The sequence below is a fragment of the Humulus lupulus genome, chromosome 7 (assembly GCF_963169125.1).
Source record: "Humulus lupulus chromosome 7, drHumLupu1.1, whole genome shotgun sequence".
Taxonomy (NCBI): Eukaryota; Viridiplantae; Streptophyta; class Magnoliopsida; order Rosales; family Cannabaceae; genus Humulus; species Humulus lupulus.
Genome location: NC_084799.1, coordinates 177,158,084 through 177,302,262, shown reverse-complemented (window position 1 = coordinate 177,302,262; position 144,179 = coordinate 177,158,084). Strand labels below are relative to the sequence as shown.

At 40.7% G+C, this 144,179-nt stretch overlaps 3 protein-coding genes across 3 annotated transcripts; 1 reads left to right on the top strand and 2 right to left on the bottom strand.

Moving 5' to 3' along the window:
• Positions 1–36,108: 36,108 nt before the first annotated feature.
• Positions 36,109–37,112, top strand: LOC133792399 (glutathione S-transferase T3-like). The gene is made up of 2 exons (XM_062230301.1): positions 36,109–36,537; positions 36,621–37,112. The coding sequence occupies exons 1-2, from the start codon at positions 36,109–36,111 to the stop codon at positions 37,110–37,112; spliced, it is 921 nt and encodes a 306-aa protein (XP_062086285.1).
• Positions 37,113–38,014: 902 nt separating this feature from the next.
• On the bottom strand, positions 38,015–38,608 carry LOC133792398 (uncharacterized). The gene has a single exon (XM_062230300.1). It carries the CDS (start codon positions 38,606–38,608, stop codon positions 38,015–38,017), a length of 594 nt encoding a protein of 197 aa, XP_062086284.1.
• A 57-nt stretch (positions 38,609–38,665) lies between these two features.
• On the bottom strand, positions 38,666–38,977 carry LOC133792397 (uncharacterized). Its single transcript, XM_062230299.1, has one exon. It carries the CDS (start codon positions 38,975–38,977, stop codon positions 38,666–38,668), a length of 312 nt encoding a protein of 103 aa, XP_062086283.1.
• Between the last annotated feature and the right edge of the window lie 105,202 nt (positions 38,978–144,179).

Genomic DNA, 144,179 nt, shown 5'->3' with positions numbered 1-144,179 from the left:
TATCTAGGGTACCTTATAGAATGGCTCCGACAGAGTTGAAAGAACTAAAGATTCAGTTGCAAGAGTTATTGGATTTGGGATTTATCAGACCGAGTTTTTCGCCATGGGGTGCTCCAGTGTTGTTCGTCAAGAAGAATGATGGATCCTTAAGGATGTGTATTGACTATAGAGAGCTGAACAAGTTGACCATTAAGAACAAGTACCCACTACCTAGGATCGACAACTTGTTTGACCAACTACATGGGAAGACAGTGTTTTCTAAGATTGACCTTCAGCCAGGTTACCACCAGTTAAGAATTAAAGAGGAGGACATATCAAAGACCACTTTCCGCACGAGGTATGGACACTATGAATTCCTGGTTATGTCCTTTGTATTAACCAACAACCTAGCAGTCTTTATGGACTTGATTAATAAGGTCTTTAAGGATTATCTGGACAAGTTTGTGATCGTATTCATTGACGACATATTGGTGTACTCTCAGTTAGAGACAGAGCACGAGCAACATCTACGTTTGGTATTACAGCGGTTGAGGGAACACATATTATATGCTAAGTTCAGCAAGTGTGATTTTTGGTTACCCCAAGTAACATTTCTGGATCATATTGTCAGTAAGGAAGGGATTCTGGTTGACCCAAGTAAGATTGAGGTGGTGAGGGATTGGCCAAGGCCGAGTGGTGTACCAGAGGTTAGGAGCTTTTAGGGATTGGCAGGGTACTATCGGCGGTTCATCGAGGGATTTTCCAAAATAGCCACAACATTGACCGAATTGACGCGTAAGAAGACTAAGAATGTATGGACAGACAGGTGTGAGAATAGTTTCAAGGAATTGAAGCAGCGATTGATCACCGCTCCCGTATTGAGTCTGTCATCAAACAATGAGAAGTTTGTAGTCTATTGTGATGCTTCTAGATAGGGATTGGGGTGTGTATTGATGCAAGTTGGAAAGGAGATAGCCTATGCATCAAGACAGTTGAAAGAGTACTAGCAGAGATATCCCGCACATGATCTGGAATTGGCAGCGGTGGTATTTGCACTTAAGGTTTGGAGACATTATTTATATGGCAAGAAGTGTGAAATATACACCGACCATAAAAGTTTGAAGTACTTCTTTACTCAGAAGGATTTGAATACGCGCTAGAGACGTTGGCTGGAATTGGTAAAGGATTACGATTGTGATATTCTATACCACCCTGGGAAGGCCAATGTGGTGGCCGGCGCACTGAGTCGGAAGGGCCTAAGACAGTTGTTTAGTTCGAGGCATATATCCGAGAGGTTAGCTGAAGAGATGACTAGAGCAAGTATAGAGTTGGTGGTTGGTCAGTTGGCTGATAACACTTGAATAAAGAGTTATTTGCATGTGCTTTTGAACTTATAAATGTGAAAAAATCATTGGTGATGCCAGTTTATTATTAGCTTTTGTAGCTAACTTTTGTGTGTATATGATCTTAGTTAAGTTTAGTTGTTTTTGTAGTTTTTAATAGCTAATGGGTTGAAGACAATAGTTTCGTGGATAGATATTTGTACAAAGAATGAACTAACATGTGAAACTATCTAAGTTAAATTTTGATTGCTGAATTAGCAGGTTTGCAGCAGCAAAGCAGATTTTGCTGAAGCATTTTGATCAGATTATTTTTGGACACCTAAGTGTACTTGGAAATTAGAAGGTGAGATGGAATAGTGGTTGAGGTGGCAAGTACAGAAAGCATGAGTCAAAGATTGGAAGTAAATGTCAAAGGAAAGAAAGAGGAGACCCGCGTATATACCAAAAGGAGGGGCAATATAGTACTTGTATGGAAAAATTAGGAAACTGAGAGGTACAAAGAGAAGCATCAGCCACATATTGAGGGAGTCTGCCATTTTTGGAGAGAAACAACAACAAAGAAAGGAAGACGCACCACAAATCAGGAAGAAGAAGAGGAGAACGCATAAGGAAGCTCAAGCATCAATTGAATTTGTTCTTTCTCTTGTTTCTAAACTTCATTTTATATTTTCTAGTTGAGTTCTAGTCTGAATACTTATGGGCTATATTGAATTGGGATTAATGCAATTTAACTCAGCCATGAACTAATTTTTGTGTGGCTTGAATTGTTGATGAACCCTATGTCATAGTGTAGTAATTTCTTGCACCTTATTTTAGTGAAATCTCTCTTGTTCATTCAATGTGCTTATTATTAACTTCTTGTTGTTGTTTGGCCAGCAATGGCAAGATTATTTAATTATGTTTGATGCTAGAAGGATAAAATATAATGGAAAGAACTTGGATGACACAAGTCATAATCTATATTAGGTTATGTTAGTAAGTAACATATGGATGTGTTATTTGCCTTGTGTAATTTTTGAGAATTGAACCTTGAGTTTGTATTCTTAAATCTGATTTGGCATAGGAATATGTTTAATTAGGTAAAAAAATTAATATCATGAATTTGGGAAAGTTTTATGAGTTTTTTATTGAATTCTTGTTAACCTGGGAGTTTTGCTAAAATATTGCTGTCGCAATCTGTTTAGTATAATAGACATAGGGGGAATTAATAATTCAAGTCCATTTAACAATCCACGCGTTTCTTTTGAATTACTTTGTTTAGTTCAGTTTTATTTTCAGTATTTTTATCTTTTTAATATTTCATTTAGCTTACAAACAACCCATTTAATTGTTAATACCTTTAAGTTGTTTAGTAATTGTTTTGCCTATTTTTTTATTTTGCAATCCCTGTGGAGACAATCTACTTATCATTTTTATTACTTGTGTGATTATGTGCACTTGCGTATTTAAATAAATCAAAATTTATCACAAAATTGGCCAACATCACTCTTTAGTCTATGCTCCTTGAGGGGATCAAGGAGGCACAGGGGGAGGATCCCCAGTTGAGAGGGCACAAAGAGGGCGTCTTAGCCAGAGCGTCTAAAGACTTTTCTATTTTGGAGATGGGATTACTGAAGTACAAAGGTCTAATTTGCATTCCGATGGATTCTGGTATCCGACGAGAGATCTTGGATGAGTCTCATACCACTCCCTATTCTTTACATCCGGGTACGACGAAGATGTACCAAAATTTGAGAACTCTATATTGGTGGTCAGGAATGAAGATGGATGTGGTGGATTATGTGGCCAAGTGTTTAACTTGTCAGCAGGTAAAGGCTGAACATTAGAGGCCAGCAGGATTGTTGCAGCCACTGGGAATTCTGGAGTGGAAATGGGAGGATATTACCAAGACTTCGTGGTTGGATTGCCAAAGACTGTGGGACAACATGATTCGGTATGGGTGATTGTGGATAGATATACCAAGTCCGCCCACTTTTTTCCTGTTAGAGAAACTTATATTGCGGAGCAGTATGCCGAATTTTATGTGAAAGAAATCGTGCGACTACATGGGGCTCCGAGGTTGATAGTATCCGACAAGGACCCCACCTTCACTTTCAAGTTTTGGGAGAGCCTGTTGAAGGCTATGGGTACCCAGTTGCGGTTTAGCACTGCTTATCATCCTCAGATGGATGGGCAGTCTGAGAGGACGATTCAGATACTAAAGGATATGTGTACGAGCATGTGTGCTGGATTTTGGGGGATCTTGGAGTAAGTATCTCCCTTTGATTGAATTTTCGTACAATAACAGTTATCAGGCGACTATCGGAGTGGCTTCGTATGTGTAACACCCCACATCACTATGACTGCTTCCTGGAATGACGACCGGCCCTACAAACCAACACGAGTCTTTCCAGCGTGCTTTGTCCTCACTCACACGCTTCCTGGGAAAACTTCCCAGGAGGTCACCCATCTTGAGAACCAAAATCCCTAATGCGGTTTAATGGCTGGATTAGTAGGCTGGGAGGGCCATGATTGTTTTATTATGCCATTAAACTAGTATATGCATGTTTATGTGAATTATATTATAATGTGATGTTAAATGCATGCATGTGGGTCCATATTTCATCGCAGGGGTATTTTGGTAATTTGGTCCGTTGATGGCGTAATTGTATGATTGTATGCATGTCGGTGATTTATTGTTGAGGCCACATTATAATGTGGATTTGTTTGAGCCATTCGACATGAGCTAATCGTTGAGTGTAGGTTAGCGGTTTAGTCATAACGGGATTAAGTTCGGGGCTCAGGATGAGTCTTGGGGTATTTTGGTGATTAGAGCGTTGCCGGGAATAAAAGGGTAACGAGATATGAATTATTGGTATTAGAGAATATAAAAAATAACGGGAATTGGAGGGTGTTAATTATGATCAACAAAATAGGCGGGAAATGATGATTTTACCCGTGGGAGTCTTTAGAAACCTTTAAATGACCTAGGGGCAAAAAGATCATTTCACCCTTATGTTATATTTAAGCCATTGAAGGCAGTAGAAGGTTGGAAAAACAGAGTATCAAAAGTTATCTCACATACCTATTTTCTTCTCCTTTTTCTTTGTGTTCTTGAGGATTCAAGCTAGGGAAGTGGATCTTGAGGGCTTGTGATTGTGTTCCACTATTGAAGAGGGTCCTAATCTGAGCTTGAGGTAAGTTTCTAGCCATTAAAACTCTAGCTTTGCTATGTTTTTGCTATAGTTTTTAGCTTGGTTTTCTAGATTGGTTGAGGGGAATTGATGGGAGTTTTTGGCTAGGGTTCTTGGGGTTGTGATGCCTAGGGTATGTGGGGATGGTTTTTGGGTTCATTTGGGACTTAAAATGAAGCTGGGAAGCTTTTGGTTCAGGTTAGAAATGGTGGAGTCGAAGGGAGAAGGTTCAGGGCATTTTCTGGCTAGGTGTAGCGCTACAACATCGAGTAGGGGGCGCTACAGCGCTACTCAGGGGTGTCTTTTCTATCTTGAGCACTGGGGCGTTAGTGGGGTAGCGCCCTGTTCAATCAGATTCTCGTTTTGGGTGTTTTAAAGGGTTTTTGGCTCAGGGTTTCAATCCTTAAGGCTCAGGATCGAATCTACTCACCGTGTGGGTACAATTCGGGGTCCTGGGAGTGAGGTTTAGGTCAAGACCCTATTATTGTTGATCTTCATTAATGGAGGTTATAATTGGCTATGATTAGGTAACCGCTAAGGAATCAAAATGTCGATTGTTCTCAAGGGTCGTTCTTGTTCTGTTTCTCGCTCGAATCGGAGGTAAGAAAACTGCACCCTATATATGACATGCATGGTTATTATTGAGGCATGTTGAGTGTTTAAATGTGGACATCGATTGCATATTAATTTCTTAGCAGAGCTTGCTTACTTGTGAATGGCACTGACTTACTAGTCGGAATAGGCAATGGTGTCAGATTCGTCTGTGAAGCTGTGACTTACTAGTCAAGCTCATCAACGGTACTGAGCACTGGTCGTGTGTTACTGACCTAAGAGTGAGGAGCGGCATAAGCGTCATGAACGCAGAGCCGATGAAAGATTAGATCTAATCGACATCTGCATTGAATGACTCATTATGAGCATTAATGCCAGATCGACCCTAAGTTCGATGAAAACTAAAAGCGCTTGCCTAGTTCTATGACTAGTTACTTAGAGCCAGGGCCAAAAGGCCAGGTGACCCTATCGTCACATGGCTAAGGGTACAAAACCCACAGTTGTGACTCTATGGTCACTCCCTTGGTTTACATTGGTGACTTGCTTATCAGTCACTTGTCATGTATAAGCTAGTGATTTGGTCACTTATTTGTTAAGGGAACATAACCCACCTTAATGACTTCTACAACTGTCACTCTTCTATTAGGACTAAAAGTCCTGGATGATCATTGTTTGATATTATAATCTTGCAGTATTGAGTTTTCTAGCTGGGCTTTGGCTCATGGGTGCTATGTGGTACAAGTAAAGGGAAAGAAAAGCTCACCCAGCCTTGAGTGGAGAGCTTAGGTGGCGATGTGTACATATGCAACCGCTTGACCACCACGGCTAAGGAGTTTCTCAGAGGGACTACGGGTTAACCCTATTTTTGCCACTTAGGTTGGCAGCTTGTAAATTTTACAATGTAATGACCATTTTGTACTGTAAATAACCTGTAAACGTTTTGTGGGCCCATGAACAGTTTTATGTTTTAAATAAAATATATCATTTCCTTTTGATTGGTTTTACACCTTATCCTATTAATAACACCTAGAAGCACATTTTTGACCAAAGAACTCGATTAGCGAGTTAAGCACAGTTCAAAGTTCACAGTAACTGTCTTCGGGTAACCAGGGTACTACAGTATGAGATGTTATATGGGAGGAAGTGTAGGTCACCCATCCATTGGGATGAGACGGGTGAGAGAATATATTTAGGTCCTGAGGTTGTTCAAAGGACCAAAGAGGTGATTGAAAAGATTAGAGCTCGAATGCTTGCCTCCCAGAGTCGACAGAAGAGTTACTCATACTTGAGACGCAGGAGCGTAGATTTTCTAGTTGATGACCATGTGTTTCTCAGAGTTTCTCCCTTGAGAGGGGTGAAACAGTTTGGTGTACGAGGTAAGTTAAGCCCTAGATTTGTTGGCCCCTTTGAGATTTTGGAACGGGTTGGAGAGGTAGCTTACAAATTGGCGATGCCGCCAGCTTTATCAGGGGTTCACAATGTGTTTCATGTATCCATGCTCCAGAAGTATGTATCAGATTCGACACACGTGCTGAGTTACAAAATACTTGGAGCTAGATCAGGGTTTATCATATGAGGAGAAGCTAGTTCAGATTCTCGACCGGAAGAATAAAGTCTTACTGAGCAAGACCATCACCTTAGCGAAAGTGCTGTGGAGGAACATCAAAGTGGAGGAGGCGACTTGAGAACTTGAGATAGATATGCGAGATTCGTATCCTGAGTTATTCTATTAATTTCGAGGACGAAATTTCTATAAGGAGGGGATAGTTGTAGCATCCCAAATTTTCTAATAGGGCTTAGGGCCTTGATTAGAATGCTGAGAGGGAAATAATTGATTTAATTACGTTAATATATGAATTTGAAGATTATGTGATTAGCAATGCATGTTTAGGTAAATTAAATATGCATGCGGGTCCCATTTGGTTATTAGGGGCATATTTGTAATTTTAGCCCATTGAGGGCATAAATGTGATATCTGTGTTAATTGTGATTGAAATCACGAGTGAGTGGCGATATATTTGTGATGTACGATTCTAGACGGTCATAGAGAGCAATTTAGCTAAAAAGTCACAATGAGGTCAAATACGCGGCTCGGGAGGAGTCTAAGGGTATTTTGGGAACATAATATGTGTTCGGGATTTATCGAGTAACGAGTAGTAATTTAGTAATGAATTGGACATGTTGGGACTGAACGAGGATTTATAGGAACACTCGAGGGATTAGTGGGACTAGGCAATTGACGAAATTGCCCTTCGTAGTACTTGAGGATTTGATAGACTTAAGGGGCATTTTAGACTTTTTGCTAAGGTTGAATATACATCTAGATGGCTTGAGAAAACACTAGAATTAAGTGAAGGATGAACATCAACTCTCTCTCTCTCTCATTTGATTCACTTTCTCTCCCTATGGTGCTTGGTGTTAGAAGAAATTTCAGAGGAATTTTAAGCTAAAGACTTGAAGGATTAGATTGGCTGGGCTTGGGGATTAATTCAGTGCTGAACTGTCTCAAAGGTAAGAGCCTAAAAATAATCTTTTCTGCTTAATTCTGCTGAAATTTTGCATGAAAATGGTTTCCAAGGTTGGTTTTGGGTGTTTGGTGGGTGTAAGAATTTGGTTATGAGTTTGTTAGGATGTTTAGACTATATGGATAAGAATTCTGGGCTTAATTCTGAAGTTCGCTGAAGTTTGGGGTGTGAATTATGGGTTTAGGCTTAGGGGAAAACTTAAGAAATTGGCTGGTTTCTGGGTTACTGGGGCCCGCGTCGCGGCCCTGTTCATCAATCGTCGCGTCCCATATGTGCGTGAAGGTCTGGTAAGGCCTCTGTTCTTCAGGCGCACTACAACCTTGGGGGTGCAGGTCACAGTCCGTGTCCTCCACAGGGAGGGCCTAGCTCTCTGACCAAGTAGCGGCCCACGGCCATAAAGGGCATGTCGTGACCCTAATTGGAAAATAAGGGAGATTAGGGCTTTAAGGCTTGGGAACTCGAATGTTAAGGCTCGAGAAGGATTTTACTATCCGGTTTGGTAGAATCCAAGGTTTTGGAGGATAGATTAATACTCTGAAGTTATTTATTGGTTTAGAACCTGATGGATGGTTATTATACATTCTTTGTGACTAGGATTTCATCAAGGCATGGGTTAGAGGACTGTGCTCGTGATTGCGGTGCTCAGATAGCTCGGGACACTGGTAAGGAAACTATTGTACCCGTAGAACAGGGCATGTCCCCATTGTTTGTATTGCAGGGCACAACCCTAATACTCATGCTTAATGTGTGATTAAATTATCTGCGATTATTATGCTATGTGATACATGTAGTGATTGAACGACGTGGGCCGGGAACGACGAAGTCTGGGAGCGGCAAAGGCCGGAATCGGCGTTGAGCACGCTGAGAGCAGGCCATCAGGGTGGGACCCTCGTAGGATGTTGGATCCATCCTTTTGGTGAAGACCGCGAACCCAGGGTCTGGTAAAGCGCCTGGGACGGCATTGGCCGCTATGTGTTTAGCCTATTGGCTATTTTGTTATATATACTGTGGATTGCTATGCACATGTTATATGTTGTGTGTTGAGTTTTCTTGCTGGGCTTCGGTTCACAGGTGCTCTATGGGACAGGTAAGGGCAAAGGAAAGGTCGAACAACCATGAGTATGAAGAGCGTAGAGCAACGGGTGCATGTTCGGCCTATCTGGCTGCCAAGACCAGGGTGATTTGGGGAGAATGCATTGTATTGATTCGTTTTGTCGCCTAGGTCGACCTTGGTTGTATTTTGAGATGTAAATTATTTTCTAAATAGTATTTTGGGATCCCAAATGTATAACTCTTTACGTTTTTTAATGAATGGCCACATTTTTATATTAAATGCCTTTAAACGACTTTTATTATAGTTTAGCTACACTTTTAACCTTAAACCTTGATTAGCGAGTTATTGGCACGTTTTTAACCCACTTAGTAACAACTCTAAGGAAGTAGGGTGTTACAAGACAACTCTAGAAGACTCTAGAAGTTGGCTAGACTTGGTTAGAAGGTGTTAGACCTTTGTAGATAATATATAATATTCTTGTAATATTCCATGTACATTCTAGAGGCTCTATAGGATCTAGACAAGAGTCAAGATCTTAGCCACTCATGAACATGGCGCTTAACTATAAATAGCCCCTTGGGGTTCATTTGTAACTAACTTGGGGAACTTGTTTAAAGCATCTCAAGTGTAATATAAAGCACACTTTCATACTCTCTTGTATTCCCTAATTATCTCTTAAAGTTCTTCATCACTCTAAGCCTCTATCTACTCCACTTTGAAGATCATTTGGGATTGGGAAGGATGACTTAGTACAAAGGACCGTGCTAAGTGTCGCACAATTGCTAGTTGAAGGCTAGGATCGTGACATATAACATCATCTACGTGAGGATTAGAATGTGCTCTTAATGGAACTATCGACAAGCTCAAAATCTGGCCAGAGAAGTCATGAGTTACAATGCCCACACTTGCAATACTTTCTCCGATGTCAAGGGCATCATCTATATTAACTTTAACATATCCCTAAGTTGGTGGCTTCCAAACAGGTCGACTAGGAGAATGTGCTGGCAGAACCACATTAGTTACACCTTCTACTCCTTGAAACTTCTCCAAGTATTTAATTGCTCAACTCACCACCACCCACAATATATGGTCATGTACCACTTTATTCCACCTCTTCCAAATTCTCCACAAGATGATGCTCAAGAGTTCCCACTTAAATTTAGACAAAATAACCATTAGCTCCAAAACAACCTCATATAAATCCACTAAGGAGGGCGAAACTGTGGGATTGAAAATTGACATTCTACAAAAAGCTCCTTTTAAGGAAAATCTATGAGAGCATGGTAAGTGGTCCTTGCATGACTACAACATAAAGGACTTATAATATCAAGTTTCATATTAGGCTTACTTAAGTTTACCTTGGTGGGGATCCAACTAAGCGATGTTTTCCAAAGAAAAAGTTTGGTCTTTGGAGGAATATGGAGATTCTAAAGATGCTTTTACAACTGAGATTACCCATTGTGTATAGAATAATAATATATCCATAGTTATATAGTTACCAAATAGATTGGTTTAATAAATCATATAAACATAAAAGCATTATTATTCATCCTCTCTCATTCCTAACTTACACATAGCTAATGTCAATACAAAGATCATATAAAATTTAGTATCCAAATTACACATTATAGCCTTGTATAGAATTAAACAAAGGACCTAAGGCGAGACTAAGCTAAATAATCTTTAGTCTCCAATTCAAAAATTACCTTATAACCAGCTAGTCTCAAACCAAGTATTTCCTTAAAAGTGGCAAATAAGAATAAGCTTACATGGACTAGTTTGAAAACAACTAATATCAAGAGACCTTTAATTTTAATAAAATTTTTCCATGATTAGCTGGAAAACAAAAAGACTCTATGTTGGTGTCTAAAATTTAACTTGTTATTTCTGGAAGTGGTTCATTCCAAATCAGTTGCTTAGCTTTCTTCTTCGATTGAATTCTTGAATCTCTGAAGTAAGCGAAAGCGCCTGTGGGTTACCTACAAGAAAACTCTCCGATGCTTAAGTCGATGAATATTTAGTCAAGCAGAGTAATAGAAAAAATAAAATATTTGAATGAATCACAATGTGTTTATGATTCACTATTTATAAAGTTAGAGTAATGAAATGAACAAAGAGAAATATTTTGTGATTGATTGATGTGTAACCGACCTTACTTGCTCAATTATTCGCTTCTTTAGTTAAAGAGATTCAAACATATAATAAGAACCTACACTTTTCTAGATTCTAATTTTTTTGTAGCCAACATATCTTCTTTCACCCCGAAGCTTAACTTCTGGCAAGTATTATCAATGAAACACATCGTACTGGGAATGCTGTATTAAGCACTTTGGGCTGGGTCAAATATTTTGGGCTCAACAATTGCCCCTCAGTCCATATGCAAACACATAAAGGTGTTCTGATATGGACTTAATTTTGAAAGCCCTTAACAAATATTTGCGGTCTTTTCAAACTTACAAGCATTTAATGCAATCTATCATTTCCCTCAATTTTCGTTGGGTACATCACACGTCGTAGGATTTTAGGTCCAATAGGCTTCCTCCATGATCCTAATTGAATAAACTTCTCTCATACGTTGGTTAAAGAAAGAATTTAAAACCCCTATTTTCACTTTACCTTTTCAGTCGATATTGATTTTATCTTCTGTTAGGATTAATACCCTAAAAGTATGTAAATATATTTTATTGATTTAAATAAAAGTATAATTTTATTATATTTGAATGTTATAATTAATGTTTGAATTATTTATATAATAATATCAAGAAAATTCATTATTCATTCATGAGAATATGATCTTGTATTAGTACGCTAGAATTAAGATCATATATAATGAATAAAATAGTCTGTAACATATTAATAAAACGAATCTTTAATGAATGGTTACTAGTGCGGTTTACTAAGCATATGGGATGCGAGTGATCTAGATTCAGATTACTGATGTGGATAGACATCTTAGTAAAGGTGTTGTATTTAATAGAGATTATATATGAAAGGAGCGATGAGAATTATTTATCTTTATAAACTTGTCATTTGGCATAAATATTTAATTCTTAGAATAATAGATGATCATTTGTAGATCAATCTTGTTGACGGGATTTTTCACCAACAGTGTATTACGTAATTAGTTGGAATAAACTAGTGCTTAAGGAAAAACCGTAATAAGAATAATAACTCTTAAGGATGCTTAGAATGATATAGTAAGAACACTCGTTCCTTTTTTATGTGGTTTGGAGGCTAAAATCCCCCTAGTCCACGAGTCGATATTATTAGTGTATATCTCTCTATATTTTGACAGAGTATTTGCATTACACAGAGAAAAACCCCACCCCTTTTCTATCCCAAGTCTTGGTATTTATAGAAGAACCATCCCAGGATAGGTGTAGGGGTCATCACTCGAATACCCATCATTCTTTGTCCTGTCTTGCACAAATGATGAATATTACAATATATATTAAGGTATGGTCTAATCATTAGGTAAAATTGATCATGGGTCGTCTGGCATAATCAGACATATGATGTTTGATCATGCATGTTTATGTTACGTGTCTGAGAATTCAGGGATAACAGACATGTAATGTCTGACCACGCACGTTCCTAAGTAACGTATCCAGGTTTACAAAGACTCCTGGACATGGCAGGTTGTCAGAGTACTACGACCTGAACATAACACCAGCTCGTGCCCAGGAGGCTGTAACTTATATCCATCTCCAGCTCGTGCCTTAATGCTTTGTATTCCTCAGATCGTGTTATTAGCTGGGGAGTCGCACTGCCTTTGCAGAGGAAATATCAACTTGTGGGTCCCTTAGCACTGTTCTTAGCTAGTCAGCTGTACTCGAGCTACATAAAAGACCCGGGCTGAATATCAGGGTGTGCATTTTCCCCCAAGTCCCTGCCCATGTTTTATGACGTCATTCTTTGACTGACACGGTGGGGACTTTTAAACTTCTGTTGCGATTACCCATGTTGGCTCATTACTTGAGTACTAGACACGTGGAACGCCGTGATTGGCGTCTGTTCAGGTTTCGAGGATTGCATTAAATGGTCTGTTCACCTTTTTACCACCGTTTAATCTTTCAAAACATGACCCTCATATCTCGCATTAGTTTGATCAGACGGTCCACGTTTCTCCCTGCCTATTACGTATAAATAGGGCTGGCAATTTTTGGTGTTCATCACCTTTCATTCAAAAATTTTCCTCATTTTCTCTCTTCTGAGCTTCAAAAAACTCTCATCCTTTTCTCATAAAATTCCATAAATCTGCCACAAAAACCTTCAGAAACCCAGTCACCAAGGATCTCTCCAGGAACTTTCCTTCTACGTTGCTCATTCCTTTCGTCGAAGAATACACTGTAAGTTTTTTGTTTTACTAGAACTTTTCTTTTGCTTGTTTTTGTGTGTTTCTCTTATTTCTTTATCATGCTAATCTGCACTTCACCGTCATTAGCATTAGGTCATTCCTCAACATTTTTGGTACATAGGTTTCAGTTTAGGTTTATTGAGTAGGTCCTAAAACATATCTAGGATTGTGATGTTCATAAACTGGGTAAATCTTTGGGTGATTCCTGGGTAATTTTTTAGAAAATACCCATTTGGCATGTAGAAGATGAAAGGTTTTCAGGACAACACTAGGTTGCTTAGGGGCTATGCTTCTCAGGAGATTTTTCTCTAAACCGCTTCCAAAGGAGAGTAGTGGCCTGATTTTCTGACACACGGATCCCTAAACATCAGGGGTCTGCTGGGAAAACTAGGCGCGTAGTATAGGTAGCGCGTGGCACTACATCGTGGGCTGAGATTGCATCAGCTCGTGTATTAGAATCCTCAGCCTTTCTTTGTTATTTCTTGCCTGTATGACAATCCTAGGTTGCCCACTAAGAGTTCCATCGTTCTTGTTTGATAGGCGAGCTAATGGCACCCAAGAAAAGCGTGCCCAAGAAGAACGCAACTGGCTCATCATCTCAACGAGCCAAAAAAGGAAAATAGGTCGCCTCTGAATCTCCTATCCCGCAGTTCGGCCTCGTGGTGGAGGAGGAGGAGGTCGTAGTTGGACCTGATGCCTTCTTTGAGGCGGAGAGGATAGCCTCCAAGATCACGACCCAAGGAAGGGTCAACAAGATCATGTTGTCCCACAATATCGAGGTCGGGACTGACGTCCTCATTGCCCGACCTCCCTTCGAAGGGGAGAGGAGCTGCACACCATTCTAGGATGATTTTCCGGCCTGGAGTGATGAGTACCTAAAGGCCGAGGCCTTCCTTCCCCTCGACCAATATTTCGTTGACTTCCTCAACTATGTGCAGTTGGCGCAGTTCCAGCTCCCCCCGAACTCGTATCGGCTGTTGGTAGGGATGAAGTACCTTTTCCAGAAGCATGAGTAGGAGGTCCCGACCCCTGCGAACATCCTTTACTTATTCTGCCTCAAGGCCAGCCCAGATTAGTGGGGATGAGGCGACGAGTTCTACTATCTGACCCGATTCCCGAACTCACCCGCAGTCATCGAGCTGTCCAGCCACCCCAACGACTTCAAAGACCAGTTCTTTATGTCGAATGGATTTTGCAACTGCGAACACCGATATTTCAACCGTCCTCGTAAGTCTTCTTTCCTTTCTTAGCTCGCTTAATTATTCTTTCGTACTTGGTCTTCTCGCGTGTATACTGACTGGAGTATCTTTGTGCAGCCATTTTTGCGAGGACGGATAAATCAGTGATCCTTGGTGGTCAATATGCCACTTTGGCAGGGCTTCCATCCAGAGAGAAGGATTACCGCCAGCTCCTATCTGATGAAATGATGTTGGCATGTAAGTTGAATGCTGAAGGCTAGACTCTGGCCTTAAGGAGGACTCGGGCTAACCACCCAGTCGTCCATGAGCTAGCGCCCATCCCCGAAGGGGGTGTTGAGGCTGATTACGATGAAGATCAAGAAGAGGCCGAGGTGCCGCTTGTGTGAAAGAGGCGAGCTCCTGAGGCCACTCAGGACCCAGACGTGGAACGAGCTTCATCGGGGGCAGCAGCCGGCCCCTCAGGCCAAGGTAACCCGTACCCCTTTAGGGACTTAGATAGAGTTGTTGCTGACCTTAGGTTAGTTAGGTTTAACCCAAACCAGCTCGTGCACCACCACCTTAATGACCCTAATCGCAACATAACCCTGCTCCAGTGTGTTGATCACTTAGTGGTTTGCCATGACATGGGCCATCCTAGGGGAACTATAGTTGTAGATAACACCCTCTCCTTTAGGCCGGCCCTTTTCGAAGAGTATGGGACCAACCTTAGGTCGTGGCCTTCCCTTCTCCAAGGTGTCATTGCCCCTGGGCTTAGGCAATATGTGGAAGAATCTAGCCCCGAGGTAGAACATGAGCTCGAGCCTCCCCTGATCCAAGAAATTATAGACTTAGGTTCCCCTTCTCCTATAGTGGTTCCAAGGCCTGAGGTCGTGGCAGTAGACTCCTCCTCTAGCTTGGAGGGTAGGACTTTTTGTTATATACTAAACATGCATACATACTTTGTGGACTAAAGGATTTATACATATACTTACGTACTTCCTTTTCTTTTTCAGACGAGGAGATGGCACAACAAGGAATTCCAGACATCCACGCGATGTTTCAGGAAGGGAAATCTAGCTCGGGGCCGATGGTAAAGAAGCCTCGGTTCTCATCAAAGAAGGTGTCACCCGCAGCCAGAACGACCTCCAAATCCCCGGCTAAGGGGAAGGACCAGAGCTCGACAACTCCAACTGCTGCTGCTCCATACAAAAAGGGTCCTCCTCCACCTCCTCCCCAATTTCCTTCTGGTCTTGCTCGGGACCAGACAACACCGGTTGATCCTCCAGCTCTGGTCATCCCTGCCACCACCGTACGCATCCCGGTCAATGCTCAGGACCTGGAGCAAATTCCAGACACATTTTGGGGGACCATTTATGAGACGGCGAACCACACGGTGGAGCACTTTTATAAGGCCAAACCGACGGACCTGAGGGCGATTGAGGAGAGGAGCCTGGAGAACATAATGGAGTCAGCTCTGGGAATGAACCTCACAGTAAGCCCATTTTTCTTATTCAAATATGCTCTTTCGATTATATTCCAGTATGCATCTAACTTGTTTTCTCGCTCCTTGCAGGCGATATTGGCTCAGCACCGTAGCATAGCTCGGGCTAGGGCTAGGAATGAAGAGCTCAAGGCCAAGCTTCAGACCGCTCAGGTCGCCCTATCTACTACCCACGCTGCCCTCGCAGCTGCTCAACAAGGCGAACTAAGCACCAGAACCGCCCTGATGACGGCACAAGAAGGCGAGTAAGCTACAAAGGCTGCCTTACTGGCGGCCCAAGAGGGAGAGCAGGAAGCGAAGGCTTCCCTGGTTGCCCTACAGGCCGAGCTCACGGAGGCCAAGGCCAAACAGGTGGAGGCAGAGGCTGCTACTAAGGAGGAGAAGGCGGCCTCAATATCCTCCATGGAGAGCATGCTTTACCATTGCTGGGCCTACAACCAAGAAGACAACTTCTCCTTTTTTCCCTCTGACGTGTGGGATCTCTATCTTGAGAAGTTCAAGGCCTGGGTACAACAAGAGCAGTCCGAGACTGGGGAAGCCTCCACCGCTGGCGGGTAGGAGACTGAGGAGGTGACATCCTCTGAGTGCCCAGGAGGGGCTTACTTTTTTTTTCTTTTGTTTACTTTTACACGCCCTTTTTTTGTAAACATTTGCCACTTTTGGCTCAGTACGAGGTTATTTTCCTCGAAACAATTTATTTATAATTCCAGCAACTACCTCTTACCTATTCCCTGATTTTTCTTATGCTTCATGAATTATACGTTTAAAACCTTAGGAAATGACTCTTAGGTCGAGATAGATTCTTTAATTTTGGTCGTAACCAAAAATAGATTTATGTCCTACCTGTTAAGTATCATGCCTTGGACCCGTTGTATCCAGGGTTTTTAATTAAAAACTTAGTTCGCGTTAGTTTTATTGACACCTCGCGTGATTTAGAAAAAAACTGGTTAATCCATTTTACCAACTTCTAAGTTTCGGAACCTGGTCGTATCCAGGATATTTAATTAAAACTTAGTCCGTGTTAGTTTTATTGGCACCTCGCGTTTTTTTAGAAAAAACACTGGTTAATCAATTTTACCAACTTCTAAGTTTCAGAACCTGGTCGTATCCAGGATATTTAATTAAAACTTAGTTCGTGTTAGTTTTATTGACACCTCGCGTGTTTTAGAGAAAACACTGGTTAATCAATTTTACCAACTTCTAAGTTTCGGAACCTGGTCGTAGCCAGGATATTTAATTAAAACTTAGTTCGTGTTAGTTTTATTGACACCTCGCATTTTTTAGAAAAAACACTGGTTAATCAATTTTACCAACTTCTAAGTTTTGGAACCTGGTCGTATCTAGGATATTTAATTAAAACTTAGTCCGTGTTAGTTTTATTGACACCTCACGTTTTTTTTAGAAAAAACACTAGTTAATCAATTTTACCAGCTTCTAAGTTTCAGAACCTAGTCGTATCCAAGATATTTAATTAAAACTTAGTTCGTGTTAGTTTTATTGACACCTCTCATTTTTTAGAAAAAACACATGGTTAATAAATTTTATCAACTCCCAAGTTTTAACCCCCTTCACGGGGTACATGCCCCCCAAGCAATCAGAAAGTGAGATTTCCTGATTGCTTTGGACCAACGCTATCACCCAAACTAACATGTAGATGGAACCATATAAAAACACAAGAAATACACAAAGATTGTCTTATTTCTTGAATTACATGGCTTTTGAACTCGGTCCTCCTCTCGGACCAGCACGGCGCTGGCCACACTTTCCTTCATAGCTAAATAAAGAAAAAGGGGCTCTCCTACCATTGGTTTAGATAACACTGGTGGCTCGGCCAAATGTGTCTTCAGGTCAAGGAAAGCCTGCTCGCACTCCTCAGTCCATTCAAAATTTTTGTTCCCCCAGAGCAGGTTGTAGAATGGCAAACATTTGTTGGTGGATTTAGAAATAAACCGATTGAGGGCTGCCACTCTTCCTGTTAGACTCTGGACATCTTTATGCGACATGGGTGAAGGCATTTCTAGCAGTGATTTGATTTTGTCGGGGTTCGCCTCTATCCCCCTGGTGTTGACTATGAATCCAATAAATTTTCCCGACGTCACTCCGAAAGTACATTTATGGGGGTTTAACCTCATACTATACTTCCTTAGAATCCCAAAACATTCCTTTAGATCGGAGACATGGTTATCGACAGTTTTTGACTTGACCATCATATCATGAACATACACTTCCATGTTTTTCCCGATCTGATAAGCGAACATTCTATTGACCAATCTCTGGTAGGTCGCCCCAGCGTTCTTTAGCCCAAAGAGCATGACTTTATAACAATACATGTTGGTTGGAGTCATGAAGCTAGTATGCTCTTGGTCTGCAGGGTTCATAGCGATCTGGTTATATCCAGAGTATGCATCCATGAAGGACATGAGCTCATGCCCTGCGATAGCATCCACGAATTGGTCAATCCTTGGCAAGGGGAAACAATCCTTGGGACAAGCTTTGTTCAGATCGGAGAAATCGATGCAGGTCTGCCATTTCCCATTTGTCTTTGGGAGCAGGACAAGATTGGGGACCTATATCGGGTATTTAGCCTCGCAAATAAAACCGCACTTCAAAAGCCGAGCTACTTCTTCTTCCAGGGCCTTAGCTCAGGTTGTACCCAGACGCCTTTGTTTTTGGGATTTCGCAGGCATGCTTTTATCCAAGTTTAGTGTATGCATGATGACACCCGGACTGATTCATACCATGTCTTCATGGGACCAAGCAAAAACATCTAGATTTTCTTGTAAAAATGTTACCAGCTCTGCCTTTCTTTCGGCGTCAAGATTTTTCCCGAGCTTAATGACCCTCGAAGCATCTTTTGGATTGATGTTTATTTCTTCGAGTTCTTCAATAGCCTGGAGCTCGGACCTATCTTCGCCTATTCAGGGATCAATATCCTCACTCGGGGTGGTTCCCCTGCAACTGACTTGCTGGTGTTCATCCATCCCAGGATCAGCTCTGACTTCGTGGGATTCCTCGCCTCGATCCTGCATGGCCATCGTTTGCTGCCCGGGTTGTGATTTTCCCTTCATGGAAATGCTATAGCTGTAACGCCATGGATATCCAAGAACGCTACACTGTGTGTTTATTAAGTGCTAGACTTTCTAATCAAGTCATTTAATTAAAAATGTGTTGTTGAAGCTATAAAGGAACTAGGGTTAAAATGTTTTGGTCTCAAAAGTCACATTTTTCATTAAGAAAAACTATCTGTTTACACAGAATCCCAAAAATAATAAGTTTAAAGACCGTTTACAAAAGTCATAAGGTTTAAGTACAATATCAAGCCATATTAAGGCAAAATAGATAGTTAGGCAATCCTTGTCCTGATCCACTCCCCGACCATGGCGATTGAGCAGCTGGCTATGTACATTCAACCTCGCAGCTCTCCATCTCAGGATTGGTCAAACTTGCCCTTGCCTTTACCTGCACCACGTAGCACCCGTGAGCCAAGGCCCAGGAAGAAAACACAACAACAGAGCATAAGCAATCAACAGACAAATCAATATCTCATATTGCATCACATAATCTCAACCATATAATCATTCAGTATAATCAAGTATTCCACATACTAAACATATCAATTCATATCATACACAGTTCACAAATGATAACTAGGGCTAGTGCCCTCAGGCCGCTCCCTCCGTTATCCCACTGACTCCGGCCCGCTTAAACCGAGCTCAGTGAATATTAAGCTGTCCTCGGCTACCAGTGGCCAAGCCGCGCCCTGTGCACAAATATTGTGTACGGCACCCTTAGGCCGCTATCACATGTCCCATGGTGTAATACCATCATTGACACAATACAAATGTTGGGAGAACTTAGTCCCATGACAAACATATAACCGGGTGCAGTTTCTTACCTTTCGATTCGCTAGCTTTGATTACTCGACTCCTTGAGCACGATCCCTTTCGAGCCCTAGCGCTCACCTATACACAACCATAGGCCAAAGTCATCATTAAACCTCAAGTCCAAAACCTAGCCTCGGGGCTAATCCCGAGCCCCCGGGAAGTCCTAGTTCCACCAAACAAGGTGGTGGAATCAAACCCCAAACCCTTGGTCAAAAACCCTTGCAAACAACCCTAAAATCCCTTCTTGAAAACAGGGCAGCGCTACAGCGCTCTTAGGAGGGCGCTACAGCGCTACAAACAGAAGCAAAATCCCCTTAGCATGCAAGGCCTAGCGCTACAGCGCCCAAAGGCTAGCGCTGTAGCGCTAGTCACAGGCAGACACCACCTCAGTTTTTCTTCCTGCGATTTCCTCGAACCAAACTCAACCAAAACTTCTCCAAACCTTCACCAAACTCAAAAAAAACCTTACGAACATACTCCACTCACCCCAAGCACCCCAAATACTCAAAACCCAAACACATGCATCCCTAATCCCAAAATTCACCATAGCTGACCCTAAATTCAGAAATTCAGCAAAACCAGTCAAAACATCATAGTTAGAAGCTCAGAATTCATACCTTTAATGGGATTTCGATTTCAAGACAACCTATACACCACCTTAGATTGCTCTTCCTCACCCTTTGGCCTGAATTCCCTAAAATTCCCATCAAGTCCAGCTTATACACCATAGTTCAAAAACCAAACCAGAAACTGAAGAAACTTCAAAGCCTTACCTCAAGTGTTAGGGTGTTCTTGCTAAACCTCTGCCAATTCTCCAAGCCTAGCTTAGGATTCTTGATGCTCAGCCTAACTTAGCTCCTCCCTGAGCTTTGCCTCAAAGAAATACTCAAGAAACTGATGAAGAGAGCATAAACCGACCTTAGGAACTCTCTGTTTTCTCCCTTTCCTTTTTCTTCCTTTTGCTTCTTTTCTTTTCAAACTTCTATTACTTTCTACAATTCCCACTAAGTATAAAGCCTTAACTTATCTATCTCTAAGATGCCAATTGACCAAAATTCCCTCCCTTTTATTTCTAACCCTTTAATCCACTTAAGGGCATTCTAGTCATTTTACCCAATTCCCGCTAACTCCTCGAGTGTCCCTAATATTTTCCCGCTTACTTCCCAATACCTAATTAATCACCAATAATATTCCTCGATGTCAGAATAGACTCCAATACACTCACTAAATTCCCATTTATACCCCCAGGCTCACCCCGAGCCGGGTATAAATCCCCGCCATGACTTTTTCGCTACTCTGCTCACTAGGATCATCTCGAGTCACAGATCACAGATATATCCACATAATAATGTGGTCTCGACAATTATCACATACATCAAAACAGTTATGCCCATAATGGCCAAAATTACGATTATGCCCTTCTAACCTAATCAGGGCCTACATGCATACTAATACACATAGTCATGCATCTCAAATATTCGAATATTCATATATCATGATTTAAATCATAATCATGCATTTACTCATCCAAGTCACACATAATTCCCATTATGCCCTCCAGGCACACTAATTAAGGCCCTTAAGCCTTATTAGCGAATTTGGGTCGTTACAATAGCATTTCCTGGAAGCGAGTTGATCGCCTAGGACAGTACATATTCCCGTGGATGAAGGGAATTTGATCACGAGGTGGCGGAAAGAAGTTATGGCTTCGAATGCCATCAGCGTGGGCCTACCCATTGCATTGTATGCAGTCGGACAATCGACGACCACAAACTCGAGTAGCTTGGAAACAGTTCGTGGTCCTCACCCAAGGTTATCACCAACTCGATCGTTCCGATAGCTGCCAAACCTTCACCGGAAAACCCATACAGCATCATGGAGGTTGCCTTCAGCTTGGTCACAGACAATCCCATTTTCTCCAGTGTGGACCTGAATAGCAAGTTCACAGAACTCTCGTTATCAACTAGTGTCTGCCTAACTCTCCGATTGGTGAGCTGGACAGTTATGACCAGAGGGTCATTATGTGGGAACTGGACATGACTAGCATCTTCTTCAGTAAAACTGATTGGTTGTTTCTCCAATCGTTGTTGTTTAGACAAACGCTGATCTGGGACGAACTCAACTCCATTATGAGACCTCAGCTCATTGACATACCTCTTCTGGGAATTTTTGCTCGTGCCTGCCAAATGAGGGCCTCCAGAAATGGTGGTTATCATTCCTCCTATTATCGGAGGAGGGGTGTCCTGATTCACCTGGGCTCTAGTTTGATTTGCGGGGGCTTCTGGAGCTGATTGAATGTTTTGCCCAGCAAGTTGATTAGGAGTGATTCGATTCCGGGTCTACTGAGCCAGGGGCCCGGCCCTGATGAGCGTCTTGATCTCATCCTTCAAATGCCTGCAGTCATCGGTGTTGTGACCAATGTCATTGTGGAATCGACATAATTTTGAAGGGTCCCTCTTCGCCCTTTGATTTTTTAGAGGTTCTGGCTTCTTCCATGGAAGGCAGGTAGAATTTGCTAAGAAGATGCGCTCTCTGGTATCCGTGAGGTTGGCATAAGCCGCGTAGATTGGTTTGAACTTCTCCACGAGCTTATTTTTCTTTGAACCATTCTTGCCGCCTTCACCACTTCCCTTCCTCTTGCTTCCTTTCCCTTGGTTATTCTGGGTAATGGTTTGAGCCGTAGCTGCAATGTCCGTGACTAGTCCAACGGGCTGGGAAGGGACTTGGCTGGTTCCAGCGACCGAAGCTCGCGCCTCTTCCAGGTTGATCCACCTCTGAGCCCTGTTCAGGAACTCATCCACTGTGTTGAGGCCTTTTCTCTGGATCTCTTTCCACAGGCCGCCTCCGACAAGGATTCCTGTTCTCATCGCCATAAGCCTAGAGCTTTCATCTGCGTCTCTAGCTCGCACAACGATGTTGGCAAATCTACTCAAGTAAGCTTTCAGAGGCTCTCTGGGCTATTGCTTTATGTTTGCAAGGGAGTTTTCCTTTATCCGAGCTGCTTGGGAAGCTCGGAACACCCTCTTGAAGTCAGCGGAGAAGCTCTTCCATGAGCTGATAGAATGCTTTTTGTATTGCTTGAACCATTGCCTAGCTGGTCCGACCAGAGTCGAAGGGAATACTAAGCACCTTAACTCGGGTTCGATGTTATGGGCCATCATTAGGGTATTGAACATCCCCAAGTGGTCAGACGGATCTCCATCTCTGTCGAATTTCGATAAATGGGGCATCCTGAAACCCGGCGGGTATGGTGTTGCTGCGATGTTGGGAGCGAAAAGCTCGAGTTTGTCCCCTGAGTCATACTCATCTTTTTCCTTCTCTGATAGGAGTCTTTTCATCAGTTCCTCCATCTGGGCCAACCTCTCGAGGGTTGGGTCCTTGGTTCCCTGGGGCTGTTCAACAACTCCCATTCGACTGTAGGCGTTTGACAGGTTATTGTCCCTCCAGGTTTGAGCTTGGTTTGGTGGGGCATTCGCGTTATCACGCACTTCAGAAGGACTTTCCTCGTGGTGAGTGATGCTGACTCCATTGTGAGCTGAATTGGTTCTTTGTGAGTTTAGGCGATCTCGCAGATCGGTATGTGGATCAACTCGAGGGTTCTGAGCCGAACTCAATTGATTCCTCAAATCTGCGATGGTCCTCTCACTTCGACGACCCTTCGTCCAATAGCTTCTGTTAGAAAAGCTCAGAGCTTGAGGCCGAGGATGAGGATCTCGGATATTCCTGCGTGCTCGCGGGACATGAGCAGGGGTAGCAGGAGGAGGATTCCTCCTGTTGTTTTTGTAGGTAGGAACATCTTGAGCTGAACGAGGTGGGGATGGATGCCTTATTAGCGATGGAGGATGTCTAATTGCTGAGGCGATTCTCGTCCCATCAGGCTGGACCAAGTTAGCTCGCGGTCGCTCTACTCCACCATTTCTGGTTCTCTGTGCCTGGCGACCTGATTGCAGTACAGGGAAGTCGGTTGGGACATGTCGTCTTTGTGAGTTCGTCCTTGACCATCTTTGTGGGTTGCCATGGGCATTTGACGGTGGCGTCGAACTCAGAGTTAAGGTTTTGACCGACCGGCTGACTCGTTGATGATCTCTGGGAAAGCCACCAAATGGGGGTTCTTGGTGATTGTGCGAAACGGGCATAGAACTTAGAGTTGAGGTTCTTACCAACCAATTGGTCCTGGGTCGACTATCTCGGTGGGACTTACGAGTCCGCCTTGCCTATTTGCGACGTTAACGTCGGTTGTAAGAGGGGGAAGTCGAGCCAAGACTTCCTCGATTTTCTTGTTTGCTTTGGTTAGATGGCTCCTCAACTGCATGTTCTCAAACTCCACCGCAGTCAAGTAATCCGGGTTTGGATTCGGCGGTAGAGGTGCTGAACTTCTGGTGTCGCCATGGCCCATCGGTTGTTTTCCTAACCGCTGCTGAATCTTCGGGCTTTGTTTGTCGGAAACAGCGGTATGGTGAGCCTCCTGACCACCATGCTAATCCGTGTCATTACTGTGCCTTGAACAAGTGACCACCATGATGAACTTTGTTATGAATCTTTTTCAATGGCACTAATTTTCACTTCTCAATGAAAGCACCAAATTGTTGACATGGTTTTTCGCCAACAGTGTATTACGTAATTAGCTGGAATAAACTAGTGCTTAAGGACAAACCGTAATAAGAATAATAACTCTTAAGGATGCTTAGAATGATATAGTAAGAACACTCGTTCCTTTTTTACGTGGTTCGGAGGCTAAAATCCCCCTAGTCCACGAGTCGATATTATTACTGTATATCTCTCTATATTTTGACAGAGTATTTGCATTACACAGAGAAAAACCCCACCCCTTTTATATCCCAGGTCCTGGTATTTATAGAAGAACCATCCTAGGATAGGTGTAGAGGTCATCACTCGAATACCCATCATTCTTTGTTCTATCTTGCACAAATGATGAATATTACAATATATATTAAGGTATGGTCTAATCATTAGGTAAAATTGATCATGGGTCGTCTGGCATAATCGGACATGTGATGTTTGATCATGCACGTTTATGTTACATGTCCGAGAATTTAGGGATAACGGACATGTAATGTCTGACCACGCACGTTCCTAAATAACGTATCTAGGTTTACAAAGACTCCTGGACATGGCAGGTTTTTAGAGTACTGCGACTTGAACATAACGCCAGCTCGTGCCCAGGAGGCTGTATCTTATATCCATCTCCAGCTCGTGCCTTAATGCTTTGTATTCCTCAGATCGTGTTATTAGCTCGGGAGTTGCACTGCTTTCGTAGAGGAAATATCAACTTGTGGGTCCCTTAGCATTATTCTTAGCTAGCCAGCTGTACTCGAGCTGCATAAAAGACCTGGGCTGAATATTAGGACGTACAAGTCTAAATCACGAGTCTTCATGAACTCCTATTTGTGTTTATTGGATCTTTTGATTCATTAGTTGAGATTTCTTAGTATAATGAGGCTAATGATTTTTGTGTTGGAGATTCAATATCATGAATGGCTGGGAACATGATTTACAATAATGGAATCCATATTTTCCTAGCAGATCGAATATTGGTTCCCTTAAGGGTTAATTTTAGAACTAAATAGTTTTTGAGCTCAAATCTATAATATGATTATAGATGAATTATTCGCTAGTGAATTAATAGTACTTAAGGATCAAGAGGTAATTAGAATGGTAAAATGGTAACGTTGACCAGCTCTAATTAACGAACCAATAAATGGAGGACACAACTACATTTATTGATTATATCAATGGATTACAAGAGAAAACTCTATAAATATAATTCTATAAATACTTAGAGTGTAATTCCATATTTATAGTGGGGTAATCATGGAATTAATAAATAAGATTATTACATTCAAGAGTTTAATTAATAATCTGGTTTATTGGAGCTTCGTATTATAGGTCCACGGTCCACGGTCCACGATCCCCATATCACCTCTGTCCTACACTGTCAAGGGTAAGGATGTATAAAGAAAGATTTGTAAGAAGAACTTAATTGCAAATGAATTAATTTTCAAGGGCAAGGAAGTAATTATGTGATAATTATGGGCAATTGATTAATTATGAATTAATTAATTATTTAGCTATATAGTTTTTATTTTAAAAAACTACATGTTAAAATAAATATTAATAATGTTTGGATTAATATAAAGAAAGATTAATAATTATCTTATTTAGAATAAGATATTTATTTATTTAAAATTGATATTTTAAGATAAAGTTAATTTTGAATTAACTGATATTTATTTTGGGATAAATTTATTGTCTTAAATATTCATTAAATAAATAAATGAGAAAAATAGGGATAACCCTAATGGTGTGGTCGACACACTCACTCTACAGTGAGTGTGGCGCCACACATGAGATTTCCTATCCTTGGGATCTGAATTTTGAATTTCAAATAATTTGTTTATTTAATTATTCTTTTTTTTTTAAATATGATTTAAATTAAATAATTAAATAGGTAATAACTAATCATTTTTATTTTAAATAAAATAATGAATAATTAAATTAGTTTATTATCTTTATAAACCTGAAAAGAAGCGATACTTTTCAAGAATAACTAGAAGTGGTTTTCATTGACTGTCGGACTCTCTCTCTAAAAAGAAAGTGATAGTTTTTCCTAAGCCTGAAAAACTATCCAATACATCTTCTCCCAATTAAACCTCTCTAGATCTCATGTGTTGAGTACGTCTAGAGAGTCCTAAATCAGCCTTTTGAATCCTATGTGCCCGCACATGTCCTTGTGTGTTTGAGGATTGGTTTGGAAGATCAAGGTGTGAACTTTCAGAATTTGGATTGGAAGATCGTTGATTTATACAAAAATGATTCATAGATTCTTGATTGGCTTCAAGAGGTAATCTCTAATCTATTTGTATGTGATTTAATATATCTATATATGTATGATCCTGACTAGTATTTCTTTACTTCTTGCATTGTTGCCCATCCCATATAACTTGTTTGATAAATATGGCCTTAATTCAGACTTTTTTTGAGACAGATAATGCATATTTTAGCAGTAGCAGTAGCTTAGATAATGTAACCACCAGTATTCGTAGTTCAGGTATTTATACTAGAATTTTGCTTCTCTTTATTCCTTATTTTGCTATCGTATTCCTGACTAACTTGTTTTAATTACAGTCATGCAACCCTCAAAGGCCTTCGACATGTATGCTTCAGGTGGTGCTGCTGTTGGCACCAAAAGGTCAAGCAGGAAAGAAACTGGTCAATGTAGTGGGCCTTCTTCAGCTAAGAAACCTCGAGGATCAGATGTCACTCCGACAAAGGAAAGTATCCAAGACAACTTTTCTTCCACCATCTCCTCACCTTGAGTCTGCATCCGAGTAGACTGATCTCCCCTCAGTGGCTGAATTATTGTGTAATGCAACCACCTCCACCATCGACAAGCTCAATAAAGTAGCCAGACATCAATTGAGCAAACAATGTTCGCTGTATTCCCAAATCTAAAGTCCGATCAGGTCCTTGGTGTAAGATTTTGCTATCATTTGTGTTTACTACTTACAAATTTTTGTACATGTGATTTTATCTAATCGCCTACTCTAATTTTGTTCTGATCACAAGCCCTTCTAACATTCAATAATGGTTGGAGGCGTGTTGAGGATGAGAATAACCAATTTGCCGAGGTGCAAAAGTTATGGGCCACCGAAAAGCAAACTGTGGTAGACACCATTAAATCTCTAATTGAGGAGCTAAAGCAGGCAAAGGATAACCTGGACAAGGTGGTAAAGTTGGTGGAGAAATATAAAACTGTTGCCTAGGCCAATCACAGTGAGGTTGTAAAGTTGGAGAAAGATCTTATTGAGAGCAGGAAAGAGTCGGATGAGCTCGAGGAGAAGATGAAACAACTCGAGGAGACAAACCAAAGCAACTTGGATCGGTTCCGAGGTGCATTGTTTAACTTTTTATATGTTTTGGAAGAATAATCAAAATGCCAACTTTGATTATCTTCCCGAGCAGATAAAGTAGGAAGAGCTTGAGAAGTGTGTTGCTTGATTAACTGAAGAGAACAATCCACCTACTTCTTCAGAGATTTCATTGGATATTGGCATTGATGGAGAGGATGAAGCTAGAACTACCATTGACCAACAAAACCAACAGACCACGCCTGCTCAGTGATTTTTCTGTAACAACTTAGTTTTAGTTTTTTTTGTAACACCCGAAATACTTGTTCGTGGTGTTAAGACAATATACTTTTTAAGGCAGTTCAACTTTTAATTTTCAAATTACATATGAGCATTACTGCTCGCGGTGTAACAGTAATAAAATAATATTTTATAATTATAACAACAGCTCGTATGACCAAACCTAGCACAACACTTTATATTTTCTTACAAAAATGCATAAAAGTTTGAAAATATTCTAAGTTTTTTTGGCATGCTTTCTCTTATTTTTCTCATGTGTTTACATATTTTTATATGCGTTGCTTAACCTTAGTATCTCATGTGCCCCCAGGTGATCAAAGGGCTTAAGGTGCTCGGTCACTTGCCATAGATCATACTTGTTCGAAATAACTGCTCGTGTAACTTATAAATTCTTATAAATACAAAAAAACACATTAAAGAGCAAATACTTGTAAAAAAAACAATAATTGGCAAGAATAACTGGTTGCGCACAGTTCTTTTTATTTCTCATAAAAAAGTGGACAAAATTTGTGTCTATACAAGTGACCATAATTCTTTTACGCATATAAGAGACAAGACAAAAAATGACTACCCCTTGTTCAAAACTTGTAAAAAAATGTTTAAATAGAAGCCACCCTTTAAAAAGTGATGTTCTGCTGATAATACTTGCATAGATGTTCTCCATTCCAATAGCGAGGAATGAGACCTTCGTTTAACCGAGTAAGTTTGTATGTTCCTGGCTGGAGGATTTCCTCGACTTGATAAGGGTCTTTCCAACTTGTTCGAGAACCCCAGAAGCTTGGTCGCGAGTGATAAAGGAAACTCTTCCTAGTACTAAGTCGCCCACATCAAATTTCCTTTCGCATACTTTAGAGTTAAAGTATTGAGCAACATTTTGTTGATAAGTTGCTACTCGTAGTTTGGCCTTCTCTCGACGTTCTTCAATTAAGTCCAGTGATTCCATTTTCAATTGGTGATTTTCATTCTGGTCGTATGTTAACCTCTTGTGCAGTGGTGGGTCTAATTCAACTGGTATCATGGCCTCATACCCATATGCCAGAGAAAATGGTGTGTGGTCAGCTGTTCTTCGGTATGTTGTTCTATACGACCAGAATACTTTGGGCAATTCTTCTGGCCAAGATCATTTTTCCTAATTGAGTCTTTTCTTTAGGGTGTCTTTCAATAATTTGTTTACAACTTCAAATTTCCCATTCGTCTGCAGATGTGCAACAAATGAGAATCTCTTTGTGATTTCATGTCTCTCGTAGAAATCAGTAAAAATGTCGCTATCAAATTGTGTGTCGTTATCTGACACTATTTTTTCAGTAATCGTTGACATTTATCACATTTTCTTACATACTCCATGACATCCTCATTCATGGTTTACCTGAAATACCCTTGTCGTAATATCTTTTTTGAAAGACTCTGCCCCCAAGGGTGATCACCACAAAACCCTTCATGAACTTCTTGCAAAAGTTATTTGGCTTTTTCTCTATTGATACACCGTAATAATGGTAGTGAGTGTTATGATTGGTTAAATACAAATGATAAGTGTTAATATACAAGCAAGGTATAAACACTTAGTGAATTTCACATAGTGTAGATGTGGAATTTGAGTTTCAATTGTAGGCACTTTAAAAATGTGTTTTTGAGTCCAAAGTGATACATAAAGGTATCTAAGGATCCCCAAAAAGTTTGAGAGCATTTGGAGAAATTTTAGGACCATTGGAGGGGTCAAAAGTCAAAGGGGGTGGCGATGCGTCACCCCATAAGTGGTATAGCATTGCTAAATTTTGAAGGGCTTCAAAAGCCCCAGCAGGTGATGCGTCTGCTAGTAGGCGATGTATCGCATGTCGTGCCATACATGTTACATAAATAAGATCCAAATGACTTGTTAATTATTTCTAATCCTATTGGTTAGACCTAATGATGTTGCCGACACTATAAACGGTCATCCTAGAGTTTTGGAAGACTTGATATTTCTCACCAATCTCTCTCTAACCTCTCTCTAGTTTCCAAGAATCTCTAGTTTTCTTCAAGAAAATCATAAAGAAAGTCCCTGAGTTTGTGATTTTAAGGCTTGTTCAATCACAATCCTCATTTCCTCTTAGAAAATGCCTCAAGCATCAATGGTGGCTAAGAAATAGAGTATTAGGACAGCGGTACGAATCATGTATAAGCCTTGGTTTTGTGTTTTTGCATTTGTTTTAGGAAAGGCACAACAAGGGTTTTGAAGGTTCATCAAGGTTGAAGAAGATCATTCACAACTAGGGTTTGCATCATCTTTCTCAATCTTTATTTAGTCTCTATCAACCATTATTTTGTGTAGATTCTCAATTTTGTGGTGGTGTTATCTCACTCTCCTTCAAACATTATAATATTCTATAATCTGAGATAGAACATCATGGAAGAATCTAACTCATTTTTGGATTTGAAGTTCATGACTCAAGACTTTGTAAGATTGGATAGGTTTGATGGGATTAACTTTGTTTGTTGGCAAGAAAAGATTAGATTCTTGCTAACCACTCTTAAGGTCTTCTATGTCTTGGATAAAGACCTAAAACCATTGGAAGAAGCCAAGGAAGATGATCCTCAAGAAGTTGTCAATGAAAGGAAGAAGCACAAAGAAGATGAATTGATATGTAGGGGTCACATTCTCAATGCTCTTTTAGATAGTCTCCATGATCTCTACACCAACAACAAGACCGTCAAGGAGATTTGGGAGGCCTTGGAGAAGAAGTACAAAGCAGAAGAAGAAGAAGGTACAAAGAAATTCCTTATCAATCAATACATGGAGTTCAAGTTCTTTGACATGAAACCCCTTCTTCCCCAAATACATGAGTTGCAAATTATTTTGAATAAGTTGTCTACACTTAATATTGTATTGTCGAAACAATTCCTTGTTGGTGCTATAATTGTAATGCCCTGAATTTCCTAATAAGGGTTAGAACCTTGATTAGGAGGTCGGGAGGGCCATAATTGATTTATTATGTTATTTAGTGATCATATCCATGTTTATGTAAATTATATTATAATATGATGATAAATGCATGCATATGGGTGTATTTATAATTATAAGGGCATTTTAGTAATTTGGCCCGTCGAGGGCGTAATTGTGTATTTTCGTGCATGTGGGTGAGTTATGAATGGCACCACATTATATGTGGATTTGTTTGAGCCTTTCGGCATGAGATGATCATGAAATGGAAGTGTTCGGTCTGGTCATAATGGGATTAAGATTGGGGCTCGGGGTGAGTTTAATGATTAGAGCATTACCGGGAATGAAAGGGTAATGGGATATGGATTATTGGTATGTGAGAATATTGAGAATAGCGGGAGTTGGAGGGTGTTAATTATGATTAACGAAGTAGGTGCGAAAGGACGGTTTTGCCCTTGGTGGCTATTAAGGCTTTATTTTAGACTTAAGGGTATTTAGGTCTTTTCACCCTAAAGGATTTGTTCATCCATTTAAACTTAGAAAGCTGTAGAAAGTTTGTCCAAAAACAGAGCACCAGAATCACCTTCTCCCGTACCTCTTTTTCCCTCTTTTTCTTTTTGAATTTTCAAGCTTTTTTTTTGAGGAATCAAGCCAAGGAACCAAGCTGGGATAAGCTAGGGTTATGCTCCACCATTGAAGAGGGTGTGTTGCTGAGATTGAGGTGAGTTTTTAGCCATTAGAACTCTTGGTTTTGCTCTGTTTTCTTAGTTAAGTTTCAGCTGGTTTTTGGGTTGGAAAGTGGGGAATTTATTGGAGTTTTGGCTAGGGTTCTTGGGGTTGTGGTGCCTAGGACATGTGGAGGTGGTATTTGGGATCATTTGGGACTTAATTTGATGTTTGGAAGTTTTTGGTTTGAGTTAGAAATGGTGGAATCGAAGGAAGGATTTTCTGGGCTGTTGCTGGCTGAAGGTAGCGCTACAGCGCTACCTATAGAGGAGGCTAGGGCGGTTTGGTTCTGTCTTGAGTGCTGGGGCGCTAGGAGGGTAGGCTGTAGCGCTACCCTGTTTCTTCAGAACCCTGTTTTGAGTGTTTTTAAGGGTTTTTGGCTCGGGGTTTCAATCCTTAAGGCCCGGGATCGAATCTACTCACTGTGTGGGCATGTTTCGAGGTCCCAAGAGTGGGGTTTAGATCAAGACCCTATCTTGGTTGATTTTCATTAATCGGAGATTGTATTTGGTTATGACTAGGTGACCGCTAAAGGATTAAGGATCGATCATTCTAAAGGGTCGTTGTTGTTCTAATTATCCCTCGAACCAGAGGTAAGAAAACTGCACCCTGTGTATATGTGACATGCATGGTTATTCTTGATGCATGTTGGATGTTTAAATATAATGCACGAGAAACATGTGATTACAACATGCTACGTATACTGAATATGATATTGTTCAGAGCTTGAGCCTCTGTGTTTATGCATGATCCTAATTGTGCTAGTAATTGTTAAGTAAGCATGTTGAATGCCCTGTATTCGGATATTTGATATATGATATATGATATATGTTTGGTGGCATTACTTACTTGTATATGGCACTGACTAGTCAGGGTTGGCACTGGTCGCGTACTACAGACCTAATAGCCGAGAACGGCATAGCGTCATGAATGCAGGGCCGAATGAAGATTAGATCTAATCGATATCAGCGTTGAATGACTTTATGGCATTAATGCTGGACCGACCCTAAGGTCGATGAAACTTATAAGCACTTGACTAGTCTAAGCTAGTTACTCAGAGCCAGGGCCTAAGGCCTAGGTGACTGCTTGTCACATGGCTAGGGAACAGAGTTCCATGGTTATGACTCTATGGTCATGAGGAAGGTTATGTTGATGACTAGTCATTATGCACCTATCCTATTTAAGCTAGTGAAAGGATCACTTATCTATAAGCCCCGGTGACCTTATCATCACATGGCTATAGGGAACGGAACCCACCTTAGTGACTGTACCACTGTCACTCTTTTCTTTGGGGCTAAAAGCCCTGGATGACTATTATGGTCATTGGTTGATGTGTTATACTCAACATTACGTGGATTTGTTTGCCTTCTGGAATAGGGCTATATCTACTAGGTGTGTGCCTTATGATTTGATGACATGTTATTACTGTTCATGAGCATATTAAGTTTTCTTGCTGGGCTTCGGCTCACGGGTGTTATGTGGTGCAGGTAAAGGCAAAAGAAAGCTGGACCATCCTTGAGCTAGAGAGCTTAGGTGACGATGTGTACATATGCGGCTGCTCGACCGCCACGGCCGAGGGTTGGAAGAGGAACTAAGGTTAAACCCTGTTTTGCCGCTTAGATCGGCCTGTTGTAAATATTTTCTTGTAGTAGACTCTGAAATTATTTTTGGGATCCCAATGTATACAGTAAACGTTCTAAGAGCACTCCCATCTGGTGAGGTATATCACCAAAAACTGTAAAAAATAGCTCAAACTAAGAAAAAATGGGTGTCCATCGGATGATGTATTTTACAAATATTTTTAGATAAATCTATAGTAAAAAGCTATATGTAAGGTATACTATTCATCCTTCAACCCAATATATTATTAATTTTTCTCTTCTTCCCATTTTCTCAATCTTTTCCCTCGTGCTCCTCATTCCCCTCCCCTCCTCACAGTGATCATCTTCTCTCCTCATTACACCCACACCAGTCACTTTAGCATCTCAGACTTTTAGACACGCCAACTCTCTCTCAATCAGGTAACAAAATGGCACACTCAAGTTCTGATTTTTTGGTACTGCAAGTCTTGCATATAATATATATATTGATAATTTGATTATGGAACTGGCACACTTAAGTTCTTATTTTGGTACTGCAAGTCTTACATATATAATATATCTATATATACTGACAATTTGACTATGGAACTACTTGATTCTACCCTCTTCAAATTTCACCTTTATACCTAATTATCTTAGAAATTTCTTTTCATGCATTTCTACAAACACATGGAGATCATTACGTAGGAATATTATCTGAAATGGTATTTCTTTATTGCTTATCAGATATTTCAAAGAATCACCAGGTGAGAAAGTACACCATTCAACTTGGTGAGAATGAGCTTGTCCTCAAGGTCATTTACACTCTTTCCAATTCGTTTTCTATTTTAAAATTTTTGTTTGGTTCCTATGTAAATAATTGTTTTTGAGGTGATATTTTATATTTAGAGCTCTACCCAATTCAGTTCTGTTGGTATATTTCATTGTTGGAAGTGCTTTATATTGATTTTCACAATTATATTCTTCAATACCCATTACTGAGGATAAAAATGAAGAAGATGCCCAGTTTTGTTATCATTTTTTTCTTTTGCACTTATTTATATATTTATATGTGGTTTCTGATTGTTAATCTGATTTTATTTTATTTTTGGTTTAGGAGTTAGACCTTTTGAAAGAAGATGCAAATGTGTACAAGTTGATTGGTCCAGTTCTTGTGAAGCAAGATTTGGCAGAGGCCAATGCAAATGTGCACAAGAGAATTGAATACATCTCTGCTGAATTGTATGTTTCTGCCTCTCTTTTCTTGTTACATGGATCATTGTAAACTTTGGAGCTTTCTTGTTATATGGATCATTGTAAACTTTTCTTGTTTCTACCCCTCTTTTCTTGTTATATGGATCATTGTAAGATTTGGCAGAGGCCAATGCAAATGTGCCCAAGAACAAGGTAGGATTGATCATCTTTAATGTTATTAAATGGCTAGATAATCATATAGGTTCTTGACGTGAATTTTATGTTTGGAAGTTGATCAAGGGAGGATAAAAATTACCCTAGGTTTCGACTATAGTGCTTCAAGGTAAAATCACTTTTGTTTGGATTTGGGTAATAGTATTGTAATCCTTTGGGCTGTGTAGTTTTGATGGTGATTTTGGCGTTTAAAAGGAGGATCATGGCTTGATCTTGTTAAGTGGGGAAAAGGCTAAGGTTTATCTTTTAAATAAAAATATTGAGTGTTGAAGCTTGGGCCCCTAGCTTTCATGGTGTTGGTCTCAGGACTTTTTCCTCTTCAATAAAAATCCCTACAAGCTAAATAAGCTGAATGTGATTATGACTTTTTCATATGTAATACCCTGCAATAAAAATGAACGTTAGAAAAATGGTGGCAACAGTTATGGTAGATTTTATAACGTGCAATATTGATATGTAATATTGAGATAAATATTTGAAGCAGACACCTATCTTGTGGTTACATGGAACGGATGACGGAAGGGTATTGTTTGAAGCAGGACAAGCTGGCCCCCCTCTCCTTGAAAAAGCTGGTATAAGCTGCGAGTTTAAATTAAGATAACTGCTGGTCAATAGATTAATTGACTTCTTTTTTTTCCTTTCCTTTTTGTACTAATATTTGACCTGTGACAAACATTGCTTTATTATTTGCAGGCTTATCCTGGTCTTACTCATTCAATAAGCACTGAAGAGCTCAAGTATCTGGAGTCATGGATCAAAACTCGTCTGCAAAGTTCTTCTTAGATATTTGATGGTAATATCACCTAATTAATAAGTCATTATTGCAGAGCATCATTTTTAATGGGAAAAAACAAAGTTTCAGACATCTTTTTTGGGGCTGGTATTCTGTTGCTTGCTTGTATGAACAAGTTTTGTTTTTAAAGAACCATATTTTTATGTTTTTATCTTAATGCAATAAAAGAGAACTTTCACCCACCTCAAGATCATAGTAATAGTTGTATGGAAGCCAACGTTGTTGAGAATCTCCTTACCACTTATCTCTCTCTTCATATCATTAAATAGTTTCCTTTTCTACCAAAAAAATTCTCTAGTGTTTGAATAATAAAATAATGGTCTTTAACCTCATTTTCATGCAGTGGGATGAGATTCATACATTTCGCTTAAGAACAAGTCATTAATTTATTGTCCATTATATAATATATGTATATATATATAATATATTTCAAGGGTACAAAATGATGCAACTGAGTATATCTGTATATATATGTATATTTATATATAGATGGCGAATGGTGTATGTATATGTATAGGCTTAAAGCCAAATTGATCTCTTGAATAAGTTATCAAAGAGGTCGCTTTCCAAGGTATCTCTGAGCACATTATTAAGTAAATTTCAATTATGACTTTTTCATATGTAATACCCTGCAATATATAAATATTTCAATGCCAAATTAAAATTTTAAATTTTATATAGTAATTTATAGAAGGTTTAGTAGTACATTTCTCAAGTCTGGGGCTTTTGGATTTGATTTATAAACTATTTAGCTTCTTGAATTTGTTGAGAAAATGTAGAGAATAAATGAGATTGATCATAATCTTCCTATAATAAAGTTGGTTTAACTTTATCACAGATCCTCCTCTCTCTCATTTAAATTATTGAGAATTAGTTGGCATTTAAAGCATTGCAACATACATATTATATATGGAAGAAATTTATGATTATCTCTTGTCAGATTTTGAAAGATGGACTCACAACTCCATGGGGTTCATTCCTTCACTACACTGTTACAAGAGGGAGAAGAAAGCTACAATGACTATCTCCCATCTTTGAATGACTTAGAGTCACAATATACTCCATCCAATCCAGAAGATGGGAGTAGTAGAACAACTAAATCTAGAAAAGGAAATTTTAGCACAGAAGAGGACAACTTGCTAGTTTTAGCTTGGCTGAATACTAGTATGGACCCAATCAATAGGGTTGATCAATCAAAATATTCATTTTGGTATAGAGTTCATGAATATTATGAGAAAAACAAAAAATTTATATCTTCTGAACGTAGTTCATGCTCTATTAGAAATAGATGGTCTACTATCCAACTTGCTAATAAGTTTTGTGGGGCCTTAGCTCAAATTGAAAGAAGGTCTCCAAGCAGGGCTAATGAGCAAGATAAGGTGCATGAATAATATAATATAATTTATATTGTTTATAACACTTTGAATTATATATTTCTCATATCTTTTACTTGATTTTTCAGATTGAGAAAGCCAAAGAGTTCTACCGAAGTATCCATCCCACTTCATTCAACTTTCTTCATTGTTGGACTATTCTGCGACACCATCCAAAATGGAAAGAATCTGTGGATGAGGGTAGCAGTATGAAAGCTAAAAGAAGATCAATAATTCGAGATGGTCATGCACCAGAGTTCATAGATGAAGATACTGCAGCACCATCTTTAGATGAGAATTTAGAGAGACCAATTGGAAAGAAGGCTGCAAAGAAGCGAAAGAGGCAAGGGGATAACTCTTCCAATCTTACTGATTTGGTGATTGAAATGAAAGGGGAGAGAATCAACTCTAATGCTGAGAAGGGAGAAATTAGGAAAGAGTATGCCCGCATTGCAAAAGAAAGGCTTGAATTGGATAAACAGAAAGAAGATAATGAAATCATGAGGAGGGAGTTAGAAATTATGAGAGTAGATGTATCAACTTTATCTCCAACGCAACAAGAGTATTTTCGTACCCTCTAATTGGAAATACTTGAGAAGCAAAAGTCTAGAAAGCCATGATTTAGATGGTGTCTGGGCTAGTATTTTTGGTATTCTTGAAAGGTAACAATGCAACCACTTTTGGGAATTCTCTTTTACTGGTTTTTATCATAGTTTTTTTGCATATAAATTTGCATAAACTAGCAGCCCAATAGCTTCTTTTTTTGTATCGAAAATTACCCATAGCTTTTCTTTGTAGAAATTTGCATTGTACAAAACAAAAGCTCAATGATGGTTACTTTTGATAACTTTTTTGTATAGAACACTTGAATGATGAAAAATTTTATTCTTGAAAGAAACTTTTTTGCATAAAATGCTTATTGCAATAGTTTATATTGGCTGTAAAAGCTTCCTAATGTAAAAGGCAATATTGTTGACTTGATGATTAATATCTTGAATTTAAGGTTACATATTTTATATCCCAAGGAAATACAATAAAACAAGACAAAAATACAATATTAGGCTTGACATAGTGAAAAGAAAGAAACTAAAGTTACATCTTCCTCAAAATAAGAACACAAATATTACCCTAAACATAGTAATATATAAAATGCAAATACTTAAGATTTACTATATATTTCCCATAATTGTTCAATAAGATCCGACTGGAGTTGAAAATGAATTCCTCGATCTCGAATGTGATGATGGCGTTGAATGAAGTTTACAAATTCATTTGTATGCTCATGGGACATAGGCTCTTCGGTTATTTCATCGCTTTGTTCATAAACAAAGTCTTCTACTCGAAGATGAGTATGTCGCTCATCTTCTACGCTTATATTATGCAAAATAATGCATGCCATCATAATCTCCTTAAGTGTTTGTCGATTAGAAAATCGTGCCGGTCCACGTACAATAGCAAATCGAGCTTGAAGCACTCCAAAAGCTCATTCTACATCTTTTCTTGATGATTCTTGAGTTGCTGCAAAATGTTTATTTTTACGGCCATGTGGAGCATGAATTGTTTTGACAAACGTTGACCATGAAGGATATATACCATCGGCAAGATAGTAGCCCATCGAATAGTCATTTCCATTTATTGAGTAGTTGACCTTTGGAGCATGTCCTTCAGCAAGCTCTCTAAAAACAGAAGAGTGTTCTAGGACATTAATATCATTATGGGAGCCTGGCAATCCAAAAAATGCATGCCATATCGAGAGGTCATATGACGCTACAACTTCTAAAATTATAGTTGGCTCGTGAATATGATCATAATACATTTCTTTCCAAGCACTTGGACAATTTTTCCGTTTCCAATGCATGCAATCAATACTTTTTAACATCCCAGGAAACCCACGACTATCTCCAACTGCGCATAATCTAGCTATATCGTTCTCATTTAGGGATCTTAAGTATTCATGGGAGAATATGCCAATGATAGCCTTAACGAATTTTTTCAAACACTCGGTTGCTGTATTTTCTGCAATTCGCAAGTATTCATCTACAAAATCTCCAGAGACTCCATAAGCTAATATTCTCATTGCAGTAGTTATTTTTTGAAGCGAGGAATGACCCAGTCTTTTAGAAGCATCTCTTCTTTAGACGAAATATGGTTCATATGCTTTGATTTCGGCTTGAATACGCAAGAAAAGATGACGTTGCATTAGAAACCTCCTGCGGAATAAATTCGGTGGATACGTCGGGGACTCAGAAAAATAATCTTGAAAGAGGCGTTGATGGCCTTCAAGCGAATTTCTTCGAATGAATGCACGACGGGGAATAGACCTACAATGCGATGTTGAGCCTCTTTCATTACCCAAGCGTTCTTCTTCAATAGCAAGAGCTAAAGTTATCTCCTCCTCCTCCTCCTCAGATGACAAAGAGTCAAATATCTCAAGGTCAGGATCCATAGGAACTATATAGAAAGAAGAAAAATAAAAAGTGTGTAAAGAAAGAAATGAAAGTGTTTGTAAAATTTTGTAAAAGAATGATATTATTTATAGGTGAAGTTTTGAGAAAATCAAAAGAATATTCTTAGTATATACTGAAGAATATGCTAAGAATATTCTCTCACAATAATCAAAGAAGAATATCCATGGAATATACCAAAAAATATCTTCAAAATATTATATATATATATATCAAAGAAGAATATCCATAGAATATACCAAAAAATATATTCACAATATTATATTATATTTAAATATTTCCAATGAAAACTCCCAAAATATATTTTGAGAATAATAAAATTTCTTATTTGTAATTTTTTTAGAATAATTGATATTTTAGTTTATCTTATAAATTTGGATAAATTTAAATTATAATATAATTATGTGATATTACATATGGGTAGATATTGTAAACATTAAAATATATAAAGATATTACTGATAGTTATAGAAAATATTTGAAATGAATAAAAAATGTTTAAAAATATAATATTTAAATAATATAGAGAAAAAAAATAGAGAATCTGATGTATGGTAAAATGTAAAACTTAGAGGTAAAATAGAAAAATGTGTGTTTTGGGGAGGTATTTTAAAGGATGAAGTAGAGCACCGGATGGGAGTGCTCTAGTGAAACGTTATATCTTAACCAAAATTTTAATCCCTAAACTGCTAATCATACTTAGTTACACGATTTTGGCCAAATGACTTGATTAGCGAGTTTTACACTATTTACAAGGCACACTGTAATGGTCCCTGGAGTTTGGAGCGTTACAATAATTGCCAAGTTGCCTCCATTTTGGAGGGGCTATAGGAAGAATATTCTCCATAAGAATGATAAGATTTCATTGGAGAAAATTCTCAAACACTTGAGGATTGAGATTGAATCCCGTTCTAGAGATAAGAATGAGGAGGAGTCTAATGGAGAGACTTCAAAGGCCAATGTGGTGGCTAATCCTCCTAACAAGGGAAAATGAATTGCCAAGAACAAGTGTAGCATCCCAAATTTTCTAATAAGGCTTAGGGCCTTGATTAGCGTGCCTGGAGGGCAATAATTGATTTATTATGTTAATATGTGAATTTGATGAGTATATGATTAGAAATGCATATTTAGGTGAATTAAATATGCACATGGGCCCTTTTTGCTATATTAAGGGCATGTTTGTAATTTTAGCCCGTTGAGGGCATAAATGCTATATTTGTGTATATTGTGATTGATACCATGTGTGAGTGGTGATATATTTTTGATGCACGATCTGAGACAGTCCTTGGGAGAAGTTTAGCTAGAAAGTCACAACGGGGTCGATTACCCGACTCGGGGATAGCCTAGGGGTATTTTGGGTATATAATATGAGTTTGGGATTTATTGAGTAACGGGTAGTAATTTAGTAATGATTTGGATATGTCGGGATTAATGAGGATTTATAAGAATACTTGGGGTCTTAACGGGATTTGGCAAATGACTGAAATACCCTTGGTGGCATTACAGGTTTGAGGGTAGACTTAAGGGGGGCAATTTTGTCTTTTTGGCAAGTGGATATACACTTAGAGGCTTGAGGAAAACACTGGAACTCAGCAAAGAACAAGTTAAAGCTCTCAAGTCTCTCTCCCATTTGGTTCATCTCTTCTCCCCTTGGTGCTTGGTTTTGGAAGATTTTAGGCCAGAAATTCTGAGGTTCAAGGTTGGAATTCGGGAGGCTAACAACTTGGAACTCAGAGGATTAGTTTAGAGGCTTAATTAAGTTCAAAGGTAAGCTCTTAAACTTGAAGATCAAGTTGAATTCTACTGGTTTTGTTGCTACAACTTAGGCTTGCATGGAATTGGTTTCCAAGATTGGTTTTGGATGTTCGATGGGTGCAAGAATTTGTTTATGAGTTTGTTAGGATGTTTAGGCTATATGAGTATGAATTCTGGGCTTAATTATGAGGTTGGCTGAAGTTTGGGGGTGTGAATTATGGGTTTAAGCTCAGGGAAAAACTTGAGAAAAAGGTTGGTTTCTGGGACTTGTGACGCGGCCTTGTTCATCAAGGGCCGCAGCCCATGTGTGCGTGAAGGCCTAGGGAGGCCTCTATTCTTCAGGTGCGCCGTGGCCCAAGGCTGGGAATGTCGCGGCCCACGTCTCCCAGCTGGGAGGCATTTTTCCTTTGTTTTGGGGTGCGTCATCCCTTAAGGGGCTAGGCCACTGCCCTAATTCAATGTTTTGGCTGTTTGAGGGTTTTTGGTTCGGGAACCCAAAAGTTAAGGCTCAGGAAGGATTTTTCCACCCGGATTGGTAGAATCTAAGGTCTCGGAGACTAGAATTATATCGCAAAGTTATTTAATGGATTAGAGCTTGATGGATGGCTATTGTTGATGCGTTGTGACTAGGTTTCCAGCGAGGCTGAGGTTAGAGGATTGTGCTCGGGATATCGGTGCTCAGGAAGCTTGGGACACAGGTAAGAAAACTGTTGTACCCGTAGAGCAAGGTGTGGCCCTATAGTTTGTATTGTAGGGCATGGCCCTATGTGTTTGAATTGCAGGGCGTAGCCCTACTGTTTATGTTTTGTATTTGTTGATTATATGCTATGTATTGCATATTTGTGAATGAATGGCGAAGGCCGGGAACGGCGAAGGCCGAGAATGGCAGGAAGCCGAGTACGGCAAGGGGCCGAGAACGGCAAAGGCTGGGAACGGCGAAGGCTGAGAATGGCAGGAAGCCGAGTACGGCAATGGGCTGGGAATGGTTTCGAGCATGTGGAGTGCAAAGGCGAGAATGGCGAAGGCCGAGAACGGCAGGAAGCCGATCTCGGCAAGGGGCCGGAACGTCGTTAAGCATGCGGAGTGCAAGCCGTTAGGGCGAGATCCTCCTAGGATGTTGAAGTCATCCTCGCGGTGAAGACCGCAAACCCAGGGCCTGGTAAAGCACCTGGGACAGCATGGCTGCTATGTGTTTAGCCTATTGGCTGTCTTGAATTATATGCTAATTGATAAATATGTATATGTTGATTGTTTGTGTTGAGTTTTCTTGCTAGGCTTCGGCTCACAGGTGCTCTATGGTGCAGGTAAGGGCAAAGGAAAGGTCGACCAACCATGATTATGGAGAGCGTCAAGCGACGCGTACATGTTCAGCCTACCTGGCTACCATAGCTAGGGGTATTTTTGGGAAATGTTATGTATTAACCTGAATTTTTGCCACCTAGTCGACCCTAAATATATTTTGAGTTGTAAATATTTTCTAAACTGTATTTTGGGATCCCAACTGTAAAACTTTCGGAGATTTTCAATGAGTATCCAAATGTTTTATATTTAATGACTGGTAACGGGTTTTATCTCAATTTAGCTACACTTTTAACCTAGAACCTCGATTAGCATGTTTTAAACTCACTTAGTAACGACTCTAAGGAAGTAGGGTGTTACAACAAGGGCAAGAGTTAAAAAACCCTTAGGACTCAAGAAGAATGAGGGACAATACAAAAGTTCCAAGGGACCTTGCTTTGTGTGTGGCAAGAATAGTCACTTTGATAGAGATTGTAGGTTTAAGAGGAACCAAAACAATGAGGCAAGAGTCAATTCAACCAAAGAAGAGCTAGTGACAACACTAAACGAAACAAATGTCATTCATGGAAGGGTGGGTGAGTGGTGGTATGACACTTGTGCCACCATTCATGTTGCCTATGATACATCTCTATACAAGACCTTTGAATCTTCAAAGGAAGGGCATGAGATACAAATGGGCAATGAGAAAAGGTCCAAGTTTGAAGGCAAGGGGACTATTGATTTGTTCTTCACATCCGACAAGAAGGTTCTACTCAACAATGTTTTGTATGTACCGAAAATAAGTAGAAGCCTTGTAAGTGATAATTTGCTTGGAAAACTGGGAATCAAGATTGTGATAGATTCCAACAAGCTTACTTTGTCCAAGGGAAATGTCTTTGTTAGAAAGAGATATGCTTGTGATGGCATGTTTAACTTTGTACTTCAATTGACAATGTGAACAATAAAGCTTCCTCTTCTTCTTGTTATATTCTTGACTCATATTCTTTTAATTTGTGGCATGTTAGACTTGCACATATAAGATTTAGCACAATTAAAAGAGAAATTAAATATTGATTGATTGATTATGATAATGTTGAGCATGATAAATGTGAATTATGTGTTAAATCTAAGATGGTGAAGAAACATTTTCCTAGTGTTGAAAGAAACTCTAAGTTTTTAGATTTGATACATAGTGACTTATGTGAACTAAATGGAATGTTGACTAGAGAAGGATATAGATATTTTATTAATTTCATAGATTATTGCTCTAGGTTCACATATGCATATTTGCTTAAGAATAAAGATGAAGCATTTGATGTGTTTAAAGTTTATAAAGTGGAAGTTGAAAATCAATTGGAAAGGAAAATTAAAGTGATAGGGGTGGTGAATATTTTCAAATAATTTCAACTTGTTTTGTGAAGACCATGGAATAATTCATGAATGTTCAAACCCTTATACTCCACAACGAAATGGTATAGCAGAAAGGAAAAATAGAACATTTATTGAGATTATTCATGCTATGTTATTACATTCTAAATTGAATTTTTGTTTGTGGGGGGTGAAGTTTTGCTATCCGCTTGTTATATTTTCAATTGTATTCCCATGATGAAAAAAAATATCTCTTCATATGAGCTATGTAAAGGAAATAAACCAAACATTGGTTATCTTAAAGTGTGGGGGTGTCTTGCTTATTGCAAGAGAACCGATCTTAAAAGGACCAAGTTGGGTCCAAGGGCTATAAGATGTGCATTTGTGGGTTATGCCCAAAATAGCAAAGCATATAGATATTAGACTTAAAGTCTAATGTGATAATTGAACCAAGAGAGGTTGAGTTCTTTGAGAACAAGTCATGCGATGACAACAAGTTAGAACCAACTCAAACTAGAAAGCCTTAAGAGGAGACTCCTAAAATAGTTTGTGAGCAATCTCAATTGCCTAGAAGGAGCTAAAGGCTCAAATATTTGGGATCAAGTGAGAAGTGTTCTCAAATAAAGACATTATACCTTATGCGAAGGTGATAATGAGGAAGTTACCTGGCAACATCCAATAGTACTTCAAATAGAAGATGATCCCAAAACTTTCAGAGAAGCAATGTCCTCAAGGAACTCCGCTTTTTGGAAGGAGGAAATTAATGATGACATGAATTCAATTATGTCTAACCACACAAAGGAATTGGTTGACCTTCCAAAGGGGTCCAAACCAATTGGGTGCAAATGGGTATTTAGAAAGAAATATCATACTGATGACACCATACAAACTTTTAAGGCTAGATTAGTAGCCAAAGGATTTAAACAAAAGGAGGGAATATATAACTTTGAAACATATTGTAACACCCTACTAATCTAGGACCGTTATACTGTGTGTTTAAAATAGTGCTTCAGTCGTTAAGCGAGTCATTTGGACTTAAATGTTCAATTAAAGTTAACTCATGGTTTAGGTATTAAAAATCTTGGATAAAAGTAATACTTTCCATTTAAAATTTTGAGTATATATACATGGGATCCCAAAAATAGTTTATGACTAAACATAAAAGTAACAGGGTACAAAAATGGTCGTCCTAAGCGGCAAAATGAAATAAAACACTAGATCCTCAAAAGATAATCCGACTGTGACGATCGAGAAGGTTGCATATGTATACACTATCTCTAGAGCTCTCCAACTGATGGTTGGTCCAGTTTCTCTTTGCCCTTACTTGCACCACGTAGCACCCGTGAGCCAATGCCCAACAAGAAAACCCAATTAAGAAGAACAAATAGTCAACAGAGTATAAATCATAAACAACATGCTTAGCAGTTATAGTCAAACTTAAGTAAGCATACAATTCATTTGTGTGGCCTCTGAGCCAAACAAGCACATACCGCACTCCTGAAATGGCCCAACCGTATCACCTACATTCCACATGTTATTGCCGACCATGATTTATTAGCCGAGCTTTCCAGGAAAATACAAATAGATGTGCATCTCACATACAACACAATTATACATAGTCCAAAACATTCATATTTAAATAGGTATTCAAAGCGTGGTTATAGCCATGTTCAATAACCGGGCCAAAGACTTAGTCTTAGTCTAGGTGCCAATTTTCTTACCTCGAGACCTGAGTGATTTAGCAAGGTGACTCCGAGTATGATTCTTTTCTCCGGAGCCTGGCAGAAAACCCTAGTAACAACACTAATAGTACAATTATCAGGGTTAACTCAGACACTATACTCCAAGATCAAACCCTAGCCCTCAGGACCTCAAATTTCACTAAACTTAGCAGCAAAACTGTCCCCAAGCCCTTTGATTTGGTTTCTCAAAACCTGAAACCAAGATACCCTGAAAGTTACTTTAGCGTCACGGCGCCCCCTGGCAGCACCAAGGCCCCAGAATGGACCGAGAAGTCCCTTAGAAAAACTTGCATTTTGAGTCGCGACACCCACACAGAGGGTCACGGCGACACAACTAGCAGAGAGTTTTGCCCATAAATTCTACCTTTTTTGAGCCGCAATGCCACACCAGTCTGAGGGCAAACCCACCCTCGAAGAAACTCAAATGGTCCGTGGCACTCAACCCAAGCGTCGCGACGCCACCGCGAAAAACCTAGAAACAATGATTTTTCAAAAATCGCAACCCGATCCCAAAACCCAATCCAATCGATTTTGACCACAAAATAACCCACAAACCAACACTACAACCTCAAAACTTCTAATCAATCAACTTAGAACTCAAAATTCAAGAAAACCAAACCATAACCCCAAGCTTCCCTAAAAACAATAATGAACACATGAATAACAAAATCAGAAACCTATATTTTCTGGGAATTCAAATCCCTAGCAGGTTGTTGAGAACTTTGACAACTCCTAGCCCTTCTGAGTACTTAAATTTCTCTAGAACTTCCCAAATCAAATAACTTGGACCACACTAAAATGGTTGTATCCTTGGGCAAGCATGAAGAGAACCACTTGAGAGAGAGAGAAAGAGAGAGAGAGAGAGAGAGAGAGAGAGACAACATGAGGTTCTATTATGCTTAAGTTGAGTCTTTAGCTAAATCAACAGCCAAAGACTAATTTGCCCCTGCCTTATCTAATTTCCATGTTAACCCCCAACGATATTTTGGTCATTTGGAACCAATTCCCACTAACTCAATTTACACTTAAAATTCCCAATTAATCCACTCATCCTCCAAATACTAATATCTTTAAGAAATTATATCTCATATTCCAATAATTTGTAGCATCTCATAATTTTACTTTGCTAGATAGTAGTAGCTTGTGCTGTATTATTTTAGTTTTCGTGGTTATTGGTTCAAGCCGGGATTTAGTTGGAAACTCATAAAGATAGTTATGGATTTTATTAATTTAGCCTATAGTTTAGAAATATTAATTTTATCATAAGGTTTGATTAATATAGCTGGTCCTAGAAATGATATTTATTATAACCTAAGGTTTATATAGAATAATTAAGAACATGACACTTGTCACATGTATTTTATTAAATATTTAAGGATTTTAGATGAATAAATTAATCAAGGATAAACCTAGGAAGTCTAGAACCTTCCCTCAGCTGTTAGGAGCACGTTTTACTCAGTCAAAGTGGTTTTAAACAACTTAAAGTGTGCTAAAAGTGTGCAAAAACGTGTTTGATATATTAACGTATGTCAATATATCGCAGCTATAGGGGTCAATATATTGCCTATGATTGATACAGAAAACACATCGACTTCGCATGAACGGAACCACGGAGGCTCGGGATTATGGGGCAGGCGATATATCGCCTATAGGGGGCGATATATCGACTCCCTTATGCATTTTTAAAATTCTGTGGAATCCGAACTAGAAACAACCCTCAACAACTTGGACTTGCTCTTGAACGTTTTTGACCGAGTTATGGGCATCTGTTGAACAAAAAATTCAATTATTTATTCATTTTAAAAGGAGTTAGTTTCACTCCTTGAACTCTATGAATAGGACCATTCACTTGGCCATTTGGTTCATCATTCAAGCATTTTCAGAGCCTTCAAGCTGCTAAGTTCGTTCTAGAGAGAAACACTAAGGTTTTGGGGTTAAAAGCTTTCAAATCCAAGCTTTTCGAAACACTTGGGAAGTAAGATAGAGTGTTATTTCAGTATTGAGGTATAGATCAAAGTTCTAATCTATTTAAGGTACTCTTATCCTCAAATTTAGTTCATTATAGTTCCTCTTATTCTTTTCATTTTCTTCAAAATCCTAACTTGTTATAATGGCTTTTGGTTAGGTGTTTGAGTTCTTGAAACTTAAGGTTTTTGGTAAGTTATTATCTTGATGGTTTAGATCTTCTCTTCATCTTATTTTCTTTAGGAAACTTATGATTTTTACTGTTTGGTTTTAGGAGTTTCCAATCCCGCTCTTGTCTCCAATACCCCAGTTTTTGGTAAGGAAAATATGTATGTATGTATGTATGTATGTATGTATGTATGTATGTATGTATATGTTTTATTTTGTAGTCCCTTGGAAAATATGGTTGCTTAGATAGCAAATAAGAAAATCCCAAGATTTTTATCATTATCGTGGACTATATTTATGTTTAAACCTACCTCTAAATAGTAGCAAGAGGATCTAGATGGTTCATCATATACTATATTTGTGTCTAAACCTACCTCTAAATAGTAGCAAGAGGACCTAGATGGTTTCTATCACATACTACGGTAACGAGTTAATGACCATTAATTTGTAGTCTTATGTTTTATGATTTACGTTTTTATGTCATACGTTTTATGATTTATATTTTTACGTCTTATGATTTATGATATAATTAGTAGTTTTTCCTTACTGAGCATTAGGCTCATTCCTTTTTATTTTAGATGGTGCAGGAAAATGAGCTTGAAAGGCGGGACAGATTCGTGGCAGCTTTGGCATGTGTATTGGGTGAGAACTGAATGAATGGACTGATGGGAAAGATCGAGGATGACATTTTGTTTCAATTTTTTTAATTATGTAATTATGTTTTTTTTTCGCATTTAGTATTTGAACGATTAAAGTAAAGATTTAAGTTTTCTTGATGTTTTTATGTAATAACAATGAGATCCCGTATTTTAGATTTTCTAATAAAGATCTATTATTTTATGTATGTATTCAAAAATAATAGTTATGTCTTAGTAGTTTTAATGGTTCGAGGTCTTTAAGTTAGTCGGGTCATTACAATTGGTATCAGAGCCACAATTAATATGCATGAAGTTCTCCTTGATACACACGCAAAAACTCCGAATCTAACCACCAATGTAAGTGTTTATGTTATGAATATTATGATTATGTTAATAGCTAACATTTTAGTCATTATGTTTTTAGTCAAAATGAACGAAGCTTTGACCTATCATGATATCTGAGCCATTAAGGCATTGAAAAGGGTTAGAGAGCCAAGGAATACAATAGGAGTGCTAGAAATAATCGCACAATGATTGGTCAAATTTCACAAGGAGATAGTTCACCTTCAAATAACTAGGCAAATTATGATGAGAGCCATGGAACAATATGTCCTAGTAATTAGGATTTTTAAGGATTTTCCTTTTGTAGTTTCAAAATTGGAAGAATTATGGGAGACTATGGAAGATGAAGATGATCTACTGGTAGCTATGAGATATTATTTTCTTATACTTAGGTTTACCTATAGGTTTGAGTTTCAATTCACTAATGAACAAAAGCATAATATCTTAATGAATATTCCCCGAGGTAGTTTCGAGGCTCATGATAATGATGATTATGAGGAAATAAATGATGATATGTTAGATGAAGGGTCAGATGTAGAAGATCCTAATTATTAGAAAATTTACCCTAGTAATTAATAGTATAGTTTCTTTATTGATTGTGAATTTATGATTGTAATAAGTGAAAATCTTTTTCCAAATGAATAAACTCGTTATTTTTTTTAATGTCATGTGTGGATACTCAAAATTCCATACTTGTGAAAGGTCCAAAGCACACGCTAAGGTCCCCTAAATGCCTAAATACATGCTTGTGCCACAAGGCCCTTGGGCCACCATCTTCTCGCAAGGAGGCAAGCAATGCTATCCTCGGCGTACCTAGCGCCCATGCACACAGTGAGGCCACGCCTCGTGCAAGTGCCTCTCACGAGACCTATCTTGTGACTGCCTCCCCTTGAGTGGGACCCGTAGCATGGCCTCGCGACATGGGATCCGCATGCGCGCAGGGCCTCACGACACGCCGCACCACCAAGGCCTCGCGAGAGGCGCCTTGCAGCTTCAGTGCCGCACTGCCTGGATCTGCGCATGCACAGGTCCTCGCGACACGCCTCGCGACACGCCGCGCCACTAGGGCCTCGCAAGAGGCCGTCCCGCACACCTATCACCCACATCTCGTGGATGGCCCCGAGGTGTTTTGGACGCCTTGCACCAAGGACCCAAGAGCTCCGTTTCACGCCACGACCCCTGCATGCAACGGGTGTCTCACGCCCTACACCTCAAGAGGGTGTCTCCTATGAAGACCTATGGAGACCCTACCATTTAGAGGTAAAAGCCCCAGTACAATTCAAAAGGATCGTACAAGAACGGAGCTCATACGGGGTATGACCTGTAAGACCTCGTATGTCTAATCCAAATACTCATGCCAGACAAGTAGTGGGAGTACTAGGAGAGGGGGCATGGCCTGTATGCTTCTAACCAGATGTCAGAGTTGACACCACCACCATCACCACTACGCCTGGTGCCACTCCTCTGACATTCGTACAAAATAAGTAGTGGAGACATCATCACGGTATCTGACCACGTACTGGAGCCAACACCACTACCCCTGAGACCACTCTCCAGACAGTGTACTTGTGTACCATTTGGTCCCCTGGACCACAATGTATCAAGGGCCAGTAGAGCCCACTATAAAAGGAACCCCACTTCCACATGGAAGGGGGTTGGAAAAAACACTGTAGCTGGATACAAAAGAGAAATACAAGTTCTTTCCTCCATTTTTCTTCTGCAACTATTTTCTAAGTTTCTGTTTAGATTTTTGAAGTTCTTCATTTATAAGCACTATACTTTAATTTTTCTAACTTAACTTTGTTGACGAGTTCTCATCGTCAATAGTTTGGCGCCGTCTGTGGGAAGAATAAGTTTCAAGCCACTGTTCTTCTGTCGATTTTGATAAGAAAGAGATGCCACGACGTTCGAAACGATTGAGAGAGCCGCGAGAAGTGGAGGTCCATCTCGACGGAGATCAGCTAAAAGCCTCTATGAGGATCCTCCTCCACCCACAAACGTGGAGGACCCAAAGGAGCCTGATGTTTCACGGAGATGAAAGGGAAGCCTCTTCCCCGGTAGTCCCACCTGAGGAGGATCGTCCAAGGCCAACGGCAGCCCTAGAAAGGGATGTCGGTGAGTTCCTGCCTCCAAGGCCGCCGCAGGTGCCAAACTCCGGTCGGCAGGTCCCAAGCCCATCGGCGCGTAGACCTGACAAGCACCCTCGGGTCCACTCTGTGAGCTCGAGTTCTAGATCTCGATTCTACGAAGACGAGATATGTGAACTGCACCGTAAGAACCAATGGCTAGAAACCACCCTGGAAAACATACAAGAGGTGTTAAATGGCCTGTTGCAAGGGAGATCAAATGTAACACTCCCTAAGCGAAAAGAGAGAGGTCAAGAGGGGGCAGAAACCATTGCCCCAATAAACGATGGAAGGACTCGACTCTCCACCAGTAACACCCCTTGGATGAAGTAGCACGAATGTCCCAGACCATCGAAGCAGCCCCAAAGGCCAGAGCTGAAAACCAACGCTGGCCCTCGTAACAATGTCGAAGTCACCTCAAGGAGAGAACCCTCAAATTTGCGAGAGGAACTCAACAAAAAGAGGGAGGGTAAAAGGACGACGCCTCCTATGGCACCCCAGGAAGGCAAAGGAAAGGGAGATCCTAACCCATCCACGCTGAGGGACTCCTTGAACAGAGGAGACAAGACCTAGACATAGAAATGAAGAGCCTACGGAGCAAAATCATCACCACCTCTAAAGGATAAGCCATTGAGGACGAGTTCAACCATGAGTCGCCCTTCATCAAGGAGATCCAAGCCATCCGGCTCCCAGCCAACTTCAAAGATTCCCTTATGACCCCATATGAAGGAAGCACAGATCCTAAATACCATCTGGTTGCATTTAATGACCTGATGAAGTTAAGGGCGATTAGTATTGGGGCCATATGCCATTTCTTCGCTGTCACATTGAAAGGACCTGCATACAAATGGTTCAAAAGACTTAGACCAGGGTCCATCAGATCTTGGCAGCAATTTTACGATGAATTTCTCCAGCAACACCACACCGTGCGGGACTACACGATGGCGGGCACCAGCCTCGCCAACGTAAAGCAAGGAGAAAATCAGAGTCTAAAGAGCTACATTCACAAGTTCAATATGGAGGCGGCCAAAGTAGGGAGTTTGACTCGTAGAGAGCTAAAAATGGCCATCACAGTCGGAGTACGCCCGGGAAGCAAGTTATGGGATAACATGCTCAAGAGGGAGGTCACAGATTTGGACGACTTCTACAAGCGGGCATAGATATATATTTGCGTGGAGGATGGCCATGAAAGCCTGAAGGCCGGAAAAGGCCAGTCGCCACCAAAACCCCCAATCCGAGAAAGCCAAAGTGGTGCAAAGAAGAAGAGGGTATATGAAGGAATGAGAGATGATCGACCCCGGAAGCATCAGCGCACTGATGAGCGCAGACAGGGCCCCTAAACATTTTATACTGACCTTACCCGCGCTAGAGAACATATTTTCGTCATGAATGAAAACCAGGTCCCTTTCAAAAGGCCCCCGCCAATGAAAAAAGACCGGTCCAAAAGAGACCCCAGCAAATATTGTTAGTATCACAAAGATATCGACCACACCACTGTAGAATGCAACAATTTAAAGGTAGAAACCGAGGAGCTTATATGCAGGGGACATTTGGGCAGATATGTCCGCAAGGAGAACCAAAGGCCGGAAGAAGGAGCATCCTCACCGTGGGCGTGAGAGGTGGCCCCGGAAGTACAAGGAGAGGTCAGGACCATCTTTGGAGGGCCAGGATTCGGGGACGAATCAAGGAAGGGGCGAGATAAATATGTCAGGAAGGCCAGACGAAGTCCACCACCGTGCATCTTAAGTTTGGAGCAACGCCCTCTGAAGATTTTTAAGGGTGAAAATGACTCAATAACCTTCACTGAGGAAGACGCCCGAGGTGTACATTTTCCCCATAATGACCCCCTAGTGTTGACTGTCCAACTTGCAAACATGAGGGTGCATCGAGTCTTCGTGGATAACGGAAGCTCTGTGGACATCTTATATCGCCTAGCTTTGGAGAAGATGGGACTAAACATCCAACACCTAAAGCCTTGTAGTACCTCCTTGTACGGATTTACGGGAGATTCAATACAGCCCCTAGAGGCGATCGAGTTAGCCCTCACTATGGGAGAACAGCCCAGACAAACCACCATAATGGCAAACTTTGTTGTGGTAGATTTCTCCTAAGACTTTAATGCAGTATTAGGGAGACCTTCCCTAAGAAAATTGAAGGCGATAACCTCTGTGTACCACTTAGCTATGAAATTCCCAACTCCTGAGGGAATAACATGCATGAAAGGAGAGCAGAAGGAAGCGAGGGAATGCTATAACACATTCCTCCGCACGACCACAAAGCCATCAGTGCCTTTTGCAATGGTTGTGCATGAAGGCGCGAACCCACAAGAGTTAGACCCACGAGTTGCAAAATGAGCCGTTGAGAAAGTTGAAGGTAGGGAAAAACCCTATGGGTGACGTGAAGGAGTAGCTAGTAGAATTCATGAAAGCCAGCCTCGACGTATTCTCCTGGAGTCACGAGGACATGGTGGGGATAGACCCAGCGGTCATGTGCCACCACCTGAACATCGACCCAAAAGCAAGGCTTGTGAGGCAGAAAAGGAGAGTGCTGGACCCAGAGAGATATGCAGCCCTAAAATAGGAGGTTGACAAGTTGAAGGCAAATGGGTTTATCCGAGAGGCATTTTACCCACTATGGGTATCAAACCCAGTGCTAGTCCCGAAGCCCAACGGAAAGTGGAGGACTTGTGTGGACTTTACTAACCTCAATAAGGCCTGCCCTAAGGACAGCTTCTCGCTTCCTAGGATAGACCAGTTAGTAGACGCCACAGCGGGGCATGAATTACTTAGCTTCATGGATGAATATTCCGGGTACAACCAAATACCCATGAACCCGGCTGATGAAGAGCACACTTTGTTCATAACAGACAAGGGGTTGTATTGCTACAAAGTGATGCCTTTTGGTTTAAAAAACGCTGGTGCTACTTATCAAAGGCTGGTGAACAAAATGTTTTCAAATCAAATAGGATGGAATATGGAAGTATACGTGGACGATATGCTGGTAAAGATAAAGAAGGGGGGAGAGCTCGCCAACGATCTCATGGAAATTTTCGACACCCTTCGAAAGTTTAGAATGAAGCTAAGCCCACTCAAGTGCACCTTCAGAGTTTCGTCAGGAAAGTTCCTGGGTTTTATGGTGAATTCCCGAGGTATCGAGGCTAACCTTGAAAAAATCAAGGCATTGCTGGAAATGAGCCCCCCACGAAGCAAGAAGGAGGTGCAATGCTTAACAGGGAGAGTAGCAGCCCTCAATAGGTTCATCTCCAGGTCTACTGACAAATGCCTCCCTTTCTTCAACATCTTAAAAGGGAAAAAAAAGTTTGCTTGGGATGATGAATGCCAGGATGCCTTCACTAAGCTAAAGGAACACCTTGGAAAACCACCCCTTTTGGCCAAGCTAGAAAAAGGGGAGAGGTTGTATTTGTATCTGGTTGTATCAGAGCATGCTATAAGCACCGCCTTGGTCAAAGGAGAAAAGAAGCACCAGCAGCCCGTGTACTATGTGAGCAAACGGTTAATAGACGCAGAAGCCCGGTACCCAGAAATAGAGAAGTTAGCATATGCCTTGATAGTGGCTTCTTGAAATTTGAGGTCCTATTTTCATGCTCATGCTATCGAGGTGCTCACAAACACCCCTCTCTGTCAAGTCTTGCACAAGCTGGAGACTTCGGGAAGGTTGTTAAAATGGTCGATTGAATTAAGTCAATTCGACATCACTTACACCCCGAAGACCTCAATCAACGGGCAGGTACTTGCAGACTTTATAGCCAAGTTTGCACACCGACCCCATGAGGAGGGAGAAACAGAAGAGAATGAACTGGCGCATGAAGAGGAAAAGCACCCTAAAGAATGGAGCCTCCATGTAGATGGGGCATCTAACGAAGGAGGAGCCGGCGCTGGCATAGTAATGACGGGACCTGAGGGGCACAAGATGTATTGTGCCTTGAGATTTGGATTCGAAGCTTCCAACAATAAGGTAGAATACGAGGCGCTATTGGCCGGCCTGTGGCTAGCTAGGGAGTTAAAGGTAACCCATTTGCATGTCTTTAGTGACTCACAGCTGGTGGTGTTTCAGGTGAAGGGTGAATACCAAGCTAGAGGTCCAAAAATGGTTGCATATCTCGCCAAGGTGAAGGGGTATTTGGGTCAGTTCGAAAAATACACCATAGAACAGATCCCAAGGGAGCAGAACACAAACGCTGATGCACTCGCGAAACTCGCCTCCACACGAGACAAAGACATGCTTGAGTCCATCCCGGTCGAATACCTCCCCAAGCCAAGCATAGCAGAAGAAAGGATCAACATGGTCAATAGCACTGAGGAGTCATGGTTTGCACCCATCGTGAAGTACTTAAATGAGAGACCTTGCCTTTGGATTGAAAAGATGCCCGTAAACTGACTTACAAAGTCACTCAGTACATCCTAGTAGATGGAGCCTTATATAAGAGAGGCTTCTCTACCCCACGCATGCAGTGCATAGATAAGGGAGAAGCTTTAAATGTTTTACAAGAGATACACGAAGGGGAATGTGGAAATCATGTTGGGGGGCAATCCACGGCAAAAAAGGCCATCCGCCAGGGGTATTATTGGCCTACCATGGAGAAGGACGCGAGTGACTTCGCGAGAAGGTGTGACAAGTGCTAGAGACATGCAAATTACCCCCGACAGTCACCAAATGAGTTAGTGAACATGACCAGCCCGTGGTCCTTCGTTGTGTAGGGAATTGACTTGATTGGAGCGTTGCCAACAGGAAGAGGAGGAGGTAAATATGTGGTGGTAGCAGTCGATTATTTCACTAAGTGGGTGGAAGCAGAGCCTTTAGTCAACATAACGGCTAAGAAAATCACCACCTCTTTCAACAAGTATATCGTATGCAGATTTGGAGTACCCTACAAGATTATCTCCGACAATGGAACGCAGTTTGAAGGAGGAATATTTAAGGAATACTGCAAGGAAAAAGGAATCAAGAGGAGTTTCTCCGCAGTAGTACACCCACAAGCCAATGGACAAGTAGAGACCATCAACAATACCCTAAAAAGGAACTTGAAAACAAAGTTGGAAAAGTTGAAGGGGGCCTGGGTCGAGGAACTCCCCAGTGTACTCTAGGCCTACAGGACCACCCCTCGTTCCACCACTGGGGAGACACCTTTCACCTTGGCCTACAGTTGGGAGGCTGTCCTTCCGATAGAAATGAATATTAACTCCATCCGCACGCAAGCATATGATGACCGGACTAATATCGCAGCATTGGTCAGGAATTTCGACCTGTTGGAAGCCAAGAGAGAAATGGCACAACTGAGGTTAGCCACATATCAGCAACGAGCAGCAAGGTACTACAACTCAAGGGTGCGAGAGAGAATGTTCAGGGTAGGAGACTTGGTACTGAGAAAAATACTCCCCAACATGCGAGACCCAGGGGTGGGGGTACTAGGGGCAAACTGGGAAGGACCCTACCAAGTCACTCAATGCATACCACCAAAAACCTATAAACTGGCCCGCATGGATAACACCATCATACCTCGAGCATGGAATGCAGAACACCTCAAGAAATACTACCAGTGAGACTTTTGCACCCGAAACAAAGAAGACCTATGTTTAGTTTGTTCCCTGTTGTGTTAACTTAGTAGGTAGGAATTAAAGAGGCTACCTGTGTAACCTCCCAATTAGATGTAACCCTTTCATATATGTCATTGTAACCCGCATGCTATGAATGAAACTGTTTGCAACTTCACATGTTACTTTTCTTCTCTATAGCATCCACCAAAGTGCCTGCTGGAATAAATTTCACCAAGCACTTGGAGGGGTAGGATAGGAGACAAAATATATAGCAAAGAAAAGGATCCTAAAAGGATCCTTGTATCAAGAGGATCCTAAGAGACCCCTTATATCAAAAGGATCCTAAAAGGACCCTTGATATCAAGAGGATCCTAAAAGGACCCCTTATATCAAGAGGAAGAGGGATCCTAAAATGACCCTCTATCAGGAGGATCCTAAAAGGACCCCCTTATCAGGAGGACCCCGTATCTCAGGATCCTGAACGAGACCTATATAGCAAAGGAGAGGACCCTACAAGGACCCCGTATCTCAGGATCCTAAACGAGACCCTTATATATATATAAAACCCCTTATAAATCAAGAAGAAGACCTTGTATGGTATCGCTTGAGTTCATAAGGATTAGCTACCCTTATGAACATCGAGGAGACCAAAAGGTCCTACAAGAAAAACATCTAAATAAGAGTAAATACTTCCACAAGAGGAAATGCCTCAGGGGAAGCACCCCCCGATAAGCCTAGAGCGGCAACTAAGCCGTCTAGCCAAAAAGGGTCCTAAAAGAGACCCTTGCAAAAATAGTACTATGAATAATGACGAGAAGGACGCTTCTCGCAAGAAATAATAAGCGCGCGCAAAAATATATAAAAGGATAACTAGAACCCAAGAGGTCAATATATCCTAATAGGAACAATCAAGAGGCACCAAAGAGGGACCTGTTAAACCTCTTCGCACGGGCTCCAAAGGACCTCAAGCCTGATAATAAAAAAAAAGAGGACCTATCGAACCCCATTGTGCGGGCTCAAAGGACCTCGAACACAGAGGAATAAAGATGAATGATCACATATGTAGATATATATATAAGAGTTTTGATAATATAATTGGACTCGAAGAAATTACAAGCAAAGTAGGGCTCAAATGAGCATACAACCGCATTAGATTAAATGGCAAAAATCGCAGAATGATAATCTCAAGGCCTCCTGCCATGGGCGTTCCACTCAGCCGCCCGGGCAACAGCGTGCTCACCGAAGGAGGAGAAGTCGAAGTTAGGATTTCGCCTCCATACTCTGTAGAGGGCACGCTCTATGGATCTATACTCAATATTCGCCTTGTCTGCCTCTAAGGAAGCGACCCTCCCCTGCAACATTGCGATGGTAGCCTTGGCACCCTCAAGTTTGGTCTCTAAGCTAGTGACCTTTTTCCTGCAGCATCATGGCCTTGGAAATCGCCCTCTTCTTCTTTTTTGATGAGGAAGAGGCCTTCGCCAGGGCCTTCTCTAGCTTAAGCCTGGTGTCAGCAAGTTCTCTCTCAAGCCCCTGGACCTGGACCGTAAGACCGTCCCTCTCAGCATTCGACGTGGAGAGGTCTTGAGCCGAGTCAGAAAATCACTGAGCCACTGTATAGGTTTGCATAAGAAAAATAAAATAACAATAACAATGATAAGCAACAAAAAAAATGAGAGAAAAGGGATAAGGTCGACATAAGATGCATAAACTCACCCAAGCGGTGGAATGCGCAAGAGTCTAATTGTTCATGAGCATATTGAGTTTTCTTGCTGGGCTTCGGCTCACGGGTGCTATGTGGTGCAGGTAAAGGAAAAAGAAAGCTGGACCATCCTTGAGTTGGACAGCTTATGTGATGATGTGTACATATGCAGCTGCTCGTCCACCACGGCCGAGGTTTGAAGAGGAACTAGGGTTTAACCCTGTTTTGCCGCTTAGATCGGCCTGTTGTAAATATTTTCTTGTAGTAGACTCTGAAATTATAATTTTGGGATCCCAATGTATATATTAAACGTTCTAATGAAACGTTATATCTTATCCAAAAAATTTAATCCCTAAACCGCTAATCATACTTAGTTACACGATTTTGGCCAAATGACTTGATTAACGAGTTTAGCACTATTTAGAAGGCACACCGAAACGGTCCCTAGAGTTTAGGGCGTTACAATTTGTATATCCTTCCTTGATTAAATATTCACTAAGCCGATTGTACCACATGCGTTCTGATTGCTTTTAGTCATACAATGATCTTTGTAATTTAATTGAGCACATTTCTCGATGGCTTGAATTATATGCATCGGGCATCTTAAATCCTTCAGGGATTTTCATGTAAATATCACTATCTAGTGATCCATATAAATAAGTTGTGACTACATCCATTAAACGCACATCAATTTTTTCATTAACAGCCAGGCTAACCAAATATCTTAATGTTATTGCATCCACCACAGGAGAATATGTCTCTTCATAATCAATACCTGGTCTTTGAGAAAATCCTTGTAATACAAGTCTTGCTTTGTATCTTACAACTTCATTTTTCTCATTTCTTTTTCGTACAAATACCCATTTGTATCCAACAGGTTTCACACCTTCAGGTGTTTGGACTATAGGTCCAAATACTTTGCGTTTAGCAAGTGAATTCAATTCTGCTTGAATTGTTTCTTTCCAATTTGGCCAATCTTTTCTATTTTGACATTCTTTGACAGATTTAGGTTCTAGATCCTTTTTTTCGTTTACAATTTATAGTGCTGCACTATAAGCAAAAACATTATCGACAACTACTTCGAGTCAGTCCCATTCTTTCCTTGTGTTAACATAATTTATTGAGATCTCATTATTTCTAATATTTTTAGGTACCTGAATCTCTTCAAGAGATTTGTTTGTGTCAACATCTTCCTCAAAATTATCAGCCTCTTCATTAGGACCATCTTGATTATTTTCTCCTTTTCTTTTTTAAGGATTTTTACCCTTGGAACCGACTGGTCTACCACGTCTCAAGCGTGCTTTAGTCTCATTAGCAAATTGTCCTTCTGGGACTTCAATTCGAGCTGGAGCATTTTCAGCTAGAACATGAGATTTTGTAATTTTCTTTGGGTCAGTGAATGCATCTGGTAATTGATTTGCAATATTTTCCAAATGAATTATTCTTTGAAATTCAAGTTCACATTGATTTGTACGAGGATCAAATTGAGATAATGATTGTGCATTCCATGTAATTTGTTTTTCTAGCTGTTTCTTTTCCCCTCCCCCTAAATCTGGGAAACTTGTCTCATCAAAATTACAATCGACAAAACGTGTCGTAAATATATCTCCAGTTGTGGGTTCAAGATATTTAATGATAGACGGAGATTCATACCCAACATATATTCCCAACCTCCTTTGAGGACCCATCTTTGTTCGTTGTGGTGGAGCAATCAGAACATATACTGTACAACCAAAGATTCTTAGATGGGAAATATTTGGCTCCTGACCAAAAGCCAATTGTAATGGGGAGAATTTGTGATATGATGTTGGCCTAATGCGTACAAGTGCTGCAACATGTCCCCAAGCTGAAATTGGGAGTTTTGTTCTCATAAGTAATGGTCTTGCAATTAACTGAAGGCATTTAATGAATGATTCTGCTAGACCATTTTGTTTATGTACATGAGCAACAAGATGTTCTACTTTTATTCCTATTGACATACAATAATCATTAAAAGCATGTGTTGTAAATTCACCAGCATTATCAAGATGAATTGTCTTGATTGCATAGTCTGGAAATTGTTCTCGTAATCAAATTTTTTGAGCAAGCAATCTTGCAAATGCTACATTACGAGTAGATAATAAACAAACATGTGACCATCTAGTTGATGCATTTAACAATACCATAAAATATCTAAATGGTCCACATGGTGGGCTAATAGGCCCACATATGTCACCCTGAATTCGTTTAAGAAATCCAGGGGATTCAATTCCAACTTTTACTGGTGATGGCTTAATGACTAACTTTCCTTGAGAACAAGCAGCACATGAGAACTCATTGGATAATAAAATCTTCTAGTTCTTCAATGGATGACCATGTGAGTTCTCTATAATTCTACGCATCATGATTGAACCGGGATGGCCTAACCGGTCATGCCAAACAATAAATGAATTTTTCAGGTTTGTGAACTTCTCGTTCACAATAACATGAGTTTCTATTGTACTTATACGTGTAACGTACAAACGTGAAGACAAAGCAGGCAATTTTTCTAATAAATACTTTTTTCTTGAAGCAATAGATGTAATGCAAAGATACTCAATATTATTTACATCTATTGTCTCAATATGATATCTGTTACGACGTATATCTTTAAAACTTAACAAATTCCTTTTTGATTTGGTGGATAATAAAGCATCTTATATAATAATTTTTGTTCCTTTAGGCATCAATATAATGGTTCTTCCGAAACTTTCAATTAAACTTGCAGTGCCTGGTATTGTATTAACATTTGCCTCCATTCTTGTTAAATTTGAAAAATATTTATCGCTTCTAAGTATTGTATGAGTGGTTGCATTATCCGCCAAACATATATCTTCACCATTATTTGTGGAATCATGTATAAGATGACAAATGTCCATTTCTTCATTAACCAACAAAAAAATGATAAGTTTAAAATATAAATACTTAAACAAAAAAAGGTTCATTACATAAACATCCCAAATAAAATAAAATACCTTAAAGTAAATAAATGAAAAGAACATGACAAAGGAAAATGAATCTAATTGTAGACATTCTCATCTCCATTATAGATATTCATGTTGCTATTAATGGGATTTTCATTAAAAAAATCTGCAACATCCAAGTGTGTAATATCCAATGGCTCTTTGAAAAGATCATCATCTTGATAGGCAAAGTTTGCTTCTATAATTTCTCCTCCCCCTTCACAGAGGCTTGATAAAGATCAACAAGGTGTTTTTTTGTACGACAGGTACGTGACCAGTGTCCTTTCATACCACATCTGAAACATAAGTTTTCATAATTTTTACGATTATTGTTTTGAGGACCTTTTCCCCTGTTCTCAGTAGTTGTGTTTTTCATTGGAGTATAAGAGTTGTTATTCTGACCATTACGATGCCAAACATTGTTTCGACCGCGACTGCGACTTTGATTATAGCCATGACCACATCCACGACTTTGATTATGGCCACGACCACGACCACAACTATTATTGTCAGATATTGTAGAATTCGCTTCAGGGAGTGGGGCAGACCCAGTTGGGCGAGATTCGTGATTTTTCATTAAAAGTTCATTTTTTTGTCCTGCTACTAGAAGACATGAAATCAATTCTTAATATTTTTTAAAATTTCGTTCGCTATATTGCTGCTGCAAGAGCACATTTGAGGCATGAAAAATAGTATATGTTTTTTTTCTAATATTTCATAGTCAATAACTTTTTCTCCACACAAAAGTAACTTGGAAGTGATATTAAACATTACAGAGTTATAATCACTTACTGATTTGAAATCTTGCAACCTCAGGTGCAACCATTCATTCTTAGCATTTGGCAATATGACATTTTTTGTATGGTCATATCTTTCTTTCAATTTTTTCCAAAGAGTAAGAGGATCTTTTATCGTTAAATATTCAGATTTTAACCCCTCATGGAGATGATGGAGGAGGAAAATCATAGCTTTGGCCTTATTTTGTTTTGTTTCAGTATTTTGATCTTTGATGGTGTCTCCAAGACCCATATCATCTAAGTGGATTTCAGCATCAAGAATCCACGATAAATAATTTTTTTCGAAAATATCAAGTGCCACAAAGTTAAGTTTTGCCAGATTTGTCATGAAGAAAACTATATCATTGTAAAATTTAAAGTACTAGATAAATAAACATAAAATGTATGTACTTAAAATATATGAATGAGATAAATAAATAGCATAAAAAAATAAGGCACATATAAATATATATATATGTAAATATATAATTATGCAAGAAAGAAAAGATGGAGAAAAAAAAAATAAGGCATTTATAAGAATCAATTTTATATATAGGTCTATATCTAATATATGCAAATTGAAAATGTAACAATAAATAATTAACATAGAGGAATATGCTCATATATATGTAAAAGTCAAAAAAATGAATTAAGTATGCATTGATCAGTAAACGTGCACATAATACAAAAGAAAACTCATAGAAATATATACTATAATATAGGACTCCTAACAAATGCATATCAATTATATATATATATACACATAGGGTATAATAATATATTAGATATGTCAAAAGATATATATATATCACGTATGAATTCAAAAAATCAAACAAGACAATATATATGACAAACAAAATAAAATAATATATGTATATAATAACGAATGCTTGAAATAGTTTCAATCACATATATATATATATATGTGTGTGTGTGTGTGTGTGCATATATATATTTTCAGAATAACGTGACATTGAAACAACAAATCAATAACTTCAACACACAATATACCTTGGTAAGAGACTCGTGTTGATAACGTATTATAAAATAATATAATCTAGAGAAAGAAATAGGAGAAGAGATGAGACAGAGTGAATGAGAGAATTTTTTGAGTACTTTATTTCAATGGGGTGATCCCCTATTTATACAAATATGTGAGCCATAGATTAAGAAACTAAAGAAAATGAATAGTAATTATAATTAATGGTAATTAATCGAAAAGATTTAGACATCCATATATATATATATCTATCTATTATTTATAACATTTAATTTATTGTTAATATTTTTTCTCAATACTTTTTATTTTCTTTAATTTTTAATTTCTTTTTTTGTGTTACTTTCAATCATTTTATATTGTTACAAAAATTTATTTTATTTTATCTTGTTCTCAAAAAAAATTTAAAGAAAAAATTTAACTTGAATTCATATATATATATATTATTTTTTATGTCTAAATAGTTAAATTATATTTTATTTTTATGTATTTTTTAGAATATGAAAAAGATGATTTAAAAAAAAAATTTATACATTTTTGGACTATGTGTTTTGTCTCATTACCTGTTTGGACTTTGTGTTTTGACAAATTAATTGAATATAGCAACACAGTTGTTAGGGAAAAATAATTGTGTTTTTGTTTTGAGTTGTTAGTTTGATTAATTATTTGTGATTTTAGTTCAAAAAATTGATCAAAATCGAGTTTAAAAGTCTATTTGAACTATTTTACAAAATACATAATCCATAAAGTAATCTATCAAAACACGAAGTTTTAAGCCGGTAATATAGTAAAACACAGAATCAAAAAAGGATAAACTCTTAAAAAAAAATAGCATAACTTAATAAAATAGATATATTTTATATTAATTGCAAATAAAAGTGAGGTCTACCAATTAAATTTTAGGGTGTTAATTAATATAATCTCCCGAAAAAAATAGTCAACTTATAAAAGGACCAAAGAGTCCTTCATTTGAATTGACTAGCATATAACAAACATGGACTTCCATTGTTTGTTCGTTCCACCTATATGATCAACAGACATGTGGGGGATTTGACTGTAACCAATGCATGTGCCCATGAAACTAAATGTCACATCAACCAACTAATCTATACACAGAGGAGAAAACACTAGCTAGCACAAAATTTGTTAAACTAAAAGTTTAAGAGTTTATCTAATTCATATGTAAGAGCACTCTCATTAATAGTAGATGTATAATGGAAAATTCTCTAAATTATAGAGAACTTGTGAGAAAATAGTATTCCATCAGCTACTCTATTTTAGGCAGCTTTTAGAGAAAGCTACTGTAGGTATTCCACATCTAAAGCATATTGTTGAACTGCAATCTATTGTCGGAGACTCTCTTCCTCGGAAGCCCGTACCAGCAAATGATGCTCATGATGACAAAATTCAAGGCCTTTTTAGAGGTGATCTTAGTGAGTGACTCAGTCTCGACCCACTTCGTGAAGTAGTCGACGACCACTATAGCATATTTCACTCCTCCCTTCCTTATAGGCAAGGACCCAATAAGATCGATACCCTAGGTAGCGAAAGGCAATGGGTTAGTCATCTGCGTAAGCTCATTTGGAGGCATTTGAGAGATGTTAGCGAAGCGCTGACACTTGTTGCATTTCTTGACATAATCCATCGCGTCTCTATTCATGGTGGGCCAAAAGTATTCTTGCCTTAAGATCTTTTTGGAAAGACTCGTCCCCCAAGCGTGATCTTCGCAAGAACCCTCGTGTGCTTCTCGAAGTATCAGACTAGCTTCTTGCTTGGACACACACTGAAGCAAAGTCAAAGAGTAACCTCGTTGATAAAGCCTATTTTCCATGATTATGTACCTGGGTGCTTGATAAAGTAACTTTCGAGCTGCCTTCTTATCTTGGGGCAGCTCCCCGGAGACCAGATATTTTACTATTGGCTCCATCCACCCATCATGGGGTTGTATAGATTCCACCTCGTCGGGAGATGAGATGCTCGAAGATTCCAAGTAATCAACGGGGACCACATTGATCAACTCAGCGTCTTTGGTTGTGGCCAACTTAGATAGGGCATTAACATTGGAATTCTGCTCTCGCGGCACCTGCTGAAAGTGAATCTTCTGAAGTTATGTAGCATTTCTTGAGCCTTTGCCTGATACGCTACCATTTTTTGTTCCCCTAGCCTGGTACTCTCCAAGTACTTGGTTCACAACGAGTTGGGAATTGCTAAAAATCTCAAGGCCATCGACTTTGAGCTCCAATGCCATGCGGAGCCCAGCGATTAAGGCTTCGTACTATACTTCATTGTTAGAGGTGTTGAACCCAAAGCGGAGGGCACTGCGCACTCTATGTCCCTCGGGGGAAAGAAAAATAAGTCCAGCCTCAGCACCATTTTTGTTTGAAGACCCATCCACAAAAAACTTCCAGGCTGGTCCGACCACTGGGGTACCATCAGTCTTCTTCTAATTCCATGTGCACTCGGTGACGAAATTAGCGAGTGCCTGACCTTGTATAGTAGTCCTCGGATGGTAGGTGATGTCGAATTGACTCAACTCCATCGACCACTTCAAGAGTCTTCCCGATGACTTTGGCTTTTGGAAGACTTACCTAAGGGGATGATTTGTGAGGACCTTAATTAGATGCACTTGGATGTGGGGTCTTAGCTTTCGAGAAGCCACCATTAAGCAAAAAAGTTAACTTCTGCATCGACGGGTACCTAGATTCTTCACTGAGGAGTCTTTCACTAACATAGTAGACGGGGTGCCGGACACGGCCTTCCTCGCGCACCAATGCAGCACTGATGGCATTCCCCGAGACAACCATATAGTGCAGGAGAGGTTCTCCATCTATTGGCTTGGACAGAATCGGAGGATTTTCCATGTGTGCCTTCAGCTGCTGGAATGCCTGTTTGCACTCTTCCGACCACTCAAATATTTGTCTTCCTCGGAGGACATTAAAGAAAGGGATGCACTTGTCTATTTCCTTGGAGACAAAACGACTCAAAGCTGCGATCCTCCCTGTCAGGCTCTGAACTTCTTTATGTTTCTAAGGAGATGGCATCTTGATTAGGGCCTTAATCTTCTAGGTGTTTGCCTTGATTCCCCGAGCACTGACAATGAAGCCTAGGAACTTACCGGAGGCAACCCCAAATGTGCACTTTTGGGGGTTTAATTTCATCTGAACCAACGAAGCACTGTGAAAACCTCTGCCAAGTCGCCCACATGGTCGGGGGTTGTCCTAGACTTGATCAACATGTCATCCATGTAAACCTCCATGTTTCACTCTAACTGGTTCTTGAACATCTTATTAACCAGCCTCTAGTAGGTGGCACCAACATTCTTCTATCCGAAAGGCATCACGATGTAACAGTAGACACCCTTATCGGTCTGAAAACTAGTATGCTCCTGGTCTGCGACATGCATGGATATCTGGCTATATCCCAAGTATGCATCCATGAAAGACAACAACTCGTAGCCAGAGGTGGCGTCGACCATCTGATCTATCTATGGGAGCGGAAATCAGTCTTTTGGACAAGCCTTGTTAAGGTCCAAGAAATCGATGCATGTCCTCTAGGTGCCATTTGGCTTTGGCACGAGAATAGGATTGGATAGCCCTGGGGTACTACACTTCTCGGATAAATTCGTTGAAGAGGAGATTGTCTACCTCGGCCTTGAGAGCCTCTTTCCGAGTTTGATCAAATGTCCTTTGCTTCTGTTGGACGAGAGCAAAGTTGGGATCGACATTCAAGGCATGGCATATGATGTTCGGATCAATACCAGTCATGTCAGAATGCGACCATGCAAACACGTCTTGGTTTTCTCAGAGGAAGCCCGCCAATGCTTCTCTCACTTCCATTTTCAAGATTCCCCCAACTTTTATTTTTCTATCAGGGGTGGAGGTATCAAGAACTACCTCCTTCACCATCTATATTAGTTCAATGGACCTCTCCTCTTGAACCCTCGGGTCCAATTCATCGGGCCCGGTCTCGTGGAAAACCTGCACTTTCGACGCCTTGGGCTTTTCGAGGCCTTCTTCCTCCACCACCATTACTGGAGTTTTGAGAGAGACACTGTAACACTGTCTCACTTCTTTCTAGTCTCCGCGAATGATACCAATTCCTACATTCGTGGGAAACTTCATGCACATGTGGCGGATGGAGGTGACGGCTCTGAATTCCACCAGTGCAGTGCATTATACGTCGAGGAACAATCTACCACCACAAAGGTGCAATATTTGAAGGCCTGGAGAGGCACCTCTCCAAGCATTACAGGGAGTTTTATCTGTCCCATCAGGATGAGAGCCTTTCCCGAGAATCTGTAGAGAGTCGAGGTGCACGGGGACAAGTATGTTGTGGTCAGCCTTATTTTCTCCAAGGCTGACCTAAACATGATGTTCACTAAACTCCTGTTATCAACCAGAATCCGCTCCACCATTTTGTTGGAGATTTGACTCTCGACTACCAACGGGTCGTGGTGGAGGAAATGCACTCTCCGAGAATCATCTTCGGAGAGTGTTATGACTTGGTCAGTCATTCAAGGCATTTGGGCAGGCAGCTGAGCCAGAGCCATCACCTCATCATCGTGTTTTAAAGCTCGCACATACCTGTTCTGCGAGCTTCGAGAGGTACCACTCAAGTGGGATCCTCCCGAGATGGTTCCTACTCACTCGTTCACCGAAGGAGGTCCTTGGGCCACTGGATGTTGTGGGACCACAGGAGAAACTCCTGAAACTTGTGGAGCAACAGGTGGCATGAGTGGTCTTGCCGTGGGGGGTTTTGTCTGACACACTCCACCCTTAGCATATTAGTGGAGATGTACCAGCTTGATGAGGTTCTCGATCTCATCCTTGAGCTGGCGGCACTCATTGGTGTGGTGCCCTATGTCGTTGTGGAAACGACAAAATTTTCCAGGGTCTTGCCTTTCCCTGTCTCTCAGGATGGGCTGTGGCTTCCTATAGTGAACGTGTTGTATCGTGGCCACGAAGATATTTTCTCGGGAGTCTACCAAGTCGGTATACTCGGAGTATTGTGATACATAATTCTCACCAGAGGTAGCTCCCCGCTCAGCCTGTGTGGTTCCATTTCCCTTAGGCCTTCGACCCTTGCCCTTCCCTCCGTGTCTACTACTGTCGGGAGTTTGACTAGATTCAGTAGGCTGGGATGGGGCAACAACTCTAGCACTGAATGCAGGCTGAAAAGCACTGTATCTAGTGGGCGTTGCCCCATATCCCGGTGGAGCAATGCTAAATCCAGGAGTGGGCATGGCGCTAAAATTGAAAGGTGGAACACTTTGGTTGGGTTGGACTTCCCCCAAGCCTGATTGGACGGGAGCGTAAGGGGAATATTTGATTCACGAAGCCACAGGGCCAGGCATGGTCGAAGTAGGGAAAGTGGTAGATACTCCGAATGCCTCAATCTGGGCATCCTCCCAGCTGATGTAGTCTTGTGATCGATGAATGAGTCGTCGGCATCCCCTCCGTTGGAGGTCATCCCAAAGCGGGGATCCCACGCGGATGCTTGCCTGTAAGGCCATCAATTACTAGCCATCATCAATTCTCTTGGTTCTCATTGCTTCATCCTTGAAGTGTTTGATGTATGCCTTGAGAGTCTTGAAGGGCCCTTGTTTTATGTTAGCCAAGGCATTGACCACGAAGCTCACCTTCCAAACTCCTATGAATTGTCTTCGGAAGGCAGATGAAAATTTATGCCATAATTGAATGGATCCTGGTCGGAGTTTCTTGAACCATTCATATGTTGGTCCCGTCAGGGCAATCATGAACACATGACATTTAGCGTCATCAGAGACGCGATGCACCGACATTAATCTGTTGAACTTAGACGAGTGGTTTGTGGATACCATCCACCATCATAGGGCGACATGGTTGGCATTTTGAAGCCTTGTGGTAGAGGGGCCTCAACAATGTGAGGAGCGCATGGTTCCACTTCTTCGTCTTTCGAGTCAGATTCGTGGTCCTACTGCTTGGCCATTCTGAGCATGATCTGCTTTAGGCTTTCTAACTCTGCGCGGAGTGGGTCACAACCTTGGTTGATGCTCTGAGTCGGGTTATCTCTTCTTCGGGCGTTGAGATTGTCTCGGAGGTCTGATAGACCTCTCCCGGAGGGCTCGCGCCCACCTGCCTTGTTGCATTTTTGGTCGTTAAGGTTGTCTCACAAGTCAGCCTGACCTTGAAACACACTGTTATCCTCGGGACGAGCCACCTTGGTTTCACCGTCGGACTCGATCTTCTTATCATTTACTGAGACACTGATGTCACGTTCTCGGTTTAGTGAGGCGTTCCTGGGGCGAGCCCCGTACCATTGTTCTTACGGGGTTGGCAAGGTCCCGAGGGGACACCACCTCCAGGCCTCGCGTGATCCGTATGGTCGTGTCAGGGCGGAACGCCCAGAGCTCTACGAGTGCTGATGGCCTAGTGGTGTGCTCAGGCCCTTGGGCCATTATCCTTACCTGCTTGTTTGGCACTCTGGTGGTCCTTGGGATCTTGACGAGCCTTCTTCTTCTTCCTTGGAGCAGGATTCTCGTCAACTTTACCTTTGTCGCGATCCTATGGTGGCATCAGGGTTCCAACTCCTGTTGGGTGCTTGCTGGGCTGCAAGAGTGTCCTTCATGGAAAGTACCATCTTCTGTAAGGCGGCGATGTTACCCTATTGAGCATCGATCTTTTGTTTCTGGGTGGCCACCTGCTCACGGAGCACCACCACCTCCGGTGTCTCCTCTGCATCCATGGGCTGAGGGTATTCTTCCTTATAATACCCATGGCTGACACCGTCATCTTCGTCGTCGTACTCGACATCTTCGTTGTAATCCTCCACCATCTTAGGTATGTCCTGAGGTGGATTCTGACTAGATTCCCCTCCTTCAACTCCAGTAGGAGAGAGTACGTCATATGTAACGTTTCTTCGCGTAGTTACCATGACTGGAAGTGTTCTGAATGCTTTCTTCAAACTCTCAATGAAAGCACCAAAATGTTGTCTGCCTTTTTCACTATCAACCTCAAACGAGAGATTAAAGAAATAAACAACAAGAACACAGAGGTTTTTATGTGTTTCAAGCTATAAAAGAGCCCTAGTCCACGAGTCTCTGGTATTAAGAGGATTGGAAGTTTGTTGAGACAAACTTCAATGGTGTATTCTCAAGCAGCATTTATATTGCTCTGAGTACAAGGTGTTTTTCTCTCTAAAAACCGAACCCTTTACAATGAGACTCCCGACCATATTTATAGAGGTTGGGGTCATTAATACTAATCATTCATGATTAATATACATTCTTCCCATTATTGGGGGATTAATACCAATTCAATGTATTAGGCTGCATTGAATAGAGACCACAACCCAAGCGAGGTTTGCGGGGCCCACTATAGAAAAGGTACCTACTTTATGGGGAACATACTCCAGGTACTGTCAGGGCATACTGTACGTTTCTCCATGTCAGACGGCGTTGTGGGAGTGCAAATTTCCGAGTCATAAAATTGACTGCATCATGTTTTGATCTTTTAATGCAAAATCCTATCACTTTTCCCTTAAATGAAAAAAACTCCCCTTCAACAGGTTTGAACTATACTATCTTTCTCTGACATTCTATCGTTGCTCTGAACTTAGCTAACCTGTCCATGCCAAGAATTACAACATAATCTGACATCTCTAATTCTATGAGGTCTGCTGGACATTCCCTGCCCTCAACTACTATTGAGATTGATTGTAACCACCTAGATGACAACATAATCTCTCTTGATGGTAACATTGTACTAAAACTATTCTCAAAGTGTTTACAAGGAAATCTCAGTTTATCAATTACATTTACAGCTACATAAGAATGAGTTGCTCCAGAGTCAATGAGGACCTACACATCATACCAGAAATAGAGAGCTGACCTGTGACAGTGGTGTTACTGTTGGCCGCCTCCCCTGGAGTCAAAGCAAAGACTCTAGTTGGCACTAGGTTGCCATTGTTGACTTGCCAAACTCCTGCTCTCCACTATGGGCAATCATTCTTCAAGTGACCTATCTTACCGCACTTGTAGCACTTGTTTGTGCTTGCCTTGACATTCCCTTAAATGTCGGGGTGAGGATTTAGGACAGTTGGGGTACTCAACTTTGTGGTTTTGATAGTTTCTGCGGTTATGAACATTGTTGTGACTATTGTGATTATTGACGGTGAGAACTCGTCAACTAAGTTGAGTTGGAAAAAATTATCAAGTTAAAATAGTCAATAAAAAAGCTGTAGAAATGTAAGTAATAACTCAAGAACAATGACAGAACAACAATGGAGAAATCAATCTTTCATTCACTCTCAAGAACTTGCTACAGTAAATTTTCCAACCCCCTTTCAGGAGGGGTTAGAGTTCATTTTATAGTAGGCTCTAATGGCCCTGGGTACATGGTGGTCCAGGAGACCAAGTGGTACATAAGTACTCTCTCAGGAGAGTGGCTTCAGAGGTTGTGGTCGTACATCTAGTACAGGGGTAGGCGTCAGGAGGATGCCTCCACTACTTGTTCGTATCCATGTCTGAGGAGTGGTGACAGGCATAGTGGCGCAGGTGGTAGTGGTGTCGACTCGGACTCCTGGCTGTAGATGTACGGGCCACAACTCTTATTCCAGCACTCCCACTACCTCACTGGTGCGGGTGTCCGTACTCGACATACGGGGTCTTAGCGGCCGTACCCCGTACAAGATCGTACAAGTACGTTCCATTCGACTCATACCAGAGCCTTTAAGCATTGGGGTCCATCTGATGGCGTGGCTCCTATGCGGCTCGCGAGCCCCCTTCGCGAGGCCTCCCTCGCATGGGCACCCGATGGTGTGGCTCCCAAGGGGCCACGCCTCACACGACATGAAGCACTCGGGGCGCGAGGCCGAACGCACGCTCGGACGTGAGGCCACGCGAGGCCGAGGCTGCTGGGGTGTGAGCCTGGGCACGCGAGGCCGTCTCGCGGGGCATGGTTGCGCGTGCTCAGACGCGAGGCCGAGGCTGCTGGAACGAGGCTGCGCGCGCTCGGACGCGAGGCCACGCGAGGCCGGGACTGCTGGGGCGTGAGCCTAGGCACGCGAGGACGTCTCGCGGGGCATGGTTGCGCGCGCTCGGACGCGAGGCCGAGGGTGCTGGGGCGTGAGCCTGGGCATGCGAGGCCGTCTCACGGGGCATGGTTGCGCGCGCTCGGACGCGAGGCCGAGGCTGCTGGGGCGTGAGCCTGGGCACGCGAGGCCGTCTCGCAGGGCATGGTTGCACGCGCTTGGACGCGAGGCCACGTGAGGCCGAGGTTGCTGGGGCGTGAACCTGGGCACACGAGGCTCCCTTATGCGTCACACACTTAGGCACGGGAGGTCACCTCGCGGGGCACAGTCTTAGGCATGCGAGGCCATTGTGAGAGGGTCGCGCCCCGAGCGTCTCGTGGCTCAAGCATGCATGTAGGCCTTTGAGGGACCTTAACACACGACTTGGTTCTTTTATGGGCGCGGAATATTGAGCGTCCATACTTGCCCCCCAGTCTAGGAGAGGACCTTTAGGTGCTCTTGTAGACTATTCACCTTGATTCTTATAAATAGGCCTTCATGCATGGCCTAATATTTTCACCTTACTTCCTTGGCTTAGTGGTTTGGAGAACCCTTCCTTTTTCAAGAGGTAAGGGGTTCAATCCCCCACAACCTCACTTTTTCCATAGCTTCCTTTATTTTATTTTTTCATTTCATTTTCATCATTTTTCACTTTTTTTTTGTTTTGTTTTACATATGAGCTAATTTTTTGGGGTATCTATTTGGTGGCTAACACATCTTTTTGGTCTATTCTTGCAGACGCGTATTTTCAACCCTTTGGTGCTTTTCGTCCCTCGACCTCCTATCGACCCCAACTACGCTCCATCTTGACCGCTCAAGGTATATTTTCTCTCTTATTTTTTTTATATCAGGTCCAAATTAGCATTACTCGGGATGGGATATCTTAGCCTGAACTTGTAGTGAGTTTGACCATCTGCATGCCCCTATTTTTTATACCCTGTAGTGGGTCATTTAGGACGTTTGCATCTAGAGATATTAAGCCTATTCCTTTGTGTTTTGTAGCCATCCATTCATTTATACGTGAACCCCTTTTCGCTTTCGGGACGAGGTTTCATGGCCAGCGACGGCCCGTCCGACATACCCCCAGGGGCTGAGTTTATTGACCTGTCCTCAGACTCAGAGTCCCCTGAGGGAAATCCTCACCAGAACTATGACTCCTTAAGGCAGGCCCGCATCCACCACCTCGAGCAAATGGCTGAACTTAGGCGTAAAATTTGGGTGGTGGAGAGCGAAATTGACTCGATGTCAAGAGGAGACGGATCACCCTCACCCCCAGACCTTAGTGACCATATAGCGAGCCTTAGGATGACCCTTTCTGAATTGCAGTGGGAGTTAGAGTTTATGGAGGGACACCTTCCGCCCGAACCTCCCAGCCCATCCTCGCCTGATGACGGCCATGGGGCTGCTACCGCTTCTCCTCTGCCCCTAGTCTCAGTTTTTCCTAGCTTAGCGCTTCCGCCATCGCTCCCTAGATGGAAAACTCTTGCTAGGAAGAAAAAATGGAGGGTCAAGTGTTCTGTCCCTTCCTCACATTTTTCTTTTGATTTTGCAGATATGCCGAAGGCACGCCGACAGGTATCTATCCAGGAACAGGACGACGCCCCTTTACTGGCGTCCGAGCTGGTGTCTCATGTGTCCGCGAACAAATTGAAGGAAATTGTGAAGCACTATCGTGTTCCCCCAGAATACGCCTTATATGCTCCTCAGGAGGCATGCTGGGCCGACCGCCCTAGGAAGGGTCTTGTGGCTTTGAGCGAACACATTTTGAAGGTGGGTGGCACCATTCCCTTGCACCCGTTTTTCGTAGCGGTTCTTAACTATTTCGACCTGGCCCACCTTCAGCTGTCACCCAACAGTTGGTTGACCCTAAGTTGCCTTTTTTTTTGGTTCAAGGAACGGGCTAAACGCGCCCCAATGGCACAAGAGGTTCACTTCCTATACAACCTCATGGGATCCCCCAAGTACAAAGGCTTCTACTATTTGCAGAAGGCCAATAACGAGCTCCCCTTGATAGAGGGCTCAGTGTCCAATACAGGGTCTTGGAAGCAAGACTTTTTCTTCGTAGAGGGCCCTCTCTCTGTCCGTGAACACTTTCGCGCCACCCCCAGTAAGTACCCTGGTCCTTCTTTTCTTCTTATTAGAACCTACTGTTTTGTACTCACGCTTGTACTGACACTGGCATGGATCATGCAGAGCAATTTGCTGTTCCTTCGGTCATTGGGTCGGAGGCGGAGGCCGTGAATGACCTCATTAATGCTGACTCTGCCATGAAGAAGGCAGCATTCTTATTTACCATGGCAAATCTCAACCACCACCAGCTGTCCCCGGTCTCTGACCCCAAGCTCCTGTGGTCGATTCCTGGGTCTAAGAAGACAATGGCTGCGACAATTGAGCCTTTCCCAGACGATGGTGAGGCTGAGGAGGAGCCGGAGGAAGCCCCCCTTGAATGTGGGGGATCTCACCAGTGACCCCTGTCCCCCGGGGGATGCCCCCCTTATGACTCCTACGACCAGGACATGGCCTTCCAACCTCAGGACCAGCATGTTGCACCGGGGTGTTATGCTTCCCCTGGCCCTGAGGGCTGCGACGCCTTCCCTCAGGTTCCTCTTGACACTGGATCACCGGGGGTTGATTACGTCGACCTTGCGGAGCCCCCCTCTGATCTGCCGAGCCTTATTTTTTCACCTTCACTGCGCCCCCTCCTGCTTCGGCAAGCGGGTCATCTGTCCTCATCCAACCAGGTGCCCTCAGTACAGATGGGGAGCCTTGGGTGACTCGGATGGCAACGTCTTACGGACAGCGATACAGTCAACTTTCCTCGAGCCTCCCTGTATCCGACAGGAATGGTCTTGGGAACGTGACTCAGTCGAACCTTCGGGAAACCCTAAGGCGCGCCACAGCCTGGGTGAGTTCCTGCACCTTGCGTCGACATTATTATGTATAGATGTACATGCGTTTTTCTTTTTGTTACTTATTGTTGATGTCGTTAACTTTCTTGTGCAGGCCTATGCCGTGGCTCTACGGTTTGCTGACTCGTCCAGCAACCTTTCCACGTCTACTGCTGAGAGGGACTGCCTTACAGCCCGGGTCCAGGAGCTGGAGAAAGAACTTAATGAAACTAAGGCTAAGTTGTCAAAGGTCCGGACCAAATTTTCCAACTTCATACTAAAGAGGAAGGAAGTAAAGGCCAAGACCAAGGGGCTAGAGGACAAGGTTACCCGCTTGGAGCGTGAACTCCAGGAGGCCAAGGCCATCGCGGCCGCTTCGCAGCCGAGAGTTACCCAGTTGGAGGCCGAAGTCGAGGCCCTCAGGGCCGAACTTCAGTCGTCGCAGGAGAGAAATGCTTCCTTGGAGGCGGAGAAGGCTACCACCGAACGCATGTCCATAGACCGTGCCCTTTACAACATGTGGAGGCAGGATCCTAATTTCGATTTCTCTTCTTTTGGTGAGCACGCCGTCGCTCGAGCGGCCATGTGGAGTCCCCACGTTAGGAGGCCCTGAAGTAGTTACTTCATAACATTTGCCGGCTAGCCCTCCATGGGTGTATGCTCTCTTCCTTTTTTTTTTGTACTTCGGGCCTTTGTAATATGACTGTCATTACTATTTTTCTAGCGTAACTCTTGTACTGTCTTCGAAAATTTCTTTTTTAATGTATAAATACATGTGCTGCTGTTTATTTCTTGTTCTACTACATTTGAGGCCCTTTTAAGCCTGTATGATGGGGTTTGGTTGGTTCCCCTCTTTTATTTACCAGGCTGGAGGTCCTTTGGAGCCCATGTGAAAGGGTTCACTGGGACCTCTTTTGGTGCCTCTTGGTTACTTTTATAAGGATATTTTGACCCCTTGGGTCCTAGCTATCCTTTTATATATTCTTGCGCGCGCTTATTATTTCTTTGCGAGAAGCGTCCTTCTCGTCGTTATTCATAGTACTATTTTTGCAAGGGTCTCTTTTAGGACCCTTTTTGGCTAGACGGATTGGTGGCCGCACTAGACTTATTATTGTCGTTCTCATCTTTTTTTTTTTTTTTGTGTAAGTCCCTATGGCCTTCCTTGGTGTTCACAAGGGTAGCTAATCCTTGTGATCCCAGGGGATGCCTTGTAAGGACTTCGTTTAAGGCCCCATCAAAGGGTCCTTTTTTAGGGTCACTTCCTCCTAATGGAGGGCCCTTTTTAGGATCCTCCTAGTGCATAGGGTCCTTTTCAGGGTCCTCCTAACAGGGGGTCGTTTTTAGGGTCCTCTTGGTAGAGGGTCCCTTTTGGGGGCCTCCTTTTTAGGAGGGCAAGGGGTCCTTTTTAGGATCCTTCGTTAGAGGGCCCTTTTTAGGTTCCCCTTGCTAGTCGCATGCTGTTGCCTCCTGTCCTGCCCCCTAAGTGTTTGGTGAAATTTATTTCGGCAGGCACTTTGGCTGATGCCCACGTAGTGAAGGAAAATAACACATGAAGTTGCAAACAGTTTCATTCATAACATGCGGTTTACAATGATACATATGAGATTTTCACAGAAAATAAAATAAAAAGACTCACACCTACTCAGAAGGTTATCTAAGTAACCTCTTTGATTCTTCTCTATCATACTAAGATAGCGTGTAACACTTGTCCTTTTACCACCAGACGTGGGCGCCTTACTGGTAGTACTTCCTAAGGTGCTCCGCGTTCCACGCCCGAGGTATGATGGTGTCGTCCATGCGCGCCAGCTTATAAGTGTTCGGGGGTATGCACTGAGCAACCTAGTAGGGCCCCTCCCAGTTCGCCCCCAACACTCCTGCTCCTGGGTCTTGCGTGTTAGGGAGTTCCTTTCTCAGCACCAAGTCGCCAACTCTGAAAGTTCTCTCTCGCACCCTCGAATTGTAGTACCTTGCGGCGTTGTTGGTATATTGCCACCCTCATTTGTGCTTTTTATCTCTTCTATTCAAGCATGTCCAAGCTCTTGGCCAGAGCTATGCGGTTGGCCTCGTCTCCATACGCCTGTACCCTGAGGGACTCAACCTGCATCTCAACCGGGAGTACGACCTCGCATCCATAAGCCAAGGAGAATGGGGACTCCCCAGTAGTCATGCGTGGGGTGGTCCTGTAAGCCCACAGCACATTTGGTAGCTCCTCTATCCCAGGCTCCCTTCATCTTTTCTAGCTTTGCCTTCAAGTTCTTCTTAAGGACCCTGTTTATGGCCTCCACCTGTCCATTGGCCTGTGGGTGTACCACCGTGGAGAAACTTCTCCTTATGCCCCTTCCCCTACAATATTCCTCGAAAGCTCCTCCCTCGAACTGGGTACCGTTGTCAAAAATAATTTTGTAGGGTACTCCATATCTACAAACAATGAATTTGTTGACAAAAGAGGTGATGTGCTTGGCCGTTATCTTCACGGGGGGTTCTGCTTCTACCCACTTAGTGAAGGAGTCCACTGCCACCACCGCGTATTTCGCTCCACCCCTGCCTGCAGGAAGAGCGTCGATCAAGTCTATCCCCCAGATAGCGAAGGGTCAGGGGCTGGTCATGCTGGTCAATTCACTTGGGGGTTTCCGAGGGTAGTTGGCGTGCCTCTGGCATTTTTCGCATTTCGTGGCAAAGTCATGCGCATCTCTCTCCATGGAGGGCCAGTAGTATCCTTGTCTCATGGCCTTCCTAGTTGTGGAGGGTCCGCTTTCGTGGTTGCCACACTCTCCCTCGTGTATCTCATGCAACACTTTCAACGCCTCCTCCTCTTCTACACACCGCAGGAGTGGCATTGAGAATCCTCTTTTGTCAAGGACCCCACCTACCAGGGTGTATCTAGCGGCCCTGTACACCAACCTCCGGGAGTCGTTTTTGTCTGTAGGCAAGGTTCCTTCCTCCAGGTACCTTTTGATCGGCTCAGTCCACGACTCCCTTGGGACACTAATCGTATGCACGTCCACGCCTTCGATGCTGGGTTTGGGTAAGTACTCCACGAGTATCGACTCCAAGATATCATCGTCCTTGGTGGACGCCAGCTTCGCAAGTGCATCAGCATGGGTATTCCTTTCTCTGGGGATTTGCTCTATGCTATATGCCACTAATCGTCCCAAATAGCCCTTCACCCTTTCCAGGTAGGCTGTCATCTTGGGTCCCCTCGCCTGGTATTCCCCCTTTACTTGGTACACTACCAATTGAGATTCGCTGAAGATACGAAGGCGCGTCACTCTCAGCTCCTGGGCCAAACGCAGGCCAGCCAGGAGCGCCTCGTACTCTGCCTCGTTATTGGAGGCCTCAAACCCGAACTGGATCGCACAATACATTTTGTGTCCCTCGGGCCCGGTCATCATGATGCCAGCTCCGGATCCTCCTTCATTGAACACCCCATCAACATGCAAACTCCATTCCTCTAAACCCTCTAGCTCTTCCTCTATAACAGGATGCTCCCCTTCTTCACTTCTTCCTCCATTCAGCTGATGGGTGAACTCTACTATAAAGTCTGCCAACACCTGTCCATTGATGGAAGCTCTTGGGGTATACACAATATCAAATTGACTCAACTCGATCGACCATTTCATCAGCCTCCCTGAGGTCTCAGGTTTATGCAAGACCTGCCTCAAGGGACTATCTGTCAGGACTTCAATCGTGTGCGCATGGAAGTAGGGCCTCCACTTCCTCGAGGCCACCACTAATGCATAGGCCAACTTTTCAATCTCTGGATAACGGTTCTCCGCGTCCACAAAACGCTTGCTGATATAGTACACGGGTTGTTGCTGCTTCTTCTCCCCTTTAACCAAGGCTGCGCTTATGGCATGCTCAGACACTGCCAAGTACAGCTACAACTTCTCGCCTTTCTCAGGTTTTGCCAACAGGGGTGGCTTCCCCAAGTGCTCCTTCAGCTTGACAAATGCTTCTTCACATTTTTCATCCCAAGCGAACTTTTTTCTCCCTTTGAGGATGTCAAAGAAGGGGAGGCACTTATCGGTGGACTTTGAGATAAATCTATTAAGGGCCGCCACCCTTCCCGTTAGGCACTGCACTTCCTTCTTGTTCTTTGGTGGGCTCATCTCTATTAGGGCCTTTATCTTATCATGATTGGCCTCGATGCCTCTAGAATTGACCATGAAGCCCAAGAATTTTCCTGAGGATACACCGAAGGTGCACTTGACGGGATTCAACTTCATTCGGTATTTCCTAAGTGTGTCGAACATCTCACCAAGGTCCTTGTTGAGCTCTGTGACATTCTTGGTCTTCACTAACATATCATCCACATACACCTCCATGTTCCTCCCTATCTAGTTAGTGAACATCTTATTTACCAACCTCTGATAGGTGGCACCCGCGTTCTTCAATCCAAAGGGCATTACAGCAGTAGAGCCCTTTATCTGTAATGAATGACATGTGCTCTTCATCTGCTGGCTTCATTGGGATCTGGTTGTACCCTGAGTAAGCGTCCATGAAACTCAGTAATTCATGTCCAGCCGTCGCATCTACTAGCTGATCTATCCTTGGGAGTGGGAAGTTGTCCTTAGGACAAGCTTTATTCAGGTTCGAGAAATCGACGCAGGTCCTCCATTTCCCATTTGGCTTCGGAACGAGTACTGAGTTCGACACCCACACAGGGTAAAAATACTCACGAATGAACCTGTTGGCCTTCCGCTTGTCAACCTCCTCCTTTAATGTTGCATACCTTTCTGGGTTCAACGCCCGCCTCTTCTGCCTAACGGGCCTCGCTTCTAGGGAGATATTCAAATGGTGGCACATCATAGCAGGGTCTATACCCACCATATCCTCATGACTCCATGCGAATACGTCTAGATTATCCTTCAAAAACCTTATCAACTCCTCCTTCGCGTCATTTTGCAGGCTTCTCCCTATCTTCAATTTTCTTATCGGTTCCTCCATCACTGTAACCTCCTCTACTTCCTCCACTGGTTCTGCTCTTGCTCCTCCACGACTCGAGGGTCCAGCTCCTGCGGACCCCTCGCGGGCACACATAGCTCCTCATGTATCACCATAGCCATTGGTTCCCGCGGTTTCACAGGCGCACGGAGTGAGGTATTGTAGCACTCCCTTACCTCTTTCTGTTCTCCCTTCATACTAGTGACCCCTCCTGGGCTTGGGAACTTGACAACCAGGTGATATATCGAAGTTATGGCTTTCAATTCTCTTAGGGATGGTCTCCCCAATACCGCGTTGAAAGCTGATGCACAATCTACTACGACAATGTTAGCCATGACTGTAGTCTGCCGGGGTTGCTCCCCCATGGTGAGTGCCAATTCGATCATCCCTATGGGTTGCACTGAGTCCCTCGTGAATCCGTATAGGGATGATTGGCAGGGCTTCAGATGACGAATGCCCAGTCCCATCTTTTCCAAGACAGGGCGATATAGGATGTCCACCGAGCTCCCGTTGTCCACTAGGACTCGATGCACGCGCATATTTTCCAACTGAACTGTCAACACCAGCGGATCATTGTGGGGAAAGTGTACCCCTCGCGCATCCTCCTCGGTGAATGTTATCGAATCATTTTCCCCCTTGAAACTTTTCAGGGGTCGCTGTTCTAAACTCATGACGCAGGGGGGCGGACTTTGCCGAGCCTCTCTTGCATATCTATCTCGCCCCTTCCGAGAGTCCCCCCCAAACCCTGGTTCTCCGAAAATGGTTCGGACCTCCCCCTGTATTTCTGGGGCTCGCCCTTGTGCCTAGGGTACCGCAGGCTCGTCCTTTGGCTTTGGCCTTTCTCTCCTGATATAACGGCCCAGGTGTCCCCGGCGGATGAGCTCCTCAATTTCTTCCTTCAAATGGATACACTCTACCGTGGTGTGACCGATGTCCTTGTGGTACTGACAGTATCTACTGGGGTCCCTTTTGGACCGATCCTTTCTCATTGGTGGGGGCTTTTTGAAGGGAACTTGATCTTCGTTGGTGAGGTAAATATGTTCCCTGGTATCTGTGAGGTTCGTATAGTAAGTATAAGCCTCTTGCCTATGATCATTCCCTCGTTTGGTTTTCCTCTGCTGGTCATCTCTTGACCCATCGTACGTCTTTTTCTTCTTTGCTACATTCGACCCGTCGTTAGCTGGGGGCTTCGCGTGGGGCTCCTCCTTTCCTGCCTTTAAGTTTGCGTGGCCATCCTCCACACGGATGTACTTCTGCGCTCTCTCATAGAAGTCATCTAAGTCGGTGACTTCCCTCTTCAACATGTTGTCCCACAACTTACTTCCTGGGAGCACTCTGGCTGTAATGGCCATTTTTAACTCTCGGCGAGTTAGGCTCCCCACTTTCGCGGCCTCCATATTGAACTGGTGAATGTAGCTCTTCAGGCTCTCATTCTCCCCTTGCTTCACGTTGGCCAGGCTAGTACCTGGCATCGTGTAATCCCGCACGGCATGGTGCTATTGGAGGAATTCGTCAGAAAACTGCTGCCAGGACCTGATGGACCCCGGCCTTAATCTTTTGAACCATTTGTAGGTGGGTCCTTTCAAAGTGACTGTGAAGCAATGGCACCTGGCACCGCTTCCAATCCCTCTTAGTTTCATCAGATCGTTAAACGCATCCAGGTGGTACTTTGGATCTGTGTTTCCTTCGTAAGGGGTCATATTGGGCTCCTTAAAGTTTGCAGGGAGCCGGATGGCCTGAATCTCCCTCACAAAGGGCGACTCATGGTCGAATTCTTCCTCAAAGGCCTGGCCGCCTGATGCGATGACGATCTTGCTTTGCAGGCTCCTCATTTCTGTGTCCAGGTCCTACCTCCTCTTGTTTAGAGAGTCCCTCAAAGCGAACGGGCTAAGATCCGCCTTTCCCTTGCCCTCATGAGGCGCCATAGGGGGCGTGGTCCCTTTGCCCGTCCTCTATTTATTAAGCTCCTCCCGTAAATCCGAAGGTGCTCTTTTAGGGGTGACCTCGTCCTCGTTGCGAGGGGCAGCGTTGGTCCTTGGTGCTGGTTTCTGTGCTTGCTTAGGTGGTTCAGGGTGCTCGCGTGGCTTCGCTCAGGGGGTGTTACTGGTGGAGTGTTGGGTTCTCCCATCATCTACTGGTACAGTGGTCTCCACCCCATCCTTGCCTTTCTCCTTCCTCTTAGGCAAGGTCACGCTCGATTTACCCTGCAACAGGCCATTCAGGACCTCTTGCATGTTCTCCAAGGTGGTCTCCAACCTTTGGTTCTTACGGTGGAGCTCACGTATTTCCTCTTCATAGAACCGAGATCTCGAACTCGAGCTCATGAAATGGATCCGGTGATGCTTATCATGCCTACGGGTAGAGGGGTCCGGGTCCTGCCAGCCGGAGTTCGGTACCTGCGGTGGTTTTGGGAGAGGGAACTCATTAGCATTTCCTTGTGGTGCCCTCGGAGGACCTTCTCCAGGTGGAGCGGCCGGTGACGAGGCCACTCTATCACCTCCGTGAACCTCAGGGTCCTTCAGGGGCTCCACGTCTCTGGGTGGAGGAGCGTCCTTCATGGAGGCCTTCAGCTGGACTCCGTTCAGGTGAACCTCTACCTCTCGTGGCTCCCTGAGTCACTTTGAACGTCTTGGCATCTCTTCCTGCCGGAAACAATGGTGGAACACTAGCTTGAAACTAACGTTCCCACAGACGGTGCCAAACTGTTGACGGTGAGAACTCGTCAACTAAGTTGAGTTGGAAAAAATTATCAAGTTAAAATAGTCAATAAAAAAGCTGTAGAAATGTAAGTAATAACTCAAGAACAATGGCAGAACAACAATGGAGAAATCAATCTTTCATTCACTCTCAAGCACTTGCTACAGTAAATTTTCCAATCCCCTTTCAGGTGGGGTTAGAGTTCATTTTATAGTAGGCTCTAATGGCCCTGGGTACATGGTGGTCCAGGAGACCAAGTGGTACATAAGTACTCTCTCAGGAGAGTGGCTTCAGAGGTTGTGGTCGTACATCCAGTACAGGGGCAGGCGTCAGGAGGATGCCTCCACTACTTGTCTGTATCCATGTCTGAGGAGTGGTGACTGGCATAGTGGCGCAGGTGGTAGTGGTGTCGACTCGGACTCCTGGCTGTAGATGTACGGGCCAAAACTCTTATTCCAGCACTCCCACTACCTCACTGGTGCGGGTGTCCGTACTCGACATACGGGGTCTTAGCGGCCGTACCCCGTACAAGATCGTACAAGTATGTTCCATTCGACTCATACCAGAGCCTTTAAGCATTGGGGTCCATCTGATGGCGTGGCTCCTATGCGGCTCGCGAGCCCCCTTCGCGAGGCCTCCCTCGCATGGGCACCCGATGGTGTGGCTCCCAAGGGGCCACGCCTCACACGACATGAAGCACTCGGGGCGCGAGGCCGAACGCACGCTCGGACGTGAGGTCACGCGAGGCCGAGGCTGCTGGGGTGTGAGCCTGGGCACGCGAGGCCGTCTCGCGGGGCATGGTTGCGCGCGCTCGGATGTGAGGCCAAGGCTGCTGGGACGAGGCTGCGCACGCTCGGACGTGAGGCCACGCGAGGCCAAGACCGCTGGGGCGTGAGCCTGGGCACGCGAGGCCATCTCGCGGGGCATGGTTGCGCGCGCTCGGACGCGAGGCCACACAAGGCCGAGGCTGCTGGGGCATGAGCCTGGGCACGCGAGGCCGTCTCGCGGGGCATGGTTGCGCGCACTCGGACGCGAGGCCACGCGAGGCCGAGGCTGCTGGGGCGTGAGCCTGGGCACGCGAGGCCGTCTCGCGGGGCATGGTTGCGCGCGCTTGGACGCGAGGCCGAGGCTGCTGGGGCGTGAACCTGGGCACGCGAGGCTCCCTTATGCATCACGCACTTAGGCACGGAAGGTCACCTCGCGGGGCACAGTCTTAGGCATGCGAGGCCGTTGTGAGAGGGTCGCGCCCTGAGCGTCTCATGGCTCAAGCGTGGATGTAGGCCTTTGAGGGACCTTAACACACGACTTGGTTCTTTTATGGGCGTGGAATATTGAGCGTCCACAGTGATTTTTATGGTTGTTATGATTGTTATGGTTGTTACAATTTGGAGTTGTGGTTCTAGACCTATTATGAATTCCACTGCCCTGGCCCTCTTGGGCCTTCCTCTTATTGCTCTCTTGGAAAGCCTTTTTTTTGTTGGCCTCCCTTCTTGCATCATTGTCTTTCCATATACGGTCCTCTAAGTACTCTGCATCAAGGGCCTTGTCTAAGATCTCAACATAACTAACCACTTCAACACTGATTAACTTCACATCTCTAGCAATCATGGGATTTAATCCTCTCACAAAACTTTGGACCCTCATGGCCTTCGTAGGAAAAATTTCGAGAGCAAACCTTGCCAACCTATCAAACTTTTGGGCATAGTCTGTGACAAAAAGGCTGCACTGAGTCAATGTTACTAACTCGTTGATCCTAGTTGCTAGTACAGCTGCATTGTAGTACTTTTTGTTGAATACCTGAATGAAATCTGCTCGAGTCATGGTGTTCAGGTCAGGCGTTTGCTTCACAACTTCCAACCATATTCTGGCACCCATCTTGAGTAAATGAGCAGCACATGAAACCCTTTGATGATCATTCAACTCCATATGATCAAATATGGCTTCGACCGACTTCAACCAATCCGCAGCAACCATAAGGTTGGGTTTTCCTTCGATGTTTGCGGGAGATTGCTTGCTAAAGCGCTCATAAACTGGCTCAAATCCATAACCCATTGGCATTGAAGCAGGTGGAGGTACTTGGGGTACTTGTTGTACGGGAGGCTCAGGCTGTGCAAACAATACTTGTGGGGCTTGGGGCACTTGCTGAGCTCGAGCCAACTCTTCATCCATTTTTCTCAACCGTTCCCTTAATCTTGCTACCTCTTCAGCTAAGTCCACAGCTGGGGCTGGTGGTGGCACTTCCATGCCGGGGATTTCTGTTGCATTTCTGTTAGCAAAGGCGCCTCTTCCGCGACCTCTACCTCGTCCTCTACTGCCTCTTGTGCCTTTCCCTCAGGTAGACATGTTGATATTCTAAGGCGCAAAAGAAACCATCATAAGAGGAAATAATTCTCATAGTGGTTACTCGCTTTAGAGTTTTAATTGCAAGGATTGTTATGAATACTCATATCCACTCAACATCCAAAATTACAAGGAGAAATAGGAATGTAGAAATTACTAAACAAATATCCACAACATCCCATTGTTCGAAAATATATATAAAAAAATATCCAAAAAAAAGTCTTAAAAGAAATCCTATTTATTCTAAGTAATAAATGTTCCAAGAATTTGGAAGAAGAAATGGACTCTAATCCTCCACTGTGGACTAGTCAAATAAAGCACACAATTAAATAAATAAATAAATAAAATTTAGTGCGCTACATCAAGCGACCCAAAATCTATTTCTCTAAAGTAATGGAAGATCAATATTAATTAGGTCTTCAATGTTACAAACAATTAAGTCTTTAAATTTCGATATTAATATTGTATTGAAAAGTTTAATTTTTAATTTTTGCTATAATGTTTAGTTATTATTAGAATATTTTTATTCAAATTTATATTTCTATTTGTCAAAACTTTACAAAACTAATAGTCATCCATTATGTTTTAGTACATAAAAGGTCATTAACTAGTTGTCATTTCAAAAATAAATTATGAAAAATTCAAAATATTATAAATTCTTCATTTAATCATATTTTCGAATTATTAATCAAGAAAAAATTAAAAATTTATTAATTATTCCTTTAATAATTTGAAATTCTCAACTGTACATTATTATTAATTGTGAAATTCAAATTTGTATTTTATTATGTTATATGGAAAGTTTTATTTCTTATTTCTGTTTTGATGTTCATTTATTGTTGGAAAAACAAATATTCATCCATTATCTTAGGGTATATAAAAAAGCATTAACTAGTTGTCATTTCCAAGAGAAGTTTTTAAATACTCAACTTCCAAATTATATTTTTTTAAAATATATAAATATTTATGTTGATACGGTTTTTCGCCAACAGTGTATTACAAAAATTAGCTTGAATGAACTAGTGCTTAAGGGTAAACCGTAATGAGAATAATCACTCTTTAAGGTACTTAGAATGATATAATAAGAATCCTCGTTCCTTTTTACGTGGTTCGGAGGTTAAAATCCCCTTAGTCCACGAGTCAATATTATTGATGTATCTCTCTTTCTATTTTTACAGAGTATTTGCATTACAGAAAGAATTCAACCCCCTGCACTACCCAGGGCCTTGGTATTTATAGGAGAATGATCTCTGGGTAGGTGTTGGGGTCATCCCGTGATCTCTTGATCCTTCACATCATCTCTGTGACATTAATGATTAATATCTAAATTTTATATTGAAGTGTAGTCTAATCAATAGGTAAAATGGATAATGAGCCGCATGGCCTAAATCAGGCATGTGATGTCTAATCACGCACGTTTATATTGCGTATCTGGGAATTCGGGAATAAAACAGACATGTGATGTTTGTTTTATGCACGTTTATATTGCGTGGTCAACTTTATAAAGATCCTGGGGTACGTCAGACCTCTGGCGTACCACGAGCTTAACGTAATGTCAGCTCGTGCCTTTTGATGGCATATTACATAAATGGTTACAGGTGGTAAGTTGCTAAATGACTCATCAGCTCGAGCTATTCGTCTAGGGAATCATGCTAAATTCCCCTGGATGAAAAGTGAACACGTGGAACATCAATTATAGCTTTTTGCTAGCCAGTTGTACCCGAGCTGCCTAAAAGATACGTGCTGATTTTCAGGGCGTACATTTGCCCCCCAAGTCCCTGCTCGTGTTCTATGACGTCACTTCTGACATTCACAGCAGGGACTTTTAAACTTCTTTTGCGATTATCCATACCCTGTCCACCATTTAAGTACTGGACATGTGGAACACCGTGATTGGTGTTTGTTCGGGTTTCGAGGATTGTATTAAATGGCCTGGCCACCTTTTTGCCGCTGTTTCATCTTTCAAATCATGACTTTCGTATCTCGCATTAACCTAATCAGACGGTCCTCATTTCCTTATGCCTTTTACGTATAAATAGGGCTGGAAATTTTCAATACTCATCACCTTTCATTCTAAATTTTTCTTCATTTTCTCTCTTCCGAGTTTCAAAAACTCTTCTTCTTCTTTTGATTAAAATCCTGGAAATCCCCGTATTCTCGCCACAAAGACCCCTCTGAAGCCCAGTCTTAAGGATTTCTCCAGGACTCCTACATCTACGCTGCTTGCAACTTCGTGTGGAGAACCTACTGTAAGTTTCCTATTTTTCGTGTGTTTCAATTTTCTTCCTTTTTCTTTGTCATGTGAATCTACATTTCATAGTCACCAACAGTAGGTTGTTCCTGAATAATGTTGGTGCATAGGTTTCGATTTTAGGCGTTTTGAGGAGATCCTAAAACATGTCTAGGATTGTGATGTTCATAACTAGGTAATTTCTAGGTGATCTCTGGGTAAATTTAGGAAATACCCATTCGGGATATAGAAGACGAGAGGTTTTTAAGGTATAAAATCGGGTAGCTTAGGGGTCACGTTTCTTGGGTGGTTTTTCTTTAAAACTCTTTTCCTAAGGCAAGTAGTGGCCTGACTCGCCTGACACACGGATCCCTGAATATCAGGGGTCCATTGGAAAACCTAGGCGCGTGGCACAAGCAACGCGTGCCATCACACGGGCTGATATTGCATCAACTCACATATTAGGACCTCCCGCCTTTGTTATTTCTCCTGTTAAAAAATTCTACGTCGCCCACTACAAACTTCGTCGTTTTTATTCGATAGGCGAGCTGATGGCACCCAAGAAAGGCGCATCTAAGAAGAACGTAGCTGGCTCATCGTCCCAGCAATCTCACAAGGGAAAGGAGGTCGTCCCTGATTCCCCCTTGCCTGAGTTAGGGCCCGTGGTGGAGAAGGAGGTCGCGGTCACTCCTGTCGCCTTTTTCGAGGCTGAAAGGATTGTCTCGAAGATAATGATCCAAGGAAGGGTCAACAAGATCCTGCTGTCCCATAACATTGAGGTTGGGACAGGGGTTCTCATCGCCCGACCTCCCTACGAGGGGGAGCGGAGCTGCGCACCACTCCAAGACGATTTCACGGCCTGGAGTGATGAACACTTAAAGGCTGGGGCCTTCCTCCTCCTTGACGAATACTTTGCGGACTTTCTCAACTATGTGAGGTTGGCACCGTTTCAACTTCCACCGAACTCCTATTGTCTACTGACCAAGCTAAGATATCTCTTCCTGAAGCAGATGTGGGAGGTCCCCACTCCGACATATATCCTTTACTTCTTCTGCCTCAAAGCCAGCCTAGACCAAAGGGGGCGAGGTGACGGGTTCTACTACTTGACCCAGTTCCCAAACTCCCCTCCGGTCATTGCGCTGCCCAGTCATCCCAAAGACTTCAAAGACCAATTTTTCATGTCGAATGGGTTTCACAATTGCAAATACCATTACTTCAACCATCCTCGTAAGTTTCCTTCCTATTCTCAGCTCGCGAATTTTTTTTTTATTCTTAGTTTTTCGCGTGTATACTGATTGGAGCATCATCGTGCAGCCATTTTTGCGAGGACGGCCAAATTAGTGACCCTTGTTGGTCAATATGATACCCTGGCGGGGCTTCCGCCTAGTGAGAAGGAATATCGCTAGCTCGTGTCTGATGACACAATGTTGGCGTGTAAATTAATTTTTGAAGGCCAGACTTTGGCCTTGAGGAGGACGCGGGCTACTTACACAATAGCTTGCGAGTTGACACCCATCCCCGAGGGAGGCACCGCGGTCATCGACGGCGACGAGAAGGAAGAGGAGCCCGAGGTGCCATTTGTGCGAAAGAAGCGAGCTCTTGAGATTGCTCGGGAACCTGATGTGGACCGAGCTCAATCGGGGGCAGCAGCCGGCCCCTCTGGTCAAGGTAACCCATACCCTTTTCGAGACCTAGATATGGCAGCCGCAGACCTTAGGCTAGTTAGGTTTAACCCAAACTAGCTCGTGCATCGTCACCAAAATGGCCTTGACCGTAATATAACCTTACTCCAGTGCGTCAATCAATTAGTACTACGTCACGACATGGGCCGCCTTAGGGGCACCATAGTAGTAGATAACACCTTGTCTTTTAGGTTGACCTTCTTTGAGGAGTATGGAACCAATCTTAGGTCGTGGCCATCCCTTCTCCAGGGTGTTGTAGCCCCTGAACTTAGGCAATACATAGAGGAGTCCAGTCCTAAGGTAGAGCCCGAGCCAGAACCTCCCCTAATCCAAGAAGTGGTTGACTTAGGCTCTCCTTCCCCTATAGCAGTTCCGAGGACGGAGGTCGTGGAAATAGACTCATCTAGCTTGGAGGGTAGGATTTTTGTTACTTTATACGCATTTTCTTGGTAAACTGATGAACGTATATGCGTGCTTCGCACATTTTCCATTATTTTTCAAGTGAGGAGATGGCACAACGTGGGGAGCTTGACATTCGCTCGATGTTCCAAGAGGGGAGATCCAGGAAGGGTCCCCTAGTCAAGAAACTTCGGCCCACGTCGAAGAAAACGCCCCCCTCGGTCATGACTGCCTCCAAATCCCCGGCTAAGGGGAAAGGCTCGGGCTCGGGAGCTCAACCCGCTGTAGCCCAAGAGAAGAGAGGTCTGACTGCACCCCCTCCTCGCTTTCCCCCACCTCCTGCTCGAGATCCGGTAGCACCTGTTGGTCCCCCAGCTTCAGTAGTCCCTGCCACCACCGTTCACATCCCCGTAAACCCCCAGGATCTAAAGCTGATTCCAGACACTTTTCGGGGTATCGTCTACGAGACGGCGAACTACTCGGTGGAGCATTTCTACAAGGCCAAGCCCAACGACCTGAGGGCGATCAAGGAGAGGAGCCTGGAGAATGTCATGGAGTCTGCCTTTGGGATGAACCTAACAGTAAGCATTTTCCCTGACCTGACTTTTATTATTTTTCCCTGGTATGTGCCTAACTGTTTCTTTTCTTTTTGCAGGCTGTCTTGGCTCAACACCACAGCATATCTCGGGCCAGGGCCAAGAATGAGGAACTCAAAGCCGAGCTGACTGCGGCCCAAGCTGCTCTCGCCGCCTCTCAACAAAGCGAACAGGGCACCAAGGCTGCTTTGGCAGCGCCCTAAGCGAGTGAACAGGCGGCGAAGGCTACCTTAACCACTGATCAAGAAGGCGAGCAGGCAGCGAAGGCTGCCTTGGTAGCCCTTCAGGTCGAGCTCGAGGGGGCCAAGGCCAAGCAGCTGGAGGTCGAAGCGGCCATCCAAGAGGAAAAGAAAGCATCGACATCCTCCATGGAGAGCATGTTGTACCACTGCTGGACCTTCAATCAGGACGGCAACTTCTCCTTCATGGCTTCCGGCGTGTGGGGGCACTACCTTGAGAAGTTCAAGGCTCAGCTATAACAGGAGCTGCAGTCTGAGACCGGGGAAGCCTCTGTCGTTGGCGAGCAGGAGACCGAGGAGGTGACATCCTCAGAGCGGCTTGGGGGGTCTTAGATTTTTTTGTTTTGTTTTTACTTGTGTATTTTTCCTTTGTAAATGCTAAGCACGAGGTTATTCACCTCGAGACAAATCTTTATATATATATTAATTTTAGTTATCTAAGTTTTAATTATTCTCCGATCTCTTTCTCGTGCTTTATGATGTGTTCGGTAGAAACTTAGTTCGCGTTAGTTTTATTGACACCTCGTGTTTTTTAGAAAAACACTGGTTAATCAATTTAACCAACTTCTAAGTTTCGGAACCTGGTCGTGTCCAGGATATTTAAATAAAAACTTAGTTCGCGTTAGTTTTATTGACACCTCGCGTTTTTTAGAAAAACACTAGTTAATCAATTTAACCAACTTCTAAGTTTCGGAACCTGGTCGTGTCCAGGATATTTAAATAAAAACTTAGTTCGCGTTAGTTTTATTGATACCTCACATTTTTTAGAAAAACATTGGTTAATCAATTTAACCAACTTCTAAGTTTCAGAACCTGGTCGTGTCCAGAATATTTAAATAAAAACTTAGTTCGCGTTAGTTTTATTGACACCTCGCGTTTTTTAGAAAAACACTGGTTAATCAAGTTAACCAACTTCTAAGTTTCGGAACCTGGTCGTGTCCAAGATATTTAATTAAAAACTTAGTTCGCGTCAGTTTTATTGACACCTTGCATTTTTTTGAAAAACACTGTTAATCAATTTAACCAACTTCTAAGTTTCAGAACCTGGTCGTGTACATGATATTTAAATAAAAACTTAGTTCACGTTAGTTTTATTGACACCTCGCATTTTTTAGAAAAACACTAGTTAATCAATTTAACCAACTTCTAAGTTTCGGAACTTGGTCGTGTCCAGGATATTTAAATAAAAACTTAGTTCGCGTTAGTTTTATTGACACCTCGCGTTTTTTAGAAAAACACTGGTTAATCAATTTAACCAACTTCTAAGTTTCGGAACCTGGTCGTGTCTAGGATATTTAAATAAAAACTTAGTTTGCGTTAGTTTTATTGATTCCTTGCATTTTTTAGAAAAACATTGGTTAATAAATTTAACCAACTTCTAAGTTTCGGAACCTAGTCCTCGGGTTGTCTGCCCCCTAAGTAATCAGGAAGTGGACCTTCTAGGTTACTTTGAACTAACATGCATATGAAACCGTACAAAGATACAAATATACCATAAACCCCCTTTTTTATATATTTCTAAAATTAAATGGATTTTATATTCAAGCCTTACATAGATAGGTGGTTTGATCATTGATAATACTTTTTCAAATGTATAGCATTCCAGGTCCGTGGTACCGTTTCTCCACTAAGTCGGGCCAATTTAAAAGTACATTCCTATACGATTTCGACTATCTGGTAGGGCCATTCCCAGCTCGGGCCTAAGGCACCATCTTTGGGGTCCTTGCCTGCTAAGAATACCCTTCGGAGTACCAGGTCTCCTAAACTAAACACACGCTTTTTGACCTTTGAATTAAAATAACGCGTGATTTTTTGCTGATAATGTGCGAGCCGTAGCTGTGAATCAATTAGGTCGAGGGACGTGCTGAGTAGTTCGTCGTTCCGTTCCAGGCTAAAGGTCTGGAGCCTATGTGTGGCTACCTTTGTTTCGACAGGGAGGACATCCTCACTTTTGAAAGTTAAGGAGAAAGGGGTATGCCCCGTGGAAGTTCGGTGGGAGGTCCGGTAAGCCCGTAGCACCTGGGGGAGCTGCTTGGGCCATACTCCCTTAGCCTCGTCCAACCTCTTTTTAAGGCTCTCTTTGAGGGTTTTGTTTACAGCCTCGACCTGTCCGTTGGCCTGAGGGTAGGCTACCGAGGAGAAGCTTTTGATTACGTCATACCTTTCACAATACTCAGTGAAGAGGTCGCTATCGAACTGCGTCCCATTGTCTGACACAATCTTTCTTGGCAGTCCGAATTGGAAAACAATATTCTTGACCATGAAGTCGAGGACCCTCTTTGCGGTGATTGTAGCCAGAGGCTCCGCCTCCGCCCATTTTGTAAAATAATCGATAGCCACTACTGCATAGCGAACTCCTCCCTTCCCCGTGGGCAGGGCTCCAATTAAATCGATTCCCCATACTACAAATGGCCAGGGGGATGATATCATTTTTAGCTCGACTGGAGGAGCTTGGGCAATGGTGGCAAACTGCTAGCACTTATCACACTTTTTGACATAGGAGATGGAGTCCTTCGATAGCGTGGGCCAGAAATACCCCTGTCATAATATTTTCAAGGTCAGGCTTTTCCCCCAGCGTGATTCCCACATAAGCCTTCATGCACCTCCTGCAAAATAGTTTCGACTTCCTCTGACAGAACACACCGTAGTAGAGGCAAGGAGTGGCCACGTCGGTACAACGTCCCATCTATGATTGTGTACCTTGGAGCTTGATAGAGTACTCTCCTCGCGTATTTCTGCTCGTCAGGCAATTTTCCTGTCATAAGATACTCTATTATGGGCTTCATCCAGGTCGGTCTGATATTGATCATCTCGACCTCCACCGAGCTTTCTGCCATGCTCGGACTTTCTAAGAATTCCACTGGTACTATGCTCAGAGTCTCGGCTTCTCTGGAGGTAACGAGTCTAGCCAGGGCATCAGCATTGGCATTCTGCTCGTGAGGAATCTGCTCGAATAAGCTATACTCAAACTCAGATACCTCCATCTTGACCGTGGCCAAGTAAGCTTCCATTTGGGCCCCTTGAGCTTGATATTCCCCAGATACTTGGTTTACCACGAGTTGGGAATCGCTGTAGCAGTGGACGGCCTTGGCCTTCAATTCCTTCGCCACTCTAAGCCTGGCCAAAAGGGCTTTGTATTCGGCTTCATTGTTGGATGCCACGAACCTGAACAGAAGCGCGGAGTTGAAACGGTGCCCTTCCAGGGATATTAGGATGATCCCAGCTCCGGACCCGTTTTCATTAGATGACCTGTCTACGAAGATTCTCCATAATTCATGCATTGGTTCTCTCAAGGGCTCTTCCTGAAATCCAGTGCATTCAGCCATGAAATCAGCCAAGGCTTGGCTTTTTATCGTAGTTCAGGGTACATACAGTATATCAAACTGGTTGAGCTCGACCGTCCATTTCAACAAACGTCTTGATGTCTCAGGTTTCTGCACCACCTACCTTAAAGGCTGATCAGTCATGATGTGGATTAAATGGGATTGGAAATATGGCCTAAGTTTCCGGGAAGCCATAATAAGGTAGAATGCCAGCTTTTCCATTAGAGGATATCGAGATTTTTCATTGAGAAGTCTCTTGCTTATATAATATACTGGCTTTTGAACTCGGTCCTCCTCCCGGACCAACACGGCGCTGGCCGCATTTTCAGTCACGGCTAAATAGAGGAAAAGGTGCTCTCCTGCCTTTGTTTTAGATAACATCGGTGGCTCGGCCAAATGTGTCTTTAGGTCGATGAAAGCCTACTCGCACTCTTCAGTCCACTCGAACTTTTTGTTCCCCCGAAGCAGGTTGTAGAATGGCAAACACTTATTGGTGGATTTAGAAATAAACCGATTGAGGGCCGCCACTTTTCTTGTCAGACTCTGGACATCTTGTGACCTGGGCGGGGCATCTCTAGTAGCGATCTGATTTTGTCCGGGTTCTCCTCTATCCCTTTGGTGTTGACTATGAATCCCAATAATTTTCCTGACGCCACTCTGAAAGTACATTTCTGGGGGTTTAGCCTCATATTATACTTCCTTAGAATTCCAAAACATTCCTTCAAATCAGAGACATGGTTATTGGCATTCTTTGAATTGACTAGCATATCATCAACATACACTTCCATGCTTTTTCTGATCTGATCTGCGAACATTTTGTTAACCAACCTCTGGTAGGTCGCCCCAGCATTTTTCAGCCTGAAGGGCATGACTTTATAGCAGTACACATTGGTTGGAGTCATGAAGCTAGTGTGTTCCTGGTCTGCAAGGTTCATGGCAATCTGATTATATCCAGAGTACGCATCCATGTTGGACATGAGCTCGTGCCCTGCGGTGGCGTCCACCAACTGGTCAATCCTTGGCAAGGGGAAGCAATCCTTGGGACAAGCTTTATTTAGATCGGAGAAATCGATGCAGGTTTGCCATTTTCCATTTGGTTTTGGGACCAGGACAGGATTGGCGACCTAGATCGGATACTTAACCTCGCGGATGAAGCCGCACTTCAAAAGCCTAGCTACTTCTTCCTCCTGTGCCTCAGCTCGAGTCGTACCCAGACGCCTCTGTTTCTGGGATTTTGCAGGCATGCTTTTGTCCAAATTTAGCGTATGAATGATGAAACTTAGGCTGATTCATATCATGTATTTATGGGACCAAGCGAAAACGTCTAGATTTTCTTGTAAAAAGTAATCGGTCCCGCCTTTCTGTCGGTGTCAAGATTTTTCCCGAGCTTAACGACCCTCGAAGCATCTTTGGGATCAATGTTTACTTCTTCGAGGTCTTCGATAGCCTGGAGCTCAGATCTATCTTCATCCATCCGGGGATCAATATCCTCACTCGGGCTGATTTCCCTACAACTGACTTGCTGAGGTTCTTCCATCCCAGGATTATCTCTGACTTCCTGGGATTCCTCTCCCTGATCTTGCACAGCCATAGTCTGATGCCCGAGTTGTGATTTTCCCTTCATGGAAATGCTATAGCATTCCCTAGGAGTGAGCTGATCGCCTCGGACAGTACATATTCCCGTTGATGAAGGGAATTTGATCATGAGGTGGCGGACGGAAGTTATAGCTTCGAATGCCATCAGTGTGGGCCTACCCAAGATTGCGTCGTACGCGGTCGAACAGTCAACGACCACAAACTCGAGCAGCTTAGAAACAATTCGTGGTCCTTCGCCCAAGGTTATCACCAACTCGATCATTCCGATAGCTGTCGAACCTTCTCCAGAAAACCCGTACAACATCATGGAGGTTGCCTTTAGCTCGGCCGCAGACAATCCCATTTTCTCCAATGTGGACATAAATAGCAGGTTCACAGAGCTCCCGTTGTCGACCAAGGTCTGCCTAACTCTCCGATTGGCAAGCTGGACGGTTATGACTAGAGGGTCGTTATGCGAGAATTGGACATGACTAGCGTCTTCTTCAGTAAAACTGATCGGTTGTTTCTCCAATTGCTACTGTTTAGACAAACGCTGCTCCAGGACGAACTCTACTCCATTGTGAGACCTCAGCTCATTAACATACCTCTTCTAAGCATCTCTGCTCGTGCCCGCCAGATGAGAGCCTCCAGAGTGGTGGTTATTTCCCCTCCAATTATCATAGGAGGGGTGTCCTGACTCACCTGGGCCCCAGTCTGATTTGCGGGGGCTTCCAAAGCTGACTGAAAGTTTTGCCTAGCGGGCTGATTAGGGATGACTTGATTTCGGGCATACTGAGCTAGGGGCCCGGCCCTGATGAGCATCTCAATCTCATCTTTCAAATGCCTGCAATCATCGGTGTTGTGACCGATGTCATTGTGGAATCGAAAAAATTTTGACGGGTCTCTTTTCACCCTTTGATTTTTTAGAGGCTCGAGCTTCTTCCACGGGAGGCGGGCAGAGTTCGCTAAGAAGATACGCTCCCTGGTATCCGTGAGATCGGCGTAAGTTGCATAGATCGGCTTGAATTTCTCCACGGGCTTATTTTTCTTTGAACCATTCTAGCCGCCTTCACCATTTTCCTTCCTCTTGCTTCCTCCCCCGTGGTTATTCTGGGTAACGGTTTGAGTCGTAGCTGCCATGTCCGTTACCTCTCCAACGGGCTGGGCAGGGACTTGGCTGGTTCTTGTGACCGAAGCTCGTGTCTCTTCCAGTTTAATCCATCTCTGAGCCTTGTTCAGGAAATTTTCCACTGTGTTGACGCTTTTTCTTTGGATCTCTTTCCACAGGTCGCCTTCGACAAGGATTCATGTTCTCATCGCCATAAGCCTGGAGCTTTTATCTGCACCTCTAGCTCGCGCAGCGATGTTGGCAAACCTACTCAAGTAAGCTTTCAGAGGATTTCTGGGCTGCTGCTTTACGTTTTCCAGGGAGTCTGCCCTTATTCGAGTTGCTTGAGAAGCTCGGAATGCCCTCTTGAAGTCGGCAGAGAAACTCTTCCACGAGCTGATAGAGTGCTTCTTGTATTGCTTGAACCATTGCCTGGCTATTCCGACTAGAGTCAAAGGGAATACTAAGCATCTTAATTCGGGCTCGATCTTATGGGCTATCATTAGAGTATTGAACATTCCCAAGTGGTCAGACGGATCTCCATCTCCGTCGAACTTTGACAAATGGGGCATCCTGAACTTGGTTCCCTGGGGCTATTCAACAGCACCCATTTGACCGTACGCATTTAACGGGTTATTTTCATTCCAAGCTTGAGCTTGGTTTGGTGGGGCATTCCCGTTGTCATGTACCTCGGAATGACTCCCTTCGTGGTGAGTGCCGCTAAGTCCATCGCGAGTCGGATTGGTCCTTTGTTAGTTTAGGCGATCTCGCAGATCAGTATGTGGATCAACCTGAGGGTTTTGAGCTGAGCTCAGCTGATTCCTCAATTCTGTGCTGGTTCTACCACTTCGACGATCCTCCGTCCAATAACTTCCATTAGAGAAGCTCAGAGCTTGCGGTTGAGGATGAGGATCTGGAGCGTTCCAGCGTGCTCGTGGGGCATGAGCAGGGGCAGCGGGAGGAGGATTCCTCCTGCTGTTTCTATAGGCAGGGACGTTTTGAGAAAAATGAGGTGGCGACAGATGCATGATCAATGACGGAGGGTGTTTGATTGGTGAAGCAATTCTTGTCCCATCAGGTCGGATGAAACTAGCCTAAGGTTGATCTGCTCCACCATTTCTGGTTCCCTGTGCATGGCGATCCAATCGCGGTACAAGGAAGTTGGTCAAGACATGCCGTCTTTGCGAGTTTGTCCTTGACCGTCTGCGTGGGTTTCCATGAGCATTTGACGGCGGTGTTGAACTCGGAGTCGAGGTTCTGACCGACCGGCTGACTCGTTGGTGATCCCTGGGAAAGCCACCAAATGGGGTTTCCTGGTGATGGGGCGACACAGGAGTAGAATTTGGAGTTGAGGTTATAACTGGTCGACTTGGCCTGGGTCGACTATCCCAGCAAGACTTACGAGTCCCGCCTTGCCTCTTTTTGACATTAACGTCGGTTGCAAGAGGGGGTAGCCGGGCCAAGACTTCCTCGATTTGCTTATTGGCCTTGGCTAGATGGCTCCTCAACTGCATGTTCTCCATCTCTACCGTAGTCAAGTAATCCGGGTTTGGATTCGGCAGTAGAGGTGATAAACTTCCGGTGTCGCCGTGGCCCATCGGTTGTTTTCCCGATCACTACTGGATCTCTGGTCCTTGTTCGTCAGAAACAGTGGTATGGTGAGCCTCCTGCCCACCTTGCTGGTCTGTTTCTTTACCATGCCTTGAACAAGTGACTACCATAATGAACTTTTTCCTAAATCTTTTTCAATGGCACTAATTTGCAGCTCTCAATGAAAGCACCAAACTGTTGACACGGTTTTTCGCCAACAGTGTATTACAAAAATTAGTTGGAATGAACTAGTGTGTAAGGGTAAACCGTAATGAGAATAATCACTCTTTAAGGTACTTAGAATGATATAATAAGAATCCTTGTTCCTTTTTACGTGGTTCGGAGGTTAAAATCCCCCTAGTCCACAAGTCAATATTATTGTTGTATATCTCTTTCTATTTTTATAGAGTATTTGCATTACATAAAGAATGCAACCCCTTGCACTCCCCAGGGCCTTGGTATTTATAGGAGAATGATCTCTGGGTAGGTGTTGGGGTCATCCCGTGATCTCTTGATCCTTCACATCATCTCTGTGACATTAATGATTAATATCTAAATTTTATATTGAAGTGTGGTCTAATCAATAGGTAAAATGGATAATGGGCCGCATGGCCTAAATCAAGTATGTGATGTCTGATCACGCACGTTTATATTGCGTATCCTGGAATTCGGGAATAAAACAGACACGTGATGTCTGTTTTATGCACGTTTATATTGCGTGGTCAACTTTATAAAGATCATGGGGTACGTCAGACCTCTAGCGTACCACGAGCTTAACGTAATGTCAGCTCGTGCCTTTTGATGCCATATTACACAAATGGTACCAGATGGTAAGTTGCTAAATGACTCATCAGCTCGAGCTATTCGTCTAGGGAATCATGCTAAATTCCCCCGGATGAAAAGTGAACACGTGGAACATCAATTATAGCCTTTTGCTAGCCAGCTGTACCCGAGCTGCCTAAAAAGATACGTGCTGATTTTCAGGGCGTACAATTTCTATTTTCGAAATATAAATATTATGTGCTTGTATCATTAAGTTTATTCTGCTTATTTTCAATTTGAATTTGGTAAAACAATGTTTTGAACTAAAACACTAAAGACATTTATTAGAATTTAATAAGTTAAAGAAATTAAAGAAATATTGCAAAAAAAAAAAATATCTCCTTGATTATTGATTACGATACTACTAACAATGATATTCTCATTTTAGGTCTTCAGATATTTGAGATGCTTCACATAATTGTTGTACAAAACAATAAAAAATAAATAATTCAGATAAACATATACCAACCAGATAATATTTCTTACCGTAAAAGTATTAAATTAATTAAAATATACCAACCAGACGACAATGAAGTTGATGAATAATATTATTTGAACCATTTAACCTATCTCTAGATTCAAGGATCTTTGTAACCAAAGTATTTTGCAAACCAACAACAATTGTGAGCAAAACATTTACTTTTGCCACCCCAACCTATAAAAGATAAATTAATTTAAAATTTTGAAAATTAGAATAATAAAATATATATACACATTTTATATGGTCGGGAATTTGAAGGTTTCGTTTGTTTACATCTAATGGTATATTAATGTTCATTGCATCACCATCCTCATTAGGTATGACAAAACTCTATGGTTGAATAGGAACATCACGGTCTACCTCATCTACACATACATGGTTTTCATATTCCTATTTTTTAAATAGTAAAAAGAAAAAAAATTAGAAAAATAATAATCCAAGTGTTTTAACACAAACATAAAATGAGATATTAATCATAGATACATATATTGATATGAAGACATTACCTTGCAAGAAGAATAATAAGACTCATTATGAAAACAACGCCGAGTTCTACTTTCGAACATTGAATATGATGACTCCAAACTTTTAAAAGGAGATCGATATCGATGAGCGCGATCTAAAAGCAATTTGGACATGATCCGATTGGGAGACAATAAGTTCTCATAAAAAAAATTGCCTCTTCTTTCCAACCCTTCCTCCTAAATCCTTAAATATACTTCTTTTGTTCTTCATCCCCTTTCCCTCTCTTGCCATGCGTTTTCTCTCTCTCTCCATATCTATCTTTTTCCCCACATGATTTTTCTTTTTCTTTTTTTTCTTCTTTCTCTCCTTCACATGCTCACGAAATTTGTGATGAAATTCTTGTTTTATATGTTTTTTTTAATTTGAATGAAGAAGAATAGAGGGCTTAAGAAATGGGTGTGCATTTATTATGAAACCTTAATTTTTAAAATTTTAAATTAAGTCAAAATATTGAAAAGATGGAAAAAAAAATCTTTACTTGTTGGTAACTTGATGTACTGAGTCACCTACATGTCATGTCAGCATATTTGCACATTTATCTAGATACTCATGCGTGGGTAATACCCATTGAGAACTTTTCTATATATATATATATGTATATATGGGCTTTTATGGTAGGAACCCTTTTCTACTTTTGATGCATGAATAAGTTGTAATCTCAATTTTTTTTATATGACGATATACAGTGTAGTTATATGAGACCTCACACAAGTTTTTAGAAAATATAAAAAACCAAAATCATTATTGAAAAATAGTCTATTGCATGTATGCATGTTTTGCTCTTTATAAGAACATGAAAGAGACTATTGATTTTGGTACCCTTAATCATTCAAAATTTCCCAAAAATTTATGGGTGGTTTCCTATAACTATTATGTACATCGTCATATAAAAAAAGGTTACAACTTATCCATGCGTCAAAAATAGAAAAAGTTTCCACCACTAACCCTATATGTATATTGTTTTAAGAGGATATAAATGGAAAGACACTTCATTTAAGTTTCCTGTCACATCAAAGTCAAATTAAATTGCATGGTCAACCAAAAAGATAAATATATAGATAGAAAGATAGATAGATAAAATTGCATTAATTGAGTACTTGTAAATATTTATTATGAGTAATATTATTGATTTGTATTCTATTCTTATTGGCTAGATTATCAATTTTTTAAGGGGAAAGGAATTCATTCATTGATTTAGCGGGCCAAACAGGTCAAGTAGAACTCAAAAAGTTGTACAGATTTCACAATAAAGATGATCCAAATACAGCAAATTAAGTCGATTACAACAGTGGAGCAATTACACCCAAGAAAAAAATTATCCCCAACAAGGACAGACACATACACAGACATAAGATGAAAGACATTCAAACTCCTAAATAGATACACAGAATAGTGGGTCGCATTTTAAAAATCTTGTAGTTAAGCAATTGGCAACATGCAAACTATCTAGGGGAAAGATCATACAAAATGACAAAAATGACAAGGTCCGCCAAAAGGACAAGGTGATAAACAACATTATTAGATTGATGTATATATTAAGTCGTATCAAATTTAACATATCTTATTTTTAGATTTACCAACTATCTCATTATAGGGTAGTGCAAGTCGAAGATATAATGATTAAAATAGCTAAGATGTCATCCTCCATCACTAAATAGTCATTCAAACAATAAATAATATCATTGAATCTTTTTCCCTACCAAATTACTAACTCTTCAATAATCATAGAATTTAAACATGGATGAATATGAACAATTTTACATATGGGAATAAAAGAACAATGAAAATTATTAAGAACAAAAAAATCATATTTAGGGCTATGAAATAGCCCTAACCAAATAAAAACTTAACTAGACATGAATAAACAATAAGTACAATAATTCATAGAGAAGAATAAAGAAAGAGATGAAGAAAAATAAAATTGAAGAACAAAAGCTTTCTCTAATTTTCTCTAAAATTCAATTGAAAATAATGTTAGGTTTTCTCTAAAAAAATGTATGAAAATAGAGTTAACATTTTCTATTTATAAAACACTAAAAATAATTAAAAATTATTTAAAAAACTAATAATTTAAGCTTTTGATATTTGTGTGATATCTCCAATTTTCGAATTTGGTATAAAAATATTTGGTAATTTGTTGCAAAATTAGAGTTAAAACATGGTATTTTCATTGTATGAAGAAACTAATTTTTCTAGCCCCAACTGATTGCATTTTGACCAAAGTTGTCTCGATATAACTTGGATTTGGACGATTCAACATGATATGAAAAGTTAAGAAAGGTCAACAACTTTTATTTCAGCCAAAATTCTCAAAATATTGTTGCAACAATGTCAAAAGCGTGCACGAAGTTTCAACACCAACTTTGGCTCGAGTTTAGGTTCCAACTCTTTTATCTTCTTTATAAAAATACCACACTTTCTGTAATATTATTTATAATATAATGTTTAGATTAAATAATGTGATAACGTGTGTCGCATATTATAACATAACATATATGAGAGTTACATTTTTGGATAATGTGAATATCCAAATGTGTAACATATTTGGGGTTACAAAACAGTTACAAATTTGTAACTCCCAAATATTACTCAATAATGTGTAGATTTGATGTTACACATTTTGATTTGAATTTATGAAAGCCATAAGTGATATTGCTGTTGGAGACATGATTTTAAAGCCCATAATGTGTTTGGAGGTTACAAAGTCATGTGGGAAGAATATAGAACCGTTTGGAAAAATTGCACAAAATAATGTGCTAAAAATGAGTTGTGGTCGTAGCCAAAAGTGTTCCTAGCTGTGGCCTAGGGAGCAGAGGCTCACAGCTGCAGCTAGGAATAGCTTTGGCCGTGGCATGGAATAGCTCTGGCTGTGGCCAGTGAGGCTAACAGCCAAAGCCATTTTTCCATTTCCACTTTGAACAGTTCTGACAACTTATATAACTACCAAAAATCCTTTTTAATTCCATAAACTTCCAATTAAACATTGGTAACAGCCATAGGGGTTGGTGGAATTTAAAATTCAAAGGGTGTCTGAAAACTATATAAACGGGAGCCTATTGCTCACTTGCAAGATACACCAATTTCTATCCATTAGATTACTTGGCTAGAAATTCACCATAGAGACTTGATTATTCCAGAGAGCTATTTCCATTTGTGAGAGTTCCCTTAGTGCTTGGGATATGGGGAAATAAGCTTTTGGACAAAGGTTGTAAACCTTGTTCAAGTTGGCGATCCCCAATGCTCTTCACTTTGGTTGTGTGAGTGAGAGTTTTGTTTATTGTTCTTGTTCTTATTTTTTCTACTACTGCTTTTCCATCCCCTTCTCTTATTTTCTATTTACACCTTTCTTTGTATCTTTTGTTTTAGAGTTGTAATATCTTCTACATCTTTCATATACTATTTCTAGTTTATTTGTATCTATTGTCTAGAGTTGTATTTTCTATTATTCTCTTTTCATCTACATATTTCTACATTTACTTGTATTTTTTTGTTATTGAGTTGTAATCATATTTAATCAATCACCTTATCATTTGTATTATTTTTCTTAGAGTTGTAAGAGTCTTACTTTTTCCATTGAGGAAATATATACATCTCTAACATTCAAAAGCTTATCCCTTGTTTGTTTCAATGGAAGGTGAGACTATTAAGATCATGAACCAAGACCTAGTGAGGTTGAATAGGTTTTGTTAACTGCCTTTTACGCTGCCAACTAAACTGAGAGATTATAGGATAAACAAGGAGAGACCCAAGATTTTACGTGGTTCAAATTATAAAAGAACCCTAGTCCACAATTCTCTATTATTTAGTGAGCTTGAAGCTTGTGATAGCAAGCTTCAATGGTGACTCTTAGGCATCGTATATATTGCACTAAGTATAGAGTTTCTCTCTCTAAAAATTGAACCCTTTACAAGGGGATCCCCCAGCCCTATTTATAGAGGCTAAGATCATTAATGCTAATCATCTTCCATTAATATTAGGGTATTAATGTTAAATTAATACACAATGGCTTTGTTAAAAGAAAGACTATGGCCATGCAGATTCTACGGGGCCCAGTACAGAAAGTCACACACCAACTTTATGGGGAACATATCTGAATGTTAGGGTGCGATGCACGTTTGCCCGTGTTAGGCAGTGTTGTGGGAAATGTTGATTGTCGAGTGTACGAACTCGACACCACTAATCGAGGATCCTCAAAAGTTTTCAGATGATCCTTTTAAGACCCACACATGCAGTGATTGACACCTCGCATTACTCTTAGGTCCCGAGGACTGGAGTTCTGAACCTGCAGAATGGCTAAGTTAGAAGGACCCCTCGAGGTGCGACATCACTTGGAGACATCCTCTCCCCGAGGGAATACCTTGGTTCATGACCTCACCGGTGGCTATTCATGCTTCAGAGACCAACTTGAAATGTGATCTCAAGGGAACACACCTTCACCTGAGGGAAGACCTCGAGGGATGACCTCACCTAGAGACATCCTTGACTCGGACGATTCGGACTACGCAGGGGTCCTCACCTCCCGAGGACTCCCCTAGCCTGTCCCTAATTACTCCCAATTGCTACGTGAACACGGACAACATTTTACCCCCAAGTCTTCACTCGTCCTAGTCTTGAGTATAAAACTCGATAACGGCCTCTCTGCAAACACACTTTCCATTCAAAATTTGAAAACCTCCACACTCTCTCTTCTTCCTTAACTTTCCAGTACTTCAACCGTTCCATAATTCCTTCTGCAAGTCTGGATGATTGGCGAGAGTCGTCGTACTTCTGGACGAACAACAAGCAATTCTTCAGAGTCAGGACTCATTTCAGCACTTACCCTTGTTATATCTTGGGTAAGCATTTACTAGTTTTGAGTTTTTGTTAGGTTTAATTTTGGGAGTTTAAGATGCATGCTTAGGAGTGGGATGCTTGTGATACATTGGGGGAAAGTTTTGACCCCTTACCAGTCTTTTTAGGCACATTTTGGTGTTAGGAGTGGCCAAAATGACCTATTGCCCATCTTGGGTAATTTTTTCCTTTCTGGACACTCGATCGGAATCTGGAAAATTCCCAGATTCCAGCAGTGTTCATAAGTTCCGGTGGTGTTCTTCGGTGCTGAATTTTCAGCCCCGAGGACATCCTAAGCCTTTAAAGATTATTTCTTCTCCTTCCTAAGCAGTAGTCTTAGGGTTTCTTACATTGACCCATCTTTCTTCGGGACAAGGTGCTAATTTCTTGGTTTGTTCTTTCATATGTTCGAGGAGCTTCACAAACTACATCAAGAAGGATTTTACGCTTTTGACGCCGAGATCCTCCAAATGGCTCGAAAAGCGGGGTAGCATCCCAAGAAGGGGAAACAAGTTGCTGGTAGCAGCCAAGCCCCGTTGTGCAAGAGAGCTTCGACCCGGTGGTGACGAGATCTCTTAGAGCTAGCCTCTCAAAGGAAGAGGCCAATGCAGGCCCGACACCGTCGGACACCCCTACCCTGCCATAGGGTTTAAGGAAGAGGACATCCTGAGCAAACTACGGCACTGAGGCACCTTGGAGAAGATCCTCGAACACTCGGGGTGGATGAGAGCAAGATGCTAGTGTGCCTGTCCCGAGAGGATGAGAGGGCGCACAAGAGCATTCACGGGCTTGGGCCCTGGAGCGCCTCCCATCTCCAAGCTGGTGCAACCCTGCCACTGCACCAATATTATGATAACTTCCTCACATTCATCGACGAGGCTCCCTTCCAGTTATCCCTGAATGGATATTGGGTACTGGCGAATCTTTATATTTTGTACAAGAGGCGAAACTGGCCCACCCCATCCCCCCCCCCCCCCCCCCCCGAAATATTGTAGGTTTACAGCTTCTGAAAATGTTTAAAGAATGGGGAAAAGGTGGAATCAACACCCTGATGATGCATACAATTCTAGGGAGAGGCTACAAAGCTCTGAGTGGCAACAAGAATCACGCTCAAAACTACAAAGACAAATTCTTTTGGGCGAATGGTTTCCCGACGATGACCAACCCTACCTTACTCCTAGACTTTGCTATAGTTGGTAAACACCTTTGTCTTTGGGTAATTTCGTCTGATAGTATTCGGCTCGTAAGTTATCCTTGATGTTAAAAACATCTCTTATTAGGATCATTGCACCCCTTTCATTAACTCTTTTGACGAAAGGCTTTGGGAGATGAACACCCTTCGAAATGAGGAGTTAGAACTCCCTTTCCTCGTCATTGATGCCCATCTCTGACAGTATGGGCTGTTGCAGGCGAGATAGAGCATAAGCCTGGTGGTCCTAACCAAATTCCAAGACTCAGAGAAATCTCAGAATGTGGCGAGGCTCAACACGGAGTTTATGGCAGCCAAGGCCCAGCTTCAATATCATAGAGCCTTCGTGAGGAGCACGCGGAAAGCGTACTCGCCATCTAGGCAGCCGCAGAGGCAAAGGAAGATGAAGAGCTTGAGGCGGAGCTTGAGGTAGGGATTGAGTCATCTTCCATGCCTCAAGGTAAATCCCCTATCATTCTTCATTATGCTTGGAATGTAGGGGAGGGAACTAGTCCCGAACTAGTCTCGGGACGTCGTTGGTCCGACGAGAAGTATCAAGACTACCAGGACCTCATCGACATGTTCCTCCACAATCTGAGGAGAAAGAGGCATCTTCATGGTTTTGTGCCTCTTGGCGAGATGATGACCATGTACACCACGTGGTTTTGTTAGTACGAGACCAATCTGATGCAGGAGATGGGTCGACTCCTCCGCAAATTTTCCCATTCTGTCCTCCATTCCGAGGAGCCTGATCGCGGTGGGGCTCTCGAGGAGTTTTATACTTGGTCTCACATGTTTTTATTTATTTTGGGTTTTCTATCTTCTTAGGTATTAACCAGTTTGTTTCCTTTGTGTAGAATGCATGGGCCTCTCTGACTTAGTCCGGTCGAAGCGTCAGAGGGTGTCGGGACCTTCTGATATAGACGCCCTGACAGCACCAACCACAGTGCCCACATCCACATCCGATGCAGCATCACACCCAGTTGCCCAAGCATCCTCTATGGCTGCTCCACCGGTCCCAGCTCCGAGAACGACGACTTCTGGTGAGGTCATTGAACTTGAGGCCCCCTTCCCCCAAAATGAGGGATTCCTAGAGAAGGGTAAGGAAATCCCTTCCAACGCGTCTGCATCCCCCAATCAAGGAGCCTCGGTTGGTTGTCTTCCCAAAACACTATGACGGGGAGGACTCGAAGGTGAACAGGGAGGTCATCGAGTACTATAACACTCGCATCGAAAAGGGCAACGAGGACTTCCAACTCGTAGCTGAATTTCTGCGTAGGGACTTGGCCAAAGGATCCCATTATCCCTCCTCATCCCGAGGAGCTAGAACCTGTCCTCATGGGGATAATAGGAGATAGGATCGTTCAGCTCGGTGTGGAGCTCATGCAAGGATTAGTGGCGTCCCTATGCGAGATGCCTGCCAATAGCTTCGGCCCCTATGGTAGTGACAACGAAGTTTCGCTAGTAGCTACCAGTCACCACTGTTCCTTGAGGGTAAGTCTCTTGATTTCTGCCAAAGTTCAATTTTTATTTCTATGTCTTTTTGGTTGATTTGATAGACTGTGGCCCTTAATCAACGGCTCAGGGACCTCATGCTGACGCGGTCCCTTGAGCTGAAGAAGGCTTTGGAGGGTCTAGCTTGGGCCCAAGAAGAACTGACTTAGCTCCAGGATATCGCGGCCCCTTTAGTGGAACACTCACGGTCCAGAAAGAAGTGGAGGACATAAGAGCCCGTGTCTGTGAGGTGGAAGACCTACTGGCCATAGAGTGGTCAAAGTTACCCACCCTAGAGGACACTTCCTCTAAGCTACTAGAAGATGCTACAGGCCACACCCCGATCGTGGAGGAGGAGCTGGCCAAAGCCCGCAAAGAGGTTTGCTTGAGATGGGTGGAATCTCGACCCCGTGCCGATGAGCTGGAGGAAGCCAGGAGAGTCGCCAAAGACCATCACTGCCGAGCTGAAGAACTGGTGAAGGACCTCGATGTGATGGCTAAAGATACACTCTTCGTTGAGTGGTAGAGCAATAGAGACATTGATCTCTCATTCACCGAGGATCTTGACATGAAGACAAAGCTTGAGGCACATCTCAAGGCAGAAAATGTTCGGGCAGCCCAGAAGAAGGAGGCCTTGGCAGCGGGCTGCGTTCCCGAAGGCGATCATGTGATCGAAGTGGTGGCGGAGGTGCCCCCCGACCTAGGGCCTCAGTAATTTTGTCCTGTATAATTTTTAAACTAAGTAGGCTTGTGTGCCATAGTTTATTGGGGTATAGGAAAAAAAACGCTTGAGCCCCCAAGCGTTGTTGTAATTATTTTCCGTTTAAACCTATGCAGCTTGCACTAATTATTTGCCATGATTGCATCATTATTTCCAAATTCAGCCTTTAACAAATATGCAACGTGAACTTGGCTAGTTCATTTTTTATCACCTTCTTTTAGTACTTAGGTAATTTCCACGCGTTTAGTGTTGCTCTGTAGGCTCGCGGTCCTCGAGAGTAACTTTAACGTTGTTGAGTGGTCACTCGACACGACCCTACGTCCCCAAGTTCCAAAGACTTAGGACGGGGCCTGCCTGTGGTACTTAGAGATTGAGGATCTTCCTATCAATGTTCACACATGCGCATCTAGTGTTTCATCTTAGGCTCGTTTTCATAAGAGCAACTTTGATGCAACGTCAAGTGAGGGCACTCGACTATCCCATACTCCCGGGTTCTGACAACTTGGGCTATGGGAGGTCTTATAATGTAGGGTTCTGTCTTAGTGCTCGATGCTTAAGACATTTAGTGTTTCCTTCCAGGCTCAATGTCCTTGAAAGTAACTTTAATGTCATCCCGTGTCCTCGAGTCCCGATGAATCGGGGCTTTAGGGGGTCATCCGCACTAAGCTATCTACCCCCAGAAACGTGGTCACCGATGGGCCAGCTTAGGATTCTTGATTTTTCCCCCGAGTGCACAGCTCAGAACCTAGTCATGCGGAAGTCGTGAACTCATTATCCAAGGCCTAGGAGGCTAAGTTCCCTGCCATTTGGCTAGGTATACCATGACACTCGAGTTGAAGCGCTCAAGTTCTAGCCCCAAGTTCCAACGACTCGGCCCTCCGTTCACATCTCGAGATCTAGGACTAAGTCACCACTCCTCGGGCACGATGTCCTCGGGAGGTAACATCAATCCATACTCGTGCTACTTAGGTTTTATTTACTCTTATGTTAGTATGACGATATTTAGGTCAGTATCCCACAGAGCATTCTGATCGAGTCTTAAGATGGCTTATGCTAATGTCCAAGTACCAATGACTTGGGCTTCCGTTCACATCTCGAGGGTTGGGATTTGTTTACTACTCCCCTGGCGCGTGCCGTCCTCGGGAAAATATGCTAAATCCAATCTTGCGTTACTTGGATCTTTTTTCGGCACTACATTATTGTGAGGCCATTTAGTTATGGGATTCGACACTTGTTATATAATTTTATAATATAATGTAATATTATATTATATTATAATATAATGTTTTAGATTAAATAAATGTGACAAAGAGTGTCACATATTGTAACATATAATAGATAGTTATAATATTTAGATATATGAGATATATCCAAATATGTAACATATTTGGTGTTACAAATTTGTAACTTCCAAATATTACCCTTTATTGTGTAAATTTGGTGTTACACAATATTGAGATGAATTTCATAAAGCCATATGTGAAATGGCTATTAGAGATATTATTTTAACCCCAATAATGTGTTTTTGGGGTTACAAAATCAATTGGGAGGGTTTAGAACCGTTTGGAAAAACAACACAAATTGGTGTGCTGAAACTGGGTTGTGGTCGCGGCTTGGGGGACAGAGAGCAGTGGCCGCAGCCACAGGTGCATTTCAAGCCAATTTTTTAGTTTTTTCCAAATGTGTTGAACGGTTCCAAAAACTCAAATAACTCCCAAATCTCATTTTTAATTCCATAATAATCCAATTAATCATTGGTAACAGCCATGGGGGTTGGTTGAATTTGAAATTCAAAGGGTGTCTCTAAACTCTATAAATAGGAGCCTATAGCTCACTTGAAAGACACAATTTTTCTATCAATTAGAGCACTTGGCTAGAATCACCTTGAGGCTTGATAATTCCATAAAGCATTTCCTATAATCTGTGAGAGATCCCTTAGTGCTTGAGTTAGGGGGAAATAAGCTTTTGGACAAAGGTTTCAAACCTTGTTCAAGTTGGTGATCCCCAACACTCTTCACTTTGGTTGTGTGAGTGAGAGTTTATTGTTTTGTTCTTGTTCTAATTTTCTTCTATTTCTTTTCTTCTTTTTCTTCTTGTTCTATTTACTTGTACCTTTGTTTAAGAGTTGTAATCCTTTTATTTCCTTTGTTCAAACACTTCTAGTTATTTGTATCTTTTGTAATAGAGTTGTACTTTCTATTTCTATCATCTTACATCTTCTTCTCATTTTATTTGTATTTTCAGCTATAGAGTTGTAACACTATTTTAAATCAATCATTATTTATTTGTAATATATTGCATAGAGTTGTATTTTCTTACCTTATCCATTGAGACAAATACATATTTTCCTAACATTCTAAAGCTTACCCTTGTTTGTTTCAATGGAAGGTGAAACCATCAAGATAATGAATCAAGACCTAGTGAGGTTGGATAGGTTTGATGGGTCCAATTTCACTAGGTGGAAAAACAATGTGAGATTCCTTTTTGACCACTCTCAAAATCGCCTACATTCTAGAATCCACTCTAGAACCTCTCCCAATGCCATCTGACAAGGACACTCCCGAGGAGGTGGAGAAAATAAGGAAGAGGGAGGAGGATAATCTCCTTTGTAGGGGTCATATCCTCAATGCCCTTTCCAATAGGCTCTATGACCTCTACACCGAGACCAAATCGGCCAAGGAGATATGGGATGCACTTGAGACAAAGTTCAAGGCAGAAGAGGAAGGTACCAAAAAGTTTTTGATATCTCAATACTTTGATTTCAAATTTTTTGGTGATAAACCTATTCTTCCTCAAATACATGAATTGCAAATAATTGTTAACAAATTGAAAGTGTTAAAGATTGAGCTTCCTGAGGCCTTTCAAGTTGGTACTATAATGGCTAAATTACCACCAACTTGGAAGAGCTATAGGAAAAGAATCCTTCATAAAAATGAGGATTATTCTTTGGAGGAAATCCAAAAGCATATTCGAATCGAAGAGGAATCGATATGTAGAGATAAACTTGTGGAGGGGTTTAATGAAGAGACTTCCAAAGCAAATGCGGTGTCACAACCAAAATATCCCAAAAACAAAGGGAAAAAGGGTAACGAGAAACCTTTGGGTCCAAAAACCAACCCAAACAAGTTTAAGGGCAAGAAAGGTCCTTGCTTTGTTTGTGGGAAAAATGGTCACTATGCTAGAGAGTGTAGGCATAGAAAAGACCAACAAGGACCTAAGGTGAATGCAACTCAAGTGGAAAACATAGTTGCTACCCTTAGTGAGGTGAATACGATCCAAGGCAAGGTGAAAGGATGGTGGTATGATACATGTGCCACCGTCCATGTCACCTATGACAAATCATTGTTCAAGACCTTTGAAGAGTCAAATGGCAATCATGAGATTAAAATGGGCAATGAGGGCAAATCCAAGGTACTTAGCAAAGGTACCATTGAAGTCTTTTTCACCTCCGCCAAGAAAGTTACAATAGTGAATGTACTTTACGTTCCCGAAATGAGTAGAAACTTGGTAAGTGGTGATTTTCTTGGCAAGCCTGGCATTAAAGCCATTTTTGAGTCTGTTAAACTTATACTTACCAAATCAAATGTATTTTTGGGAAAGGGGTACTCTTGTGAGGGTATGGTTAAATTATGCACCAATGATGTAACTTTCAATGTTATCAATAAAAATGCTAATTCTGCCTATATTGTTGAGTATGATTCTTTATTTTTGTGGCATCTTAGACTATCGCATATAGGTTTTTCAACCATGAAAAGAGTAGTAAAATGTGGTATGATTGCATGCAATATTAAAACTATGGTTAATGTGAAACATGTGTTAAGGAAAAAATGATTAAGAAACCATTTCCTAGTGTAGAAAGATCATCTAATTTACTACATTTAATCCATAGTGATCTTTGTGAATTAAATGGTGTTTTAACTAGAGGTGGTAAAATGTATTTTCTTACTTTTATAGATGATTTTAGTAGATATACCTATGTGTCTATGTGTTTCTTTTAAAGCATAAAGATGAAACTTTTGATGCTTTTAAATTATATAAATTAGAAGTTGAAAATCAACTAAATAAAAAGATTAAGGTGCTAAGAAGTGATAGAGGGGGAGAGTACTTCTTTAATGAATTCAATACATTTTGTAAAGAAAATTGTATAATTCATGAGTGCACCGCACCTTATACACCACAACACAATGGTGTTGCCGAAAGGAAAATAGGACTTCTCTAGAGATGATAAATTCTATGTTGGTGTTTTCTAAGTTGAATTTCAACTTATGGGGTGAAGCGTTATTAATCACTTGTCACATTCTTAATCGAATACCGACGAAGAAAAATGAGATATCTCCATATGAGTTATGGAAAGGAAGAAAACCCAACATAGGGTACTTCAAAGTGTGGGGGTGTCTTGCATATTGCAAGAAAAACAAAACAAAGTTAGGTTCAAGAGCCATAAAGTGTGCTTTTGTTGGTTATGCCAACAATAGTAAAGCCTATAGGCTATTATACTAAGAGTCTAATATTGTGATTGAATCTAGAGAAGTTGAATTTTTTTAGAATATGTTATGTGACAACAATTCTCAAGCTTCAACATCTCTAAAGGAGAATTTGTTATATGAGAACAATTCTCAAGCTTCTACATCCAAAGTTGATTCTCAAGAGGAGAATTCTCAAAATAATGCAAAGCAACCCTTTGAACTTAAAAGAAGTCAAAGACTTAAAAATGAGAAAAGTCTAGTAGTGGATGAGATAGATTCTCAATGAATTTCATTCTACATGGTAAAAGGAAATAGAGAGGAAGTCATTAGGAAAATCCATATTGTACTTCTCGTTGAGGATGATCCTAAGACTTATAGAGAAGCTATGCAATCGAGATATAGTTCATTTTGGAAAGAAGCCATCAATGATGAGATGGATTCCATTCTTTCCAACAACACTTGGAAATTAGTAGATCTCCCACCGGGGTCTAAGCCACTATCCAAACCTTTAAAGATAGATTAGTAGCTAAAGGGTTTAGGCAAAAAGAGGGTATCGATTATTTTGATACCTATGCGCCTATTGCAAGAACAACTTCTATAAGAATTTTGTTCGCTTTAGCTTCTATACACAACTTGTATGTTCATCAAATGGATGTCAAAACGACATTCCTTAATGGTGACCTCAATGAGGAGGTCTATATGGAACAACCCAAAGGGTTTGTCCTACCAAAATATGAACATAAAGTATGTAGACTTGTAAAATTCTTATATGGATTGAAACAAGCTCCTAAGCAATGGCATGAGAAATTTGATCAAGCCATCATGTCTAATGGGTTTAGACATAACAATGGAGACATGTTTTTGTATTCCAAAACTTGTAAGGGATATGTGATCATTGTTTGCTTATATGTGGATGACATGCTTATTCTAAGTGATAGCATGAAAGGGATAGAAGAAACGAAGAGGTTTCTATCATCAACCTTCATGATGAAAGATCTTGGAGAAGTTGATACCATACTCGGTATCAAAGTAAAGAAACATAGTGGGGGTTTTGCGTTAGGGCAAGCCCACTATGTTGAGAAAGTATTGAACAAATTTAACCATCCCAAGGTTAAAGATGACAATACTCCATTCGATCATAGTGTAAAACTATAGAAGAATGAAGGAAGAGCGGTGGCTCAATTGGAGTACACTAGTGCTATAGGGAGTCTAATGCACGCTGCTCAATGTACTAGACCTGACATAGCATTTGCGGTGAGTAAACTTAGTAGGTTTACAAGTAATCCAAGTGTGGATCACTGGAAGGCGATTGGAAGAGTCCTAGGTTATCTCAAGAAAACCAAAGGACTAAGCCTTCACTACTCCAAATTTCCTTCAATCTTAGAAGGATATACAGATGCAAGCTGGATATCCAATCTTGGGGACAATTTGTTCACAATTGGTTGGGTATTTACACTTGGTGGAGGTGCAATTTCTTGGGGTTCCAAGAAACAAACCTGTATATCTCATTCCACTATGGAAGCAGAGTTTATAGCTCTAGCTGCTACCGCAAAGAGGCCAAATGGTTAAGGGATCTATTGATAGAGATACCCCTAATCAAAGAGAATGTATCCACTATATCGATACATTGTGATAGCCAAGCGACATTGGCTAGAGCATACAGCGGAGTGTATAATGGGAAGTCTAGACATATTAGTCTAAGGCATGGATATGTAAGAGAATCGATTCAAAGAGGAGTCATCTCAATATCCTATGCGAGAACAAGTGAAAATCTGGCGGATCCTTTCACAAAGCCACTAACGAGGGATTTAGTGGCTACATCATCTCGAGGGATGGGACTTAAATTCCCTAAAGAGATTCATGATTGATGGTAACCTATCTTAACACTAGTTATTTAACTAGTGTTAGGTTCAATAGGTAACAACAAGTCAATCAAGTGAATATTAGTTGTACTCAAAACAAGTCCCATCTGAGATATTGAGTACTTGTGAATTACCAAGTTGAGGGTTAAAACCGAAAGGTTTTTTGATAGAATTCAGTCTTGAGAAGACAAGTATTTTTGGTAACAAAATACTGTAAGAATTCTAACTATATGGACCTAGGGGTTGTGTCGCCTCTCATGAGAATCGGGAGTATTCTCAAGAACGTCCATGAATGGAAAGTGCACATGGCCATTAACAGTGCAAAGCGAGACATAGAGGTCCCAAGTGAACATCGCAAAGGTGTGTGTGTTATCACCGATTTGTTATCATGAAAAGATGGTTCAATGCCTAGTGCAACCAAATTTTTTGACAAATTTTGTGATAATTACACTATAGTAAAGTTCAAGTTGAAAAACACTTTGCTTTATGCACTAATGCAATGACTCCTATAAGAGAGAGTGCTTATTTAATCAAGTGGGGGATGTGTTATATTTTAAAATATAATGATTGATTAAATAAGTGTTACAATAGATAACTATTTAATCTAGTGGGGGAATGTTATATTATTTTATAATATAATGTAATATTATATTATATTATAATATAATGTTTTAGATTAAATAAATGTGACAAAGAGTGTCACATATTGTAACATATAATAGAGAGTTACAATATTTAGATATATGAGATATATCTAAATATGTAACATATTTGGTGTTACAAATTTGTAACTTCCAAATATTACCCTTTATTGTGTAAATTTGGTGTTACACAATATTGAGATGAATTTCATAAAGCCATATGTGAAATGGTTGTTAGAGATATGATTTTAAACCCAATAATGTGTTTTGGGGGTTACAAAATCAATTGGGAGGGTTTAGAACCGTTTGGAAAAACAGCACAAATTGGTGTGCTGAAACTGGGCTGTGGCCGCGGCCATTGAATGATGGTTGCCACGGCCTTAGGGACAGAGAGCAGTGGTCGCAGCCACTAATGTCCCAGGCCGCAGCCACAGGTGCATTTCAGGCCAATTTTTCAGTTTTTTCCAAATGTGTTGAACGGTTCCAAAAGCCCAAATAACTCCCAAATCTCATTTTTAATTCCATAATAATCCAATTAATCATTCGTAACAGCCATGGGGGTTGCTGGAATTTGAAATTCAAAGGGTGTCTCTAAACTCTATAAATAGGAGCCTATAGCTCACTTGAAAGACACAATTTTTCTATCCATTAGAGCACTTGGCTAGAATCACCTTGAGGCTTGGTAATTCCATAAAGCATTTCCTATAATCTGTGAGAGATCCCTTAGTGCTTGAGTTAGGGGGAAATAAGCTTTTGGACAAAGGTTTCAAACCTTGTTCAAGTTGGTGATCCTCAACACTCTTCACTTTGGTTGTGTGAGTGAGAGTTTATTGTTTTGTTCTTGTTCTAATTTTCTTCTATTTCTTTTCTTCTTTTTCTTCTTGTACTTTTGTTTAAGAGTTGTAATCCTTTTATTTCCTTTGTTCAAACACATCTAGTTTATTTGTATCTTTTGTAATAGAGTTGTACTTTCTATTTCTATCATCTTACATCTTCTTCTCCTTTTATTTGTATTTTCAGTTATATAGTTGTAACACTATTTTTAATCAATCATTATTTATTTGTAATATATTGCATAGAGTTGTAATGCTACTCGAAGCTGAGGTCCAGGGATTCTTACAGTAATGCATGGTTTGTGGTCGGGTCATATGTATCCCATCAGTGCGTAGAGATTGCTTCTTAGCCTCATACCCATAGGCCATCGAAAATGGCGAGTGGCCGATGGAAGTCCTAGTAGTGGTACAGTAACTCCACAATGCCCTAGGCAGCTCCTCAAGCTAGGCGCCTTTCACTTGTTCAAGCCTTTTCTTTAAGGTGCCCTTGAGCTACTTGTTGACTGCTTCCTCCTGCCCATTTGCCTACAGGTGGGTGACGGAAGAAAAGCTTTTCCTGACTCCGTGTCTCTAATAGAAATCCGTGAACACCTCATTATCGAACTATCTTCCTTGGGAGGCCATAGCGGTAAACGATGTTCTTAAGGACGAAGTCTAGCGCCTTCTTGGAAGTGACAGTAGCGAGTGGCTTGGCCTCGACCCACTTTGTGAAGTAGTCAACCGTCACTATCGCATACTTCACTCCTCCTTTTCTAGTGGATAAGGACCCGATAAGGTCGATGCCCCAGACTGTGATGGGCCAAGAACTCATCATCTAAGTGAGCTCATTTGGAGGAGCTTGACGTATGTTGGAAAAATGTTGGCACTTGTCACACTTCTTGAATTAGTCCACTTCATCTCCATTCATGGTCACCCAGAAGTATCCCTGTCTCAAGATTTTCTTTGCGAGGCTCTGCCCCTCAGTGTGGTCCCCGCAAAAGCCATCATGTAGTTCTTGGAGTATCATGCTGGCTTCTTGATTGGACACACACCGTAATAGAGGCAATGAATAACCCTGCCTATACAACTTTCTGTCCATGATAATGTACCGAGGTGCCTAATAGAGTAGCTTCTAAGCTACTTTCTAATCATGTGGAAACTCTCTTGAGATGAGATACTTAACTAGGGGCTCCATCCACCTGTCCTGGGGCCGGATCGCCTCCACCTCCTCGGGCGCTGAGATACTTGGAGACGACAAGTAGTCGATGGGGACTACATTGATCAGTTCAAAGTCCTTGGTGGTTTCAATCTTGGCTAGGGCGTCAGCATTCGAGTTCTGTTCCTGTGGCACTTGCCAAATTGTGAATTTTCTTAAGCAATGCAGCATCTCTTGGTTCTTCACTAGGTAAGCGATCATTTTCATTCCTCGGGCTTGGTACTCCCTGAGTACTCGATTAACTACCAACTGCGAGTCACTAAAATCTTGAGGCCCTCAGCCTTAAGCTTAAGCGCAACTCGAAGACCAGTAATCAGCACCTCATACTCCGCGTCATTGTTGGAGGTGTCCAAACCAAATATTACGGTGTTGTGGACCCTTTGCCCTTTAGGAGATACTAAAATGAGACTTGCCTCGACCCCATTTTTGTTCGATGACTCATCGACATATAACTTCCACGTGGGCCCTTCTAATGGAGCGTTCATAGGTTCCTCATGATTTACCGTGCACTCGGTGATGAAATCTGCCAGTGCCTACCCCTTACTAGCCGTCCTCGGGAGGTAAGCAATGTCAAACTGGCTGAGTTTGGCAGCCCACTTTAGGAGTCTCCCAGATGACTCTGGATTTTGGAGGACCTGCCATAGGGGGTGGTTCGTGAGGACTTTGATGGGAAGCCCATGTAAGTAAGGACTCAACTTCTGAGATGCTACAATCAGGAAGAAGGTCAACTTCTCCATGAGCGGGTACGTGGTTTCTGCTATGAGGAGCCTTCTGCTCACATAGTACATGTGGTGCTGGACACGACCTTCTTCATGGACTAATTTTGTGCTGATGGCACTCTCAAATATTGCCATGTAGAGTAAGAGGGGTTCCTTTTCCACTGGCTTTGACAAGATATGAGGGTTTTCCATATGAGCCTTCAGTTGCTGGAATGCTTGATCACACTCCGTCTGTTTAAACCTCTGTCCTCCTCCGAGAATGTTAAAGAACAGGATGCACTTGTTCGTTGCCTTAGAGACAAAACAGCTCAATGCTGCGATCCTTCCAGTGAGGCTCTGGACATCCTTATGCCTTCGGGGGAATGACATGTCGATCAAGGCTTTAATCTTTTCGGGGTTTGCCTCTATTCCCTGAGCGTTGATGATGAAGCCTAGGAATTTTTCTGAAGCAAGGCCAAAGGTGCACTTCTAGGGATTTAGCTTCATCTTAAACTTTCAAAACATTGAGAACACCTCTGCGAGATCCCTCATGTGGTCGGGGGCCGTTCGGGACATCACCAGCATATCATCCACATACACATCCATATTCCACCCCAACTACTCTTTGAACATTCGGTTCACGAGCCTTTGGTAGGTGGCTCGAACATTCTTCAGCTCGAAAGGCATCACCTTATAGCAGTAAACTCATATTTCTGTTTGGAAACTGGTGTGCTCTTGGGCGTGACATGCATGGAAATCTTGTTATACCTCGAGTACGCATCCATGATGGAAAAAAGCTCATACCCGGAGGTGGCATCGACCATCTGATCGATCTTTGGGAGTGGGAAGCAGTCCTTATGGAAGGCCTTATATAGGTTGGAGAAGTCTATGCAAGTCCTCCAGGTGTTGTTTGGCTTAGGCACGAGGACTTGATCGGATACCCACTTGGGATATTGTGCGTTATGGATGAAACCGTTCGCAAGTAGTTTATCCTCCTCTGCCTTTAAAGCTTCCACTCTAGTCTGGTCAAACGTCCACCGCTTTTGCTAGACTAGGGCGATGTTTGGATCGAAATTCAAGGCATTGAAAATCATATTTGGGTTAATGCCTGTCATGTCGGAGTGAGACTACGCGAAGACATCCTGGTTTTTCCGGAGGAAGGCTAGGAGCGAGTTTTGGACTTTCTCCTCCAGATTCTTCCCAATCTTGGTTCTCTTATTAGGAGTGCCCGTGTCGAGAGCCAACTCAACTTCCTCCATTGGCTTAACCCCCCTTTCCTCTTGAACTCGTGGGTCTATCTCATCTACCCCTTCCACCAGCTCAGTGATCATTTCTGAACTCTTGGGAAGAGATTGCTCGTGGTAACTTGTCTCGACTACCATTACTTATTGTTGGAGGGAGACGTTATAGCACTGTCTTGACTCCTTCTGGTCTCCTCAGACTATGCCAATTCCTGGCTTCATGGGAAACTTCAGGCACAGATGTTGAATCGAGGTGACGGCTCTAAATTCCACCAAAGCCGAACGCCCTAAAAATGGAATTATAGGCAGAGGGACAATCTACCACCACCAAAGTGCAATACTTAAAGGCCTGACGAGGTTCTTCCCCCAGTGTCACAGGTAACTTGATTTGGCCCATCGGTATTAGACCTTCTCCTCATAGTTCGTAGAGAGTCGAGGTGTATGGGATATGTCGCTTGTGGTCAACCCGATCTTCTCGAAAGCAGACTTAAACGGGAGATTCACTGAACTCCCATTGTCCACCAGGATCTTAGCCACCATCTTGTTGGACACCTGGTTCTCGATCACCAAAGGGTCATGGTGCGAAAAGTGGACTCTCCGAGAATCGTCCTCGGAGAGTGTAATGACTTGGTCAGTCATCCGTGGCATCTAGGCTGGCAATTGAGTCAAGGCCAACTCCTCATCATCGTGGTTTAAGGCTCATGCATACCTATTTTGTGAGCTTCTGGAAGTGCCCCCCAGGCGGGGTCTTCCCGAAATGGTCCCCACTTTTCCATTCACCGGAGGGGTTTTTTTGCTATTGGCTGAGGAGGAACTATGGGCACCAGGCTAGAAGATATGGGAGCAGCAGGTTGCGTAGGTATTGCTGCTGCCAGAGCCCGTCGTTGGAAAGGCCCGCTCCGAGCGTATTGGTGGAGGTGTCCCAAATTGATGAGGTTATCGATCACATCCTTGAGCTGGCGGCACTCATTGGTGTGGTCCCCTATATCGTTATGGAAATGACAAAACTTGCCGAGATATTTCCTTTCCCTATCCCTCTGGATGGGTTATGGCTTTTGATAGTGAACATGTTGTTCCGTGGCTACAAAGATATTCTCTCAAGAGTCTACCAAGTTAGTATACTCGGAGTATTGTGAGACATACTTCTCTCTGGATGTAGTTCCATGTTCAGCTAGTGTAGTTCCATTTCCCTTGGGCTCTCAGCCCTTGCCCTTCGCCCCGCGTCTACTGCTGTCGGGGGTTCGACTAAGTGTAGCTGACTAGTATAGAGTGGAAACTGTAGCACTTATTTCAGGCTGAAAAGTAGTGTACCCAGTGGGCACCGCTCTGTATCCTGTTGGAGCCGCACTGAAACAAGCGGTCGGAATGGCACTAAATCCAATAGGCAGGACACTCGAGCTAGACTAGACTCCCCCCAAACCTGGTTGGACGAGCGTATCGCGAATACTGGATCTCCGAAGCGATGGGGCCAGGTGCGGTCAGAGCGGGGAAGGCAACAGACCCTCCAAATGTTCCAATCTGGGCATCCTCCCAGCTGATATATTCTTGTGCTCGATGAATGAAGTCATCGAGCCATCAGCATCCTCTCCGCTGGAGGTCATCCCACAACGAGGACCCCACGCGAATGCCGGCCTGCAAGGCAATCAATTACTGACCATCATCAATCCTCTTGGTTCACGTGGCTTCCTTCTTGAAGTGTTTAATATATGCTTTGAGGATCTTGAAGGGCCCTAGCTTTAGGTTGGCCAACGCGTTGACCTCGAATCTCACTTTCTAAACTCCTATAAACTGTCTTCGGAAGCAAGACAATTGTTGGTGCCACGATTGAATAGGTCTCGACTGGTGCTTCTTGAACCAATCATTTGCTGGTCCTATTAGAGTTATCGAGAATACATGACATTTAGCATCCTCTGAGATGCGATGCACCGACATCAACCTGTTGAACTTTGAAAGGTGGTCAGTGGGGTCCTAGCCACCATCATAAGACGGGATGGCGGACATCTTGAAGCCCTGCGGCAAAGGGGCCACCATAATGTGAGGAGCGCACGACTCCCCTTCTTCATCCTCCAAGTCTAAGTCGTGGCCTTGCCATCTGGCCATTCTTAGCATGATCCTTTTAAGACTCTCTAATTTTGCGTGAAGCAGGTTGCGGTCTCAGTTGGCACTCTGCACCGGGTTATCTCTCCTTCAGGCGTTGAGATTGTTTTGTAGGTCTGACGGAGCTTTCTTGGCGGGCTCGCGCCTGTTAGTCTTATTGCACGTACGAGCATTAAGGTTGCCCGTAGGTTATCTTGACCTCAGAACGTGCCATTATCCTAGGGACGAGCCACCTCGATTTCCACGTCGAACTTAACATTCTCATCACTAACCAAGATGTTGAGGCCGCACTTCCTGCCGACAGGGAAACTTTGCACGCTGCCTCCTTGACCCTTATTCATGTGGGGATGGCAAGGTGCTTAGGGGACCCCACCTCCGAGCCTCGCATAGTCCATGTTGGTACACCTGGGTAGAATGCCCTAGGCTCCATGGGCATTGGTGGCCTAGAGGTGTTCTCGGGCTCCTGAGCCTTCACCCATGTTGGCTGACCTCGGGACCTGATTTTCTTTAGGGTTCTGGCTTGCCTTCTTTGACTTCAGAGCAAGGTTCTCGTCAACCTTCCCTTTGCCATGATCTTGTGCCATAGGTGGGGTTCCATCTCTAGCTGGGTGCTTGGGAGGCACACCAACTGGCAAATCTCGCGCCAGCCCAGCCGAGTGCTCGGGAGACACACCGGCTAGAGCAACAGGTGGCATTCTAGCTAGGGGCATAGAAGGCACAAATGTTACTTTTCCATGGGGGTCCACTCGCAGCCCTTGGGCCTCCAGAGTAGTCCGCATGGCATTAACCATCTCCTGCAGGGCAGTGATATTACCCTCTTGGGTGTCGATCTTCTGCTGTTGAGTGGCCACCTGGTCAAAAAGAGCTACCTCTTCTAGTGTCTCCTCCGCATCCATGGGGTGAGGATATTCATCCTCATAGTATTCATCATCTCCCTCGTCACCGATGTCGTCGTCCATGCCATCGTACTCGGCATTTTCGTCATAGCCCTCCACCACATCATGGTGGTCTTGCGGTGGCATGTGACCTGTTTTTCCTCCCTCAACAACTACATGAGGGGCAGTGTCATCTGGTGCATTCCTTTGAGTGGTCACCATGACTTTTCCAAGCTTCCTTTAAGCTCTCAATGAAAACACCAACATGTTGATTGCCTTTTTCGCTGTCAACTTAATTTGAGAGATTAAAGGATAAACAAAGACACAAGATTTTACATGGTTCAAGTTATAAAAGAACTCTAGTACATGAGTCTCTATTATTTAGTGAGCTTGAAGATTTTGATAGAAATCTTTAATTATGATTCTCAGGAAGCGTATATATTGCACTGAGTACAAAGTTTCTTTCTCTAAAAAATCAAACCCTTTACAAGGAGATCCCCCAACCCTATTTATAGAGGTTGTGATCATTAATGCTAATTAGCTTCCATTAATATTAGGGTATTAATGTTAAATTAATATACAAAAGGCTTTATTAAAATAAAGACTATGGCCCACGTAGATTCTACGAAGCCTAGTGCAGAAAAGTCACACACCAACTTTATGGGGAACATATCTGACAGTCAGGGTACGATGCACATTGGCCCATGTCAGGCGGCGTTGTGGGAAATGTCGATTGTCGAGTGTACGAACTCGACACCACTAATCAAGGATCACCAAAAGTTGTCAAATGATCTTTTCGAGTCCCGCACCTGCAGTGATTGACACCTAGCATTACACCTAGGTCCTAGGACTGGAAATATGAACCTGGAGAATGGCCAAGTTAGAAGGACCCCTCAAGGTATGACATCACTTGGAGACATCCCCTTCCCTAGGGAATACCTCGGGTCATGACCACACCGATGGCTACTCATGCTTCAGAGACCAACTTGAAATATGATATCAAGGGAAGACACCCTCGCCCGAGGGAAGATCTCGGGGGATGACCTCACCGAGAGACATCCTAGGCTTAGCCAATTTGGACTATGCCGGGGTCCTTGCCTCTCGATGGCTCCCCTGACCTATTGCTAATTACTCCAATTTCCACATGTCGGATGGTCAAAACACAGACAACCGGTTTGATGGATCCAATTTAACTAGATGGATCCTAAACCTGCAATTGTAGAAATTTCTATAGCCCATATTCTCTCAATGCTCTCTAGATCTCATGTGTTGAGTACATCTAGAGAGTCTAATTCAACCTTTGACTTCTACGTGCCCACACACATCCTTGTGTGTTTGAGAATTGACTTGGAAGGCTAACGTGTGAGTTTTCACAATAATGATTGGAAGATCATTGATTTATACACAAAGATTCAAGGACACTTTATAGGCTTCAAGAGGTAATCTTTTATCTATTTGTGTATGATTTAATATATATATATGATCCTTGCTAATATTAATATTTTTTAAAAGATCTCATTTCACTACAAATTCTATTTTTCATATTTAATACCAACATTGAAGTCATCAAGGAAAAATTCATCATGGATTTTTTAGATGATGTGACGTAAACTGTATGGAAAAATTAATCGTTGACTCTTTCTATTAAAAGAAAATCAACATTCCCCTATTTGATCTGACTACTATATACATTTTGAAAAGCAAAACCGCAGCTTTATCAAAAAAGTATCATCATTGCTTGCAGAAGTGGTACTTCATTTTTTTTGTGACAGAATTCGATAAGGCACTAGCCTGGTCGAACATGAAAGTTTATCTAGTGTTGGTCGCACTGAGATAAACTTGGGGGAAAATGTTTAACCCAAAATTGAACATGATGACATGACATATGAGGAGGACGCATGGAAGTATAAAGCACTAAAACTCCCAAGACTGGTCAAGATGAATGGGCTGCTTGAGTATGCTCAATCAACATGAAGGAAGCTATTTCACATGCAAAGATTGAAGTTACACAAAGCTTGTTGTTCGAATAGCAAGGAGTTGGTCAAAAACGCAACAACCTCATAAAGTTGCTCGAAACAAAAACTATTCAACCAAAATTATCCTAATTTCATGAGATATTTATGTAACTGGTATTTGAATGTATTTCTCATATTATTTTAAATATGTAATTAGTTGTAACAACCCCACACTACACGTTTAGGGCCTAGATCATTTTGTAAGGCCCATGACCCACTAAGAGACCTTATAGGTCTTTCACAGTAATTATTTTCAGATGCACACTTTACATACAAATCCCTATCAAATTGTATTCTCTCTCAAGATTAGGAAACAAAGTTGAACCTTGTTCTTCTTTATCTTGAGTGTGAAGGTTGGGTGAACATAAGTGGAAATGCCAATAGGCAAACATGCCAATCTCATGTTGATCTTTATCAAATGTTCATTTTTAATGTACCTGGTTAGGTGAGTAGACTTGCTCTTTATTTCTGCTTGTTGATCTTGCATATAATTGGGCGAGCAGGCATATCTTAAGGCTTCAGAATGATGGACTTCTGCTCACAACTTATGAATGTCTTTGAGCGAACAAGATTGTGAACAATAAACAGCCAAAATAAAAAATGCTCTTCTTAATAGGTAGGCAACCCAAATTAGAGGTTTCATCTTTTCTAGTGATTCAGATTTTAGAAGTTTTCATCTATTTGATGAGGTTTCCAAGATGATTTTATCTACTCAGTTCGTGCCTGGTTCAACCAGGTTTAATTTTTTGCTTAACAACTACCTGTTAGTATTCAGGTCATGTACCTTATTAGGACCAGTATTTTCTTTCTTAATAGCCTACCTGTTATCATTCAGGTCATGTACCTGGTTAGGTCTAGGATTTTATTGCTTTGATTTTTTCATGTCAGTTTCTCAAGTTTCATTAGGAATTATATTAATAATCTGAGCTATTTGTACTAGCCCATTTTTCATTTCCCAACTTATACTAACTTAAATTATTTCAAAGTTTGATTACGTTATTTTAACTTCCAAGTACGTCTACTTGTTTCGTTAGTTCTTGGAGCTTATAACTTCTCGCAACTCATACTCCATTAGTCATAGGAGCACAGTAGACTTTAAATATTACTTAAAATTTTGTTGCACAAAAAATTTGTAATATTGTGCTTTTTGATACTTGGTTATCTCCACACTTTAACTTTTTTTCCTAAAGTTCGAAATAACATTTTAAAAGCTTTGTGTAGATTTTTACCAAGCACGTGGTATGGTTATATCCAACACATATATGCCCCCCAAGTAACCAAGTTATAAATCTTGGGCTATTTTTAGTTCTGGTTTGAGCTAGTTTTATAATTCAGAATTCGAAGTTGCCCTCTTTTCTGATTATGATAAGAATTTAAGGTTATCTTCTTTTCTGTTCATTTTCTTGGACGAACATGTTTATTTTGCAATTCCCTTTCTCTATTCATTTATTATGTACATAGTCAGGCGATCAGACTTGTTTTTAGGTTTGTTTTGCTCATTTTTGTCGCATATATGTGTCGAACATGTCAAAATTAGTTGTTTTAGCCTCTATGACTGCTTGTGGACGAGCAGACTTCTGATAGCTTTGAGGAGTTCCAATCATACTCTTATTTTCCTGTACATTTTGTACAATGCACTATAGGTGATTAGGTTCATGTAATACATGATGGGGACCATCTTTGTATAAAGGGAAAATAGGTTATCTTTTGACCCTTCTTTGCATTTTGTTTATTTCACTTATTAGCACAAGCGAGAAAAACTTTGCTTTACCATCGCGTTGCAGTTTTGCAATCTTTGCTTGGCCATTTTCATCACTTGAGTTCAGCTCAGATGCATAATAGAAGTCAGTTTGGAGATGACTCGTTCAAGTCAGCTTGGATGACAAGTACAAGTGAGTTCGGAGATGAGATACAAACAACTTTGATGGCTAATATAGGTTAGCGTTGATAATGCTTATCAATTAGCTCCAAACTCATCAACAAAGATTACCTGCTCTTTTGATCCATAGGTACAACGATGTCATTTTGCCTTTGTGGTGTTCGTTCTCTGCTCAAGAGTTGGGCGAGCAACTTGCACATTAGTAACCTCAACTTTGTTTTGATCATATTCGCTCCATGTATGTCTGTGTGGGAGAACAAGTTTCATTTAAAGTACATGTGCGAGCAGAACGCTCTATTTTTTGTTCAACCATCTTTGCTTAGTATGAATCACCCCTTGCGTGTGCGAACAGGGTTTTTATGGTGGCCTCTGCATGGTTTTGAGTAGAATCTTCCTTTCCTATTTGCCTAGCATAGGCTATAATGAGCGAACAAGATTTTTGTAGATATATGGTCGCCATGAACAAACTTTTTTTGTTTTCCAAGACTGTTAAGAGGATTCTAATTCATCACTATTTTGAAGCGAGCAGAATTGGGAGTGCTCTTCTATGATATATGACCGAAATTGGAACTAGTCTTCTTATGAGAGAACAATATTTCCTTTGGTCATGTTTATTCAGAAAATAAGTCATCTCGAAGACCACAAAATCACTCTTATGTCTGTTTGTTTTACACAAGCACATATGAGCAAACAAAAATCTCTTTGGTGGTGTGAGAATGAAACGACATTGGAGCGAGGTGAATTTTCTCCACTTCTGTTGTTGTTCACCTTTTGTGTGTGTTCATAGGCGAATAGAGTCCATTTTTATCATTTAGTCTCCTTTTTTATTCCTGTTCAACCCTTATATCCATACATGGGGGACCATGTTATACATGTGTAACCACAACCTACGTTTAGGTTCTAAATTTGGCTCGGATGATTAAATTAGTTCAGAGAAGAAATTTGAATCCAACTCAGATGTAAATGTATGGGTCAACTCAAAGATGAATTCTAGATATGGCTCGGATGATTCATGTAGTGTGGTGATCAACTCGGGTATAGACACCAGAGACTCCTCGTTATTCTCATATAGAGTGGCGATTAACTCGGGTATGGATAGTAGATATTTCTCCGATGACAGATGTAAAGAGGCAATCAGCTTGGGTATGTACACCAGATACTACTTGGATGACTCATAAATAGTGGCGATCAGCTTGGATGACTTCGATCTTCTCAGAATTGTCACTAATGATTGCGAGCTATTTTTTCCATAAGATCCCTTGTTTTCTGAAGCTTTATTCAATCATACTAATACATTCTTTATCCTTGTTCGCCCTCTGTTAAGACATGTGGGTGAGCATGATCCTTTCTGTTGTTTGAAGCTTCTTTCAATCCTGCTCGTTTTAGAGACATATAAATGAAAGAGCTAGTATATCTTTAATATGAGAGCTTGAGTTTGAACTTGGATGTCATGAATCTTCCAAGTTGTTGTCCTTGATGGCTCGTATAAGCTAGCTCATAATTGCATAATTTCCTTTGTTCTGCTCATTTTTTTCTTGTGAAGATGGGTGAACAGGACTCTCTCATGTACCACACAAGCATATATGAGTGAATATAGACCTTATTGTGGGTGAGGAGCTTGAAAAAAAATTGAACGAGCTAAAACTTGCTAATTTTCATCATTTTGAAACCTGGTCATTCCTTGTAGGCATACTTGAGTGACTAGGTTATACAAGTGTTACTACTTCCTTTGTTTTGATTGTGTTCGGCCCTAGTGTATACACATCGATGAACATATTGCATTTGTGGGATTAAAGTGAACAAATTTTCTTATTGTAAATTCTACCGTCTTTGGGTAGTTTTTGTTCATGTTTGTTATGCATAAGTGAGCGAACAAACAAGTTTTTTGAGATGTACAAACTTCATTTTGATACCCATTTATTCCATAAATATATTTATGCGATTAGGGTTCCAAATGGCTTATTTATCTCTCTTAATAACATGACTGAGCTACCGCCATAGGTGGATCTTTTCTTGAACTATCGTGAGCTCTCCACCTTGTCAATCGAAATCACTGGCATTTTAATTTCATCATTGTGCCATAATTTGAATGCAATCAAGTAAAATTATTTTTTGTATAAATCTGTGATTTGTCTTGGATGAATTTTGTGTTTGTTGACGATTAGCAATTGAACCCTAGATGGCCTAAGTACAAATTAATAGGTGGATTGATCTTGCCCTTGATGAATTTGGGGGTTTTATGGAGATGATTTCATCAAAGTCTCTATTTGTAATTGAATCTCTTCCTCTTGAATGGGCTCTCTCAATGAAAGCACCAAACTGGTGACTTGATTTTTTGTCAGCTTGAGAACATTAGAGCATGGATTCAAGAATAGAGACAATGTAAACTAAATAACACAATATTTTATAGTGGTTCGACCCTAAAAAGATGACCTACATCCACTTAGTAACTTTTATTGATATTTAAGCTTAAAGAACCATAGTTTCTAGTGAACTTCCTGTAATATCCGTTTATACTGAATGGTAGTTTTGTAATTTTTCTACAAAGGGTATTTTGTCATTTTACATTTTAGATATGTATGGATTCCAATGATAATAAAGATTCTCAATTTCTTATGTTTGAGAATTTGGAATGATATTTAAATCCCGACATGTGCATAATGCCTAATAAATAATTAATTACGTGGGTTAAATTAATTATTTATTTATATTGTGAATATTATTATTATTATTATGAGCATAATAATATTAATAATTGTTAGAAAACTTATACATGAACTTTATTTATTTTCATGCAGATCTAATATTAAAAAAAACTAATATGAGATAACCTAGAATATGTTTCTAAAATTGAATTCAAAGAGAAATAATGATAAGAATACTTACATTATACGCAGAGGAATGAATGAGTCATTCCTTCAGTTTCTCTAACCCTTGTATCCTTTCTGTCGCAGAGTATTACCAAGAAACTGAACCAATCTTCAATTTTCTTCACAGCCTTCCAAAGTTTTCTTAGAATCACCTAGACTAGGGTGGGAAATTCTCAACACATGAGATAGAAGAAGAGAGAAGAAGAGAGAAGAAAAATAAGGCTTAGAAAATGACTTATGTTTAGAGAGAATCTAAAACCTATCAGAAACTTGTGTTTCAGAAATCTGAACTTATGTTTTGACTTCTCTCTTAACATTCCTTTTATAGAATTATTTAGGTCATTTATTTAATTAAAAATAAATAAAATAATAGCCAATTAATAGCCCTAGGTCGAAATTATCATGGACTTTAGGCCTGTGAAATTTCCCATTTGATTATAAGCCTATTTGACTTAAAATCAAGACATGTATTATTTTCTATTGATTTAATTAATTAAATAATTATTTAATCCTTTATCAAATTAATTATTTATAATTTTAACCTTGATTTAAACTTATTTATTAATTTAGATACTAATTTATCTTAATTAATAAATTTGCCATAATTTCTCTTTTCTTCTCAAAATTACATAACTCTGTGATACTATCCAAAATTGACATGGTCAACTTTGATAATTTTAATTTATAATTAAATCAATTAATTGAGACTATCTAGATGATTTTATCCAAGGTACAGTGGGGACCATGTGCCTATGAAATCAAGCTCCAATAAGTTATCATAAATTTAACAAATAAATTTACTAACTTATTAATTCCTCGTGACTCCACTAAAGACTCAGAATTGAACTCTTGAATTCATAGAACGCTCTATAACAAATATAGATACGCTATTAATTATCCATTATTACAACCATATTAGTCACTCAATCTTCTATAGATAGTCTACAATGAGATGGGACTAAAATACTGTTTCACCCCTCATTATATTTTATCCTTAAAACACTTAGTTCCTTGTAATTGATATTTCAGTAAACTAATATTAATTGCTGAAATGAGATCTCTATCATTTAGCGCCTTGAACCAAACTAAAAGGAAACCATCATTTCACTTCTTCATTAGAAGTTATAGATGTTCATATCTATGATTAACACTCTCACTCAATTATACTACAGAGTTCCCAAGATGTAAGTATGGGCTAGTCCGTAGGGTAAGTTGGTAATGAACAGGTCAAAGAACTCAAATAATACAATCAGTGAGAATACTAACCACTCATAATTGAGATTGAATTGACCTATGGTCAACTATATGATATGACTAGAATAGATAATAACAATATGTTTACTTATCCTATCAACTGTCAATATCGGTCCAGTCTGATGTAACAAATACATCCGGTCTTATCTACTTTGCTAATGTTCTGGAAAGAACATAACACTGCAATGTTGTAGAGTCCAAGAACTTTACTTAGCTAAGATAGATAGTAGTATTATAGTATTTATAGCATTATCTTTGTAACTGTGGATTTTTGGTTCAGACCGGGAATTATTTGGACACTCATAGTAGTACTTGTAGATTTTCTAAGTTTAACCTATAGTTTAAGAATATTAAGTTTAACCTAAGGTTTGATTATATGACTGATATTAAGGATAATATTTATTATACTATAAGGTTTAGTTAAGAACCAATAGGATTTTAAGCACATGTTATGAATGGGTGATTAAGGATTAAGTATTTTGAGGATTTAATTTAATAAGGAGTAAAGTTTGAATGCTATAAGGTCAGTCAGCAGCTTTGAATACGTTGAGGGCTTAGTCAAGGCTGTTTACTCCATTCAAACTTAGCTAAAAATGTGTAATTTTGTGTTTAATTAATCAGCGTGTGCCGATATATCGCAGCTATAGGGGGCGATATATCGCAGCACGTAGATACGGAAAACACGAGACGATGCACGACAGCCTCGGGCATACTGGCCCAGGTGATATATCGCCTATAGGGGGCGATATATCGCCTCCTTCAGTGTATTTTGAAATGTTTTGAATTCTTTTTCCATTCAGCCATTCAACCTCTTGATAAGTCCAGCATCTTTTTGAACGATTCTTCAACCTCTGCTGAACGATTATTCAAATTATTTTCACCTAAAAAAATATTATTTTTATTCAAGTAAAATCAAGATCCTTTCATTCCTAAACTCTATAAATAGGACCTAGTACCCAGCCATTATTCACCTTTTACTCTAAGTTCAGAGGCTGCAAGTGCTAAGTGAGTGTGAGAGTGTAAACACCTGGTTTGGGGAAAATCATAAGCTTGATCATCATAAGCTTATCAAACACTTTGGGAAGTAAGGTTCTATAGTATTTTGGTTCGAGGTTTAGATTGGTCTACTAGTCTTCAAGGTATTTCCCACTCTAGTTCTTTGGTTTTATGTTATTTTCTTTCTCATAATCTTCTACTCAGTCTTCTAACCTTATTCTTATTTTGGTTAGGAAATCTAAGAACTTACACATAAGTTTTTGGTAAGTATGTTTCTCAAAGGTTTAGTCATTCCATTCCTTCCATTCTTTTCATTACTTTTTCTTCAATCAACTCACCCTGTTATATATGGTTTTAAGAGTGTTCCAAAAGTCCCAACGCTGTCCTCTTATCCCGGTAACTTTGGTAAGGAAAATAGGATAGAATCTATATGTTATATGCTTATGTTATCTTATGTTCTATGCTATGAAATATGTTATAAAATATGTTATGAAATGTGTCTGTTTGTAGGCTTGGGCATATGACCCATATGACTAGCAAGACCCCAAATAGATTATGGGCATATGACCTACTTAGCTAGTAGGACCCCACTAATCTCATGGGCATATGACTTGTTTAGTCTATGGGACCCCAAGTAATAATGGCCATTATAGTATGTGTATGGTAAAGTGTTATGTTATGTTTTTATGTTTATTATGAAAGTTATGTATATGAAGTATGTGTTAGATTTTTTCCTTGCTGGGCATTAGGCTCATTCCTTTTTGTTTTATGTGCAGGTAAATAGCTATTAGTGGCGGTAAGGTTCATGGATGCTTGGAGATTGTGTATCGATGGTGAATGGAGTCAAGGAGTCGAGAGTTCGATTTTCGAGGATGCAGTCTTGTTTTTTTTTTTATGGTTTTACATGTATTTTTTCCGCACTTGCTATGTAACTCCTTTTTATTTTAAATTATTTTTTGTTTTTTTAAGACAATGGGATCCCATATCCTACTTATTTTATGTAAGTAACTCTTATTTCTACAAGTTTCTAATAAAGTTATGGTATTTTCGCAAATGTAAGTTTTATTAAGGTTTGTATGTATAGTTTCGTTAATGGTCCAAAAGTCTAGAGTAGTGGGTCATTACAAATGTGTAAGTAGATCATATTATAGATTGGCAAGTCAATGTAAATCATGTGCACTGACTAATCTTAGGACTAACTTATTTTGAACATATATTCATATTTATATTCCACTGTGATTACGTCACTATAAATACGATTAGCTATATGCTTGGGATTTAATAGAAGTTTATATTAACAAATAATCATGAAAATAAAACATGTGAGAAAAGTGATTGACCAAGTCAAAATATGATTTCTATTCTTTTATTGATAACAAATGAGATTACAAAGAAATTGAGTTTTAATTGGGGCATAAAACCCTAACAAACTCCCACTTGCACTAATTGAAACTAATGCCTTAATTCTACTAATCCCATATCCTTGATATGCTTATCAAATGTAGGTTTTGGTAGTGTCTTTGTAAACGAATCTACAAGATTGTCTTCAAATGCAATCTTCATAACATTCACATCTCCCATGGACACATATTCTCGAATAATGTGATACTTCCTTTCTATATGCTTACTCCTCTTGTGACTACGAGGTTATTTCAAGTTGGCTATCGCTCTTGTATTGTCACAAAACAACATAAGCGGTTTATCCATTTCTGGAATAACACCAAGATTTGAATAAAACTTCTTTAGCCTGATTATTTCCTTAGCTGCTTCTGATGCGGCTATGTACTCAGCCTCCATGGTGGAATCTGAGATTGCAAACTGCTTTACGCTTCTCCATATCACAGCTCCACCACCAAGAGTAAACACCATTCCAGAAGTAGACTTCATGTCATCGATGTCAATCTGAAAATCTAAATCAGTGTAGCCTACAGGGTTCAGAACACCACCCTTGTAGACTAACATATAATCCCTAGTCTGCCTTAAATACTTCAAGATATGTTTAACTGCTATCCAATGTTCTGGTTCTGGGTTTGACTGATACCTGCTCACTACTCCCACTGCATAGTAGATATCTAGTCTAGTACACAACATGGAATACATCAGACTTCCTACTGCAGATGCGTAAGGAACTTTTCTCATTGCATCTTGCTCTTCAGGAGTTTGAGGAGACTGCTTCTTTGAAAGATGAATTCCATGGCAGGATGGTAAACGTCCTTTCTTGGAATTTGTCATTGAGAAACATTCAAGCACTTTATTTATGTAAGCTACTTGAGATGGAGCTAAGAGTATGTTCTTTCTATCCATAATGATCTGGATACCTAGAACATAACTTTCTTCACCCAAATCATTCATCTGGAATTGAGTGCTCAGCCAATTCTTCACATCTGACAATTTCTTAACATTGTTTCCAATGAGTAAGATATCATCTACATAAAGAACCAGGAATACCACTATTTGATTTGCCTTCAGTTGGTAAACACAAGACTCATCAATATTTTGTTCAAAGCCATAGGTTTTGATTATTTCATCAAACCTAAGATTCCAGGGACGAGAAGCTTGTTTAAGTCCATAGATGGACCTATTCAACTTGCAAACTTTTCTTTCTTGTCCAGCTACTTTAAATCTTTCTGGTTGATCCATATAAATGACTTCGTCAAGCTTTACATTAAGAAAAGTTGTCTTGACGTCCATTTTCCAGATCTCATAGTCGAGAGCGGCTGCTATGGATAGGAGGATGCGAATGGACTTGAGCATGGCTACCGGACTAAAAGTTTCCTCATAGTCCATGCCTTCTCTTTGGGTATAACCCTTTTCCACTAATCGAGCTTTATAAGTCTCGATATTTCCATCAACACCTTGTTTCTTCTTGTAGATCCACATGCACCAAATGGCCCTAAAGTCACTAGGTGCCTCCACAAGATCCCAGATGGAATTTGAGTACATGGACTCCATTTCCTGTTTCATGGCTTCGAGCCATAGTTCCTTTTCAGAGCTAGCCATTGCCTGTTTGAAAGACAATGGATCATCATCATTAGTGTCACCAACAACCACATTGGTTTCACCATCCAAACCATAACGAGGCTCTGTGACTGTTTACTCAGGAACAGTTGTACTTTCTTCATTTAAATCGACTTGCGTCGGGTTGACATGAAGAGTGGGAATTTCATCATCAACTCGCGTTGATGAAGATGGAACATTGGTTGGAGTCAATTCTTTAAGCATTTCCTCTAAAACTACTTTGTTGCGTGGCTTGAAGTTTTGGACATAGTCATTTTCCATAAAAATAGCATTCGTAGAAGTAAACACTTTCTTTTCTGAATAACTATAGAAAATTCCACCTCGAGTACCTTTAGGATAGCCAAAAAACATGCAAACTTTAGTTCACGGCTCTAGCTTTCCTTCCTTTTTTCTTAGGACGTGGGTGGGACACCCCCAAATTCTATAATGGCATAAACTAGGTTCACGACCATTCTAGCATTCTAAAGGTGTTTTGGGGATTGATTTAGACAGCACGATATTGAGAATGTCATTCGTGATTTCAATTGCATATCCCCAGAACGAAGTTGGTAGAGTTGAGTAACTAAGCATGCATCAAACCATTTCCAATAAAGTTCTGTTTCGACATTCCGCTACACCATTTTATTGCGGAGTACCTGGGGCAATAAGTTGGGATAAAATCCCAAGTTCAGTTAAATGATCTTTGAACTACATATCCAAATATTCTCCACCCCTATCAGATTACAAGATCTTTTACATTTTACCTAATTGGTTCTGAACCATTGCTAGGAATTCCTCAATCTTTGAAAATGTTTCTGATTTCTTATGCATTAGGTAAAGACATAAGTGTCTTGAGTAATCGTCAATGAAAGTGATGAAATACTCAAAACCACCCCTGGCTTGTACATTCAAAGGTCCATAAACATCTGAATGCACAAGTCCAAGTGGTTCTTTGGCCCTATCACCTTTTGCAGAGAATGGACACTTGGTCGGCTTGCCTTCTAGACAAGATTCACAGACAGGTAATTCACCTAAGGTGAGTTCCCTCAAAGGCCCGTCCTTTGTAAGTCTTTGAATCCTATCATAGCCAATGTGGCCTAGTCTCAAGTGCCATAAATACGTCATATTATCGTTATTGGTCTTTTGACGTTTATTGGTCCTAGGTTTAGCTACTTTGAATAAATAATTGTTAAGAGTGAGGGTTTCGTTAGGTCACAGAATATAATGCCCGTTTTCCAAACATGCAATACACATTTGTGATCCATTGAAAGAAATAGATGTATTAGAACCTGTGAAAGTCATAACAAATCGTTCTAATTGCAACATGGAAACTGAAATTAAATTTCTACTAAAATCCGGAATAAAAAATACATCATTTATTTAAAACGCCCTAACCTAGTACTTGTAAAAAATTTACATGCTCATAACTTATAAAAATGAAAGCCATTTATTATATGAAATTTCCCAATGGGGCCTTGCTAAAACATGCAAGTTGGGCCCAATAGTTGAAAAGGAAAATAATAGTTTTCATGCAACGTTGTAAAAATAATTAAAGTTCAAGTCTCACTAATAAGTTCTGAAAGTTAAAAAAATAAACATAACATTATTCTTTTGAAAATGGCATTTTAAACCGGTCGTTTCTTGTCCATAGCTTGCCCCCATGCCATACACACTCTGATGATAGAACTCCCCACATCACCACGTGTGCCAAAGAGAAATCATATTTGCTACCTGGAAGAGAAAGTAAGGGGGTGAGCTAAAAGCCCAGTAAGGAAGTACAATTACCACACAAGTAAAACACAACAAAACATATTCATATTCAAACATCGTCACATCATAAGCGTCATTATCGTAACCATCAGCATCATACACATAAACATAATCATCATAAACATAACATCATATACATAGTCATCATAAACATAACAGCATAACATAAACATCATATACATAGTCATCATAAACATAACATCATATCTTTGTGAACATGGCCCGCTAACTTGTCCATGTCACATCTTGAGGTAAACATGATCTCTGGTCCTTGAATAACCTCGACGCATCCGCCCTATGAGTTACATCTTTATATCCTTAGTAACTCGGGTTACGTCTTCATATCCTTAGTAGCCCCTTTGTTGTGTTGCGTTCAACACGCTAACTGCCATTACATATCATACAACATACAGAAATACATACAATCCCATCATCTCAATGTCAAGGAAAACTACATGAATTTCTACAATCATCATATCATATCGGAATAGCATTTCATACATGGTACATCATCATGTATAACATTTATATTCATACAAGCCAATCTTACCGTTCATAGCGTAAGCAAATAGAATTCTATCTAACTTCCTTATCTCAGGTCCAAGTAAAGCAAAACTGACAAACTTCACAACGAGTCTATACCATAACCAAATAGCATTATTTAGCATCACATAAGACTTTCTTGTGCCCAACTCATATATCCCATGTGTGCATGGGCCATGCACACATGGTGAAAACTACTCATAATTTCCAAATAGGCATAATTACACATAAAATTACCAAAAGAATAATGTAAATTATACCTATACTACATGCATGTTTTTTAAATAAAAACCATATGGTTGAATATTAGACATATTTTTTAACATAAAAGTGCATTTGCATTCGACATGCATATGTGGAAACGTTGTTAAAAGTGATGTTAAAAACGATAATTCCTACACGCTTATTTCTACCGTTTTAAAAATAATGAACTAGCAACATACTTTTATTAACATTATTTATATATTTAAAATCACTAAGTTGATTAAACCTCTAAAACATTATTTTTATTTCATGAAATAATTTATTTAGCCATTTAAAAATATAATAATTCCATTATTTATTTTTAAATTACATAAAAATAATAAAGGCTAGAAATTATTTAAAATACTTATAATTAGCATGTTTCCTTAGAAAATAATAAATTAATCCAAATTAATAAAATTACAAACTTGGTGTGAGAAAATATAATTTTTAGGAGTGATAAAAATACATTTTATTTGTATTATTTTAAGACCTAATTTTAAGTAAAATAAATTCATAAGTGATAACCCAATAATTATTTTTAAATTTATTAAACAAACTTTCAGTCACCATTTAATCTATTTAAAAATCACAAGTGAATTAATCTCAACATTTTCTTAAGTAAAATAAAGAAAAATCATATCTATTAAAATGAACACTCATGGTTACATTTAAAAATACAATTTTTAATATTGACATAACTTAGGGTTATATTATTTCACAAACACACAAATTTTCCTTTCATTAAAAAAAACTTTCCAATATTTTACCAAAATTTCAGCAACCATATACACTCTCAAAATCACCATATTGAATTTAAAAACCTCATATTTTCTCTAAAAATATTTAAAAATCTGTATGTATTTATTTGAGTAAAAATATCATTTTAATGCATATTAAGGTTTCATTTAATTTCTTAAAAATATTATAGCACTTGCAAAATTATTTAAGCATGCAAAAAATATTATGTCATCATATTCTAGACCATTTAAACACCGAAAATCCGCAAGCTTAACAAAACAAAAATCCATCATTTATATCATGCTTCACAAAATTTACATCATTACCATACATGTTTAAATCTACAAAATTGTAACAATCCAACTATTCTAGACCTTGGACCATTAATAACTACTATACTTAATCATAAGAAAACGTACATATGAAAACATCATAACTTTATTAGATAAATAAAAGGTTTGAATACATAAAAAATGTAGTTAGGATATGGGATCCCATTGTTTCAAAAATAAAAATATAACATGATCTAAATAAATCGATTACAAAACTAAGTGCGAAAAAATACATAGAAAATATGATTTAAAGACTTGAAGACTTCATCCTCTAATCGAATGATCAGTCCATCGATTCCATCCTGCCTCAATACACATCCCCAAGCTGCCAAGAACCTTTCCCGTCGCCAAAGCTATTTTCCTGCACATATAAACATAAAGGAATGAGCCTAATGCCCAGCAAGGAAAATCTAACAACATAAATCATATACATAAAATTCATATCATATGCTAAAAACATGTCATAAACATATACCATAAGCGTATCATAAACATATGTCATATATACTAAAATGGTCATTATACTACTTGGGGCTTGTTAACTAATCAAGTCATATGCCCATTAGATTTGTGGGGCTTGCTAGCTAAGCAAGTCATATGCCCATAAATTTATTGGGGCTTGTTAGCTATACAAGTCATATGCCCAAGTCTACCAATATAACATTTCATAACACATAAACCATAAGATAACATATAACATATAAAATCCTATCTTATTTTCCTTACCAATATACCGGGATATGAGAACAGTATCGGGACTTTGGAACACTCCTAAAAACCACCATAGAAAGGTGAGTATACTAAAGAAAAAGGGATGAAAAGAATGAATGAACTATACCATCGAAAAGATACTTACCAAGAATCTTACGTTCAAGATCTTATATTCCTAACCAAGAATAGAGAATACAAGTTAGGATTTTGAGTAGAAAAACTATAAGAATAACACAGAAAGGAAAACTATAAGAATAACACAGAAAGGAACTAGAAGAAGGAATACCTTGAATGCTTCTATAATCGAACTACACCTCGAACCGAAATATTCTATGAACCTTACTTCCCAAGTGTTTATTAAGCTTATAAGGATAAAGCTTATAACCCCAACCCAAGTGTTTATCACTCCAAAATAACCTAGCAGCTTGCAGACACTGAACTTAGCTTGATGAATGAATAAATGGTTGGGTACTAGGTCCTATTTATAGAGTTCAAGAATGAAAAGATCTTCATTTAACTTGAATAAAATAATGGCTTTTAATTGAAAAATATTTGAAGAATCGTTCAGCAGAGGCTAAAGACTCAGTCAAAAAGATGTTGGACTTATCAAGAGGTTAAAGAATAAAATTAAGCTCGGTTTCAAAAGCATTCAAAAATCATGCACATGAGCCGATATATCGCCCCTAGTAGGCGATATATCGCCTGGGCTAATATGCCCGAGGCTCGTCGAGGTGACCGTGCGAAGTTACGTATTTTTTGTATCCCCGTATGGTGATATATCGCCCCCTAGTGCTGCGATATATCGGCATACGCTGAAATATTATACACGTAATTGCACATTTTCAGCCTAATTTGAATTGAGTAAACAGCCTTGACTAAGTCCTCTAACGATTTCAAAGCTGCTGGCAGACCCTAGGATATTTAAATATTACTCTTATTAAATTTATTCCTAAAAATACTTAATTATTCATTAAACATACACATGACAAGTGTCATTTCCTTATTGGGTGTATCTAAACCTTATATTATAATAAATATCACCTTCATAATCAGTCATATTAATTAAACCTTAGGTTATAATTAATATTCTTAAACTATAGGTTAAACTTATAAAATCTACAAGTGTTACTACGAGTGTCCAACTAAATCCCGATCTGAACCAAAATCCACAGTCATAAAAATACTATAACTATTACTATTGCTACTACTATCTAACTAGCTAAGTAAAGTTCTTGGACTCTACAAAAATTAATTCACAAATCCTAACATGTTCCTAGTATGCATGGGTGATACAAAATCAAACAACTCATCATGCATTACATCCTTTTTACCAACACCCTCGTGAATTAAACATAAATATAAAACAAAATTTCTCATTTACATTCACATGCATCCTAGCATGTTTCTATCATCTTTCATGCATACAATAACCTATTGATCCATAATCTCATAAACATATTTATCAAATTTCATGGATTCAATAATTAAGTCAAATTATTTATCATACCAAAATTTGTATAGGGTCCCAGAACATGGATCTAACATAAAACACAATAAAAATGACAAAATATAAAGGGGATTCCTAGACATGCATATGTCGAAACACACATAAACACAAACACAAAATATCATAAATCATCATACTTAACAAATCAAAACCAAATCCCTTCATACATTAAATCACAAAACCCTGCATGCATTGAACCACCATAACCCTTCATCCTTTGATCAAAATACAATACTACAAAAAAGGCTTTTTAGGACTCACGAGGCATGGGTCCTCTATTTGAGAGCCTTAAAAGCTGAGGTTTTTTAGGACTCGCAACGCGAGTCCTAAAATATCCCGTTGAGTGCCTTTGAGTAAGTTTTTAGGACTCACAACGCAAGTCCTAAAAAATCGGGTTGAGTGCCTTTAAGTAATTTTTTAGGACTAGCAACGTGAGTCCTAAAAAATCAGGTTGATGCGAGTCCTAAAATGTCGGGTTAAGTGCCTTTAAGTAAGCTTTTAGGACTTGCGAGTCCTAAAAGAATGTGGTGTAGTAAAAGAATGCACATAAAAAATTAAATTAATTGAACATTGGTAACATTAAATTTATATTTGATTAGTTCTAACACTTTCTAATAAAAGAAATAAACTTACAAACTTTTTAATTCAACAATATTATAAATTTATTACGCCAACAACAGTCAACAATCAAAAAATAAACCAAATTTACATATTACAAAGACAAAAATTACATAGCAAACTTAATCAAAATATATTTCATCAGATACAAATCAAATCTCAATTTATAAGTAATCAGTTATGTGCAACATGAACAAGTTGTAAGTATACTCGAGTATTCTTATACGAGTTGTTCAACTCTATCTTGTATTTCTCAAGTTTATGTTGAAGTGACTTGAGTGCAGCAGTTGTTGTGCTCTTTCTCTTTAGTTCCTGAAACACTAAAAGTTGTAGCTCTTTATTAAAAAAAATGCATTCACAATGATACAATATGCAACAATTTTTCTGGAACAGTTGGTATTTCAAAGCAAAAGTGTTGCAATAGAACCATTAGAACTAAAGCATCTAACAAATTCTCCATGGTTCCATAGATGTAGTCATACTTGGCATGAAGCCATTAACAATAAATAATAGGTTCAAAGCAGAGTGTGGTAACAATAAAAAATTATCTCTGTCAATAGTTCATCATTTGATTAAAAAAATAACAACTAAAAGAAAAGAAAATAAGTTACAAGTGAAGAGAAATCTATTAACCTGATATGAAGTGCATCAAATGCCTCACGTCTAGAATTTTTCTAACCAAGTAATAGATTGCATAAAGTTTTACAAATTCAAAGAAAAGTATATCAAACTAAAAGTATCCTGAAATCCTTATTTATGCTTTATGTCAGTCATGTGTATTACAAGAATATAGCTTAAACCTAATGAACCATTTAATGGAATAAAATTAGTCCATTAGAGATTACATACTAAAAAGAGAAAATTAGACAAATATGATTCAGCGCAGAACAGCCAATTCAACAAATCCAAATTATTTGAGAGAAAATCTTGGATGCGTTATAAATCATGAATACATAATAATGTTGTATAGATGATGAAAAGCCACTAAAAACTAAATTTTGACATAACTTTACAAGGAAACATATAAAGTTGCATTAAACTGTACTCGAATGACTAACAAAAAATAATGACCTTTGTCCTCGATGGAGATCATGTAAAAATTAAAATATTTACCTCAAATTTATGAAGCAGTCTTATCTGCTAAGTAGAACTCTAACTTTGTAATTGTACCACAACAATAACATCAAAATTGGTTAAATCCTTTATCCCAAAACCTGCAACAACACCAGTGAAGTTCTCTTTTTTTCTGAAACTAACGCTCCTTCGACCTAAAAAAACAAAGAATGTTCAACAAGTATAAGTACCACTACTAAGTAAGATTGTAATCATCACATATTAAACTACAAATTCTATCAAATCTCGTTCAAAAATCCATTGCCTTAAGTGGTAAGTACATGATCTAGCTCCTCTTGTCTTAAGAAGATCATGGAAGAACCCGAGCCTTCCACTTCTTCTGCAATATTTCATGATCTAGAGCACATGAATATTGCAGAAGAAGTGGAAGGCTCATGTTCTTCCATGATCTTCTTAAGACAAGAGCCAATAGTTTTTAAGTAAATGAAATAAAACTAGTGTGGGTGTATATAACCAAAGAAGAGAGATTTAAGAAGTGAAAACAAAGTGTGAACTATGAAGGAAGTGTTTATATGAATTTGAGTTGAGTAGAGTAGAGGTTGAGTTAGTGACACATAACAAATAGTCATTTTTTAAGTCCAAATCCCTTGATCCATTCCTTATCGACGAATGGTGGCTGGAACTTTGGTGGTGTGACGGTTAGAAAAAGAAACTACATTATATGGTGGTTGAAAAGAGAGTTTTACAATATATCACACAAGTGTTGGAACTTTATTTTAAAGATAACCATTTCAAAAACATTATCCAATAAATACTCAATGATGACTGGTTAAGAACTTGTCATAGAAATTTTTTAGTGTTGGACTTAAAATTAAACTTTAGTTCTTAACAATTCCTTAAAAGAATATAGTTAACAATTTAATTTGAAATTAATATTCTACATTATAAATCTTATGTTCCGAGATGGATATAAAATACTAACATTTAGTTACTTTGTTTTTAGTTAACTACCATTCTTTTTCCATATTGCGCCTATTTGTTTTAATAAAAAATTAAAATTAAGAAAATAAAATAAAATAAACATACAAAAAAAAACTAAGTATAAAAAAATCTATAGAAAATCGGACAGCATATCCCCTAATTTACTAGCCTGGCCATCTGTCACAATCAACACCAGCATATCAAACATATCAAACAACACACAGGTTTTCATCCATATATCACGGCAACACACAAAATTCTCAGAACCTACATCTCTAAGACATGCAAGTTCTCAATCTTCTGTTATCACCGAAGCACATAGAATTCCCAGAACCTACTTCACTACGGATGAATATCTAAGATATTCAAACTCCACTAAAGTAATACAGTTATCATTAAAAAAATATAGAATCCTTTTATTTTATGATAAATGAGAAGTTTAAAAGATAACAAATCCATTCACATCAACCCAACAATAAAATATCTACAAATATTGTTTTGATGAAATTGATATGGGGCTGACACTAGTTTAAAAATGACATGCAACACACACATAAAACTTGCTAACCAAATTTAACATCACTATCTATCTAGTCACACTTAAGGCACATTGTAACGACCCAACTTATTCTAGACTTTGGACCATTAATAACTACTATACAAAGACACTAATCTTAAGAAAACATACATATGAAATAACCATAACTTTATTATAAACTGTAAAGTAAAGGTTAAATACATGAAAATTCATTTAGGATATGGGATCCCATTGTTTTGAAAATATTAAAATAATCATAACTTTAAATCTTAAAATTTGTTACAAAACAAAGTGCGAAAAATACATGTAAAGCATAATTTTAAATGACTAGAAACAACTTCATCCTTGAATCGTTCACGCAGTCCACCGATTCCATTCTTCCTCAATACACATTCCCAAGCTGCCAAGAACATTCCCGCCACCATAACTATTTTCATGCACACATAAAACATAAAGGAATGAGCCTAATGCCCAGCAAGGAAAATCTACTACAAGCATGAAACATAATCATACACATAAACTATGAACATATATCATATACTATAACACATATATCATAATTCTAACCCATGTACATGGTAACTATTGGGGTTTGCTAACTAAGCAACTATAAGCCTCAAACTACAATGAGGTTTGCTAGTTAAGCAACTATAAGCCCCAAAAACATAAAAATGTTGGGGTTTGCAATATAACAACTATAAGCCCAAAACATAAAAGTGTTAGGGTTTGTTATACAACAACTATAAGCCCAAAACATGCATATATCATAACATATAAAATCATACTATAGCATAATCATAACACTTTTATATAAACATAGCACATATCACATAAGAACTATCCTATTTTCCTTACCAAAATATCGGGATGATGAGAACAAGGTCGGGATTTTGGAACACTCCTAAAAACCATTAATAGAGAGGTGAGTATTCTAAAAGAAAAGACATGAAAAGAATGAACTACACCATCAAAAAGATACTTACCAATAAGAACATCAAGTTTAAAGAACTTTAGATGCCTAATCAAGAATAAAGAATACTGAGTTAGGATTTGAGTAGAGAAAGACTATAAGAACTAATGAAACAATACAGAAAGGAACTAAGAATAGGAATACCTTTGAAACTGCTATACCCGAACTACACCTTAATAACGATAAACACACTATGAACCTTACTTCCCAAGTGTTTTATAAGCTTATAACCCTAACCCAAGTGTTTAACACTCTAAGGTAAACCTAGCAGCTTGTAGGCTCTGAACTTAGCTTAAAGAATGAAGAAATGGCTAGGTACTATGTCCTATTTATAGAGTTCAAGAATGGAAATATATTCATTTAGCTTGAATAAAATAATGGATTTTTAATTGAAAAATATTTGAATAATCGTTCAGCAGAGGCTGAAGACTCGGTCAAAAAGATTCTGGCTTATCAAGAGGTTAAGGATTAAAATAAGCTCGGTTTCAAAATCATTTGAAAATGCAGCCCTAGAGCCGATATATCGCCTACCATAGGCGATATATCGCCTGGGCTCATATTCCCGAGGCTCATCGAAATGGTCGTGAAAAGTTACGTGTTTTCCGTATCCCCGTATGGCGATATATCGCCCCCTAGCGCTGCGATATATCGGCATACGCTGAAATATTATACACGTAATTACATTTTTTTAGCCTAATTTGAATTGAGTAAACAACCTTGACTAAGTCCTTTAACGATTTCAAAGCTGCTGGCAGACTCTAGGATTTTCAAATATTATTCTTAATAAACTATTCCTCAAAAATACTTAATTTCTCATTAAACATACATATGACAAGTGTTATTATCTTATTGGGTCTATCTAAACCTTATAGTATAATAAATATTATCTCCATAATCAGTCATATTAATCAAACCTTAAGTTATAATTAATATTCTTAAACTATAGGTTAAACTTATAAAATCTACAAGTGTTACTATGAGTGCCCAACTAAGTCCCGGCTTGAACCAAAATCCACAGTCATAAACATACTACAACTACTACTAGCTATTACTATTACTACTACTATCTAACTAGCTAAGTAAGGTTCTTGGATTCTACACACACACATATATTTAATCACAATTA

What these genes read in the sequence shown, in the direction of transcription:
- LOC133792399 (XM_062230301.1), top strand. Translation starts at nt 36,109, where the DNA reads ATGGACTCACAACTCCATGGGGTTCATTCCTTCACTACACTGTTACAA. An exon ending in GGGCTAATGAGCAAGATAAG is followed by an intron (nt 36,538 to 36,620) that starts GTGCATGAATAA and finishes TTGATTTTTCAG; the next exon opens with ATTGAGAAAGCCAAAGAGTT.
- LOC133792398 (XM_062230300.1), bottom strand. Translation starts at nt 38,608, where the DNA reads ATGAGAATATTAGCTTATGGAGTCTCTGGAGATTTTGTAGATGAATAC.
- LOC133792397 (XM_062230299.1), bottom strand. Translation starts at nt 38,977, where the DNA reads ATGGATCCTGACCTTGAGATATTTGACTCTTTGTCATCTGAGGAGGAG.